Consider the following 144,179-nt stretch of genomic DNA (forward strand, 5'->3'; position numbering starts at 1 on the left):
CTTAGAGTATACTCCTCCCGGGGAAGGATTAGATATGCATATCATTTTAAAATCTTTGAATACACGGGGGGGGGTTATAGGAAAACCAGAATGGTTTTTCCACCATCACGTCGAAACGGCTGGATAGATCTCAACCAAATTTCATATTTAGAGTATACTCATCCCGGGGAAGGTTTCGATATGCATATCATTTTAAAATCATTGAATACACGGGGGTTTATAGGAAAATCAGAACGGTTTTTCCACCATCACGTCGAAACGACTGGATAGATCTCAACCAAACTCCATATTTAGAGTATACTCATCCCGGGGAAGGTTTCGATATGCATATTATTTTAAAATCTTTGAATACACGGGGGGTTTATAGGAAAACCAGAATGGTTTTTCCACCATCACGTCGAAGCGGCTGGGTAGATCTCAACCAAACTTCATATTTAGAGTATACTCCTCCCGGGGAAGGTTTCGATACGCATATCATTTTAAAATCATTGAATACACGGGGGGTTTATAGGAAAACCAGAATGGTTTTTCCACCATCACGTCGAAACGGCTGGATAGATCTCAACAAAATTTCATATTTAGAGTATACTCATCCCGGGGAAGGTTTCGATGTGCATATCATTTTAAAATCTTTGATTACACGGGGGTTGATAAGAAAACCAGAATGGTTTTTCCACCATCACGTCGAAACAGCTGGATAGATCTCAACCAAACTTCATATTTAGAGTATACTCCTCCCGGGGAAGGTTTCGATATGCATATCATTTTAAAATCTTTGAATACACGGGGGTTTATAGGAAAACCAGAATAGTTTATCCACCATCACGTCGAAACGGCTGGATAGATCTCAACCAAACTTCATATGTAGAGTATACTCCTCCCGGGGAAGGTTTTGATATGCATATCATTTTAAAATCTTTGAATACACGGGGGGTTTATAGGAAAACCAGAATGGTTTTTCCACCATCACGTCGAAACGGCTGGATGGATCTCAACAAAATTTTATTTAGAGTATACTCATCCCGGGGAAGGTTTCGATATGCATATCATTTTAAAATCTTTGATTACACGGAGGTTTATAAGAAAACCAGTATGGTTTTTCTACCATCACGTCGAAACAGCTGGATAGATCTCAACCAAACTTAATATTTAGAGCATACTCCTCCCGGGGAAGATTTCGATATGCATATCATTTTAAAATCCTTGAATACACGGGGGTTTATAGGAAAACCAGAATGGTTTTTCCACCATCACGTCGAAACGGCTGGATGGATCTCAACCAAATTTCATATTTAGAGTATACTCATCCCGGGGAAGGTTTCGATATGCATATTATTTAAAAAAATTTGAATACACGGGGTGTTTATAGGAAAACCAGAATGGTTTTTCCACCATCACGTCGAAACGGCTGGATATATCTCAACCAATCTTCATATTTAGAGTATACTCCTCCCGGGGAAGGTTTCGATATGCATATCATTTTAAAATCTTTGAATACACGGGGGGTTTATAGGGAAACCAGAATGGTTTTTCCACCATCACGTCGAAACGGCTGGATAGATCTCAACCAAATTTCATATTTAGAGTATACTCATCCCGGGGAAGGTTTCGATATGCATATCATTTTAAAACCTTTGAGTACACGGGGGGTTTATAAGAAAACCAGAATGGTTTTTCCACCATCACGTCGAAACGGCTGGATAGATCTCAACCAAATTTCATATTTAGAGTATACTCATCCCGGGGAAGGTTTCGATATGCATATCATTTTATAATCTTTGAATACACGGGGGTTTATAGGAAAACCAGAATAGTTTATCCACCATCACGTCGAAACGGCTGGATAGATCTCAACCAAATTTCATATTTAGAGCATACTCCTCCCGGGGAAGGTTTCGATATGCATATTATTTTAAAATGTTTGAATACACGGGGCGTTTATAGGAAAACCAGAATGGTTTTTCCACCATCACGTCGAAACGGCTATATATATCTCAACCAAACTTCATATTTAGAGTATACTCATCCCGGGGAAGGTTTCGATATGCATATCATTCTAAAATCCTTGAATACACGGGGGGTTTATAGGAAAACCAGAATGGTTTTTCCACCATCACGTCAAAACGGCTGGATGGATCTCAACCAAATTTCATATTTAGAATATACTCATCCCGTGGAAGGTTTCGATATGCATATCATTTTAAAATCTTTAATACACGGGGGGGTTTATAGGAGAACCAGAATGGTTTTTCCACTATCACGTCGAAACGGCTGGATAGATCTCAACCAAACTTCACATTTAGAGCATACTCCTCCCGGGGAAGGTTTCGATATGCATATCATTTTAAAATCTTTGAATAGACGGGGTGTTTATTGGAAAACCAGAATGGTTTTCCTCCATTTTCTCTTATACTATTGATTTTCTGTAAACTTCGTTTACCGTACGTGAAACGTCTCTTCATTATAAACAACTTTCGTTATGTTTATAATTTACCTTACTCTTTACATGACGGAGAAATTTACAATTTTCTGCTGGTACCATGCTCTGCATTGAGTGACCAACAGACCGACAACGAACCTACAGGTTACCATGGCAACGTCTCTGACTGCATGCCAGCAGGGAAGTAACGTATTGCCATTTTCCTCATTATGCTTTTAAATTCTTGGTTGTTCCTTGGGTAGAATGCAAGAAAGGCGTCAATCGGCCTATCTGCGGGATATTGGCGGAATATCGTTGGATGTTATAACCGCCTTCGAATAGATTAAATAGTAACACCATTAGTCATCTTCTTATTATTTGTTTACCTAGGAATCAATGGACCTAAATTGCTCCTCTGTTACCGTTTTATTATATCCATAACTCACACTAGCATAATTTATGGAGGGGCATTTGTTTTTCCAATACATTAACTTGGCATTTACATATTTGTCGTTTTCCGGCTGTCCTCAGTTATAATCCATTTTCTATTACTTTCAACTACCTTAACTGTATTATTTTCTTCCTTAATTACGCCGTATGTACGCGAGTGCTACAAACTACTGGATGTATTTCCACCAATACTCATATTTAGAATACACCTGTCCTTGATAGACTTTAGGGCAAATATTGTTTCTAAATCCCTGAACTGACTGGGGGTTTATACGAAACCGAAACAGTGATTTTGCACTTCCACAAAATATACACAACCAACGTTAATTTAAATCTACCTGCCTTGGTAGAAATTAATTTCTAAACCTTTTTTCTCATGTGCATCATTTCGATACGAGGATTAATAAGGGAGATATCATTAACGGACCGTTTTTTTTACAAGTCCCATCGGACTTAACTCACGAGCGGGTGCGTGTAAAGCGTATTCCTTACAACTTGAAAACTACTGAAGACATTCGAACCAAAATTCATATTTAGCATCCACCTGTCCAAAGGTAGGTTTTAAACGTAAATAACATTTCATATTCCGGAATGGACTGGCGGTTTATAGGGAACCGAAATGGTGATTTTACTCTTGCACAATATATAGAGAACAAGACCAACCTGACTGGAAATCAACCAAACGTGATGGAATTCCACCTCTAAACCTTTTTTTCATGTGCATTTTTTCGTCAGGAGGATTAATAAGGGAGATATCATGAATGGTCAGTTTTGCAGGTTAAGTCCAGCGGCCATAACCAAAAAGGTGTTTTACATGGAGCAGATTCCTTATCTATATAAATCAAATCGTAACGACTGTGTGCCTCTACACTGACTATTTTGGCGAAATTTTCGTACAGCTTTCCGTTTAAGGGGTAATAATGACCATCTGCATAATTTTTGGTTTAGTTTCTGAAAGTCCTAATTTTTACCCGCCTCGCCGAAAATCCAGATTGCGGCATAATCTGCCAGAAGAAAAAGAAGATAATTGAAATTTGACAAAATTATACGTTTTAGCCTGTAACGAACGGAAAACATCCAAGATCATTAAATTCTTCACTTTTTATCCCCGAAGAATATCGAAATATGCAGGCAATTTTAATAATGGTGCAGACCTTCTGAAATTCCTATCGCATAACAGATTGCACAATCTCCGTTCAATTTGGAATGATCTACAACCTTGGTCTTATTACTCTTTGCCGTATCTGTATCAATTTTACGTTTGACTTTTCTCTATTAATGGATGTTAAGTCAATTTGGAATTTTCACATGCATAATTTACACCTTCGATTACTTATATGAAATACAGAATCATCAAACTCTTCACGAAAATTGGCCCACCCAGTAGCCATATATGAGCCAAATGCTATGTATATAGCTGTCACATAATTATCCGAAAAGTAATGTAATGTGAGATAATCTTACAAGAACGTTACCCTGTTCCACGTTTCTAACTCAATCTGACCCAAGAATAGATTACATATCATAGGACCAGCCATTTAGGCCACTAAATCCGGCGTGTCTTATGGTATAATCCTTTGTCGATATGACGTACGTTTAGTAGCAGTTAATCTGTAAATGAAGGTCTTCAGTATTGTAAACACGCATATAGTTTCGTATGTCGATCTATATATATTCACTGATGTCGATTTGTAGCGATCGAGAAAGGGTGGGTCTGCTATTGTAATCAGTACTCCCCACACCGACTTTGACTGGCAGTATGAAAGGGTTCCTTCTCCAACTCCTGTGTAACTGTCATTAGTAAGGAAGGTCTACAATTGTAATGAATAGTTCACTTCTCGATTTGACTTGCAGAAGGCAAGTGAGCATGCAGTTTTGTTTAAAACTCCCCTACCCGATTGTGTTTGGCTGTAGGCAAGGGTGCCCGCCATTATAAAGAAATGTCCTCATCTAAAATGTGACTGGCATTAGGCATAGTGGCCTGCTATTTTGATGGAAACTCACCAACTTGGTGTGACTGGCAGTAAGCTGGCTGAAAGTAGGAAAATGGGCCTGACATTATAATGATAACTGCACAACTTAATTTCGAGTGGTAGTAGGGTAATTGCATGCCATTATAATAAAAACTCTAATCTGTCTGGAAGTAGGAAAGGGGGGCTGCCATTTTAACGAAAACTCCCCAAATCGATTCTGTCCGCATAGTAGGCAATGGGGCCTGCAATTATAACGTAAACGTCCCAACTGGATTGTGAATGGCAGTACGCAGTGAGCCTGCCGTTATATCACAAATCCATAACAAACACTTTACATTGGAAACAACGTACGGGGACCTCCCCATGCTCTTTCTCGGATAACGCTAAGAGACATGCAATTTTAAAACAATCTTATTTACTGCATGCACACTATTTACTTCGATATTCGAATACAATGTAGAATACCGTAGCGAAGCACGGGTACATTCGCTAGTCTATATAAATAAAATTGTTTCTGTTTGTCTGTTTGTCTGTCTGTTTGTCTGTTCCACCATCACGTCGAAACGGCTGGATAGATCTCAACCAAACTTCATATTTAGAGTATACTGACCCCGGGGAAGGTTTCGATATGCATATCATTTTAAAATCTTTGAAAAGACGGGGGTTTTATAGGAAAAACGGTTTTCCTCCATTTTCTCTTATACTATTATAGGCAAAATATCGAATTTGTCGTATAAGGACGAGACAAAGCTCAATTTAATCCTCTTGACGCAAAGAACAAAACTCGGTAAGCCCTACGGGCCCGAAAACCATGTTTTAAGGCCCTAAAACCAACCGTTACGGAGATATTGGCACCACACTACCCCTGCTCTAGGAATCGGATAAAGAAATGAACTGCCGTAACCATGGCAACGTCAGCTCCAGGATTCTAGAGCAGTGAGATTATGCATGTACGTTTGGGCATAGCTGTCAACCAAAATAGGTACAAATAAGACTTAATATCTGGGAAAAAAATATACTGTTGTGTAAGGCACTCATAGGACTCCTTTGGGCGGGGATGGAAAGGGGGTGAAGAACGAGTGTAAAAATCTATATAAATAAAATTGTTTCTGTTTGTCTGTCTGTTTGTCTGTTCCACCATCACGTCGAAACGGCTGGATAGATCTCAACCAAACTTCATATTTAGGGTATACTCATCCCGGAGAAGGTTTTGATATGCATATCATTTTAAAATCCTTGAATAGACAGGGGGTTTATAGGAAAACCAGAATGGTTTTTCCACCATCACGTCGAAACGGCTGGATAGATCTCAACCAAACTTCATATTTAGAGGATACTCATCGCGGGGAAGTTTTCCATATGCATATCATTTTAAAATATTTGAATATATGGGGGGTTTATAGGAAAATCAGAATGGTTTTTCCACCATCACGTCGAAACGGCTGGATGGATCTCAACCAAACATTGTATTTAGAGTATACTAATCCCGGGGAAGGTTTAGATATGCATATCATTTTAAAATCCTTGAATAGACGGGGGGTTTATAGGAAAACCAGAGTGGTTTTCCCACCATCACGTCGAAACGGCTGGATAGATCTCAGCCAAACTTCATATTTAGAGTATACTCATCCCAGGAAAGTTTCCGATATGCATATAATTTTAAAATCTTTGAATAGACGGGGTGTTTATAGGAAAACCACAGTGGTTTTCCTCTATTTTCTCTTATACTATTGATTTTCTGTAAACTTCGTTTACCGTACGTGAAACGTCTCTTCATTATAAACAACTTTCGTTATGTTCATAATTTACCTTACTCTTCACATGACGGAGAAATTTACAATTTTCTGCTGGTATCATGCTCTGCATTTAGTGACCGACAGACCGACAACGAACCTACAGGTTACCATGGCAACGTCTCTGACTGCATGCCAGTAGGGAAGTAACGTATTGCCATTTTCCTCATCATGCTTTTAAATTCGTGGTTGTTCCTTGGGTAGATGGCAAGAGAGGCATCAATCGGCTCATCTGCGGGATATTGGCGGAATATCGTTGGAGGTTATAACCGCCCTCGAATAGATTAAGTAATAACACCATTAGTCATCTTCATATTTGTTTACCTAAGAATCACTGAACCTAAATTTCTCCTCTGTTAGCGCTTTATTATATCCATAACTCACGGCATTTATTTATTTGTCGTTATCCGGCTGTCCTCAGTTATAATCCATTTTCTATTAGTTTCAACATTCTTAACTGTATTATTTTCTTCCTTAATTACGCCGTATGTACGTGAATGCTAGAAACTACTGGATGCATTTCCACCAAGATTCGTATTTAGAATACACCTGTCCTTGATAGGTTTCAGGGCAAATATTGTTTCTAAATCCCTGAACTAACTGGGGGTTTATACGAAACCGAAACAGTGATTTTGCACTTCCAAAAAATATACACAACAAAAGTTTATGGAAGTCTACCTACCTTGGTAGAAATTAATGTCTAAACCTTTTTTTCTCATGTGCATCATTTCGATACGAGGATCAATAAGGGAGATATCATTAAAGGACCGTTTTTCTGTACAAGTCCCATCGGACTTAACTCACGAGCGGGTGCGTGTAAAGCGTATTCCTTACAACTTGAAAACTACTGAAGACATTCGAAACAAAATTTATATTTAGCATCCACCTGTCCAAAGGTAGGTTTTAAACGTAAATAACATTTCATGTTCCGGAATGGACTGGCGGTTTATAAGGAACCGAAATGGTGATTTTACTCTTCCACAATATATACAGAACAAGACCAACCTGACTGGAAATCGACCAAACCTGATGGAATTCCACCTCTAAACCTTTTTTTTCATGTGCATTTTTTCGTCAGGAGGATTAATAAGGGAGATATCATGAATGGTCACTTTTGCAGGTTAAGTCCAGCGGACATAGCCCAAAAGGTGTTTTACATGGAGCAGATTCCTTATCTATATAAATCAAATCGTAACGACTGTGTACCTCTACACTGACTATTTTGGCGAAATTTTCGTACAGCTTTCCGTTTAAGGGGTAATAATAACAATCTCCATAATTTTTGATTTCCTGAAAGTCCTAATTTTTACCCGCCTCGCCCAAAATCCACATTGTGGCATAATCTGCCAGAAGAATAAGAAGATAATTGAAATTTGACAAAATTATACGTTTTAGCCCGTAACGAATGAAAAATCCTATATCATTAAATTTTTCATTTTTTATCCCCGAAGAATATCGAAATATGCAGGCAATTTTAATGATGGTGCAGACCTTCGGAAATTCCTATCACGTAACGGATTGCACAATCTCCGTTCAATTTGGAATGATCTACAACCTTGGTCTTATGACTTTATGCCGTATCTGTATCCCTTTTACGTTTGATTTTTCTCTATTAATCGATGTTAAGTCAATTTGGAATTTTCATATGCATTATTCATACTTTCAATTACTTATATGAAATACAGAATCATCAAACTCTTCACGAAAATTGGCCCACTCAGTAGCCATATGTGAGCCAAATGCTACGTATGTAGCTGTCACATTATTATCCGAAAAGTAATGTAATGTGAGATGATCTTACAAAACCTTTACCCTGTTCCACGTTTCTAAATCTGACCCAAGAATAGATGACATATCATTGGACCAGCCATTTAGGCCACTAAATCCGGCGTGTCTTATGGTATAATCCTTTGTTGATATGACGTACGTTTAGTAGCAGTTAATCTGTAAATGAAGGTCTTCAATATTGTAAACACGCATATACTTTCGTATGTCGATCTATATATATTCACTGATGTCGATTTAGCGATCGAGAAAGGGTCGGTCTGCTATTGTAATCAGTACTCCCCACACCGACTTTGACTGGCAGTAGGAAAGGGTTCCTTCTCCAACTCCTGTGTAACTGTCATTAGTAAGGAAGGCCTACAATTGTAATGAATAGTTCCCTTCTCGATTTGACTTGCAGAAGGTAAGTGAGCATGCAGTTTTGTTTAAAACTCCCCTACCCGATTGTGTTTGGCAGTAGGCAAGGGTGCCCGCCATTATAAAGAAATGTACTCATCTAAAATGTGACTGGCATTAGGCATAGTGGCCTGCTATTTTGATGGAAACTCACCAACTTGGTGTGACTGGCAGTACGCTGGCTGGCAGTAGGAAAAGGGGCCTGTCATTATAATGATAACTGCACAACTCAATTTCGAGTGGTAGTAGGGTAATTGCCTGCCATTATAATAAAAACTGTAATCTGTCTGGAGGTAGGAAAGGGGGGCTGCCATTTTAACGAAAACTCCCCAAATCGATTCTGTCCGCATAGTAGGCAATGGGGCCTGCAATTATAATGTAAACTTCCCAACCTGATTGTGAATGCCAGTAGGCAAGTGAGCCTGCCGTTATATCACAAATCCGTAACAAACACTTTACATTGGAAACGTACGGGGACCTCCCCATGCTCTTTCTCGGATAACGCTAAGAGACATGCAATTTTAAAACTATCTTATTTACTGCATGTACACTATTTAATTCGATATTCGAATACAATGTAGAATACCGTAGCGAAGCACGGGTACATTCGCTAGTTTGGAATAAAATGATTGTAGAATGTAATGGAAGTGAAGAAGAAGAAGCTTTCTCTTACGAAGCGACTATTTTCAGGGTAGAATTTTGAGTTATTTAGCGAATTGTGGTGCTTTAATTTGGAATAGGCCCTATATCTACTACTACAACTGAGCCTCTGCCTTAGATGCGCGCAAGGCTCATTGAAAACAGCGCGACAGGGTAGGGATCGAGTAGCTGGAATACTATGACAAACCAGTGTGTTACCAAACAACAGTATCAGAAAATGTATGAACCAGAGGAATGAAAAGCTTAAGAAGAAAGTTCTCTAACTCCCCAGCCATTTCCCGCCAGTATTCAGTCAGGCTATTATACTCGGAGTTGAGTGGCAGCATAAGAGACAAAGAACATCACAACAAACATAGGTCAATGTAACGTTATTGCTGATCAATATTATGCGCTTTCGATTTGTAGGCCTTCATATTTAGTTTCCTTTCGACTCTGGAATAGCACTCTTATCATAGTCGGTACAGTAAAACTGAATAAAACATAAATGATCGGGAATTGTATTCTCTATAATTTTGTTATGTAATACTATTCGACGGGACCAATACCGCGGTATTAAAAAAATAAAATTTTAGACGTCTTCCCCTAAACTACAATTTCATCTAGGGTGAATAAAATTGTTGATAGCTTAGATTGTAGTTTCTTGCTCCCGGACTCTATATACCAATTTTGGATTAAATTCTTTTAACCCATTTTCTCGTGGCTCGGCGTTGATATGGACTTTGCAACAAAATAAAAATTCGTGAATATTTGTGTTATTATTCCCGGTACGGTAAAAATGTATAAGAAATAAATTATTGGAAAATTAATTATATATAACTATATTTATGAAGTATTAATCGATAGGACCACTAATAATATAAATGTTAGAGAATTAAGTCATAGGCCTTCCCCCAAACTACCATTTCATTCAGCGTGAATAAAATGATTTATAGCCTGCATTTCAGTGGCTGAACCAGCGACTTTAGATACCGATTTTCATTAAATTCTCTTCAGTCGTTTTCTGGTGATGCGTGTACAGACAGACAGACAGACAGACAGACAGACAGACAGACAGACAGACAGACAGACAGACAGACAGACAGACAGACAGACAGACAGACAGACAGACAGACAGACAGACAGACAGACATTACGGAAAATTAAAAAGTGTATTTCCTTGTTACTCTGGACATGACAGATACAGAAATACCATCCTTTTTAAATTTTGAGTAATGTACAGACAAAACTCTTATTTTATGTATATATATATATATATATATATATTAAATTGGCTGACAGGAATTATTATATCGACAGAAGTCATCACGCCACTTTCTCAATAAGGTACATATATAGGTATATCTTAATATAGACTGTCATGCCTTTCAGTATTCAGTCTTCTGGCGTCTGTGAAATTAGAGCCCTACTACAAGCCTCCGCAATCTTCTCTTTGTTGCTAGCTTTGTGGCCCTGCTGAAGTCCTTATCCCTTATCCAGAAACCACTACAGACTGAGTCTAACCATCGTCCTCTTCCCCTCCCACTACTCATCTTACGACCTACGAACGAGTCCATTATTTTTCTAGATAACCCATCATCCACCATTCACTTCACATGACACACCACTGAATACATTTGTTTACCCTTAGCCTTTATCTCTTCATTGCAAGTAACCCTCTGCCACTGTCCCCAGCTTCTTTTAAACCCGAAATCATGGATATTATTGAATTCGGTCTGTTTCCTTAGAAAGCTGTCCCAAACTGTCTTGTGATGTTTCATTAAAAGAAAATTTCGGGCAACAATCTCAAGTACTTACTGGTATCTCTCAAATATGTGTGTTTACTTACACTGTTCCTTCAATATTTTACCCCAAGATTTCTTCCACCTGTTCCAGATGATTTATACGACGATCATCATTTTGCCAGAAGTTATGCGAATGTGTGTGTAAAATAAATTCATATAAGAAATGTCTCAAATACGAGGTCTCCTTATTGTAATTTCATTAACTCGCAAACTTACTGAGCATTGTCATTTGTCCGGTAAGCACATTTTTATTTGCATCTTTAACATCAGTATGTGAATAACCCTGGGTACATTGATTATTTACTCTCACCTTGTTCCTCATTCTAATAAACGTCTCACTATAATCCGTTTGCAGCAGGGCTGTATTCCTCAAGTTTAGGTTATATACTATTAGTTCCTGGCAAATTAGAGTTAAGTATATATTGTGGAAAGTTTAACAGAATATTTCTACAATTATAACAGATTATAACTGATTTCCTGGTTTAATTAATGCTCAATCCTCAGCTGGATCTTTACTTCATGAATTCAGCAAAGTGTCTCTGGTTGTAATTGTTGCGCACCTGGTATCTATATACAGAATCGAAATCTTTTCAGTCGGTCTGTTTAGAGCCACAGAGGGTAAAGATAGGCCTGTCCACCATTAAAATCTATTGATCACGGCGGAAATCTCGATCTTCTTCAATGTATCACTTATCACAACCAAACTTGAAACACAAGCGTATATTAATGAAATAGAGCACCACCCAAAATTTGGAGTTGATTCGTTAATTTATTCCAAAGTTCTTAACTAATAATATTTATTTGTTATTGTCGCGTGGCAAATGCTCCTTCTGGCACAATTTCTATTTGTTTTGGGCTACGATTTGTCAAACTTAAAAAAAATGTCATATACTTAGCAAAATATCTGGGTTTTTCAGGCAGGTACAAACTATAGGAGATGTAATTGTTGAAGTCCTTCATTATTCATTATTCATACAATAGTTTTTTGCTACTTTAGGAGCAAAAATATCAAGGTAATATTCGACTGATAATAGAAAGCAGAAGTAATGTCATTGCCTTTACATATTGAAACATTACTTGAACATTTCAAGTGAATCTCGAAGAAGTATATCTCAACGAGCCTTTGGACATGATAAAGAGCAGAAAATATTTCAAGGTAGGAAAATGCAGTTGAAAGTTTTCAGAAACACACCTGCTCTAAGTAAAACTGCACTTTACTGCAAGTTACTCCCACAGACTTCCTTCTCTACTTATGCACACGCAGGTCTACTACAAGGTAAATATTTTCCAGCGGATTATTGAATGGTTGTCCAAAATTTTTGAAAACAATGTCCATCAGTGTAGAGGAAAGGGCGTCCCCTTGCTCTACCTATGCCGTGCCGCTAGTCTTTCCATCCGGCATTTAGAGCTTAAAATGGTCTTAAAGAAAACGAATAACTGGATTTGGAAGGCGAAGAATTGGGTTTTTTGTTTAAAAAAATAAATTTGATCTTTTGTTCAAAAGACCCAACATTTCAGTCTTGACTCCCTTTAAATCGAAGAACGTAGAGAGAAGATAACGAAAAGACGAGGGTTGTTAAAGAGCACATTCTATTTTACGCGTATATTATAAATTATTATGATTAGAAAATGTATCGAACAAAACGTGTGCCCATATATTTTATATAAAAATGTACACAGAACACTGACAGATATAACACAGACGAATAATATTATTATTAAATATCCGTTTTGGATTTTGTCAAGGGTCGCAGTGTTTATAAAGTGATTTTCATTTTGATTAGTTTGTTAATCTGAGATCCAGCAGTTGAAATACGAAGTTCGGTCTTTATCTTCCTGTTAGATTTCATAGATTTCAGTATTGATGCCTTGGGCCCTTCCGTCCACACCGCAGTGTTTAAAATGTTGTCATATAAACGCTATTTCTCTTCCCGCGCACAATGATGAAATGCGGGCAATTGTTGAAGATAATGTACACGTCTTGTGTTTTACTGAACGTTGGTTCGCATCTACCATCTCATCCTCTATGGATGGACTTGATCGCTATGAACTGGTCCGCTGAGACAGATCCGATGATAGTAAACGGGGCGGAGTAACTTTTTATTATAGCAACGACATAAAATGTTAAATATTATGTACTTCGTTGCTTGGCACTCAGCCGGTACCTGAGTTCATGTTCGTTGAGATTACAATTAGCATGACTGAAAGCTCTCCTCGCACTCGTCTACTAACCTCCTAGTAAAATGACCATGACTGCATTCAAGGTTTGTTTGTAACACCTCATGCCTACATTTTAAACATGTAGTATTCGTAGCTGACTTTAATATTAACCTACCGAAAGAATCAGCTTAAAAATGAGTAGACATGATGTCTGTAAGTAATCTGTTTATACGTCCATTATAATCTTCAAGTAATCACACCTCTCTCTCTCTCCTTCTCTCTCTCTCTCTCTCTCTCTCTCTCTCTCTCTCTCTCTCTCTCACACACACACACACACACACACACTAATCGATCAAATCCGCAGAAAATTCTAAATAATGGCCAAATTTATATTGCATTGATCTCAACTCAGGACCTCATTCACAAGCCGAAGTTCATAAATATAAAAACCTTTAATAAGGTCATCTGAAGTATGATGCACGTACCAACCCCAGAATTCAGGAGTTACTAAAAAATATATATTTTGAAACTCTAATCATTAAAAGGGGAAATATACATGAGAATTAGTATATTTGAATTATTTATTGGTTTTTAAATTAATTGTTAATTTATTTATTTATTTCTGACCTACATTTGTGGCGAAGTTATGGCTCAGGTCCCTGTCTTATACTTAACTGCTTTCAATAACGTACTTTAAAAATGTAAGCATAGAAGAAAGAGTTAGGGATAGTAATTATACAACAAATACTACTGCAACAGAAACGCTAAGACAAGGCTACAGATCAGTAAGGTAATAAGAGCGTAAATACTAATAATAAGAATAAAAGTAAATGTATAATAATTATAATAATTATCTTATCTTACTATATATAAAAATGGATGTATGTAAATGACACATCTCCTCCTAAACCACTAAAGCAATTTCAGTCAAATTTTGAACACTTATTATTTGCTATATGGAGACGAGCACTGTGGGGTTAAGCGACCTCTACCCCACTTACGGGTGGGGGTTGGTGGTCAGGAAGAAAATAATCGAAAATAGTGTCGAATCCATAGTTTTTGGGGTCGCTGAGGTGAATAGTGACACTCCCGATTTTTTAAAAGTCAAATTTCTGCTCACATTTGGGCGGGGGGCGAGGGGGACTAATATATATAAAATTAAACGAAAATAGTGTCGAATACATAGTTTTCAGGGTCGTCGAGGTGAATTGTACACTCCGAATTTTTAGTATCAGGAGACAAACCACGTGGGGGTAAGACAGTCCAGGAAACCTTAGGGGCGGGGGGCAAGGGGGGTCAGATATACAAATTAACGAAATATGACACATCTCCTCCTAAACCACTGGAGCAATTTCGTTCAAATTTTGAACACTTATTATTTGCTATCTGGAGACGAGCACTGTGGGGTAAGCCACCTCTACCCCTCTTACGGAGGGGGAGTTAGGGAGTCAGGTAAAAAAATAATCGAGAATAGTGTCGAATCCATATTTTTTGCGGTCGCTGAGGTGAATAGTGAAACACCCGATTTTAAAAAGTCACATTTCTGCTCCCATTTGGGTGGGGCGAGGGGGGACTGATATATACAAAATTAAACGAAAAAAGTGTCGAATACATAGTTTTCGGGGTCGTCGAGGTGAATTGTACACTCCGGATTTTTAGTATCAGGAGAAAAACCACGTGGGTGTAAGACAGTCCAGGAAAGCTTAGGGGCGGGGGGCGAGGGGGTCAGATATACAAATTAACAAAAAATGACACATTTCCTTCTAAACCACTGGAGCAATTTCAATCAAATTTTGAACACTTATTATTTGCTATCTGGAGACGAGAGCACTGTGGGGGTAAGCCACCTCTATTCCCTTACGGGGGGGGGGGGTTAGTGGGTCAGGTAAAAAAATAATCGAAAGTAGTGTCGAATCCATAGTTTTGGGGGTCGCTGAGGTAAATAGTGACACTTCCGATTTTTAAAAGTCAGGTTTCTGCTCCCATTTCGGTGGGGGGGCGAGGGGAGACAGATATATATAAAATTAAACGAAAATAGTGTCGAATACATAGTTTTCGGGGTCGTCAAGGTGAATTGAACACTCCGGATTTTTAGTATCAGGAGACAAACCACGTGGTGGTAAGACAGTCCAGGAAAACTTAGGGGCGGGGGGCGAGGGGGTCAGATATACAAATGAACTAAAATAGTGTCGAATACATACTTTTCGGGGTCGCTGAGATGAACGGTGATACTCGGGATTTTTTAAAGTCCAAGTTCAGCCACCTTTGGAGTGGGGCCGAGGGGGGAGTGATATATAAAATTAAACGAAAATAGTGGCGAATGCACAGTTTTCGGGGTCGCCGAGGTAAATTGTACAATCCAGATTTTTAGTATCAGGAGACGAAACACGTGGGGGTAAGACTGCCCAGGAAACCTTAGGGGCGGGGGGATGAGATATTAAAATAATCGAAATTAATATCGAATCCATAGGTACTTTTCAGGCTCGCTGAAACGAATAGTGACACTCCGGAATTTTTAAATGTCCATGTTTTTCTTTTGGAGTTTTGAATCCAAGAACTCAGCTAACTCTTGAAGGAGGGCAAGATTCCTCACCATGTCATTCTGGTTAAAACATCCAGGGTCTGCTGCAGACTATCCTGGTAGGTAGTCACTGTCACTGTTCTCAATTTCCATCACTTTTACAACAGACTTGGGTGGAAACTGTTCAAGATTTTCTGGTCGCACAGGGACTGGTACATCAGGCCCATGGGGGACAGCTAAAGAGGCTGAGAGAATAACTGGATGCACAATTTGCTTCCCATTTTTAGAATTGTGTCCCTTCACATCACACGAATAGAAGTAGTAGTCATTACTATGGTTTGACTGATCTCTCCAAACCATAGGTATTCCAAACGATAGCGATGGTCGTTTTCCGTTGACCCAATTACATTGTGGTCTTCAAGATTGTTTGCAAAATAGGCAAGATATGATTGTTTACAAAATCTGTAATATTACGCCTTTGCTTTGGCAATGTGTATTTACCACACATATGGCAAAAGTGGTCTGGATCATTAATACATGATAAGTATACTTTTGCACTGAAACACACACTCACAACATTGATTTTACTCCACAAGAAAGCTTGAAACGTATATTTTCCAGACGACACACCAATGTGTGATAAACTAAGACTGGATGTGTTAGTTTTCACAAAGGTAAGATAAGAATGTGTCTGTCACAAAGAAGTGGCTATCTATCTTCACATACAGACCTGAGATGGCAAGGGTGCACGTTATCTCGATCTAACTTCCTGAGGCGCTCGCACCCCGTATCAGATAAGAAAAACTCTTGCCCTCGGTGTTTATCAAAAACACGTTAAAAGCATTCTAAACACATTTGGTGTTCAAATCCTGTCAACATGAAATTACATACGGTAAATTATTACAGTTTACGTAATTACTATTTGGGCATAAGAAAATTACGCTATAACGAAAATAAAATAAAAATGTAAAAAATTAACCGGTACGTGATAGGAAGTTTCTGGCTTTGAATTTGAATTCAGCATGCCAAAAATTCCCCCAAAAGAATCAAACTTTGGAGGCAGCAATTTCATCGCATACTACCATAATTGTAATTAAAGGTCAGTGTATTTTACACTTATATGCTTGTGATAGACATTTTCCTTGGGTACTTATGATTTGCAATTTATTTGTGTGAGCTTGGACCCGGGAGGCCACTGCGTCAGTTCTTCATTTGATGATTCATTAGTGTGTTATTTATGAACATTTTCTTCGTCCAATTCAGTAAGGATTCAAGTATAGTATGATATAGTTTATTTTGTGCCATGACACTTATTTTGGGAAACAACATTGAATTTGTGGTTTAATTTAACCCTGCAGTACCCACGTCAAGATAGGGAACGTGAGTTACCACGTGGGGTGTTGACGTACCCCCATACGTTTCTGGCATTTAAGAATTCTAAAATGGAACATAGACTTGTGCAGTTATATTATATAATTAATATTACTTACATTCTACTAGAAAATTTAAAAGAATGCAATTATCATCCCACAATACCAGTGCTACATAACATAGTTCAGATTAATGCACATTCGATATCACTTTCCATCACATGGATGGCTTTCAAGCAATCATCACATATAGTTTTCGTGTGCTTCAGGCATATTTTTCTGTAACATTAGCAGCAAAATTTCTTAGTTTTTGCATCTTTCATTCTGGGGAAAACCATGCATCTTGGTTTAGAAACAATTTCTTTTTTTAAGTGGTCCCAGCTGTTTCAAACTTTTCTTCTCTTCATATCTTAACAGCTTTCCGATGCAGCGTCCGTGGCGCATAAGAGGAGGATTTCTATTAGCCGGTTTTCCCTCCACTTTGTTTGCTTGTCTCTACCTCCTCCGCAGTTAATCATTTAATAAACTAATACCTAGTCCTTGCAAGAATTTATCTTGCGTTACTTTTTTCCAGGGTTGTTTATTGTCTACAAAACCTGAGTGTTGATGAATGCGATATCAAGAACGGGAAAGAAAATGACCATCGGCCACCGTCTAGTATTTCTTGTAGTTGAGTATCTCCCAATGATCTCGTCAACATCTACGCCGCGTTTGGTTATGTTGTACAAATTGTTGTTGATAGATTTCTTTCAAGGTCCTGCCCTTTGGCCAGGCAAATGAGGAGGAGGAGGAGGAGGAGGATGAGCCCTTTTAACCCTTTGCCATACTGATGGGGAGGAGGAGGAGGAGCCCTTTGGCAATTTTAGCCATTAGCCCCTTTATCATTTTGCCATTTGGCCTTTTTGCCCTTTTATCATTTTGCCATTTTGCACATTTTACCCTTTCAACATTTAAGCACTTTTGCCTTTATCGGTTGCTCATCTCCAAGACCAAATTCCGCCTTTCAGCGTTACGCCTTAGGAATAGAGGATATGAATTAAGTCTTACACCATCTCCCTTAGAACCGTGTGTAGCCACCATCTACACGGGTTCGATTTCTAGTCAAGTCGGTGATTTCTTGTAGCTCTATCGTTAGGTGTTTTTGAATTTAACTCTCAATCATTTATGATACTCAGCTGTCCATAGAAAAGAGTACTGTGTTCGATCCCCCGTCGTGAATAGAGCGAACAATTCCTTCTTCGGTTCTGAACACACTCGTTTAATCTCTAAGGCATGTCAACAGTATTGTAAGCTACTATAAGTCTCTTAGTTTTGAGCTCAAAAATGCTTCCCAATATCACACCCTTATGAATAAGGCATATGTATTAAGCCTTACACCATTTCTCTAGTCACATGTGCAGCCTCCATCACGTTCTAAGTTCAGCTCCTAGACCTAAGGTCGCCTTCCAGCGTTACTATCCTACGAATAAAGCACATGTATTAAGCCACATCATCTCCTTGAGATCGATTCCGGGTGGGTCGTCGTTTTAACTGCGTATGATTAAGATTTCTAGCTTGGTAAAGGAGTGTTTTCGTCTTAATAAACTTCTCTTCATCTACACAAACAAAAGCTTGGGCTCGATTTTCGGCTAGGTCGTGATTTTAACTGCGTGTGATTACGTTTTCTGGCTTGGGAACTCAGTGTTTTCGTCGTGTTGATCCAAATACATTGATACAAAAGTCAAGAAGGAGGAGAAGGAGAAGAAGAAATAATGAGTTCTGTATTCTACATTCCGTGTTTGAAACCATTTTGATGCCTTCTCTTAATAATTATATACTGCTTTGACTGCATCAGCCCACCGGTTAGCCATGATCGTCAAGGCGTTAAGGTCTAAACGGTATTGCACCGAGTTTAGCCGGTTCGAGTCCCGTTGGTCGAAAATTTTTCAACGAAATATTTTCATCTTCAGAATGTCGGCCGGCAGGGTGGGGGAGATGGTGGTATACAATTTCCAATCAATAGATTGCGTGCCAAAAGCCTGGATTAAATTCCAAACCTCTCCGCAGTGCTCATATGGAATTAGGGTTTATGACGCTTTTAATGGTGATTTGGCGGTCGGACGGGGGCGTTAAGCCTTGAGCAGAACACTTGGGGCTATTCGAGAAGAGTAGGCTATGTGCCGACACCGGGTTTCACACTCTGACTTCCTACTGTCATATATCACGTCATTCAGTTCATCTCATTAACTCCCCTGATGTCCGGCTCCATGGCTAAATGGTTAGCGTGCTGGCCTTTGGTCACTGGGGTCCCGGGGTCGATTCCAGGCAGGGTCGGCAATTTACCATTATAGGTTAATTTACCTGGCAGGGGGATGTGTGTATGTGTTGCCTTCATCATCATTTCATCCTCATCACGACGCGCAGGTCGCCTACGGTTGTCAAATTAAAAGACCTGCACCTGGAGAGCCGAACCCGTCCTGGGATCTCCCGGCACTAAAAGCCAAACCCCATTTCATTTCACCTCTCCTGATGAGGTTAACGTCGGGAAGTGCATCCGGTCATAAAGAACCGCAACGACAGTTTCATCTCAACTCATACACGAGCCCGTAGAACAACGGGACAAGGGTTGGACAAACACAAAGCTTTGACTGCACCGTCCGCTATATTTCCACCATCTTTACTCACTGTTGTTCGCCAGCTCTCGGTATTTCTTGATCAGCATTCCTGTATGCTAAAAATGAACTGCAAAAACAGGTAACAAGAGTTCGCATAGAGAAAATTAATTTTATAGTAGACAAATAGAGGTCCTATAACCGCTAACCTACGATCAGAAGTTTAGAGTCCACTAGAAAACCCTTATAGTCGCTATTTGCAACTTTTCCCACAGTTCCGAAAGTTAGAGAGATAAAAACTCATACTCATATATCAGCTTAGCACACATCATACCTAGACTCAGGTAAAGACCCCGAGTTCGCTGGTCCATGCTATCTCAAGTAGGTGTTCATTTTAGTAGCCTCTTTCGACAGTATTCCATAAGAAGATGACAGCCTATTCTCTAGGATCTCAGAGGACGTAGCGCGTGGCTAGAGGTGGATTGCGCGTGGCGGCCATCTTGCACACTTGCCCTGCGTCAGCTCCCCAGATTTAGTCCCATAAGAGCCCGTGTGTAGCCGCCATATTGCACATTAGCTCCCGCGCCATCTCCGGTCTTCTTCCCCTACTACCGAAGGAAAATACAGATTGGGGCAAAGGTAAGATAGAGGAAGTCGGCTGATATCATTCTGCACTTATCATAATTTAGTCCTTGCCAATACTTGGTTCAAACACGACAAACGACTGCTGTATACGTGGACGAGACATGGAGGTACTGGAAGGTATCAAATAGACTTCATTATAGTTAGGCAGAGATTCATAAACCAGGTGTTGGGCTGCAAAACTTTCCCATGAGCAGACGTAGATTCTGACCACAACCTGTTGGTCATGAACAAATGCCATCTGATGCTGAAGAAATTGAAGAAAGGAAGGAATGCAAGGAGATGGGATCTAGACAAGTTGAAAGAAAATAGTGCGAGGGATTGCTTCAAGGAACATGTTTCACTTGGATTAACTGAAAAGGATGAAGGGAACACAATAGAGGAAGAGTGGATAATCATGAGAAATAAAATCAGTAGGGCTGCTGAAGGAATTTTAGGGAGGAAGAAAAGTTCAACTAAGAATCAGTTGATAACCCAGGAAATGCTAGACCTGATTGATGAACGACGAAAATATAAGAATGCTAGAAAAGAAGAGGGTAGAAAAGAACACAGTTGATTAAAGAATGAAGTGGATATAAAGTGTAAGGTAGCTAAGGAAGAATGGCTGAAGGAGAAGTGCAAGAATGTCTTAGGTTGTATGGTTCTAGGAAAGGTAGATGATGCGAACAGAGAAATCAACGAGAACATTGGAGCAAGAAAATCTAGGTGTATAAATATTGAGAGCTCAGATGGAAAGCCATTTCTGGTGAAAGAAGAAAAGAAAACAGAAAGATGGGAGGAACATATCCAGGAATTGTATCAAGGTAAAGATGTGATTTGGATCTCGAACTAGAAGGGGCTGTTGATGCTGATGAAATGGCATACCCAATTGTGGGGTCAGAGTTTTACAGAGCTGTGAGAGACCTAAGTAGGAACAAGGCACCTGTAATACCTGTAATTGATGACATCCCTTCTGAATTACTGACTGCCATAGGAGCAACCAGCAAGTCAATGTTATCCCATTTAGTGTGTAAGATGTATGAGACAGGAGAAGTGGCATCCGATTTTCGGCAGAATGTTGTTATACCTATTCCCAAGAAAGTCGGTTTATACGGAGACCAGAAGAGTTCATTTTTCATTTTCTCTTATACCATTGATTATATATCCACCAAACTTCATATTTAAAATCTACTCATCTAGGCCAAGTTTCCATATGCATATCGTTTAACAATCACTGAACAGACCAGATGAGGTTTCTTTCACTCTTACACTATTGGTTATATCTCGTCCAAACTTCATATATAGATTCTCCCCATCCAGGAGCAGTTTTATATGCATATCATTTAAAAATTAATGAATGAACTGGGAGTTTATAAGGAGACCACAATAAGTATTTTCAATTTTCTCTTACACTATTTATTATATTAAATCTTTAGACTATGGTAAAACATCCCAAATTAAAAAAAATATGTACATACACTGACTGACAAAGCAAATGCAACACCAAGAAGGAGTGGTCAGAACTTTATGCCAATTGCAGGGTAGACTGACGTCACTGAGGTATGCTCATGATGTGAAATGCGCCGCTGTGCTGCGCACGTAGCGAACGATAAATGGGATACGGCGTTGGCGAATGGCCCAATTCGTACCGTGATTTCTCAGCCGACAGTCATTGTAGAACGTGTTGTCGTGTGCCACAGGACACGTGTATAGCTAAGAATGCCAGGCCGCCGTCAACGGAGGCATTTCCAGCAGACAGACGACTTTACGAGGGGTATGGTGATCGGGCTGAGAAGGGCAGGTTGGTCGCTTCGTCAAATCGCATCCGATACCCATAGGGATGTGTCCACGGTGCAGCGCCTGTGGCGAAGATGGTTGGCGCATGGACATGTGGCACGTGCGAGGGGTCCAGGCGCAGACCGAGTGACGTCAGCACGCGAGGATCGGCGCATCCGCCGCCAAGCGGTGGCAGCCCCGCACGCCACGTCAACCGCCATTCTTCAGCATGTGCAAGACACCCTGGCTGTTCCAATATCGACCAGAACAATTTCCCGTCGATTGGTTGAAGGAGGCCTGCACTCCCGGCGTCCGCTCAGAAGACTACCATTGACTCCACAGCATAGACGTGCACGCCTGGCATGGTGCCGGGCTAGAGCGACTTGGATGAGGGAATGGCGGAACGTCGTGTTCTCCGATGAGTCACGCTTCTGTTCTGTCAGTGATAGTCACCGCAGACGAGTGTGGCGTCGGCGTAGAGAAAGGTCAAATCCGGCAGTAACTGTGGAGCGCCCTACCGCTAGACAACGCGGCATCATGGTTTGGGGCGCTATTGCGTATGATTCCACGTCACCTCTAGTGCGTATTCAAGGCACGTTAAGTGCCCACCGCTACGTGCAGCATGTGCTGCGGCCGGTGGCACTCCCGTACCTTCAGGGGCTGCCTAATGCTCTGTTTCAGCAGGATAATGCCCGCCTACACACTGCTCGCATCTCCCAACAGGCTCTACGAGGTGTACAGATGCTTCCGTGGCCAGCATACTCTCCGGATCTCTCACCAATCGAACACGTGTGGGATCTCATTGGACGCCGTTTGCAAACTCTGCCCCAGCCTCGTACGGACGACCAACTGTGGCAAATGGTTGACAGAGAATGGAGAACCATCCCTCAGGACACCATCCGCACTCTTATTGACTCTGTACCTCGACGTGTTTCTGCGTGCATCGCCGCTCGCGGTGGTCCTACATCCTACTGAGTCGATGCCGTGCGCATTGTGTAACCTGCATATCGGTTTGAAATAAACATCAATTATTCATCCGTGCCGTCTCTGTTTTTTCCCCAACTTTCATCCCTTTCGAACCACTCCTCCTTGGTGTTGCATTGTCACTGTCAGTCAGTGTAATTTCGCCTACTCTTCAGATGATGGAGAAAATTACCATTTATTACGGGCTTCATGCTCTCCAGCCAGTGACGGACACCCTCGCTGACGTTCATATTTAAATCTATAACAGGAGAAAATCACAGGATGCATAATATTTCTCTCGGCTTTAAAATTACCCCCACCTTATGTAACTGAACACCGAGGAAATATGAGGTAGAACTTTTCCCTTTGGTATCTGTCTGTCTGTCTGTCTGTCTGTCTGTCTGTCTGTCTGTCTGTCTGTCTGTCTGTCTGTCTGTCTGTCTGTCTGTCTGTCTGTCTGTCTGTCTGTCTGTCTGTCTGTCTGTCTGTCTGGTTATCTCTCTGTTTGTATATTCCTAAATGTGTGAAACTGCTGGACTGATTTCAACAAAACTACTTACTGGAATTCTACTTACTCAGGGTTGTATTATCAGGTGCATAGAATGTCATGGTAATCATATGGAGTTGGTATTTATAGGAAGAATATTCTCAAATATTTTCGTTATCATTAGGTCTATCAAAAGGCTGTATATAACAAACGTTTAAGAATATGTTATTTCCTTTCCTTTATGCTATGTACGTATAGTTATTTATAGTACGGCGAATAATAATGCACATTATTACGAAAAATTGGATTTCTGGTCCAAGTCCCGTGAGACATATCGTGCATGTCCCTTCAAGGTGGGCAACGAGAAAAACTAAAGAGCCGTTTTACCCTTTCTGGTACTGAAGATATTAAGGGAGGTATCATCAACGACAGAGCGCCACTCCAGTCGTTAGGCATACTGTGCAATATGCAAGCTAAGAGCCATGGAGAATGTCGTACAACTTCGGACCAGGAACGGTACCATACAATAAATTCGGAAAACGTCACCATTCTCTCTCAAATTTTTTCGTCTTCATCAAATTTCACGTTACTGCCACGTGTTCCGTACGAAAATATCATTTTAAAATTTCGCATTAAATGTTTGAATACAGCCATGTTACTTCGCATAAATTGCTGAAGGTAACTGTATATTCTCGTGCGAAGAACGGGTACAAATGCTAGTATTAAATAAGAAGTGGGATTTCAGTCAGGAAGTTTACGCTGTGGGCAGATAATAAACACTGCAAAGGACATATGGGATGGCTTCGAAAGTAAACACGTCGTTATAGGGTGGCATTTTAGATCAAACAGTCGTACATAATGACGAAAGGTACAGAAAACTTACAAAAAATGTAGGAACCTCAAAGGATTTTACACTAACAGATATCAGTAGATGATCAATGTAGAACCGAAAAATCTTGGTATTTTTAAGCTTAGAAGAGTACACGGGAAGGTCTGCTAAAATAAAACTTTTTCTACCAATTCTGCAAGATAATATGATCCATTTAGGAGGTCGACTTCAGTTCACTGAAACATCATTTAATGGGAGACACCCACTATTTCTTGGCGGCAATCATCAATTATGTCGCTTATTGATCCAAGAAATTCATATTAAACTGCATCACGAGGGACTGCGAATAGTATCTCGGACACAATTCTGGCTCTTTTGATCTCGACAGGCCATCAAGAAAGTTCGTGTCTCCCATGCGAGCTCGCGAATAACCCTCACGGACAAGCTCCTCAAGCTCCTTTAGCAGTTGACCGCATTCAGTACGCAACTCCATTTGAAGTCACCGGTTTGGATTTTGTTGGCCCGCCGTACACAGTGCAAGGCAACTCCGTACAAAAGGTGTACGTCTTATTACTCACTTGTGCCCCCACTCGAGCTGTTATCTGGAACTTACTTCTTACATGACTGTAGACAAATACTTACTCGCCTTTCAGCGCTTCCCGACGCTATTAGGTTTGCGAGGGCTAAGGAGTCCTTCATTTTCACGCCCTCCGTGTCCCTTGTCTTCCGTTGGCCGATATCTTCATTTTTCGAAGTGTCGTGTCGCTTCCATTTTTCTCTCTGATTAGTGTTATGTAGAGGATGTTTGCCCAGTTGTACTTCCTCTTAAAACAATAATCACCACCACCACCACCTTTCAGCGCTTCACCAGTCTTAGAGGAATTCCACGCACAGTCTATTCACACAAAGCTACTACCTTCCATGCAGCCAATAAGGAACTTCGAGAAGTAATTAGTCCTTCAACAAAACAAAACTTCCCAATACTTTGCAACCAATGGAATTACCTGTAAATTCATTGCTCCACGTGCTGCTTGGTGGGGGGGATGGTGGGAGCGTATTACTGGGACAGTTAAGCGGTGTATTAGAGAGGTATTAGGACGCAGACAAGTTGATCATGAAACAATTAACACAATTCTGGCATTGTGGAGGCCGCAATAAATTCACGCCCATTACTCAAGGTTGAATACCCTACCACCTTAACTCCTACCCAATTCCTAAACCTCGGAAGACGGTTGACTTATATCCCTACTAGATCTGAACCTCTTCTGCACAATGACTTGAAACAACAATTAAGACTTCAGCAACAGCCAACGGACGATCTTATAAAAAGGTGGACCAAAGAATATCTCTTGGAAATGAGAAACTACCATGTTGTCCGGCAGACTCATGGAAGAGCAGTTCCTCTACGAGTAGGAGCTGTAGTTCTTCTACAAAACGATTCACACCGCCGTCATATGTGGGAGAAAGCACTCATCCAATTATTACGACAAGGACGAGACGGCCATATAAGGACTCTGATACTCCGCACTACTGACGGACATCAAACTACAAGTCCAGTACAGCTGGTCATCCCACTGGAAGTCGACCAGGGTGGGGATGATGTGGGGGTTTGAAACTTATCGATTTTTGCATTCCCTCTGACTGTGACTTGTGCTCTCTGGAATCTAGAACCATTATTGGGATACGTTGTTTTATCATCTAAATATAGATTCACTTAAATAAAAATGGCAGTACATAGTTGACTGGAAGTGATCACCTTTTCGTTTAGTCTGTTCACTTCATACCCAATACCCATGTAATTACTTAAGGGTCCAAACCATCCGGGGTGTATAAATGTCTATTAAAGAGAGGGTGTGAATCCTAGGGTTTATTGAACCGCGTTTGATGTTACTAAACCATTTACTTAAAAGCGAAAAGTATTATATACATTAACATATGTCGTTTTTATATTAATTGCATGAGATGCATAATTCTACTTTCCGTATATTAACACTTTTAATGCTTAAGATACTGGGTTGGCGCAAGGCACAAATTACATGAAAACAATTTGAGAGATAATATTATATATGAAACAAACTAATTTTTCCTTATAGAGCTTCCGGTAAACTATATTAAGTGTCCGGCCATTTGGAGCTGAGACACGTAGTGCATTTGCCTTCCGACTCTTAACAACCACATACAGTTTACAACGGGAGAAGCACCATTTCCGAAGATCGAGTCGTACAACTCTAAGCGATTGCCCTTGTGAAACTCAAACAAACAGAGACCTGCGGGCGCATACATTGAAAAGGTATATCCCAAGGAAGATGTGTATCGGGAGAATTAATACTACTTCGCCTGCGGTGTGTACAACTATGGTGGTCGTTTCAACAGTATTCGGCATCAGTTTCCAGACAGAGAATCGTGCCCCACAGCAGAGGGAAGGAGGATTGATATACTTGAGAAAGACAATCGGTGTCACAATCGTTCGCTCGGAAATGATAAGGTTACCCCTGTTGACTTGACTCCAAGTTGTTCAAAAGCTCTGTCATGTAGTTGACAGCCACACCTCTATTACATGTCGTGTCGATGGGCTTGAAATCTTGTAGTACACCGGGTAGTTCTTGTAAAGTGTGCATGCTGAAGACGCTGTCAGCTTCATTTCTTGGAGCAAAAAATTGCTCTTTAACTCAGCCATGAGTAATCGGTGAATTCCGGAGCCACGTACGTTAAATTTTCAAATATCTGAGTCCCGTAGATTTGACTGGACATTGAACATACGCACAGATAAAAAATTCTATATATCACGGAATGAACGAAAATATCTTCCCGTGCCACGGACTTAAAATATCATCTTGACTGATATTTGTATTACTATCCCTTGTTTTCTTGAAATTGGCTTTACGGCACAGCGACACAGATGGGTCCCATGACGACAATGGGATAGGAAAGGGCTAGCAGTTCGAAGGAAGCGGTCGTTGCCTTAATTAAGGTACAGCTCCAGAATTTGCCTGGTGTGAAAATGGTAAGCCACCGAAAACTATCGACAGTGGGCTTCAAACCCACTACCCGTACGGCCAACTCGTTCTATGTCTCCTCTGAATAAAATAATAAAATATAAGATTGAGTTGAAAGAAAATACGGTGCACGTTTTATCACTGCTATAGTGAAAACTCCATATTTAGCGAATGAAATGATGAATATCGGGTAAACAGGAAATAAATAATTAATTAAAATGATTAAGAGTGATATAAATTCTTAATGAAAACTGTTCTCTACTTGCATAAATATTCATCGAACAGTTTTAAAAAATTCACATCTCTGCGTGGTGTACTGTAGATTTGTCTGGCCATCGCACACATACTGTACATACAGACAAAACCTTCCGGATATTACGGACTGAATGCGGCTCTTCGTGTATGGGACCGAAAAATGCTTCCTACACCATGGACATAAAATGGCTCCTTGTCTAGTATTACCTATCGTATGTACGTTGCCTAGCGAAAGTGAATCTACTTAGATATTTAATCTTGATGACAGCACGAGTGATTGTGATATCCCAACACACGTTTTCTGACGATTTTTCAATCATAACTCAAAAATGAAAGCGGCTTTGAAGTACATTCGAATACACTTTCATCTACTTACGTTCAAAATTTAGATATCTGCATGCTCTAGATTTGGCTGGGCATAGCGCACACAGACAGACAGACAGACAGACAGACAGACAGACAGACAGACAGACAGACAGACAGACAGACAGACAGACAGACAGACAGACAGACAGACAGACAGACAGACAGACAGACAGACAGACAATTGCTTTTAACTATGCTTCGTTATTATAATTTCGTTCATTCGCAAACATACTCAGGGGCCGGTGACATAGATATTAGGCCCCTTTAAACAACAAACACCATCATCATCATCATCATCATAATCAGCATATTCATCATGTCCGGCTCCACGGCTTAATGGTTAGCGTGCTGGCCTTTGGCCACAGGGGACCCGTGTTCGGTTCCTAGCAGGTTCGGGAATTTTAACCATAATTGGTTAATTTCGCTGCCACGGGGTCTGGGTGTATGTGTTGTCTTCATCATCATTTCATCCTCATCATGACACGCAGGTCGGCTACGGGAGTCAAATCCAAAGACCTGCATCTGGCGAGCCGAACATGTCTATGGACACTCCTGGCACTAAAAGCCATATGCCATTTCATTTCATCATCATCATCATCATCATCAAACTTACTCAACATTTACATTCCTCCCGTGAGGAGCGTTTTATTTGCGTCGTTAGCTACGATCTATTCCATTAAGTACTTGTCACCGGTACCAATTCCTAGTGTTATGAAGGGAAGAGAAATTTCTGAATACACACTGGCTCGTGAAACGTATTCACTTCATCATCATCAGGACCTTTACTTCGTGAATTCAGTAAAGCAGCTCTAGTCGTAAATCCTGCGGTCCTGATCACGCCGGTGAATGTTTAATGGGGCTTATGGTTGCAATCTGTAGCTAGCTTCAGGTAGTTCACGTCGGCAAATTTAGATGGCGCCAGAGGTCATTCAAAACGTGTAGATAGTTGTAGACAGGTTCTGTACATGACACGCAAGTAGGCACGAAATGAGCGATGTTAATAGTTAAAGGCAGTTTGCCTGGAAGTAAAGTATTTCAAGTCTAATCTCAACCACTGGGCCCTCCTGACAAAGAATTAGTCATATCACGTCAAGTATTATGGAGAAAATATTGTTGGATTGCATTGAATCGAACTTTATCCAATCGATTAACGTTGTTCGAATTTATATCGATTTTCTGCGATAGTTGCCATGATGTTACAGTAATTGTGTTCTTTGAATTCCAAGCGCCCATGTGCTTGTGCTGTAAAACTTAGTTCCTTGTGCTTGTTTATTAAAAATATATCTTCCCTAGTCATCCTGAAATGCTGTATTTCCTGTTCGAGTACTCTCCAGGGGCTGAAAGCTGAATGGTTCTATCATGTAGTTCTATATATTTCCTTTCTCAGGGCATTTAATTCTGTTATTTTTATTTTCATGTGGTACTTGGATACTGATGTGATACTCCCTCCTGTTGCATGTGGTGTGTCTTGCTGTCTTGCTTTTGAAGGGATTTCTTATTTGTTATAATATCAGCTTTGTGTTAATGTGTCAATCATTCATTTGAAGTTAAAGCTGCATTGGGGTGTGAGGCTATGTTCTCAGTAACATAGTATGCAATAAGAACTCGGGGTATCAGATCATTATTTACAACATGGTCATTACTTCAAAAATTAAAAATATGAATTACAATTACAATGGAAGTAGCAGAACTGCATTTTAATCGGCGGAAGGATGGTGGAGGGGCTGGAGAAAGCAGGGGAGGGGGAGTTGTTAGCATAGCCGGATGTTCGTCATTGCGCCCGATGTTACTTCTCTGCGCTATCTGTTGATAATAACAGTAAGATGTTGCACAAAATACGCACTGTGGCGCTATTTCAAATTTCCGACTGAAACTACCAGCGCCTAGTGGCTTGGTACCGAAATTCATCATTGAGTAACATCTCTATTCTATTCTATCCTCTTTGGTCCTGATATCTGTATTCATCATCGAAATATTTTCAGTTTAGCTGCAGCCGCACAGGGTAAAGCTAGTCCTGACCTTGCCATTCACTGATATAACAGGCTAAAAACCAAGAAAGCAATGCCCCGTATCAGAGCCGTGAATAAGGGATCCAGGCATGTACATTTAAAATGTAATTCAATATGTTCTCTATTTGGCAACGGCGCATGTGTGAGGAGGACGCTAGATGACAGATGCGATCATTTTCCGCGCAAGGAGCGAGTGAGATGAAGATAATTGTGCGACGGGAAGAGAAGAGGGCAGGTCTCAAGAGCATTCCACGTGATCATGCTGTGGGGGAGAACCAGCACCCCAGAAAATAAATCCTATGAACAGCCAGCCTAGCAGGACGAAAAATGAAGTAAAATTAAATTTAGACTTCGATTTATGTTGTAATTAGGACAACAAATGGCACTATATGCCTCTCCAGAATTTAGAAGCAAAATTGAATGAAAGTTATGTGTGCTATATATTCCCGACTAATGTAAATTACGAAGTTGTGATACTATAACATAAAGGATGCGTCCGCATGCGGCACACTGAACACATCTGCTACGAAAGTTCAACCCGAATACCTCAAATGGAGGGATGATGTTTTGGACGACTGCAATAAATTTACGATCGAATTAGTTTCCTCATACGACAAAAATCATGAGATTAACTTAGCTACAGGTCGAACGCACTGCCCCACTGATATTTGTGATATCAATAGAATAGAATGGTATCCTCCCGGGGAAGTTTCCGGGATTAGCCATTTGTGCATGTTTTAATAAATATTGCAGACGAACTTGCACCCCGGTCAGTCTGGGAAGTGGTTCCCATCACAAAAGTCATCTCTTTGTGCGGTTATAAACTGAAACAATAAGCAGAGATACTGTGCTTAGATATATAAAGAATTATTCAGAAACAGTTCAGAACGTGTTGGATTGATATGAACCGAATTTATAATAATTCCCCTGACATTTAGAGATGGGTCTGTGGTTATTGTCATTTTCAGTGATAGTCTGAACACCAGTGGTAGAAACAGTGCCGACCGTATGAAGGAAAGGAGTTTAATGTGGACTAGCTAATTATTGAAAGGTACATATTGAGCCCTTTGGTCCATACTGAAGGATACCTACCTTCTTACCTATCAGCAAAAGTTCATGAGATCTGTCTCTTTGGTCGTATAGGCTTCTTCGTCACTTGCTAAGGTAAAGGTAGGGTTCAGTAATTCTAATCTATCTACTCAAATGAAGGGTTTGTTTAAAAAATGTTCCTATTTATTCAAGTAATATCTGAAGAATTAATCATGTCCACCGGACACCACAATCATTTTGCACGGAAGGTCAGAACACTGGTGTGGGCCTTTGACATAACCGCCTGATGGGCATCCTTACTAGAAACCATTGTATCAATTATTAATTAAAGAAAGAATGTCTGTAAATCCTTATATTCGGCTTCCATGTGGGACTACAGGTACCGTCATTGTGATTCTTTATGGTCCAGTCCTCGTAACACGAACTCTGGACTCTGGGTATAATTAAGGCCGTCCAATCGGTGTGTGCCACACAGTGGTTATACGGCATGGACCCTTAATTGAATCGATGTGACCTGCGACTATGTCATGGACCGACATCTAAACTTCTAAGTTACTTTAAAGTCATTGTGGATGATGACTGGAAGGAAAATGATTCTACGGTGACATATGGCCCTACTCTAAGTCACTGTGGTTGATGACCCCATGACCATCCAGGTTTCTAAGCTGAAAGCTAAAGACAATTAAGTTACATCGGTTGATGACCAAAGTATCCACTTTACTAACCCCAGCATATTTACTGCTCAATCAATTAAAGTTAAATAATGCAACAACAACAATGCTCACAATACTCTGTGGCAGTAAAATCCATTACCTTCGGATATGTCCCCTTAATCGTTACGTTAACATTTACATATTCCCCAGAAAACAAACTAAGATTTCCAGAATGCATCTCAAAGTTATTCGCTTGATTTAAAGTTATTTCAAAATACGTTTCCAATGAATTTAGTAATTAAATAAATTTAAATGATTTAATGAAATCTTAATGAACAACTAATTCTATCTCCGCGGACGAATGGTTTCTTTCACATGTCCCTACACAAGTCTTGACGTAATTCAATTTTATCATGTCGGATGTCTGTCGTTGATGACTGGAAAAAATTTACATCACTTATTTCCAGTATTTATCTTGTTTCGTGCTATCACACTTTAATTTAATTTAATACTAACAATTATGTCTACTTGGATAACACTTAATTAAATGCAAAACCATAAGTAACTCGCCGTACTATGTAAACCGCTTACGATGTCATATCTTGTCGTAAAATTTCCGTGAAGCTTTGTGCGCCCCTCACAAACAAGCAATCATCTTTACCATCGGATATATTTTGGACAACCCTGTAATTGGCTAACCTTATTCACTATATTCTAAGTTCGTGGTCTCAAATGTACATTACCATCTCAATTAAACAAATTTACAGTATCTAATAGTATACACGTTGTTCCCGGATGAATATTTCAACTAGATCCAACATTTAACGCTATCCCCTGTCAAGAAATGCAATCTAGCATCAATGCGTAACACTCTCTGCACTTTCCGTTATTCGAGCGGCGAACCTCTATCAGCTGACGGTATATAGCCCCAAACCTCGCTTTGCAATGATATGAGACAATTGTTCTTTCTACCTGACCGACCTCTCAGAATGAAACATAATTTAACAAATGCGATATCTCTAATCAACAAAATGCACATAGATTATACTTCAAAATGCCCACACTAATAGTACACGTCGCAAATTAATACCGGCATGGATTCTCTACTTCTGCCTTCCATCCCAAACATTACACAAAATATTCCTCGGGCTTATACATATCACGGAACATTTATAGGCTGTCAATCACCTGATTCACAAATCCCAATACTCAATACGACAACTCTGAACCCTCGTCTCCATTGGACGGCTCTCACTGACAAACAAGACTGGAATAAAAACACTTGAAATCCACGACGCCTAATACGTACAAATACCTTAATAATGAACACTTCGCATAATGATCTCGTATTTTTCCAAAACTGGATTTCACAAAATGACTGTAAAAATTCTACTATTTTTTATTGTCAGTCAGACACAGTTTAAATGGACATAGAATAACGTTTCACTCCGTGACAAAATTCACCACTCTATACACTCAACCCGACAGCGCGCTCTTCCACTCGATTGAAAATGGGTAACCATGGATTTCTTACATTATTTACGTCAAAATTTAAACAGAAAAATTTAACGTGAGATAAAATTATCTCAATTAACATCACAAAAGTATAGGCAATAAATTCACGGAAATTGACGATCTACTCTGGGCGTGATATCACTTCGAAGCCCTCATTAATAACTTTTACATGTCACACAGGGCTCGTAATATTTTAAATTTATCCAAGCAGGAAATAACAAATGATCTATCGTCATATTTGACATTCGCCAATAAACATTGGGGTGACCAACTGCGTCATAAAAACCCAGTTTCAAATGCACATGAATTTGACATCACAAAACAAGATATAATATGTGGTGAGATGGTAAGGCACCTACCTTAAATCGACGTCTGCTTCCATCATTAGGCTCACTTGTGACCTTCCGTCACTTTATCTAGCCATTTTACATTTCTGGCTGTACATTATAACATTATTTTATTTTCGTGGAAATGAAACACGTAAAAAAAGAAATACCCTTCACATGTCTCTCCGTGGATCGCACTCGACTGATGGTAGTTACTACCCGCACACGAATTAATTTTAACAACACAAAATATTTTACAATTTCATACTTCTTCTGCAATACCTTGACCTCCTTTTTATAAGACAATCTTTGCTCAAACAAATCTATTTTAGATTCAAGACCCCAGCCACATCGGCCAAATCTCTTCGTCGGACTTAGCCTACTTTTTCGCTAGATTTACAGGACCGTCTAAACCTCTCGCTCAAGATTCTATAACACAATGCAGGGGATTCATCATGGCGTCCCTCCTATATTCATAGCTATTTACCCCCTCTCTCCAGGCATTGTCCCTTGCCGCCAAGAAATTTGCGTAATCATTCTAACTTAAATGAATCGTATTTAAAAGAGTTTTGGATGTAACCATGTATTTGTTAACTCACTAGCAGTAGTGATCCTGAACATTTAAAATTTATATTTATTACTTTAGCCGGTTAAATGACCTCATTTGATAGGCACTACTTTTCTGCCTACTTCGCGTGGGGGACGCCATACACACGCGCTCTTCTGAAATAACCCACCAAAATGGCTTAGCAGTCTCAAACTTTCTTCGGTATCCTTCCACGTACAACACGTGCGGAAGACGTTACGTATCCCAGAGCGTGGGACGGAAAGTAGCTGCCCCCTTGCCACATGTCACTCCCGTGATATCCAGAAATGTAGTAACTTTTCATACTTAAAATTCTTAGGGCACACAGGTCATCGGTTCAATATATAGTTTTCTTAAGCAGTACACCATGCTGAAACCCAAATAACCGCGCTTAAATTCAGTGCGGGAAGATAGTTTGACATCACTGTGAGGCGTGATTTGAATTTACGTGAACGTGTGTCTAATATTCCGTGTCGATGCAACAGCTTTTTACCGTACGCAACAAAGCTTGGATTATGTATAAGGGGACGGGATCTCAGCTCTCGACCCCCTGGTGTTCCAAGGACAATCACCGTCGTTTCTAAGTTTTCTCAGCATGGCCTTCCCGAGGCTCGACCTGAAAGCACAATGCTGTAATCCGATAAGTACATAATCCTATTTTAAGTAATTACGACCGAGCTCGATAGCTGCAGTCGCTTAAGTGCGGCCAGTATCCAGTATTCGGGAGATAGTGGGTTCGAACCCCACTGTCGACAGCCCTGAAGATGGTTTTCCGTAGTTTCCCACTTTCACACCAGTCAGATGCTGGAGCTGTAACCTAATTAAGGGGACACGGAACGGAAAAAAATGAAAAATAACTTTTTATTTTATTATTTCGAATTTTGTATCTGTGACCATTCCCCTTTCCAATGGTGTATAAATTTTGATAATCCTCCTTCTGGAAGTATTTTTAATTAATTCTTTTATAATATGATGCATAGGCTCCAGGCTCCCGCAAGGCAGGTAATTTGACATTTAGACTGATGAAAGCAGTATTTTTGATATATATGCCAATAGAGTGGTATATTTAAGTAGGTGAGAAAAGTATGTTGCTGTGGAATTTCACCGTTGGCAGCATTGTCATGGATTTGGTTGTTGACTGTCATTTGTTTGCTTTGTTTATAGTTGATGTGATTACATGACATGTGTTTCTGTTTACTTTGGAGTTCTTACTGTATTTTGATGATCCAGTATGCCTCGTGTTAATACTAGTGTTCAAAAAGCATGTTCATTCAAAGAAGAAGGCCAGAGTTGGAGAGAACTTTGTTGATGACCGTTTAATAACCAGTCCTTCTACTAGTAATGTTCTGTGATATGTCATCAACTGATGACAAGCTCCAGCATGAACTGTGTCCACGGGGAGAAGACAGCTGATGTAAGTTCAACAGAGGAATAGATACAGGAGAAACTTACAGTCATCCTCACAGTCTACCATATGATATTATGGAGGAAATACAATCTATTTTCAGGGATCTGTCATACGTTAACCTTTTGAAAAAATGCTTCCATGGTCGCACACAATATACTAATGAATGTGTAAATAGCATTATATGGAGCCGTTTGCAAAAAGCTGTGTTTGTGTCAATAAGGATACTTCATTTTGGTGTATATGATGATGTGGCATCATTTAACCAGGGAAATAATCACAAAATGTGAAGTGCTGCAAAGAATGGGGTTGGGCATTGGCGCTCATACCCGTGACGTCATGCTGCAACTCGACTTGGAAAGACTGAGATATGGGAAAATGGCTGTTAAAAACTTGCACCAGAAGCCAGCCAAGTCAGAAGAGCTAGTAAGAGAAGCCTAGAAGATGAAATGGAAGAGGGTAAAGATAATCCAAGCTATGGTGCAGGCAGGCACTATAGCTGTGACTTTAAAGTCCATTTCCTGAAAGTAATTGTTTTTTTAATACATAAGGAACATTTTCTCAGGTTGTGTGAGATACAGAGGATTCAAACTTTCAGGGTTACTTTCTAATGTAGTTGTGCACATGCTGAAAGAATTATTATTGTTGTAGGTCAGATATTAAGTATTTTATTAGAGTAAAAAGTGGCAAAAAATTGCCAAAATTTGTAAGTTACAAATAATAATTCAAAAATCAGAAAGTATTTCATATTACTCAAAACCAGTTATTTCAGTACAAAGCCAAGATACGTAGTCACATGCTGTGCAATTTTCAAATTGATAGCTGTAATAGGTTTTTAGAAAAATGTACCTTTATGAAGCATGATTTAACATTGCAAGCATAGGACGTTCCCTGTCCCCTTAAGGCCACGGCCACTTCCTACATATTCCTAGTCCTTTCCTCTCCCATCGTCGTCATACGATCTATCTGCGTCGGTGCGACCTAAAGCAAATTGCAAGTAATTATTGGTGCCTAGCTTGTAAACAATTCATTAATACATTAGGTTTCTGTATTTATCCTATTTAAGTATTAGTATAGAAAGATTTTGAGTGAGTTAATTTAGTTAAATTTATGAGAAATAATGGAGGGATCTTTTGATTTACTCAATTGTAATTATTGGTTTACAGTCATCGTGTCGTTCAATTTTCGGGAACGTATCAGATCTAAAGTTCCAGAATAGAAATTTGTGCGTTCATCCGTTTAAAAATAAAGATGTTGGAAGATAATTGCACAGTAATTGCATATAAATAGAGTCTGCATGACTTTGAAGCCTGTTGGCTTGATTAGGAATGCACGCGATTTTTTAATGTAAATTAGTAGAAGTATTTTAGCATATGTTTCCTGGCTGGAGATTTGCTGTATTGAGTACCATGAACGACGCTGGGATTGGAATTCAAAACCCGACATTTAGATAGGGCTTTCCGTATGGAAGAACTTTCTTATTAATTTCCTATTCTCCCCTGAATATTAAAGAAGTAAATGTTTAATTTGAGTTTATGAGAGAGGTTTTCCTTTGGGCGAGCTCATTTTATGAAAACAGGTCTATATTTCTCGAGAGTGGGCCGGCAGGAATTGGATAGAGGAAAAGTTCCTTCTAATGATATGATTATAACAAGTTGTTTTTTGTTTATCTTGCCAAAGGTATTGGCAGCGACATTTGTGCAAGATGGTATTTAAGAGAGTATGTTCTCAATGGAATGAGACGTTTAAAGTTTTGTATGAGGTGTGATGTTTTAAAAGGACTTGTGAGGCGACGAGTGTGGGCCAGTGACACTAGGGACAAACTATGTTAGTTATGTGTCAAACCATGGCTGCAACTGCTAAATGAATGGCCTTCTTTAGGGGAGTAAGGAACTGGGTGGAGAAGAAACACATTATGACCAAATCTGTATTTATATTTCCACAACGGAGGTTAAAATTCTTCAAGATTTGTTTTAAATAGCAAGAAATAATCCGGGCGTAAGGTCAAGTACTTAATTAAAGAACGTAGAGGATAGGAACGCCTTTTCTTAAATAAACTATTTATAGTTTTCTTTTCAGTGACCCGCCATAGCGACAGGATATCAATGGGTTGATTCCCAGGAAAACAACGTGAATTCATCCGGTTTTATCCTTGACCTGGTAAGATATGTACACGCAGCCAGGGGTTGATTTTCTATATTTCATTTTTTTGTTGGTATGCGTGGTTTTGCTTGTTTGTCATGGTTAAGTTTCGGCCTGGCTCACGTAACAATTCTCGGGTCGTATTTTTTCCGGCCCAATTATTGATTCATTCTATTTAAGTTTATAAATTAATTTTGTTCTTTGGTGAAAACCACTCAAATACATTCGATTATTATTGGTGTTTAGGTTTAACTTTGTTGCCGGTGCTGAAGGGAAAGTAATGTAGTGTTCGGTGAAACATTTTTTTTTATTTTCAATTTTTTACTACATTATTAATGGGGAAGTACTTGTCTGAAATTAATTCAAAATCATCTCGCCATCACGTAAGCGTTTTTATTTCGGAGTGTTACTTATTTCGAAATATGATCTTATTGACCTAAACAAACATATGGGTGAGTTTATGTTATAGTTCCTTCTATGTCTTTTATCTGTCAGCAAGGCCAATAAATAGTAGTTTATCGTCGCCATAAGACCTATCTGTTTTTGGACTCGAATAAATAACCCCGAAAATGCCGGCGATCAACATCAAGGGTGCGATTAAGCCTGCGTTCGAATCCTGCACAGACATTGAGCTTTGTCACATCTTTTGCAAAGGATATACTTGTTTTTAGCTCATGCGGTGGCATTGTAAACCAGGCCAGAATGGTTTCAGTAAGGACATGGTAAAGGAAAGACGTGGCTTCTTTTAGAGTACAACAACCATGTTCTATGTTATTCGTTTATTCAGGATTCATTGACAGTACATTTTTGTGAGAAAAATCTTACCCTGGAATGAAGTTTTCTCCTCGTTGGCAATAATTACCTAATGGCGAAAAAATACATTTATAAAAAAGGGGGCAGTCCTCGTCCGATTCACAACGACCTGTAACATAAAAAAATTGCCATATTCAAGAACTTGATAATACATTAACAAGAGGAAAAAACCTGTGAGGAAAGCAAGTTTTCCAATATAATACATTACAAAGCATATTTCAGAGAAAATATCGCGCCAGGTATACTTCGTGAGTTGGAGCGGTTGTAGTAAGGATGTAAAGGAGAGGGCATAGGAGTCTCTGGTAAAACAACGACTAGAGTATGGTTCCAGTGTATGGGACCCTCACCAGGATTACCTGATTCAAGAGCTGGAAAAAATCCAACGAAAGAAACTCGATTTGTCAGGGTGATTTCCGAAAAAGGAGTAGCGTTACAAAAGTGTTGTAAATTTGGGCTGGGAAGAATTGGAACAAAGAAGACGAGCTGCTCGACTAAGTGGTATGTTCCGAGCTGTCAGCGGAGAGATGGCGTGGAATGACATTAGTAGACGAATAAGTTTGAGTGGCATATTTAAAAGTATGAAAGATCATAATATGAAGATGATGTTGGAATTCAAGAGGACAAATTGGGGCAAATGATCATTTATAGGAAGGGGAGTTAGGGATTGGAATAACTTACCAAGGGAGATGTTCAACAAATTCTTTGAAATCATTTAAGAAATGGCTAGGTAAACAAAAGATGGGAATCTGCCACCTGGGCGACTGCCCTAAATGCAGATCAGTATTGATTGATTGGAAAATTAGAAATTATAGCGATTATAAAATATATCGAATTCTACAGTTTGCACGATAAGCTTGATGAGATGGCAACAAGTGAGCCTTGGTGGTTAGTGGGCCTTGCTGATCAGGCGGGTTTTGCATGCCTCACATAGCCGAGGCCGTCCATATATTTCCAAATGTGCGGTTCCCTTAACACTTCACTGGTTTAAAAATGTCCCGTTGCTCGCTTAGTAGGGTCTCGTTGTAGTGCTTAAAAATCATTGGCACTAAAATGGAGGGGAGGACAATTGTCATTCTCTGGTCATGACGAGAAGGACAACTAGGATTTTCTCCTCGGTACTTAGCAATGTCTTGACAAAAACGGGTGCATCACTAAGAAGAGCACTGACACAAGAATTTATCGAAACTAAAGATGCTGAAAGATCTTCAGAATCATAATAATTAGTAGGATCCTCTGAAATACATCCTACTTAAGCCATCCGTGACCACATTCTCCGAACCACGAACGTACGTGTCGTACATCAAACTGGAATGCAGATTTTCGAATGACCAGTCCGTCGAGTTTCATCAAGGACCCAACTTAAACCTTGATTATCGGTCCGTAGTTTAAATCTGATATGATTTAAATAAAGGAGGAATTTTCTAAAGCGAAAATTATTGCAAGACCCTCTAACTCGTACACGGAATACTTATCCTCTTGAGTGACAAGGTACGAGACGCATAGCCAAGGGGTCGTCTTCCGAGTTCAGAACCTCGGAGAAGAAGGGCTGTCACGACAGTTGAAGAAGTGTCTGTCTGAATGATAAGCTTTTTTTGGAAATTTGGCATAGAGGGCTTTTTGATTTACTCAAAAGTAGCTTGTTGGTTAGGACCCCATTCAATTTTAATCTTTCCTAAGAAGTAGATTCAACGGGTCAGCACGGTTAGGGAAGTCAAGACTGATCTTCCTAAAAACATTGATCATATCGATGAACCTGGCCACACCTTTGATATCTTTATTTGGTTTGAAGTCACGAATCACTTGCGGAAGAGGCGACTTATATTTTTTGGTAATTTACACAGAATGGATGACGACAAGTTAAGCAAAAAGATCTTCAAGTAACTTTGGAACGAGAAGTCAACAACAACATGGATTCACGAAGTCAAGAAGGATTTGGACATAAACAACATACGTTAAGAAAAAACAAAAGAGAGAGATAGAGTTTTAGAAAGAATATGTTAATAAATGGAAGCATTCCAACGTCGGGAGGAAAAGTAAACCGGATAAAAATGTTCGCAGGAGAGGGAAAGGAAGCCTAGTTAGGAGATGAAGGAATATTGGAGAAAGAAGGAGGGACAACAAAGCATGAAGGATTGAAATCGTCACGTCGTCCCTAGAAGACCTTAACGATGAAGGACGAAATAATAATAATAATAATAATAATAATAATAATAATAATAATAATAATAATAATAATAATAATAATAATAATAATAATAATAATAATAATAATTTATTTACTATTTATTTTATTTATTGATAACTTATCTAAAATACATTTTCAAATATGCAGTAGGATATTATATATTATCTTTGCAATTATTTACACATGCAAAGCACTTGATGTGCTTATCTGCCGGTGTATTTTTTTCACATTTGTATACATTGTTGCAATCCTTCATGTTTACAACATTAACAAGGTATGTATATTTACATTAGCATTGTAATTTTGTCCTGTGATGTGACTTTTTCTTAATCCCTGCAAGTATCACTCAAAATAGATAAGTCTTTGGTACATTTTTCATTCATGAACAAATATTTAAACTGTAATTTTATTATCTACGATCCATAGTTTCACATGTTTTTAGTTGATATTTGGTTTTCAAGCGTGTCAATTCTGAGGGAAACTTGTGCAAACATTTAGGAACTACATCTTGCTGTGTTCTGGATCCATATTTGTTGTAGTATCTGATGATCTGAAAATAACCTCGATGCCTCAGTCTTTTTCCATGTGTATGTTCATTTACAATTCTATGTTATTATTAATATTATTATTATTATTATTATTATTATTATTATTATTATTATTATTATTATTATTATTATTATTATTATTATTATTATTATTATTATTATTATTATTATTATTATTATTATTAAAGCGTCTTTATTGTGGCGAAGTTAGGGCTCCCGGCCCTTTCTTACACTTAACCACTTCATGTATATACAATGTATATTTTACATCAAATTTAAACATATGAAATCTTTACGACCTAAAGTATAACTAAAGCAACTAAAGTATCACTAACTAAACTAAGGTGAGTAAAGTATAACTAAATTATATACAGGAACACATTGCAATAAACAATCATATTCACTCTCATTCATGCATCCCATTCACACTCAAGAAAGACTGGAAGTGCTTAAAAGATGACGCTGGCAAAGGATTTTAAATTTTGTCTTAGATTTAGCTTCCCTGATGTCATTGGGGAGTTCATTCCACCAGCTCGTGGCGGTGATAGTGAACGATCTGTTGTAGGTTGCGGTTCGATGCACAGGAGTTTCTAGCGTACAGCCTGACCGGGTATTGAACAGGTGCAGGGAACTAAGATAGCGAAATCTGGTGGATAGGTAAGGAAAGCACTTGATACACCAAAGTAGTTGCGTGGAGTCTACGTCTGTCATTCAGTCGTAACCAAGATAATTGTGTATAGAATGGGGATACATGGGCGTATGGTTGTATGTCGAATGCATACCTGATGCATGCATTTTGGGCACGTTTCAGTCTCATGCTTTGCTCGTTATTGATATCAATAAAAACTGTATCACAGTATTCGAGAAATGGAAACAAGAGTGATTGAATGAGCTTTATTTTCAAGGACCAGGAAATATATTTTTAAACCGCTTCAGAGGATGCAGGCTTTGATATATCTTTTGGCACACTTTCATCACATGTTGCGACCAGTTCAATGTTTCGCTTATAGCCACACCAAGATTCATAACTGTTTCACAAAATGGAATAATGGTATTGTTTAGTGCTACAGGAGGAATTTCGTATTGTTTTAAGACGTGTAAGTTTTTTGAAGTACCAATGATTATTGCTTGCGTTTTGAGAGGATTAATTTTGAGATTGTTACTCAATGCAAAATTACTTATGAGACTTAAATCAGCATTAACTTTTTCTACAGCATTCTGAATTTTATCAGTTCTTGAGTGGTAGTAGATCTGCAGATCATCAGCATAAAGATGATACTTGCAATGTGTAATCGATTTGGCAACATCGTGTAAGTAAATTGCATACAGCAATGGTCCAAGTACAGGCCCTTGGGGGACACCGAGGGGTTTGTTAAGCCACTCAGATCTGCTATTATTTACTTTGACACACTGACGGCGATTTTTGAGGTACGAACTGAAAAAGTTTATTGCCGTCTTGCTGAAATTTAATGAATCCAATTTTGAAAGTAGCAGTTGAGGAACAACAGTATCAAAAGCACTAGAAAAATCAAGTAGAACCAGTACAGTCACTTGTCGAGTGTCCATTGCCTGTCGGATATCATCAGTTACTTTCAGTAGGGCAGTCGTTGTGCTGTGTCCTTTCTTGAAACCAGATTGGTAAGGGTCAAGCAGTGAGAAGTTAGTCAAGTAAGTGAGGACTTGTTCGTGTACCAAGCGTTCTAGTACTTTGGAAAGGGGTGGGAGAATGGATATAGGGCGATAATCTGATAGTAAACTAGGAGAATTCTTCTTAGGAATAGGAATGACGATACTTTGCTTCCACACAGTTGTGAATACTCTTTGTACGAGGCAATGATTAAATATATGCGTCAGAATAGGTAATATGGCACCAATAATATTTTTTATGAAAGATAATGGTATGTCGTCATTACCCGGAGCATCAGACTTGAGGGAGTAAATTACACGCTTCACATCGTTCGCCCCAACCTTTTTGAAAGTGAATTTTACTTGATTTACTCGGGAATTAGCATTTATGGCGTTAATATCACATCAGTTAGGTCATCAACTGGTTGATGACGATTATTATTATTATTACCATTATCATTATTAGGATAGTTAGCATCATAGTCATTATTGTCAGTAATATCATTATTAGTGTATGCTGCTTTCGTAAAATGAGAATTTAGATCATCAAGTAGTATACTGGGTGTCTGCATGGTCAGGCTGCGACCTATACCCATCTGATGCAAATGTTTCCATATTAGTGCTGAGTTTCGTCTGTTTGTTATCTCTTGAATATATTTATACTTGCTGTTACGAATTAATTTCTTAACTTGATTTTGAAGAATACGGTAATTTTCGAAATCACTAGTGCTTTCAGTTCGCCTAAATCGCCTATACCAAGCATCACGATTTGCCATGACCGACTTAATTTCATTTGTTAGCCAAGGAGACGAAGGGTGAGAAACTCGAATTTGCTTCTTCGGAGCGTGTTTGTCATAGTCTGCCAACCTTATCATCAATGTCATTAGTCAGTAGAATGTCATTCCACGGCAATTGATATGCTTCATTTCGTATTATCTCAGTATTAAAATGCTTGAAGTCTCTTCGCATTATGTACCTGGTTTTGTACTTTGGTGCCTTGAGAGAGTAACATAAGTATATGAGATCGTGGGTCGAAATACCTGGTACAGCAAGCTGTCCATGTTTTACCACTTTCTGCGGATTGTTTGTTATAATAAGGTCAATCAGTGTGTGAGACGTGTGGTTTATTCTGTGAACATGGTTAGTCGCGTCTAGTGTCAGTATATTGTAATCCATGCAATGGAATAAGTTTTCTAAGTATGTTGATTCGTTACTTGTAACTAGGAGATTAGTATTGAAGTCACCAAGAATGATTATGTTTTCGTACAGCGGAGTTATAATGCCACTTCTAGGTCAGATATATGTTGTATGTTCGGCGCCTTGTATAACACTTCGATCAGTAGTTTTTGATTATTAACCAAGAGTTCAACAAACATGAATTCAGGTCGAAATGGAGTCTTAGGATCAGAGGTCATAATTATTTTACTTTTTAAGTCGCTACGGCAATATATAGCGCAACCGCCCCCTACACGATTTAAACGATCTAGGCTATGTAACGTCATGTTATTCAGCTTTACGAGATCAGATTTGAGTGACTGCTGTAACCATGTCTCTGTTACACAAATACAATGCAAGTTACTGTTACTAAATAGAGCCTGTATTTCGTCAAAGTGACAAAGAAGCGATTGTGCATGGATATGACAACACTGAAAATATTGTTGGTGGGGAGCTAACCTTTCCTTAAGAATGTCTCCTGCCACAGCTGGTGAAGGGGAAGGTAAGGGTGACGGCGGACGACAATGAAGAGGGATAGGGTCAATGACATCACGGACATGATGTTCGGTATAAATAATTGACTCATTTACGTTAGCCATTGTCAACAGAAAAATTCAAACTACTCACCCTAGTTGTTTCATAAGCATCTCCAGAAATATTTACACAATCACTCTCACACACACTATCACATTCACATACACAAACATTATACGCTATCATATCACTCATTATTTTTCCTAGTCAATCTCGTCGCTCACATAAGGCTTATTAATTGTTCCATGCTGCTAACAAACATTTTCTGTCCATTGTCTTTCAAAACAACAATGCGGCCGTCCTGTGTCCACACCCATCGGAGTCCGAAGTGATCACGTGCCCTGTTTAGAATAGTTTTTCTGATACCTGTCAGAGATTCTGTCAGTAGAAGGCCAGTTCCTTTTAACAGCCGCTTGGCCCTCCAAACTCTGTCCCGGTCATAGTAACGCACGAACTTTATAATTATAGGGCGCTTACCCGTAGCAACAACCTGAGCTGTGGTTCGTTTTAGCACTCCTAAACGATGGCAACGGTCTATATCAGACATAGTTATATCTACATTTAACTTGCCCTTCAACAACAACATGGATTCACGAATTCAAGAAGGATTTGGACATAAACAACATACTTTAAGAAAAAACAAAAAAGAGAGATAGAGTTTTAGAAAAAATATGACTGCTGTAACCATGTCTCTGTTACACAAATACAATGCAAGTTACTGTTACTAAATAGAGCCTGTATTTCGTCAAAGTGACAAAAAAGCGATTATTGCGGCTTCCAATAATTTTCTTTAATTATGTTGTACATATAAAGTTGTTTAACTATCAATAACCTTTCCTTCTGGTACATCCCTGTTAATATATCCTCACTTTAGCTAAATATTAATCTGTTTTCATACCAAAAGAATGCTTTGACAATACGATTTTGTAACATTTGTACCATTTCTATGTCTGTAACAGAAGATGATCCCCATACACTTACACCATATGATATAAGTGACTCAACAAGTGAATGATAAACCATTTTTAAGCTATCATGAGGTATTATATACTTAACCATTTGCATTTTGAACAAGCTTACCCTTAGTATTTCACACAAATTATTAATATGTTGCTTCCATAAAAAATGTCTATCTATTATTATACCTAAATACTTCATGTTATCAACTTCCTCTATTACATAGTCACAATTGCATGATTTTTGTTCACCATCATGATTGCACTGAACTGAATGGACTGATATTTTAATGTTTCCTCTTTGCATTTTTGGGGTAGTAATGTACAAGACTTTTGTTTTTGAAGTGTTAATTATTAGACCCTTATCATGGCACCATTCTTGAAAGTAGTTGTACTCCATTTGTAAATGCTTCTCTGCCACGTTTGGGTTTTTATGTACTGATACAATTAGTTTATCATCTGCATACATGAAATATTTACAGTTTTTAAAACATGAGCTTATATCATTGACAAAAATAATATACAAAATGGGTCCTAGGATACTTCCTTGTGGAACACCTCTTTTAATAGAAGTTATTTCTCTATATATATTATAAATTTTCACCCTATACGTTCGGTCAGCCAGATAACCTTCAAAAACTTTTACTGGTGTCCCTCTTACCCAAATTTTGCTTAAGGCTGCAATAATTTTTTCATGGGAATTTGATTCAAATGCCTTTGATAAATCAACAAATATAGCTAAAATGGCAATACCTTGATTTAGCTTCCCATTGATCAAATTGGAGAATTCCCCAAGAAGATTACTTGTACCCTTGTGTTTTTGACAAGCAAATTGATGTTCATCAATAATTTTAAATTTTTCTAAATATGAGATTAGGTGATCAGCAATGTATCTTTCAACTACTTTACCTATAGTTTGAAGAATAGATATCTGTCTATAGTTTTCATACTGTAAATGTGAACCTTGCTTGTAAATAGGTCTCACTATGGCAGTCTTCAGATCCTTTGAGAAAATACCTGTCTCTATTATTTTATTGATTAGCTTATGTATTACTGGTGTTATTATGTCTATGTTATCTTTCAGATGTTTAACTGTTAATTTATCCATGCCTGGTGATTTATTTTTGTCCATTCCTTCAATTATGTTGTACTTGCTAGTGGTAGGTAAAATGATGAAAGTTTCTCTGTATTAGGTAATGGTCTTCGTTGTACCTTACATTCATGTACTACCTTGTCTAGCTGTTCTGAAAATGTTTTTGAAAAGTTATCAACAATATTTTCTAGTGAATCTTGCCTTCCTAAATTATGTCTTACCGTTTCTTCTATTGTCCATTTCTTTTTAGTCTTTAGCACATCATTTAATACTTCCCAAGTTTTCTTCATGTCCCTTCTACAACTTTCAAACTGCAATCTGTAACACTTTCTTTTTGCTTTATGAGTATCAGCTATTATATCACTCCTCATTCTTTTATATAACCTCCTTAAATTTTAATTATTTTCTGGATTTAAATTTGATGCATTTTTTCCATCTTTTGAAAAAAAGTAATAATAGTCTACTTGGATGAATAGTTGATAAAAATTTCAATGTAAACATGGAAGTACAGTTCCAAAGTTACTAACCGAACCGAACCGAACTTCACGACACTACAGCCCTCGAAGGGACTGGGCCTACCAAGCGACCGCTGCTCAGCCCGAAGGCCTGCAGATTACGAGGTGTCGTGTGGTCAGCACGACGAATTATCTCGTCCGTTATGCTTGGCTTTCTAGACCGGGGCCGCTATCTCACCGTCAACTAGCTCCTCAATTTTAATCACGTAGGCTGACCGGACCTCGAACCAGCCCTCAGGTCCAGGTAAAAATCCCTGACCTGGCCGGAAATTGAACCCGGGGCCTCCGCGTAAGAGGTGGGCACGGATATGGGCAATAGCACCTTTATACAACTGGTATGAGACGTGGGTAAGGCACAATGCAAATGAAGAAAATTATTAACTGTACACATTCACAGAAAATGGTTCATGTTTGTGGGCTACTGTAGTCACGTCCAAGTTCGTGAACCATGGGCAACGGCTGAGTGGCCTAGTTAGTGATCCTGAGAGTCGGGATACAAGTAGCAATGGAATGGGAGTGGGCATCTCGGATATATTCTGAGTCATGGCCCTCCTTGTGCTCACGCGACTAGGACTATACAGTTCACCGGTGGTCCATAACACGTTAGAGGAGAGATTCTCACTTGGACTATGTGCAAGTAGGGTAGCATCCTGCTTCATGATTTACCGAGCTGAGAACATTTTATGCAAGCCTAGGACCTATGGGAGTAATGTAGTCCCACTCCCATTTGACAGGCGAGGGACTCCTTGGAAACAACTTGGCAAACGAAATGAAATTCGATGGGGAGCTATCAATATTAATGGGGCTTATGGCAGAAAGAAGGTAGAACTGGCTGAGTCAGCAAAGTGGATGCATCTAGATGTGCTAGGAGTAAGTGATATTCATGTAAGGGGAGATAACGAGGAAGAGATAGGAGATTATAAAGTGTACTTGACGGGTGTTAGAAAGGGAAGGGCAGAGTCTGGGGTAGGGCTGTTTTTCAGGAGTACCATTGCACGCAACATAGTTTCTGTTAGGCACGTAAATGAGCGAATGATGTGGGTAGATTTGTCAGTTGGAGGAATTAGGACAAGAATTGTGTCCGTGTTTTCACCATGTGAGGGTGCAGATGAGGATGAAGTTGACAAGTTTTATGAAGCATTGAGTGACATCGTGGTCAGGGTCAACAGCAAGGATAGAATAGTGCTAATGGGCGATTTCAATGCGAGAGTTGGGAATAGAACTGAAGGATGAAAGGGTGATTGGTAAATGTGGGGAAGATATGGAAGCTAATGGGAATGGGAAGCGTTTGCTGGATTTCCTTAATAGTATGGGTTTAGCAGTTACGAATACATTCTTCAAGCATAAGGCTATTCACCACTATACATGGGAGGCTAGGGGTACCAGATCCATTATAGACTATATCTAAACAGACTTTGAGTTCAGGAAATCTGTTAGGAATGTACGAGTTTTCGCGGATTTTTCGACGATACAGGCCACTATCTGATCTGTAGTGAACTAAGTATCTCTAGGCCTGGCGTAGAGAAAGTGAAATTTGTCTGCAAACGAATAAGGGTAGAAAATCTCCAGGACGAGGAAATTAGACAGAAGTACATGGATATGATTAGTGATAAGTTCCAAACAGTAGACAGTAAGCAGGTTCAGGATATAAAAAGTGAATGGGGGCATACAGGGATGCTGTAGTAGAAACAGCAAACGAATGCCTAGGAACAACTGTGTGTAAAGATGGGAAAGGCGAACATCTTGGTGGATTGATGAAGTAAGAGCAGCCTGTAAACGTAAAAAGAAGGCTTATCAGAAATGGCTCCAAACAAGGGCCGAGGCAGACAGCGATTTGTACGTAGATGAAAGAAACAGAGCAAAACATATAGTAGTTGAATCCAAAAAGAAGAAATGGGAAGATTTTGGTAGGTCTAGGTCAAGCAGCAGGGAAACCTTTCTGGACAGTAATAAAGAATCTTAGGAAGGGAGGGAAAAAGGAAATGAACAGTGTTTTGAGTAATTCAGGTGAACTCATTATAGATCCCAGGGAATCACTGGAGAGGTGGAGGGAATACTTTGAACATCTCCTCAATGTAAAAGGAAATCATCCTGGTGGTGTTGCAAACAGCCAAGCTCATGGGGAGGAGGAAAATGATGTTGGTGAAATTATGCTTGAGGAAGTGGAAAGAATGGTAAATAAACTCAATTATCATAAAGCAGCAGGAATAGATGAAATTAGACCTGAAATGGTGATCTATAGTGGGAAGGCAGGGATGAAATGGTTTCATAGAATAATAAAATTAGCTTGGAGTGTTGGTAAGGTACCTCAGCTTGGACAAAAGCAGTAATTGCACCTAACTCTAAGCAAGGGAACAGGAAGGATTGCAACTATCGAGGTATCTCATTGATTAGTATACCAGGCAAAGCATTCACTGGCATCTTGGAAGGGAGGGTGCGATCAGTCGTTGAGAGGAAGTTGCATGAAAACCAGTGTGGTTTCAGACCACAGAGAGGCTGTCAGGATCAGATTTTCAGTATGCGCCAGGTAATTGAAAAATGCTACGAGAGAAATAGGCAGTTATGTTTATGTTCCGTAGATCTAGAGAAAGCATACGACAGGGTACCGAGGGAAATGATGTTCACTATACAGGGGGACTATGGAATTAAAGGTAGATTATTAAAATCAATCAATGGTATTTATGTTGACAATTGGGCTTCAGTGAGAATTGATGGTAGAATGAGATCTTGGTTCAGGGTACTTACAGGGGTTAGACAAGGCTGTAATCTTTCACCTTTCGTAGTTTACATGGATCATCTGCTGAAAGATATAAAATGGCAGGGAGGGATTCAATTCGGTGGAAATGTAGTAAGCAGTTTGGCCTATGCTGACGACATGGTCCTAATGGCAGACTGTGCCGAAAGCCTGCAGTCTAATATCTTGGAACTTGAAAATAGGTACAATGAGTATGGTATGAAAATCAGCCTCTGGAAGACTAAATTGATGTCAGTAGGTAAGGAATTCAACAGAACTGAATGTCAGATTGGTGATGCAAAGCTAGAACAGGTCGATAATTTCAAGTATTTAGGTTGTGTGTTCTCGCAGGATGTAATATAGTAAGTGAGACTGAATCAAGGTGTAGTAAAGCAAATGCAGTGAGCTCGCAGTTGCGAACAGCGGTATTCTGTAAGAAGGAAGTCAGCTCCCAGACGAAACTATCTTTACATCGGTCTGTTTTCAGACTAACTTTGCTTTACGGGAGCGAAAGCTGGGTGGACTTAGGATATCTTATTCATAAGTTAGAAGAAACAGACATGAAAGTAGCAAGAATGATTAGGTACATACAGGTGGGAACAATGGCAGGAGGGTACTCGCAATGAGGAGATAAAGGCTAATTTAGGAATGAACTCGATTTATGAAGCTGTACGCATGAACCGGGGTCATGTGAGGCGAATGGTGGTGGATAGGTTACCTAGGAGAATAATGGACTCTGCTATGGAGGGTAAGAGAAGTAGAGGTAGACCAAGACGACGATGGTTAGACTCGGTTCTAACGATTTAAAGATAAGAGGTATAGAACTAAATGAGGCCACAACACTAGTTGCAAATCGAGGATTGTGGCGACGTTTAGTAAATTCTCAGAGGCTTGCAGACTGAACGTTGAGAGGCATAACAGTCTATGATGATAATGTATGTATGCATGTATGTATGTATGTATGTATGTATGTATGTACGTATGTATGTATATATGTATGTATATATGTATTCACAGAAAACGGAAGACGAAAATTCACATTCATACTTATTGTTCAGTGGATCGTGGACCGAAAGAACGTTTTACACGATAAGGGTAGGAGTTGCAGTCGGGAGGAGGTGGATGTTAACCAGACAGTGGCAAGCCATGAAGATCAATTTCTCTAATTTTATTACCACTTTCACTCAGGACAGTGATCCACCGTGGCTCAGGTGGCAGAACGCCGGCCTCTCACCGCTGGATACCACGGTTCAAATCCCGATCACTCCATGTGAGACTTGTGCTGGACAAAGCGGAGGTGGGACAGGTTTTTCTCCGGGTTCTCCGGTTTCCCCTGTCATCTCTCACTCCAGCAACACTCTTCACTATCATTTCATTTCATCTGTGAGTAATTAATAATTGCTCCAGAGGAGTGCGACAGGCCTCGACAGCCGGCACAATTATTATCCTCGCCGCAAGTTGGGGGCTTCATTCATCCCATCCCTGACACGGTCATTGACTGGAAAACAGGTTGTAGGTTTTCATTTTCACTGAGGACAAAGCCGCTCCATTCTCAGTACTTATCACTGTTATGAGTGAGTGGTTGCAATTCTGGCACAAAGCAAAAAAGTATCAAGTATTCTATTCAGTGTCTCCTATACTCTATGTCAAACCACCCATCCACGTCGTGGGAGACGGGAAACGGCAGGAAGTGCATATGGGGGTGAAGTACAGCAGGGATCGCTAAAGTTGCTGTGAAGGCCTACAGAAGCCCTGTAAAACGAAGCATAAGGAAGCTCTGATGAAGACTCGGTGGCAGTGAATGTGGAAAGAGTGGATCTCGGTGCTGACTGAAGTGCCACTTCTGCTCTCCCGGACAAATAGGACACTTTCCACTAGGACAGGGTATAAATGCCGGAAACAAAGGTTAACCCGTGTATCACAAACAAAGAAACCGGAGCAATAAATGTCCAGGAGGATTCTGCAGGTAGGACACTTGCTTTGAATAATTACAATCCAAGTAGTTTTGGAAGAGGGGAGACTTCGAATGTGTTTTGTTTGAAAAGTACTGTAGCTCAGCAAAAAACGAGATAACCGCGGCCCTACGACTCTCTGCTGGAGTTTGAGTAAGTCATACCATTCAATACGCTTGTGTCATAGGACGCACAATAGGGAACCTGCCATCTGTGGCGTACTCTGAGGGTGGTACCATTTTGTCTTTGGTGTTACGCTGGAAATCGATCATCAGAGTTATCTTCGCCAACGTCTCGGATTTGGCTGCTACACGCGTGTTAGTGTTAAACTGTGGCGGGTTTCCGAGGGACTACTTCCAGGACCATATTAGAACCTGTGGCAGATTTCAAGTTCAAAATTGACACAGAGGCGAATTGTACTTTAATGATAATTATGGTTAATTAAATCCTCAAGTTGCATAACGAACATTAAGAGATGATATCTGCACGCGCGAAATATGTCTGGCTCATTCATCTCAACATGGAAGAGATAACGTAGTACGACTGTTGCTACCGAGATTTCAGACATAAATTCTGTAAGACCAGGGATGCGAATATCGTCTCTGCTACGGCCTGAATTTTCCTATAATTTTGATACCTGCTTCAAGTGAACTCACATAAAATTCAGGAAATCTATCAGCATCATGAATTGTGGTGGGATGTCCGGACGTTATCATACTAGTGACGCCGTCTTAATAATAATATGTAGCAAGATCAGTAACGTAAAGTGATCATGGGTGAAATGTAATTTTCCCATCTTATGAGTTCATATTGTGTGAAGTAGTGAGGGTGTGTTCGAGGTTTGAGAAACGAATTCTTTAAGAGGGAGCTTGCGATCATGTTTTATGATCGCTGTGGTTTTCTGAAACGTGTGGTATTTTGTTATATGACTTTTCCCTGTCCGATTGTTGAAGTTTGTCCAAGACATGTAGTGATTAGGTAGTTAGCCGCGCAGTGTTGCCGTGTTGATGTGGAGTCTTGTTGGAATGCCTGAAGGATTCATGTGAAATGGGAGATTGTATTTATATATATTGTGTGCTCCGTGGTTTTCAAATTTACGCTAGGCGGTAATTTTTCGTACTGTTTGAAGCGCTAAGAGTTGTTAATTATATCGTAAGGCAAGTCCCGTTCTAGTCAGTGAAGATTTATACACTAGAAAGTGCTTCTTTCAGTTTACTCTCAGGCATGCGTTTCATGAGCAGAGAATGGCTTTGCGGTAGACAAGGTGTCAGATCCTTATGAAGTTGTGAGATAATTCTACGGAGATTATTCACCATTTCAGGTATGGAGCTTGAGTTCTTCGAATGTTTACTAGTAATGACATGATATTCTGGAATTTTGCATTCAGATTCTTGGTAAATACCGTGCAATGTGTTAGGGTATTGTAGTTATTTTCGTGTGCTGGAATTTGATCACGCAAGGTGACAGGATGTTTTGAAATAGTTTATGACTGAAGAGGAGCATATCTGATGTCGGACGGTAGTGATGGAGGGTAGATGTTTGGTTAGATCGCCTCTCGCATGTTGGTTCTTGAAGTAGCTGGGTCATGATAGGTTCCAGTTAGAGGAGCAGCTGTGGCGTTCACCTTGATATTTCCAGAATTATTTCTAACAGCCAACGGCTACTGGTGGAGTTGACGAAGAGACTTTCAGGTTGTTGTTTCTGCTTCTTTTGAATATAACTTATCAGAATTATTTTTTAAACAAGCCCTTCTGACAACATTGCGACTTGACATGCCGTGCGAATCTGAATAATTCTGAATGTATAACTTGCTGTCCTACTCGGTGTTTAATTATATCAGGAATTTTGCTTCTCTTCCCTCCTATCCATGTATTTCCAAATTAAGGTAATTCTGCATTTAATTTCACGTAGTTGGATCTTATTTGTTACCCGTAGGCTTGTCAGAAAGTTAGGAAGAATGATACTGCAAGAGTTTACTCATGCCACCGACTTGGTCAGGTAAATATTGTAATGTTGAAGGACTCATTGTAAGTGTTCAGTACTTGATACCATTACACAAAGTGACATAAAGGAATTAGTCTGTGGTCATACAACATAATGGCTACTTGAATGTGCACAGCCTTAATAAGGAGTACTGCCATACGCACGGATAACAGTTTCGCAAGTTCTTTCCATGACTGTGACAAGAAGGCGCCGTACATTCAATTCAATAGGACGTGCCCTCTCTTCGAAAATGTATCTCCATAGGCTTGGAGTGCTGAGGGTGTTGTATTTCTCGCTTGGAATTATTTGCTCAAGGTGGATCCAGATTTGTTTGGTATTATTGAGGTCCGCAACTATAGATGGCCGCAGCATTCGCTGCAAGGCTCGTTCAGGAACGTCACAACACAACGTTGCTGGCATCCTCTGAATTCTATATTTTCTTCAAGCTTCTTGACGGAAGGATTCACATGTTTCAATAAGGTCTCTTCAATGCACCGTCAAACAATTCAGAATTCTTTGTGAATAATCAAGAGATCTGATTTCTATTCTTGACCTACGCATGCCCACACCATACCCTGCATAAGTAACGCTAGATTTTGCAGCGGTCGAATGAAATCATTAAGGATAAGTTGGTTGTTCGATTTCCATTTAAATACTTCAGTTTAAAGGTGTCTTGCCAGTGTGCGATGCGATATTGTAGTTAAAATGTAACATTTTATAATTTTAAATACATTGAGGGATAAAGAAAACATGATAACCAGATTCAACCGGTGTATTATGTAAGAACAATTCCGGTGCATTCTATAGCCTAGCAGAATATATATGCGAAACGGGTTTTATTCGAGGAAAACGGGATACTGATATCCTACTTCTAGTGTAGATAATACCTAGACAAGTGCATTCTTATATCATAATGCCACCTATCTAGTGGGCGTCCCTAAGCGAGTAGTCGATATCTGGCGTCTCGAAGACAGTTGGTGACTGATCGCTAACTGCTATTGGAAGCCCGGTGGAGAAACACCTATAGTGATCGTGTTTTATCTTGGTCGTTTTGGAGAGATGGTTGATGCTCCAAACGATCGTTCCCTAGGGTTGTTTCCCTTTCATTTCTTGGGTGACTGACAAAATTTTCAGTCTCCTGGAAAAGTTTAAACGGATAGCAAATCGTATTCTGAAGAATACATCTGCGGGGACTTCCCTGAATGTGCGTAATTGCACAGACGATACAAATGTAAACATCTGCTTTTGCCGTTATCCACCCCGATCCGTACGATCACGTATGACCCATAAACACAAGGTGCACTCCAAAACAGAAAAGCAACTTTCACACACATCTTGAATTGAGGTACATTTGCTATTCAACCGACAATTCCCAAATATCTGGATGACAGTTGTGGCCTCTTTATTTAAATGAAATACAAAGACAAGTTATAAACGTAATAGTCCCTTCCTCATCCAACCTGGTGGTTAAGAATATCTATATACGTGTCCAATTTTATTTTTCAAAAATTTGTGACGATTGTAGGACGGTAAATTTTTAAGTGAAGCTTGCAATCCGTAGATTGTTTACATAGAGGAGCTGATATAAATGAAGCATTTAAGGATAAGTCACAAACTTTCTTACTATCCAGTACGCCGAATTAAAAACTTAAGGCCAGAAATAATAGACATACACACTTCATTACGACCACGGATTTATTCCTCCCCACAGTTGTGTTACGTACATGGTCAAAATTATGATTAACTGTACTTTTTCCCTTTTCGCTTCTTATTGTCTATCCTCATGAGTCGGAGGTTACGTTACATGTAAATACTCACCACGCCGTTCTGCTCGTAGTTTTCTGGTGCCCATTGCCGGCAATGAAGTAGTAGCTAAGCAGAGGATGAGCAGAAGGAGCAGCGTCGTTGTTCGCAGCATCTCTCACAGACAAAGCCTCGCCAAATAATTGTTTAAGGTGACTGGTTGAATGTATCAATGCGTAATGAAATCTGAAAAGAAATTCCTGTATTTAAACAGAAAATATTTAGAACTAGCTATGAATAATAATTTTATTAAATGCTACCACCTAAAGCGTACAGTGTATGGCAATTCGTTTGTATTCGGCATTTTAATTCCGACGTTACGTGTTACTGTAAATTATAAATTATAAATGATATATTATGGGCAGTCTAATAAAGATTTATTTTTTCAGTTAAGCACTAAATGTGTCATCAGTGATCTCCCTGGACAGCAGAAAGGATATATTTTCTTTATACTCAAATTGACTACATCGGCTGACTGGGCATCTATAGTTCTCGGATCACGATCCGACGCTGTAGCACTGCCAGAGAAATGGAAGTGGCATTTAAATTAAAGTAGGAGGAAGGAAAGTTCAATCCATTATCATGACCGGTGAGTGGGAGGAGAGTATTGTAATGACCGGTGGGGGGTTTGGGAGCATGGCAGTTCCAACGGTTTCAAGCCAAGGTGCGTGTTCCTCTCCTCCCAGAGTGGTTTATATTCGTATGTGCAAGACTAAACATGCAAGTTTGTTGTGCGATCTGCAGTAGTTCGGGTAAGCAAAAGAATACGAGAAAAAAATTTGAGAGGATATCGGTGATGAAATTTTTCATTTGAGTGCAAGAAACAATGCATTTTCGAAGTTTGCTGAAAGTATGTAAGGGCAGAAATAACTCGATTCTTTAAGAAACATTGTAACAGGAAATGCAACACATTAAATATTAAATCAGAGGGAATCTGAACATAAAAATCATATCCAGAGAATCGGAAATAGTTTGTCAAGATTTTGTGTGTATGTTACTTTGGTTCATACTGTACCGGGAACATCGTTACGACAGAAGTCCGAAGTATGTTTGTTGAACTTCGCGCGAGGTGGAAGGTAGGCAGCCCGCCGAACGCAGTGACGTACCCAGCGAGTGACGTGACCGCCGTAAGCCAGCTCTCCGCTACCATATATGGTAATGATCCAGCTCGTCCTCAAAAGTACATTTTTGAGCTAATTTATCGCTATTTTGACACTGCCAACTTAAAAGCCTTTACAATGGACATCATCTGTTCAGATTTCAAGAAAATCCACCGAGTATTATAGAAGTTATAAGGGTAGACTGTACCCGAGTTCTAGACACTTCCATGCGAACGCGTATAAAAGGAAGACCACCCGACCTACGAAGGCAGTGTCTGTCACTCCGCCGTCTCTGTGACACGGGTGACAAGAGAAGTGTTGTGCGTGTCGAACTGCTAGTCGACAGTCTGCGAAATCCAAGGTCGGTATTTTCTCTAAGTGTTATATCAAGACTTTGTCATATTCTTGAAGTGCCTGAATGGGACTTTACTTTTGAGAGCATCGTGTTGGAACTTAGTCATATTGCCACATTGGGACTTTGTTTTTCTCGTGTGTCGTGATTGGACTTTGATGTTTTCTTAAAGTGCCATATAAGAACTTTGTTTTTTTTTCTGAAGCGTCTCATTGGAACTTAGTTATTTTCGCCAAGTGTCGCGATAAGATTTTATTATTTTCTTAAGGTGACATACTGGAACATTGTCATCGAAACTTTATTTTCTTCGAGTGTCGTGTTGGGACTTTAACATTTCGACACGTTGGAACTTTATTTTCTTCGAGTGTCGTGTTGGGACTTTAACATTTCGACACGTTGGAACTTTATTTTCTTCGAGTGTCGTGTTGGGACTTTAACATTTCGGCACATTGGAACTTTGTTATTTCTACACATTGGAACTTTGTTTTTTTTGAAGTGCCACATAAGGACTTACTTATTCGACGACGATTGAATTTTCACGTGTGTTGTGTATCACATTGAACTTACGCGAACTTATATTTTTGAATCAATTTCTGGAACATTGAACTTAGGGGACATTAAACATTACGTTTAATTGTGAAATATGCAATGCTTTCCAAGTGCTGCACAGGGACTTATGTTTTGATTCTTAAAGACTGTGACAATTCGGAATACGCATATCGCATTTCCAGAAAGCCTAGAACTTTCCAGTATTTTGAGTGATCCATCATTTATGAAGTCAGACTTTTTCTTTCGAATATTATTTTCTTTAATAGCTATTCACTTCGCTTATTAATGCAACATGACAGTTTCCGAGTGCTACTTATTCAGTTCATTGCCAATATGTTTTAAACCTTCAGAACTGTGCATTTAGGACTGCAGTAACAGTAATCCTCTAGAACATTCTGATTTACAGTGAGCTTGCCTTATGAACTTGCATTTCTACCAGTACTTGTTCTTCGAGTGATTATTCTAGAACGTTTTTGCAGTAATCATAATAAAAAAGGTCATATCTGTTCAGACAGTGCCCTGAATGTGTGGAGTGCCGTACAGGAAATTCAGGTGTGAATTACGTCTCAAATCGAACCCAGGAGCACGTACCAATCTTCGGGACATTCCAGAACGTCGAGACTTCCAGAACGTCGAGACACTTCCAGAACCTCCAGACGTTCCAGAAATCCTCATCCGAGCAGGTGTGGTCCCTGCCCAGCCGATGTCCAGCACCATCCCAGGACTTGGAGGTACCAACCAGCCACGACATTTCCACGCTGCTGTATGAAGGTGATATGAACTTGCTTTTGATGATCAATAAACTCAATTTATAAAAATAATCTCTCAATTTGATAACTATACCTCTCTCTGTACCAGCTCCAATGATAAAGCCACAACAGTGATTAAGCCTCATGCTCGTTCATTTAACATCAAGCGCCTTAAAGATATGAACACATTTTTACGGGTACAATACCAACATTCATTTCAGCAAGGTCGAAAATAATTTCTTGAAAATTAGGCGCTAGTATGCTCTCCGGGAGTCGATTGTGGGAAAATAATCATAAAGCTTTGAACAACATAAGATGAGCAGAACAAAATAAGAACATATGAGTTTGACTGGACATAACATTGTATATGGCAGATTCAAAGCAAATTTTATTGTGCGGATTTACTGTGTCATTGTGTCGGAAAAGAAACTTCTTTTAATAATGGGAGTACTAGAAAGTTTTAACCATAATTTGTTTGAAAGCCAGTTTGAAAATTCGATGCGTCTGTATTTTACACTCTCCTGTAGGTCTGATTAAATGATAGTATGTGTTAAAGTGAAGGCAAACACTTCCATATTCCTTATCCTTCTTCCCCGACCAGAATAAATACTGTGTCTGTTCCTATCGTCATGTGTTTTGGTATCCAGAGACGATCCTTGGTCATCATGAAGCCTTGACAAAACTAATAATGAAGCTTGACAACCCATATATATGTTTTTATTTTTCTGGATCATGAAGATGGTAATGAAACATGTCTTCATATGCAGTACGTTTGACAGGCTGCAGCAGACTAACCTACGAAAAGGTTCGTGTGTTCAACGCCACGTTTTGCTTCTGCAGATGCCTCTCTTCACATGCGCATGCACGTGGTGTTATCACACGTTTCCATAGCAATTAACTGTACTTCATAATACTCGCCTTGCATCATGAAAAGAAATCTTGGTTTTTATATCTCTAAGATTCTTTAAATGACCAACTTACATTTTTCGGGCCATCGGAACTCTGAAGGAGGGTGTGAATTTTAGAGTTAGAAAACGGGAGGATACATGAAATGTGAGAGTAGCGTCATTAGAACTGGTAATCATGGGGGAATTTTGTACTCAGATTATAGACAAATCGTAAATATCCGTATTCCTCAGCCAGAAAATTTACATATTGGGTCATTGATGAGTGAACTGCCTTTTACATATCACTCTATGCAGTAAGGAAATATTGTTATTTATATAATTAAAAGCAATAAGGGAATATTGTTTTATATATAATTATATAGGAATATTGAATCATACTTGTGGATTTAAAATATAAGTTATAGTGAATAGTAATTACATTATTTAAAATAAACGCATTTATAATTGCAGTGGCAAAACTTGAAATGGATGAACTAGCAAAATATGTACGGTACACGGGAAGTAATTTGGAATTATTCAGAATGACACGACTTAGATCAACCTCCTAATGAAAGGTGATATTACTTCCTTGCTCACTTCTAATTTATTCTCGCCGTCTAGCAGAGCACTTCTCATCGGAATGGCTTACGAGTCTTCCACAAATATCTAGATATATAAAAGTCACGTATGATTGATGTTAGCGCATGGTGTACAATTACTGGGATACTGTATGAGCCCTTCTTTTTTCAAGAAAATATAACCGAGAATCAAGACCCAATTACTGTCTGAAGAAGACTAAGACATTTTTTGTCATTTTTGACGTCTTATCAGCCGGAGTTAAGATGAATATTCCAGACAGCATCGAAGCCAAATCCACGACCTTCAAAAAGCAGAACCAGTGCCGATATCATCCAGGATGTGGTGAGTAACCCTTTACCAGACATCAACTTAGACGATCAGTATGTTCGTGGCTAATGATAAGGTAATTCGATTTATTAAAGTATATTTGTTAAAAATGAGTAGTCGTTCAACTTTCACAACGTTAAGTAACTTAATCATACGCCTGAGAATAATCGGCATATTTTGTGATATTAAGCTTCATCTAATGTTCTGTTGTTCTACCTATTTTTATCAAGTTATGGTTCATATTCTGTATTATACTTCTCAATAATTTTCTAAAGAGGACATGGGAGGTCACAAAGGTAGTAATATCTTAAAAAAATACTGGATTTCTGATACGTATATATGTTTAGTCCTCAGCCCGAAGGCTGGTTGGATCCTCAACAGCTCCGCCATCAGCTGTCATAAATGGTCTAGGCATCACTGAAGAGGTGTACTAGGGAAATGAGGAGTGAGGTAGTTTCCCGTTGCTTTCCTCACTGAGCCAGAAGTTGCTATTACATATCAGTCTGCCAAGCCCACTGAAATGCATGCACCAACTGACCCTATGACCAACATTCTCACACCATTCATATCAGGGACTGGCTGCATAAGGAATGGCATTACAAGCATCACTCATACCTCAGTCACTTTCATCTTGTCAAAGCCAAGGATAAAGCTGAGACAGATCAATGAAAGTAACAATATTGCACTAGCCAATACCAGAAGACATAGTGCACTGTAAACACTACGTTCTGCCAGCAAAGGCATTTCTGATACGAGAAATATAATATTAATAATAAGAATAAGAATATAAATAATAATAAGTATAATCCGTCACAATCGCATTTATATTTTAGTGGATAAATTATGATATGCGTGAATGCTTTATTTCTTGAAATAAACTGTTATTTATTCATGGGTTTACTTAAAACTAAATCTTCGGGCATTAATAATGTAAATTCGCCAGGGAAAATTATCTTTCTTATTTGTGCTTTTCCGCTTCTCATATTTCTAACAGCGCGCGCAACACAAGTGCACGAAGTGTAACTGACTGGATCATAAGGAACCGACAACTCACAATGATGATGTGAATGTTATAAGTTCAGCAGTTGTTTCACCCACTGCTATGAAGGCTGTATCAGGAGTTGTCTCAAATGTTTTGCTTGCAGCGCTTGAGTTTAAGTAAAGGATAGTTGAAGAGAAATTGTATTAATTACTGCTTTGTTGGACCCTGCGAGTCAGTTATCCTTTGTGTTCTCTAGCCTTGTTAAGAGACTTGGTGTCCGTACGAGTTTATGTAGTCTATCTATCGTTGGTACAGGCCATGTTAATATACAATCTTGTCTTGTTTTCTCAAGTGTCAGGGATACATATGCAACGCTAAACACAATTACAAGTCCACTTCCTACTCAGCAAATTGGTAGTTCTACTTGTATTATTCCTCGCGATAACAAGAAAAGTTATTCTAAGCTTGGTCAGCCTACTACAATTGATATTTTGCTAGAAGCCAATGTTTAATACGAAATTATATCTTCTAGAGCGTTGCATAAGACCTGATTTTGTTGGAGACCCCTTCACGGAATAGTTCACATATAATGCCAATCCTCATCGAAACAAACCTTGTGACACTTGACTCTCTTGACACAAAACCGCAAAGATTTAGCCAACTCGAAGAACTTCATCCACTGGATCTTACTCACTATGCAAGAGTTTGCCAAGTACATTTTTTGAATTATGTTCAAAGAGATGATTGAGGTTGGGTCGTTGTCAAACTTCCAATACGTCCTGAATGACTCCTTCAGCTGAGTAAATATAATGTTTTTCAATTGTTCGAACACATTGAAAACAATTTTTCTAGATTTCCGGACTTGGAGAAAAGCTATGCATGTTTCATGATTCAATACAGTGAACATGGAAGTTTCAACCCGTGATATTTCTAACATTTTAAGCTTTCATTTGCCCCAAAAATGCATGCTAAAAGAAAGTACGCCTGCAAACGAGTTATATTCGACGGAAGCTGTGAATATTCAATGCTAATTTCCTTACGTCGCATCGGCACAGATAGGTCTTATGGCGACGATGGGACAGGAAATTCCTAGCAATGGGAAAGGTGCGGCCTACGCCCTTAATTAAGGTACAGCCCCATCATTTGCCTCGTATGAAAATGGGAAACCACTGAGGACCATCTTCAGAGCTGCTGACAGTGGTACTCGAACCCACTATCTCCCGGATGCGAACTCGGAGCTGCGCACCCCTAACCACACGGCCAACTCGCGCGGTCTGTGAATCTTCAAATGGAATATATTTGAAATCTATGTTGATGTTTGGCTTGACTGTACAGTCTAATTTATTATCACTTGAGAGAATGCCTGCAGAGAATTCTGGATTTCCTACAAAGGGAAAACGTATAATTTGGTAATTTAGTCACTTTGTTATTTTAAAATTGTGTATACTGTAATAATATAATTTTGAAAATGCAAAGTATAGAAAATAAACAAACCACCGTTGGCAGCTATGATATTCGCTGGGCATGGTCCGTCACAGCTATTACTTGCCCTTTGTTTTCGCTACAAGAAATTGATGGCAAACTAGTGCAAAATAATTTTTTACTATGATTTCACTATCCATACTAAAACATACAAACCTCCGACTTGATTGCGTAAGCAATAATACACTTGGGTGGAACACGAAAACAAAAATCAACACGAAGTGTTGGGAGCTAAAACAACCCCTTGAACAGATTTAGCAAACATGAGACAAGTGTACCGAGCGATTATGAGCGCATGCGCGATTCCAGGGAGTGAAGCTGCCGAATCGTTGGAAACAGAAGCAACGCCTTGGCGCTTAGGCAGACTGGCAGGTGGTTCCGGACGGTGGTGTAGGTAACTAGATTGTATGGAGCGGAATCACGAACGACAACGGAAGTAAAGCACACTATAATATAACATTATATTTAAACAAATAAAATAAAATATAATATATTATTATTATTGTTATTATTATTATTATTTTGTATTTTACTTGGATAATGACTCGCAACTTACACAAAGGAAATACAGCCCTATTTGACGTATAAGTGATAGTAATACGACAAACAGTCATAGGACCAAAGTTGTAGATCTCTCCGAAATTAAATGCGATTGTGCCTTCTGTTTTGTGATACGACGTACCGTTTAGCCACCAATTATGCCGAAAAGAAGGTCTGCACTGTCGTTAAAATTGCATCCATATTCCGATATTTTCCGGGTTCAAATGTTGTACATTTGCATAACTTTTAACACTTCCTCAAAGAAAAGAGTGTCCAGGCTTCGGGATTAGCATTTGCATACGTTGCATACAGTTAAGAAATTTGAAATTAATAGAAAGTAGGTTAATAACTGAGGACAGCCAAATCGTACAATAGGACAATAATATGTAAACACCAAGTGAATGTACTGGAAAATCAAATGCCGCTCACTTAATTATGCTGGTATGAGTTAAGAATATAAGAAAGCGGTAACAGAGGAGAAATTTAGGTACAGGGATTCTTAGGTAAACAGATAAGAAGACAACTAATGGTGTGATTATTTAAGCTATTCGAGGACGGTTATAACCTCCAACGATATCCCACCAATATCCTGCAGAATGGTCGATTGACGCCTCTCTTGATTTTTACCCAAGGAACAACCACGAATTTACAGGAATTATGACGAAAATGGCAATACGATACTTCCCTGCAGGCAAGCAGTCAGAGACGTTCCCATGGTAACCTGTAGGTTCGTTGTCGGTCTGTCAGTCACTCAATGCAGAGCATGATACCAGCAGAAAATAGTAATTTTCTCTGTCATTTGAAGAGTAAGGTCAATTGCGAACAAAACAAAGTATGTTTGTAATGAAGAGACGTTTCACATACAGTCCATGGCGTTTAGCGAAAGACAATGGTATTAAGGAAAATTGAGGAAAACCGTTCCGATTATCCTATAAACACGCAGTCTATACAAAGATTTTATAAGGATATGGATATCAAGACCTTCCCTGAGATGTGTATACACTAAATATGACGTTTGGTCGAGATCAATCCAGCCGTTTAGCGATGATAGTGGAACAAACAGACAAACAGACAAACAGGCACCGAAAATTAAAAACACCGATTCGGTATTGAGTTGACCTAAAACGGATAAATATCTGAAAAATTAGCAAAACAAACGAAATTACAGACAGCGGAGCCCCTACAATTTTATTTATATCGATAAGCATGGACACGTCCTGAAGTGCATACCTTTATTTCGACAGTTACTGGAGTAAGAGTCATTGAATGGGGTGAAATTTTGTACAGTTTTCACATACTACTTTATATTTATGATACTCATGTGACAGCTAAAATTATAAAATTTGGCTGTCGTATGGCAACTGGTCATGTCAATAAGCGAGGCGAATGTATCATTCCTTGTTTCCTATAAGTGTGCCAAACGATAACATAAACGTGTAAGAAGTACAAAATTATCTTAAAATCGAGAAATAAAGCTCTATTTAACGTATAAACATACGACATAAAGTCATAGGACCAAAGTTGTAGACCTCTCCAAAATGAAACGCGATTGTGCTTTCTGTTTTGTGATACGATTTACCGCTTAGCCACCAATTATCCCGAAACGAAGATCTGCACCGTCGATATATTCCGGGGCCAAAAGTTATACATTTGCATAGCTTTGAATATTTTCTCAAAGGAAAGAGTGTCCAGGCTCCGGGATTAGCATTCGCATATGTACGGAGTAAGAAAATAATACAGTTAAGATTTTTGAAATTAATAGAAAATAGGTTAATAACTGAGGACAGCCGGATAGGACAATAATATATAAATACCAAGTGAATGTATTGGAAAATCAAATCCCGCTCAATGATTTATGCTGATATGAGTTAAGGATATAAGAAAGCGGTAACAGAGGAGAAATTGATGTGCAGGGATTCGAGGACGGTTATAACCTCCAACGATATTCCCAAAATATCCCGCAGAATGGCCGATTGAAGTCTCTCTTGCTTTCTACCCAAGGAACAGCCACGAATTGACAGGAATGATGACGAAAATGGCAATACACTATTTCCCTGCTGGCAAGCAGAGACGTTGCCATGGTAACCTGTACGTTCTTTGTCGGTCTGTCGTCACTCAATGGAGAGCATGATACCCTAGTAATTTTCTCCGTCAATTGAAAAGTAAGCTCAGTTATGAACATTATAAAAGTTGTTTATAATGAGGAGACGTTCCATATGCATTCCACGGCGTTGAGGGAAAGACGATAGTATAAGATAAAATGGAGGGAAACCGTTCGTGATATCCTATAAACACCCAGTCTGTTTAAAGATTTTAAAATCATATGCATATCAAAACCTCCCCCTAGATGTGTATACACCAAATATGACGTTTGGTCAGGACTTATCCAGCCGTTTAGCAGTGATGGTGGAACAAACAGACAAACAGACAAACGGACAAACATGCAATAAAAATTCAAACTACCGATTCGGTATTGAGTTGACCTAAATCGGATAAATATCTGGAAAAATGGCGAAACAATCGAAATTACAGACTGCGGACCCCCTACAATTTTATTTATATAGATTCTCTTTACCGCACATAGATACCTCTTTCACGTTGCGTGCCGAGCCGATTTTAGCACACTATCCCACTGGTGCCAGGCATGTTTTTGAATAGTATTCCGCTGGTGCCAAAGCAATTGTACGCGTTGTAGGCTGTTTATATAATCTTGGGATGTATTTATGTGATGTACTAAGTAAATATTATCTCACCATACCAAGGTCATGTGTGACGCCATATGGTGTCACATCAATTTTTACGAAAGATGAAATATAGCGTGACGCCATATGGTGTCACAGATTTTTTGACATGGAATATCTATTCCACCTTTCATTTTATTGTACGTTATTACCATTTTCGGTTTAACCACATCTTCGTGTTTCCTGTTCTTTTTGCCCATAGCAATTACATCATTAGAACATTTCGTTGACATAATCAGCACGTCCCGCTGATCTCTCCACTTCATCACTGTCAATCCATTTCCATTCTCCATTGCAACGAGTTCTCATTTCTTAAGCTTTGCATTTAGAACATCCTTTGGTAAACCTTTTCGATTTTTCCTAAGTGTGCAAATAAAATGTGTCTTACGATCCAGTAGCATCTCAGCTAACTCAATTGATGAGTAATAATTGTCGGTGCAGAGAAAGCGGCCACTGTCCAGATAGAGATACGGGTCCATGAGTTGCATTACAACTTAAGTAACCTTGCTCAGTGTATTCTGAGCTTTCAAGGTACCTTTACCAGCGTATACTTTAGTTTTGTAGGTGTATCCCGTGTCGTCACACAGCTTAAATTGTTTAACACCGTACCTGTGTGCCTTACCAGGCATGAATTGCCGGAATAATAAACGACCCCTCCACGGAATCATTGATTCATCAACTACGAGGTTTTCACCTGGGGTTTTGACACTTTAGAAGTTCATATGCATTATATCTAACAGTAGCTCGATCATTTGCAACTTTCCAGCTGAAGCATCGTTGGGACCAAAGTGCCAGAATAGAAGTAGTAACTGAAAACGATTTATTGGCATCGCCTTACCAGCTACAATATTTCCATATACAGAAAACTGGCTCCAGTAATTTGATAATGAAGGCGTTTTTACAAGACCCATCCACAATCTCAAACCTATAAAAACTTTCATTTTCTCCTTTGTAGTATCTACCCACTCCTTCAAACGACTAGACCGCTTAATATGCATAGACGCTAGTGTTTGATTTGCATTGATATTACTTTGTAGTACCATCAAATCAAGAACTTCATCTGTGAGGAACAGTCGGTAAAACTCGTATGGTGTGGCTATAGAAGTATCAATTTGAAGATTTAGATGCTCCTGGCTTGTAAATGGAATATCATTCTGTGCCCCTACACAAGGACCCCAGACATCATTGTTCACATGATTGTCCGCACCATTTGCACCATCACCGTCCCCACCTATAATATCATTATCTGTATCGCCATCGTCTTCCGCATCACTCCATACATCCGTCATGCTGTCACTGTCAGTGCACTCATCATCACTAGCGTTATATTCACTGTCATCAACACTTACATCTTCCTCTTCATAAGAATCCAACCCTAATTCATAAATATCCACTGCACTAATTATCTTCTTTTGCAAGTCGCTTACCATTTCTACTAAGATTATTACCAATATCTTCCATTTTTTTAAATATTTCTGCACAACTATACTAACTGAGTGATAATACGTACGTAAACGAGGAATAAACAATGCCTGACGCACTTTCACCTGTGACAATGACCACTGGCCAGTCAGTGACTTCAGGAAGAATACTGTGGCGCCACATGGTGCCACACAGTAAAAATACATAACGGGAATATACCCTGAAGCTCGCTCTTCACGTAATACCAATTTTACGCTCATAGATATCACAGCTGATTATCCACGGTGCATCGCCTGAAACTCTACTGTGCCGCCATATGTCGTCACGCCAACTCTGATTTCAAGAACGGTGTTCCGCCATATGGCGTCACGCCATCTCAAATTTGAAGACCATCATGACGCCATATGGCGACACGTGGCACCCAACGTGTTAAATCCACTCCGTACTCCCATTATCTGATTATCCACCTCACAATTTTCTGCTCATCCCCTTTTTCAAATAGTGCTCGGCTTTTGGTAATCAACAGTTTATTTGTAACCTTTACTGTATCCTTACAGTTACCTACTGAATGTAGACCATTGATTACAGTCCTGCATAATACATAAAATAACTTATCTCTACATTTTAACCATCCCTTACTCTCGTATAGCCCATCACCACCATAGTAAACCTCCTCTGCTTAACCTATCTACGTTCCTAATATTTAGCTCTGTCACTTCCATTACTTTATTATAAAAACAAACTCATCCTCTTTGCCTACACTCTTCTATCAATTTCTGCCTTTGCATATCGCTAATCCTTCTCAAATTCACCCCCTGTTCTTTAATTTCTCTCCTTTTCCAAACCTCTTCCCACATGTACCCAAATCCTACATCCTCTAGGTATATTTTAGTTTTTTCTAACCAGCATCCCTTATACATGATCTTGTTTTGTTGCTTGTACGCGGCCTGGAGCACCCTCCCGTTTCTTCTCTTTTCAAGTTCATCCAATATATAACTACTCTTATCACACACTCCACCTCTATATCTTCTACCCCCTCATTCGCCGTGCACTGAGGGAGTCCTATCACAGCCTTGCCAAACTTACTAACGATTTGTCTTACTATATCCTCTTTTCCTCCATCCCCCATACCTCCGCCCCATACATTATCCTACCAAATACACCGATTTTAAGACTAAGAGTTTTGTAGGTAATTACCGGAAATTTGGCCACTAATTTTTTAACTGAGGCTAAGTTTGCCACTCCCTTACTCCTCGCTCTTTTTGTTTGATCCTCCCATGTCCCATTTCTGTTAAAAATCACTCCTAGGTAATCCAACTTGTTTACTTGTTTCAACCTCTCTCCCTGCACCATCCAAGTCATTTCTATTTTTTCTTCCTTTATGTTTCTGCATTACTGACACTTTAGACATTTTCCAGTTTATTTTCAAGTCCCATATTTTTTGCATATTCCGACACTGTATTTTAGCTTCTCTACATCCCACCTGTGGTTAATGTCAGCAAAATCATATCGTCTGCTAAAATCAATCCCGGTATCTTCAGCACCTGACCTCTTTATATATCGCCTCCACTGCACGTGTCATCTTCTCCGAAACACCCAACCTACCCAATTTTTCTATTAAAGCACCTCTATTTGCCTTATCGAACGCTTTTGAAAGTAAATTTCCGCTACATACACTTTGCCACTTATACTCAAGCATTTCTCTAAAATCGTCCTCACTACCATTATATTGTCTAGCGTTCATTTCCTTTTTCTAAATCCCCCTTGGTAATCTGACAAAACCGCGTTCATTTCCGCCCATTCACTTAATCTATTCAGTGCTAAACTGGAAACTAAACTGAATCAATTTAATTTAGCTAAATTCAATTTAATTCAGTCTCAGAACTATAACACGAGATACCACGTATCCTCCTCCGCTAACTGCTAGTACTTTAGCATTATAGCTACCTGTATGGATATAATTTCTTACCTTGTTGTACGAATACGGGTGACTTCTGAATGGCAGCGAGGGACATGGGCCTTCTCAAGCCAATTTACGTACACGTGCTACTTTTATTCTAATGTTTAGTAATTTAATTTTATTGCTAGTGGAAGTAAAATTAACGATGGTAATAACATTCAGTAAAATTAAACAATACGCCTCTCCAATAATGATCCTTCCTTAATTTTCTTTAATAGTTATTTTATTTTATTGCTATTAGAAATAAATTTTACGATGGTAAAAGCATTCCGTAAAGTGAAACAATTCACCACTCCGACAATAATCCTTCTTTAATTTTCATTAACAGTAATTTTATTTGTTGCTATTAGAAGTAATTTTAACGATGGTGTAAACATTCCGTAAAATAAAACAATTCGCTCCTCCAGTAACGATCCTTCCTTAATTTTCGTTATATATGACCCGAATATAATTCATGTCCGTATTTGTGGTATATGAGAGCCTCCGTAACTCAGGCGGTAGCGCGTCGGTCTCTCACCACTGGGTTCCCTGTTTCATATCCCGGTCTTGAGATGTGAGATTTGTGCTGGACAATGCGGAGGCGGGGCAGGTTTTCCTTCGGGTACTCCAGTTTTCCCTGTCATCTTTCATTCCACGAACACTCTCCAACATCATTTCATCCGTCATTCATTAATCATTGCCCGAGATAAGTGTGACGTGGGGATTTAATTCATACCATACCTGACCCGGTCGAATGACTGCAAACTGGCTGTGGATTTTCATTTTCGTCTGTTGTATAGTGATTACTATGATTAGCTGCCACCTTCGGAGGTGCGGTTCCTAATCCCGGCTCCGCCACGAAATTTGACAAGTGGTACGAGGACTGGGCGAAAACTATGCCCTTTAACAAACCTGTTTCCGAGAAATGCCGAGAGTCAGAAAAATCTCTGGTTTTGTACTGGTGGGGGAAAACGATCTGGCTAAGAGGTGGTATTCACCACCCGTCAGAGAGGATACCTCGTATTCACTGAGATGTGGGGTCTAATTTAAAGGTCGGAGAGCTATTTACAGAGAAGGGTGAAAAACTTGCCTTCTTAGCAAGTGACCCCTTTCAGGGTTTTAATTTTGAGTTTTATTTAGTGAGAGAATTATATTAAATTTGTGAAATCCCGAAACACTGTCTATTTCCTGTAAAATAGGTCATAAGTGTGTCAAGAGCCGCTGTGTTTATAACGTGTTTTTGGCTTCTTATGACCCGTTTTAAGAGTAGATTGCTGGGGTCAGTTGAATTGCTTAAGAGGAATCTAGCTTTGGTCATCTGGACTATTTTGTTAATCTGAGGTCCAGAAGTCAAAACACGACTTTCGGTTCTTACCTTCCTGTTAGACTTCAGTAATGGTGCCTTGGGCCCTTCCGTCCACGCCGCAGTGTTTAAAATGTTGTCATATAAACGCTATTTCTCTTTCCTCGCACAATGATGAAATACGGGCAATTGTTGAAGATAACGTACACGTCTACCATCTCATCCTCTATGTTTGCACTTGATCGCTATGAACTTGTCCGCTGGAACTGATCCGATGGTAGTAAACAGTGCGGAGTAATTTTTTATTATAGCAACGACATAAAATGTAAAATAGTATGTACTTCGTTGCTTGGCACTCAGCCGGTACCTGAGTTCATGTTCGTTGAGATTACAATTAGCATGACTAAAAGCTCCCCTCGCACTCGTCTACCAACCTCCTAGTAAAATGACCATGACTGCATTCAAAGCTTGTTTGTAACACCTCATGCCTACATTTTAAACATGTAGTACTCGTAGGTGACTTTAATATTAACCTACCGAAAGAATCAGCTCAAGCTTAAAAATTAGTAGACATGATGTGTGTAAGTAATCCGGTTATCCGTCCTTTATAATCTTCAAGTAAAATATTTTGAAAGTCTAATCATTAAATGGGGAAATATACATGAGAATTAGGATATTTGAATTATTTATTGATTTTTAAATTAATTATTAATTAATTAGTTTATTTATTTCTGACCTACATTTGTGGCGAAGTTATGGCTCAAGTGCCTGTGTTATACTTAACTGCTTTCAATAACGTACTTTAAAAATGTAAGCATCGAAGGAAAAGTAAGGTATAGTAATTATACAACAAATACTACTGCAACAGAAACGCTAAGACAAGGCTACAGATCAGTAAGATAATAGGAGTGGTAATACTACTAATAAAGAAAGTAAATGTATTATTATTATTATTATTATTATTATTATTATTATTATTATTATTATTATTATTATTATTATTATTATTATTATTATTATTATACTCACGATGAATCACACAACTCACTTACATGTGCCCAGGAAATACTTTCTGCAGGCAGATTTGAATGTATGTGAGTAAATAAAGTGCCGAATGTCTTTTAGGTGTGTATTCCGGACTCTCGATGCAGTAACTACTAGTAGAAAGAAATGATTTTAGGAATTCCTTTCATTTAGTGGAACTTCGAGTAGTGAACCAGGATGGATTCTAATTTGATGGAGTGAGAAAAGGAGGTGAAATTATGAAATTAGGTAAGTAGGAGTGCTCGTCGAAGTCAGTCGGTGATCAAGTGTCATTAGGCCCGGGCGAGTTGGCCGTGCGGTCAGGAGCGTGCAGCTGTGAGCTCGCATCTGGGAGATAGTGGGTTCGAACCCACTGTCGGCAGCCCTGAAGATGGTTTTCTGCGGTTTCACATTTTCACACCATGCAAGTGCTTGTGCTGTACCTTGATTAAGGCCACGGCCGCTTCCTTCCCATTCCTAGGTCATTATTCTCCCCCATAATCACCATAAGACCTATCTGTGTCGGTGCGACGTAAAGCAAATAGCAAAAAAAAAAGAACAAAGTGTCATTAGGTGTAAATTCCTTCGTTCAATTATGTGTAGCTATCCTAGTGTTTTGAAATATGGTGTAACATGAGCGTCACGTCGCAGTTGGAAGGCATATCGCATGCATGAATTTTGTGCTCGCTGAAGTCGGGAAGCTTGTTCAGCATTTAGATTGACTAATACCTTATCACGGTGGTATAAAATTTGGAATAGGTGTGTAGGGATTTATTTTGATTTTATGATTTGAGGAAAAGCATTCTTATGACATTTCAGGGGATAATGAGTAGCTTGAACCTTTCTTCATACATTAGTTACGTGTTCATTGCAGGACGAACTTTTGTGAGAGACATTTATTTATTGCTGACATATGAGGAGTCGCGCTGCGACGCCCAAGTGCGCGAATTTCGCTTCACTCTGTATAGAAAGATGGAGACACGCCAACATTTAAAAATAAAAGTCAAAATAACTGAGAGAAGCGGGAGTTCAACGTAAAAATAATCGAAAACGATCTATTTGACTGTAGAATCCATAGTTATCGGGGTGCTGAGATGAATAGTGGGACTCCAGTTACCATTTAAATCAAAGATCAGTCCTCAAAAGCGCGGCTGTTGGGAAGAAAAATAATGCCCAGAATGGCCCAGGTTATGAGTGCGCGTGCACATGTGTGTCTTTCAGCATAGCTTCCAACCTTAATTCGAACACTTTCAACTTTCTATCTAGGAAAAAAAATACTATGGATTTAGGACATCCCTAGCATCCCTAGGTGTGGGGATTAAAAAGGGAAAACATATAAGAATAATCAAAATCCCCCAATATATGTCGTCTAAGTCGAATTGCAATCTCATCGGCATGGTGAGTCATGAGACAGAAAATGCCCACAATGATTAATATTATGGATATGTATGTTTCATCATGGCTATCAGCCACACTTAGTGCACATATGACTCACCTGTAAATAAAACAAAATGCTATGAAGATAAGAATTTCCTACCCCCGCTATGGGTGACGGTGGGAGAGGATGACACGTAAAAATAATGAAAAATAAGCGATGTTTATGTCGAATCCGATGTTTATGTGTCACTGACACGAATTGTGGCGCTCTAGATACCGTTTAAGGCCAAGTTCAGCTTCCATCGGGACGGGGGCTGGGATGGGGTGTAAAGTAAATTGTTTAAAATGAACAACATTTGTTGCATCCGCAGTTTATTGAGTCGCAAGGCTGACTGGTGACAGTGTTAATGACAGTTGGTACCGCGTACAGCATATCTGTATTGCGACGGGTAAATGTATACGTACCTGAATGGACCAAATGTTTCTCAGTCATTGTTTGGCTTTCGCGAGGACGTTTCACTCGAAAACGAAATAATCTAAAACCTGAAATCAAACACATAAATAATTCTTAAAGTATACAATACATCTTAAATAACAATCATAGTTTCAATGAGGAATTTTACAAAATGTCACTTCACACATACAAACTTTAAAGGTTAACATTCAACAAATATCAGGGCAAAGCCGGCTACTACAGATAATTATAACTATATGTAAATATGAGGTAAAAATTTGATAGGGAATCTGCCACCTGGACAACCAACCTATATTCAGATAATGGATGATTGATTGATTGATTGATTGATTGATTGATTGATTGATTGATTGATTGATTGATTGATTGATTGATTGATTGATTGATTGATTGATTGATTGATTGATTGATTGATTGATTGATTGATTGATTGATTGATTGATTGATATTTTCGGGGCCAATTTTATTTTTCCCACCCGGTATTTCTAATTAAAAATAACTATGGTCAATTAGCCCTATCACTCTATAATGTGTCTTAAGAAATAAACGTTAAGTGAAGTTAGTGTGTGTCATAAATTTAATAAAATGGAAATGTTCGGGGGAACAACGCAGCATTGCCGGCAGCCGAAGAGAATATGACCTTGGCACGTGTATGTGTAGACAACGATATTTAGTTTTCTACAGACAACAGTCTTCATCTGAAACCTAACAGTTTCATTGTAAGGGGGTTTTCCCCACCGGTCGTAAAGTTGAACCAGGTTCTTCCAAATTGGGAGCTGTTGTCATAGTTCTCCACAAAACTTAACATTTCCCCGATATGTAAATGAATATCCACCGTATATTTCCAGTCATTCGACCGGGTCAGAGATTGAATGAATGAAGCCCCAATTGTCGGTTGAGGAGAGAAACAATTGTGCCGGCTGCCGAAGCCCGTCGCAGTCTCCTCAGGCAATGGTTGATTACTGAGAGATGAAATTAAATGATATTGGAGTATGTTTCTCGAATGAAAGAGGACTGGGGAAACCGGAGTACCCAGAGAAAACTTGTTCTGCCTCCGCTTTGTCCAACGCAAGTCTCACATGGATTGAACCACAGAACCCAGTGGTGAGAACCCGCCTCAGTCACGGAGACTCTCTCTTCGTTATGTAACTTACTATGAATATATTTATTGAACATGACCTAATACACTGAAAGTTAATTTCGAGTATGATGTGGTCGCGAAATTTCATTGAATTCGCCCTCTACGTAAAATTAGTGCTCTTTCTATAGTTGTGTGGCGGTACTGGGTAACATGTAGCTTAGATCCTTTCCAACAGAACAAATATGAAGCAAATCACTATAGCTCAGTTGGTAACAGCGCCTGACGTGAAACCGGATGGTTGTGTGATCGGATCCCACTAGTGTCCAGTTTGCTGTTCTTGTTGTAAATGCTGTAAAGTAAGTAATAACTGTTGCGTGAAGTCACATTGTTCGTAGTTTATTTTTTAAGCCGAGTGTGTTAACGTGATTTTCATTTGTTCTACTTTATCTTGTTTGTTATGGAGATGCACTGTATGTCTCGGATGTAAAGTAAATGCAATATTGTAAATAATTTGAGTAATATTTTTCATATTAAATTCAGCATTTTCTAAAGGGACTTAAAAGGGTAAACATGCAGTTATATTTTATCATGCATGCGTATGACTGTGTGTGATAGAGCCGTTGGAAATTTTATTCTACGCCAAGTCAGGGCGGTCGAGATTGCTGTAAATTTGTTGTACGAGAGTGCATATTTATTTCGCAGAAATTTGAGGTCCACAAATTAGTGGAGTCATCGGCCAAATTCCCGTGTGTGAATACCTTTTTTGCTTTGTGTTTTCGTACTGATAGTGTTGTTATTATTTCGAGTTTGTTTATGAATCAGAGGGATCACAATTTCACAGTAAATGTTTCAGAGGTTAATTGGATGCTCAGAGGTAATTATTATTATTATTATTATTATTATTATTATTATTATTATTATTATTATTATTATTATTATTATATGGAAGGGTTCAGTAATGTTCTTGATTGTATATGTCAGTTTGAGTTAACGACAGTGAAGCTTCAGTCATCAAGATTAAATTAATGTAGATTACTTGACATGATTACATACATTTAATAAACGAGGGTACGATCTCCATCTGATATTCAAATATAATTTTGGGAGAATTGGACGTTATAAGGCAGCATCCGTTAGTTACCGAAGGAAATCAGACGTGGGATTATTTGGTTCTGTGACCAAGGTGAAGATTTTTTCTTCAATAAGCACTAGTCTACGAATTTAAACATTATCCCCAGTGCTGCCATCTTGACGGGTCTAAACCTTAGTGCTACCAACTTAACCTAACTAGCTCGAGGTAAACAAAGCCACGTGCAGCTGTCATCCGCCATCTTTAATCACAGTGCTGCTCTCTTAAGGTACTTACCTTTGAAATGTGGTGGCGAATAATTTGAAAATGCTTTTTGACAGCAGCCATCTTTGAGCACCATGCTGTCCTCTTTAGCTACTTACCATTGAAATGTGGTGGCGGTAAATTCCACGTGCTCTTGTTTGGAAACAAAGCCACGTGCAGCTGTCATCCGCCATCTTTAATCCATAGAGCACCGTGCTGCCCTCTTTAGCTACTTACCTTTGAAATGTGGTACGTCACAGCTGTCATCCGCCATCTTTAATCCAGAGAGAACAGTGCTGCAATCTATGTGGTGGCGGCAAATTCCACGTGCTCTTCTTTGGAAACAAATCGACATGCTTTTTTGACAGCTGTCAATCGCCATCTTTAATCACCGTGCTGCCCTCTTTAGCTACTTACCTTTGAAATGTGGTGGCGGTAAATTCCACATGCTTTACAAACCTATATGCTTTTCTGACAGCTGTCATCCGCCATCTTTAATCCAGAGAGAACAGTGCTGCCCTCTATGTGGTGGCGGCAAATTCCACGTGCTCTTGTTTGGAAACAAAGCGATGTGCAGCTGTCATCTACCATCTTTAATCAACAGAGCACCGTGCTGCTATCATGCGGGCAATTTCGTCAGCTGTCATCCGCCATCTTTAATCTACAGAACACCGTGCTGCCCTCTTTATGGCTACTACCTTAAGCACGTAGTAGCGGGTAATTTGAAAAGTTCTGTTAGCTATCATCCGCCATCTTTAATCAAGAGAGCACCGTGCTGCCATCTTTAGCTAGATACCTTTGAAATGTGGCGGCGGATAATTTGAAAAATGCTTTTTGACAGCAGCTATCTTTGAGCACCGTGCTACCCTCTATGTGGTGGCGGTAAATTCTACATGCTTTACAAACCCACGCGCTTTTTTTGACAGCCATCATCCGCCATCTTTAAGCAACAGAGTACAGTGCTACCCTCTTTGTTGTGGCGGCAAATTCCACGTGCTCTTGTTTGGAAACAAAGCCACATGCTCTTTTGACAGCTGTCACCCACCATCTTTAACCAACAGAGCACTATGCTGCTATCATGCGGGCAATTTCGTTAGCTGTCATCCGACATCTTTAATGAACAGAGCACCGTGCTGCCCTCATGCGGGGTAATTTCGTTAGCTGTCATCCACCATCTTTAATGAACAGAGCACCGTGCTATCCTCATGCGGGGGCAATTTCGTTAGCTGTCATCCGCCATCTTTTAATGAACAGAGCACCGTGCTGCTCTCTGTAGTAGCGGGTAATTTGAAAAGTTCTGTTAGCTGTCATCCGCCATCTTTGAGCACCGTGCTGCCATCTATGTGGTGGCGGCAAATTCCACGTGCTTTACAAACTCACGCGCAGCTGTCATCCACCATCTTACATCGCAAACCTCAGTGCTACACTCTTTAGTTGAAAAATGGTGGCGGATAATTTAAAAAAGAAAAATTCTACAGCAGCCATCTCTCGACGCTAATTGCACAAGATGGTGGCTATACATGACTCCTTAAAGGTGCTTATGCGAGATGATCGCTATAGATAGACTCCCTTGGGATGCTTGCGCAAGATGGCGGTTATACATGGCTCCTTATGAGACACCCTAGGGATGCTTGCGCGAGATGGTGGTTGCTCTTATGAGGTGGCTTAAGGATCCTTGCTCAAGATGGCTAGAGCCGCCCTAAGGTTGCTTGCGCAAGATGGCGCATGCAAGATGGCGGCTATACATAGCTCCTTATGAGACAGCCAGTACTCGATACAACATGTGATCAGAACATTGATTGATGTGTTCAGAACACAAAATAAGTAGAATCGAACACTGTACTCGATACAACATGTGATTAAAACATTGTTTGGTGTGTTCAGAACACTACATAAGTAGAATAGAACGCTGTACAACATGTTAGGGGATACCTTTGTTTAGATTGAAACATAACAAGACTAGAATTGAACACTGCACTCGATGTCGTTACATGTGATCAGAACAATGATTGATGTGTTCAGATCAATAAACAAGTAGAACCGAACACTGTACAACATGTTTGGGGATACCTTTGTTCTAAGAAGATCAGATTGAAACATAACAAGACTAGAATTGAACACTGCACTCGATGTCGTTACATGTGATCAGAACAATGATTGATGTGTTCAGATCACTAAACAAGTAGAATCGAACGCTGTACAACATGTTAGGGGATACCTTTGTTCTAAGAAGATCAGATTGAAACATAACAAGACTAGAATTGAACACTGCACTCGATGTCGTTACATGTGATCAGAACAATGATTGATGTGTTCGGATCACTAAACAAGTAGAACCGAACACTGTACAACATGTTAGGGGATACCTTTGCTCTAAGAAGATCAGATTGAAACATAACAAGACTAGAATTGAACACTGCACTCGATGTCGTTACATGTGATCAGAACATTGATTGATGTGTTCAGATCACTAAACAAGTAGAACCGAACACTGTACAACATGTTAGGGGATACCTTTGTTCTAAGAAAATTAGATTGAAACTAACAAGACTAGAATCGAACACTGCACTCGATGTCGTTAACCTTAACATGTGATCCGATACAACATGTTAGGGGACACCTTTGTCCTAAGAACCGAACACTGTACAACATGTTAGGGGATACCTTTGTTTAGATTGAAACTAACAAGACTAGAATCGAACACTGCACTCGATGTCGTTAACCTTAACATGTGATCCGATACAACATGTTAGGGGATACCTTTGTTCTAAGAAAATTAGATTGAAACATAGCAAGCCTAGAATCGAACATTGTTTGATGTGTTCAGTACAACTTCAATGATTAACACACACACTGTGCACATATCGCATAGCTATCTCGCCTAGTATGAAAATCAAAAACACACTGTGCACATATCGCATAGCTAACACTTCAAATGATTTGCTTAGTACGAAAATAAAAAAAAATCTATACCGCTTAGCTAACTCGTTCATCGCACTGCTCAGACGCTTAGTAATTGTGAATACACTCATACGAAAATCAAGAAAGCACATTGCGTAGCCAACTCGCTCGGCTCACTCGCTTAGTAATTACAACACTGATACACACACGGATAAGAATGTTCCGAGTACTACATACTTACAATTTTTTTAAGGGGGGGTGAAAGATCATAAATTATATGTACACATGTTCTCTCCTCCAAGTTGTAAGATAAAATAGACGCAGTACTGCGAGTTTCCGCTCTAGCTGGCGAACGGAAGTAGCATGATATCTCAGCAAAAAAAAAAAAATACGCGTGAGCTTGCAAGTCAGACACAATGATGGATACCGCGATTCAAATCCTGGCAACTTATGCCGTCGGGAAGGGCATCTGGCGAACATCTAGCTGTAAATTCCCGATTCTTATGTTAGAAGTTGTAAAACATTCTTAATCCCAGTTCTTTGACGTCAGGAAGGGCAACCGGTCGAAAACTATAGTGTATGATGTAAGAGGCTAGATACTGACAGCTTTGCGTCAGGAAGGACAACTCAACAAATTCTTGCGATTTAAAATCTTAGTTTTGCGTCAGGAAGGGCATCCGTCTGTAAAACAATACTTCGTGATACAGCGATTTAAAATCTAAGAAGAGCATCTAGCTGTAAATCCCCGATTCTCGACAGATTCTTAATCCGAGTTCTTTGACGTCAGGAAGGGCAACCGGTCGAAAACAATAGTGTATGATGTAAGAGGCTAGATACTGCGAGTTTTGCGTCAGGAACGGCAGCTAGTCTTAAAACAAATTCTTGCGATTTAAAATCTTAGTCAGGAAGGGCATCCGGCAGTAAAACAATAGTTCATGATACAGCGATTTAAAATCTAAGAAGAGCATCTAGCTGTAAAACCCCCGATTCTCGACAGATTCTTAATCCGAGTTCTTTGACGTCAGGAAGGGCAACCGGTTGAAAACAATTATCGAACACGCATCCCGAAGGCAGGAGTGTGCAGCGATATGCATGTTTAGACTTGCAGATTACGAAAGAAACATAACAAGACTTGAGTCTTAAAACAAATCCTTGCGATTTAAAATCTTAGTCAGGAAGGGCATCCGGCAGTAAAACAATAGTTCATGATACAGCGATGTAAAATCTAAGAAGAGCATCTAGCTGTAAATCCCCCGATTCTCGACAGATTCTTAATCCGAGTTCTTTGACGTCAGGAAGGGCAACCGGTCGAAAACAATAGTGTATGATGTAAGAGCTTAGATACTACCATTTTTGCGTCAGGAAGGACAACTAGTCTTAAAACAAAACAGATTCTTAATCCGAGTTGTCATTAAGGGCAACCGGTTGAAAACTATAGTGTAAGAGGTTAGATACTGCTAGTTTTGCGTCAGGAAGGACAACTCAACAAATTCTTGCGATTTAAAATCTGTAAAACACATTTTTATTCCCAAGAGAATCGAACCCGAGACAACTGGGTGAGAGGCATGCACACTAAACTAAACTGTAGGCTATGGGTTTGTTCTACAGTCTTTGAAGTTGTATCGACGCAGTCATTCTGAGCGAGATGTTGAATGCATGTGTTAGCTGAAATTGTACACGTATCTTCCGGCTCGACTAACCTTGAACGAAGACACGGTGTGCTGATAAGCGACTTGTAACTCACGAACGTCTCCTTAGCTGAGTAGCATTCAGCCATGTAAGCTCTTAACATATTATGATTGTACGGAGAGGTTAAAACACAGTACCAATTAAGGTTGTAAAATATTCTGAAATAGTCCTCCTCTGTGGTGTAGTAGTTAGTGTGATTAGCTGCTACCCCCGGAGGTCCGAGTTCGATTCCCGGCTCTGCCACGGAATGTGTAGCATTTAGCCTATGTAAGTTCCTAACGTAAAATATCATGATTGAACGGAGAGGTTAAAACACACACAGTGCCTACTCCTATCGAAAGAACCTGCACGGTACCGGCATGTAGGCTTCTCCAGATGAAGGAGCCTGCACAAGGTTTAACGCCTCCTATCAACAGCCCTTACTTAATGCTGGCTTTTGCACACCCCGCCTCTTAGATCATACACCATAGTTTTACGACCGGTTGCCCTTCCTGACTAGGATTTTAAATCGATAACTAGATATCCCGACATAGCCTACTCCTACCGAAGAAGCCTGCACATAGCTTAACGCCTCCATCCGACAAATGAATCACCCTCAACGTCTTGTACTCAAAAATCATTTTCGAAGGAGTCTGCACAAGGTTTAACGTCCCCATCAACAGCCCTTACTTAATACTGGCTTTTTTGCACACCCCGCCTCTTAGATCATACACCATAGTTTTACGACGGGTTGCCCTTCCTGACTAGGATTTTAAATCGCAATATACGCGATAAATTTGTTATAGCGGGTTTTATAACTAGATATCCCGGTACCGGTACATAGCCTACTCCTACCGAAGAGGCCTGCACAAGGCTTAATGCCTCCATCCGACAGATGAATCACCCTCAACGTCTTGTACTCAAAAATCATTTTCGAAGGAGTCTGCACAAGGTTTAACGCCCCCTATCAACAGCCCTTACGTATTGCTGGCTTTTTTTTGCACAACCCGCCTCTTAGATCATACACCATAGTTATACGACCGGTTGCCCTTCCTGACGTCAAAGAACTCGGATTAAGAATCTGTCGAGAATCGGGGATTTACAGCTAGATGCTCTTCTTAGATTTAAAATCGCTGTATCACGAACTATTGTTTTACAGCCGGATGCCCTTCCTGACGTCAAAGAACTCGGATTAAGAATCTGTTTTACAACTTCTAATACGAGAATCGGGGATTTACAGCTAGATGCTCTTCTTAGATTTTAAATCGCTGTATCATGAAGTATTGTTTTACAGACGGATGCCCTTCCTGACGCAAAACTAAGATTTTAAATCGCAAGAATTTGTTGAGTTGCCCTTCCTGACGCAAAGCTGTCAGTATCTAGCCTCTTACATCATACACTATAGTTTTCGACCGGTTGCCCTTCCTGACGTCAAAGAACTGGGATTAAGAATGTTTTACAACTTCTAACATAAGAATCGGGAATTTACAGCTAGATGTTCGCCAGATGCCCCTCCCGACGGCATAAGTTGCCAGGATTTAAATCGCGGTATCCATCATTGTGTCTGACTTGCAAGCTCACGCGTATTTTTTTTTTTTTTTTGCTGAGATATCATGCTACTTCCGTTCGCCAGCTAGAGCGGAAACTCGCAGTACTGCGTCTATTTCATCTTACAACTTGGAGGAGAGAACATGTGTACATATAATTTATGATCTTTCACCCCCCCCCCTTAAAAACATGTAAGTATGTAGTACTTGGAACATTATTATCCGTGTGTGTATCAGTGTTGTAATTACTAAGCGAGTGAGCCGAGCGAGTTGGCTACGCAGTGTGCTTTCTTGATTTTCGTATGAGTGTATTCACAATTACTAAGCGTCTGAGCAGTGCGATGAACGAGTTAGCTAAGCGGTATAGATTTTTTTTATTTTCGTACTAAGCAAATCATTTGAAGTGTTAGCTATGCGATATGTGCACAGTGTGTTTTTGATTTTCATACTAGGCGAGATAGCTATGCGATATGTGCACAGTGTGTGTGTTAATCATTGAAGTTGTACTGAACACATCAAACAATGTTCGATTCTAGGCTTGCTATGTTTCAATCTAATTTTCTTAGAACAAAGGTATCCCCTAACATGTTGTATCGGATCACATGTTAAGGTTAACGACATCGAGTGCAGTGTTCGATTCTAGTCTTGTTAGTTTCAATCTAAACAAAGGTATCCCCTAACATGTTGTACAGTGTTCGGTTCTTAGGACAAAGGTATCCCCTAACATGTTGTATCGGATCACATGTTAAGGTTAACGACATCGAGTGAAGTGTTCGATTCTAGTCTTGTTACTTTCAATATAATTTTCTTAGAACAAAGGTATCCCCTAACATGTTGTACAGTGTTCGGTTCTACTTGTTTAGTGATCTGAACACATCAATCAATGTTCTGATCACATGTAACGACATCGAGTGCAGTGTTCAATTCTAGTCTTGTTATGTTTCAATCTGATCTTCTTAGAGCAAAGGTATCCCCTAACATGTTGTACAGTGTTCGGTTCTACTTGTTTAGTGATCTGAACACATCAATCATTGTTCTGATCACATGTAACGACATCGAGTGCTGTGTTCAATTCTAGTCTTGTTATGTTTCAATCTGATCTTCTTAGAACAAAGGAATCCCCTAACATGTTGTACAGTGTTCGGTTCTACTTGTTTAGTGATGTGAACAAATCAATCATTGTTCTGATCACATGTAACGACATCGAGTGCAGTGTTCAATTCTAGTCTTGTTATGTTTCAATCTGATCTTCTTAGAACAAAGGTATCCCCTAACATGTTGTACAGCGTTCGATTCTACTTGTTTAGTGATCTGAACACATCAATCATTGTTCTGATCACATGTAACGACATCGAGTGCAGTGTTCAATTCTAGTCTTGTTATGTTTCAATCTGATCTTCTTAGAACAAAGGTATCCCCAAACATGTTGTACAGTGTTCGGTTCTACTTGTTTATTGATCTGAACACATCAATCATTGTTCTGATCACATGTAACGACATCGAGTGCAGTGTTCAATTCTAGTCTTGTTATGTTTCAATCTAAACAAAGGTATCCCCTAACATGTTGTACAGCGTTCTATTCTACTTATGTAGTGTTCTGAACACACCAAACAATGTTTTAATCACATGTTGTATCGAGTACAGTGTTCGATTCTACTTATTTTGTGTTCTGAACACATCAATCAATGTTCTGATCACATGTTGTATCGAGTACTGGCTGTCTCATAAGGAGCTATGTATAGCCGCCATCTTGCATGCGCCATCTTGCGCAAGCATCCTTAGGGAGGCTCTAGCCATCTTGTGCAAGGATCCTTAAGCCACCTCATAAGAGCAACCACCATCTCGCGCAAGCATCCCTAGGGTGTCTCATAAGGAGCCATGTATAACCGCCATCTTGCGCAAGCATCCCAAGGGGGTCTATCTATAGCGATCATCTCGCATAAGCACCTTTAAGGAGTCATGTATAGCCACCATCTTATGCAATTAGCGTCGAGAGATGGCTGCTGTAGAATTTTTCTTTTTTAAATTATCCGCCACCATTTTTCAACTAAATAGTGTAGTACTGAGGTTTGCCATGTAAGATGGTGGATGACAGCTGCGCGTGAGTTTGTAAAGCACGTGGAATTTGCCGCCACCACATAGATGGCAGCACGGTGCTCAAAGATGGCGGATGACAGCTAACAGAACTTTTCAAATTACCCGCTACTACAGAGAGCAGCACGGTGCTCTGTTCATTAAAAGATGGCGGATGACAGCTAACGAAATTGCCCCCGCATGAGGATAGCACGGTGCTCTGTTCATTAAAGATGGTGGATGACAGCTAACGAAATTACCCCGCATGAGGGCAGCACGGTGCTCTGTTCATTAAAGATGTCGGATGACAGCTAACGAAATTGCCCGCATGATAGCAGCATAGTGCTCTGTTGGTTAAAGATGGTGGGTGACAGCTGTCAAAAGAGCATGTGGCTTTGTTTCCAAACAAGAGCACGTGGAATTTGCCGCCACAACAAAGAGGGTAGCACTGTACTCTGTTGCTTAAAGATGGCGGATGATGGCTGTCAAAAAAAGCGCGTGGGTTTGTAAAGCATGTAGAATTTACCGCCACCACATAGAGGGTAGCACGGTGCTCAAAGATAGCTGCTGTCAAAAAGCATTTTTCAAATTATCCGCCGCCACATTTCAAAGGTATCTAGCTAAAGATGGCAGCACGGTGCTCTCTTGATTAAAGATGGCGGATGATAGCTAACAGAACTTTTCAAATTACCCGCTACTACGTGCTTAAGGTAGTAGCCATAAAGAGGGCAGCACGGTGTTCTGTAGATTAAAGATGGCGGATGACAGCTGACGAAATTGCCCGCATGATAGCAGCACGGTGCTCTGTTGATTAAAGATGGTAGATGACAGCTGCACATCGCTTTGTTTCCAAACAAGAGCACGTGGAATTTGCCGCCACCAAATAGAGGGCAGCACTGTTCTCTCTGGATTAAAGATGGCGGATGACAGCTGTCAGAAAAGCATATAGGTTTGTAAAGCATGTGGAATTTACCGCCACCACATTTCAAAGGTAAGTAGCTAAAGAGGGCAGCACGGTGATTAAAGATGGCGGTTGACAGCTGTCAAAAAAGCATGTCGATTTGTTTCCAAAGAAGAGCACGTGGAATTTGCCGCCACCACATAGATTGCAGCACTGTTCTCTCTGGATTAAAGATGGCGGATGACAGCTGTGACGTACCACATTTCAAAGGTAAGTAGCTAAAGAGGGCAGCACGGTGCTCTATGGATTAAAGATGGCGGATGACAGCTGCACGTGGCTTTGTTTCCAAACAAGAGCACGTGGAATTTACCGCCACCACATTTCAATGGTAAGTAGCTAAAGAAGACAGCATGGTGCTCAAAGATGGCTGCTGTCAAAAAGCATTTTCAAATTATCCGCCACCACATTTCAAAGGTAAGTAGCTAAAGAGAGCAGCACTGTGATTAAAGATGGCGGATGACAGCTGCACGTGGCTTTGTTTACCTCGAGCTAGTTAGGTGAAGTTGGTAGCACTAAGGTTTAGACCCGTCAAGATGGCAGCACTGCGGATGACAGGTGACGCAAGAGGGCAGCACAGTGCTCTGTGGTTTAAAGATGGCGGATGACAGCTGTCAAAAAAGCACGTGGCTTTGTTTACCACGCGCTAGTGAGGTTAAGTTGGTACCACTAAGGTTTAGGCCCGTCAAGATGGCAGTACTGAGGTTAGCGATGCGTTGTTGTCTGTCAAAAAGCACGTGGCTGTCAAAAAGCACGTGTCTTTGTTTACCTCATGCTAGTTAGGTTAAGTTGGCACTAGTGAGGTTTAGGTCCGTCAAGATGGCAGTACTGAGGTTAGCGATGCGTTGTTGTCGATGACATCTGTCAAAAAGCACGTGGCTTTGTTTACAAATCTGTCAAAAAGCACGTGGCTGTCAAAAAGCACGTGGATTTGTTTATCTCGCGCTAGTTAGGTTAAGTTGGCACTACTGAGGTTTAGGCCCGTCAAGATGGCAGTACTGAGGTTAGCGATGCGTTGTTGTCTGTCAAAAAGCACGTGGCTGTCAAAAAAACACGTGGCTTTGTTTACCTCACGCTAGTTAGGTTAAGTTGGCACTAGTGAGGTTTAGGCCCGTCAAGATGGCAGCAGTGAGGTTAGCGATGCGTTGTTGTCGATGACAGCTGTCAAAAAGCACGTGGCTTTGTTTACAAATTCAAATCTCCCGCCATAATTCAAATTTTCCGCCAGAATTCAAATTTCCCGCGCCGCGGGAGGAGGAGGAGGCCGCAGAACCACGCTATTATACTACTTCCAGTAATCGGGAGATAGTGGGTTCGAGCCTCACTCTCGGCAGCCCTGAAGACGGTTTTCCGTGGTTTCCCATTTTCACACCAGGCAAATGCCGGGGCTGTAACTTAATTAGGGCCACTGCCGCTTCCTTCCACTTCCTACGCTTTTCCTATCCCATCGTCGCCATAAGACATATCTGTGTCGGTGCGACGTAAAGCAAATAGCAACAACAAAAACAACAACGAACCAGAAACTCTGCCGTACTGCAAATCCACAACTCGTCCTCATTCTGTCTCGATTTTGTTGAGCTTTATCGAACTTCACGTTAGTGCCATGTGCTTTCAGCTCAACATGCGGTATTAAAGATATGAATAGGGCCATGCAACATCATATAAATTCCTGGATGTAATCCATTTCAATTTTCCTTTCGGAGAACGGGTTAAAATGCTAGTCTAAAAATAAATTGGCTCACAAAGAGCAGAATGAGTAATGATTATGATGTGAATGATTAGCGAACGTATAGCACAGTTGATAATTAAATCCAAATAAGCCCCACAAAATTAGTTTAAGGCTGTTTCCATTCAAAGTAGGAAAAAACGCTATATGAAGTACCGTAACATCATATTATAAGTAGTATTCAAAGCATCGTGAAACTCGGCTTCACCATCTGTAGCAACATTTATCTCTCACATTGTAATTACGGCATTCATATCGTAATTGACTATTACCTGCAGAATGACTATTGATATTAGCAAGTTTGTGTTGTTATTTGAATTATCAGTCCATAGATTAGTTTGATGCTGCATTCCATGCCACCCTATCCTGTGCTACCTTCTTCATTTCTACGAAAATACTACGTTCTAGATCTGCTCTAATCTGCTTGTCATATTAATACATTGACCTACCCCTACCGTTCTTACCGCCTATACCTCCTTCAAGAACGAATTGAACAAGTCCTGGGTGCCTTTTTATGTCTACTATCATTGTATCTCTCCTTCTCGTGAAATTTTACCAAATCGATATCCTCTCAATAATTAGATTCAGTGTCCCTGAATTTGTGATTCGACCTACCCATCTCGCCTTCAGCATTCTTCTATAACAACACATTTCAAAAGCTTCTTTCTTTCTGATCTAGTTATTGTCCATGCAGCACTTCCATACGTGCCACTCTACAGATGAAAGTCTTGGGAAACACCATTCAAATACCGATATCAATGTTCCAAGTCAGCAAATTTCTTTTCATAATCCTTAAATATCGCCTGCTAGAAAGCCAGGTAAACACTCGCGTCGGTTCTTTCTGACCCACAGTTGCGAATGAAAATATATGAGAGTATTCGTGGCGTAAAATGAGGGAAGGTATTAGTTATTATACGCATTATGAAGTTCCGAACCTCGGATGAATGACCATAGTTTCGTTTCGAAGGGCCCTGGGTTCGATTCATGGGCGAGCCGAGAATGTTAACTTCGTATGGTTTCTTCCTCTCGAATGGGGACTGTATGTTTGTGTCCGTCTTAATACATGCACTACCGCCTGTTGCAGAAAAGTTATATGTATATATACATATATATTCGAGTACCTCTCGTTGACACCCGTGGGCGACCTGCTCACTTTTGAGAGTGGGGAAATACATGTGATGAAATCTAATGTTGAAGGCGGCGTTAACACGCTGTCCTGAGCTACAGGAAATAACAAATTAATGTCAAAATCCCCGATCCAACATGCAATCGAACCCAGAAACCATTGGACTGAAAGCCGGCATGCTGATGAGTTAAACCATGGAGCCGCACCATATCGTCAAACTTACACATCACATACGAAATTTTTTAGCAGCTCGCTAATTTTCTACTCCTTCCTACGAATAAACTCGCTTCGGATCAAATCACATAAAATAGCAGATGTGCAAGGATTATTGTCAACTGTGGCCAATATTTGCAATATGACAAGTAACACAACAGCGGATGAAATTGCATACAGCTCGCGATATTGTACATTGGCATATATTAGAGAAAATTGATACAATAAAAATCATTCGGGTTTCTGTGACCACACCTTAAGGGTTTCAGAAAGGCCTTCCTTGCTTGTGATAGCCTGCAGTTTATATCCTCCTTACTTCTGCCATCGTTAGTAATTTTACCACCCGAAGCTTACGACGTCTTATTTGGTCATCTTACCACGTTTAATTGCAATCAGTCAGTTCCAACACAGATATATTTCTGGCCTACATTGTTAGCTCGTCTGTAGTTATAGGTGTTACTGCAGTGATGTTTAGGGTTCCTAAATTACGGCACATCAGATTGAAGACCCGAGGTGTCGTGTGCTAGCGGCAAACAAATTCCAAAGTGAAAGCACTGCTTTTGCGTGTCACCTGGGACTGGATGTGATACACGCGTGTGTGAACAGCAAGTCATTATCGGCTTACACCCGGTAATGTGAGAGCGCTCCATTAATTATTCAGTAGAAGAGGCACGTCAACAAGCGCCTGTACAACACCATACTCGTCACCTTTCACGGAACTGTCAGTACGTAATTAGCTTAGAGATAGATGCTAAAGGATACGCATAAAAATTGACCACGATTCATGGCCTAACCAGTATGCATATTATAGAGAGTATGGATATCCATGGCAGGAATATTATGACTAAAACTTGGCCCTTCATGTCGTTGACTTTGTGACCAGACGCTTGACATTGTGCTAGGTACGTCGCCAGCAATTTTATAAAGGAAACACAAATACTCAACGTAATTACAAACACAAATATCCTTATTTATTGGAATTGGTTATATGTTTTAGATTTCCAGAAATTGCACGTTGACGGATACAAAGAGTACCGAAAAATGAATGAGATCGTTAAGATATTCCGGAGAGTGGGCATCTGCCTTCCCTTGGCCACCACCCACAGCTTCAGTGCAAACTAGAATGCTAGCGAAAAGCCATGGAGGACAGAGGACTTAAATTAGTCAAGATAAATCAGAGTACCGGTGGTTGGGAGGAAATTGTACTGATAACTTGAATGTACTAAAGCTCCAAATAGTGGTTAAGTTTGAAATGCCTTGGATCCACGGTATCCAGTGATGGTAATTTGGATCTGCCGATCTCTCGCAGAATACAGGCCGGCTGGCTCAATTGGAAGAAGTTGTCTGGAGGCCTCTGGAGTGATTTATGGACTGGAGACATGACCAGTTCAAGCCACAGTGTCAAGAACTGGCTATCGCAGAAGAAAAAAATGTTGCATTTGTTGTTTGGTGTCTCACGACTAGACCGAATTAAGAACAATAAATAATCCATACGGCGCGAGTAGGCCGTTCGGCTGTAAGCTTGCATCCGGGAGAAAGTGGGTTCGAATACCACTGTCGGCAGCCCTGAATATGGTTTTCCGTGGTTTCCCATTTTCACACCAGGCAAAAGCTGGAGCTGTACCTTAATTAAGGCCACGGCCGCTTCCTTCTAACTCCTAGGCTATCCCTATCCCATCGTCGCCATAAGACCTATCTGTGTCGTTGCGACGTAAGGCACCGAGCGCGCTTCGCATAGTGTGTAGCGTGTAGCGTGAAATGCTATGCATAGCGCAAGGCGTGCTTGCTGTTCACACCGAAAACTCTACGCCGTGCTCTCAGCATAGTTTGGTGCGAGGCGTTTTAGGATGGTCACAAACTAATGCCGTTATCCAAGTACACTAGAAACAGTTTACTGATGGATAACAGTTACATAAAATTGAAAATTAAGAAAAAGAATCGAAGTGGGTTCATGAATTTAATGAAGAATGAATTACTTTCAGAGAATTCCATCGTTTGCACAGAGATGCAAGACTTTATCGCGATAAATTTTATGATTACTTAAGAATGACAAAAAATACCTTTGACCTTCCAAATCCTGCAACTGAAATGTGGCGTCAAGTAGCAGAGAAGTATTGGGAGAAATTCAATTTTCCGAATTATCTTGGAGCACCGTGGAGCAAACGCGTGGAAATTAAATTTCCGGCTAAATCACGCTCTTTATATAATAATTATAAATAGTATTTTACAATACTGTTACAATTAACATACACAATTAATCATCGTAACAAAAGTGGAGTAAATGTGTGACAAATATAATTAATAAACAGAAATATTTACTTCCAAGCCCACTACTAGCCTGCGGGGCCGATGACCTTCGATATTAGGCCCCTTAAAACAACAAACATAATCATCATCATCATCATCATCATCATCATCATCATCATCATCATCATCATCACTACTAGCCTGCAGAGTGATATTCTTCATGTTACCTACCACCCTCCATTGGCAAAATTATAAACCGATATGACAGAGTCTGCGAGATTCTATGCACTTTGTCACAAAGTGCCCGGCTACATGGCTAAATGGTTACCATACTGACCTTTAGTCACAGAGTCCCGGGTTCGATTCCCGGCAGAGTCGGGAAATGTAATCATAATTAGTAAATTGCATTGGCGCGGGGGCCGGGTGTATGTGTATATTTATAATCATTTCATCCTCATCATGATGCAGGTCATCCACGGGAGTCAATTCAAAGACCTGCACCTGGCAAGCCGAACTTCTCCTCGGACACTTCCGACACTAAAATTCCATACCCAATTGCATCCTGTCACAATGTTAAGTCCAGTAAAGTGTGACAGTAGAAGTAATATTACTGTATATGTTTACTGTAGGAATGCGATATTACTGTTGTAGATACTTAAGTCCACTTATTTTACAAAACAGTTACATTTTTATAGTTTTTGTGTCTTGGGTTCCATATTTCTTCTCTTTGAAACACTGCATGAATAATTTCTTCTTCCATAGATTCAGAACCAGCTAGGTAACGCTAAGCAATTAACCAAACACTGCGCGTTGTCTGGCGCTTCGCTTAGCTGTAAGATAGGTGTTCAGCGCAGCAGAGCGCGGACGGTGTGAACACCTGGATTACGAACAAAGCACTGGTTATGCTTAGCGTGACGCTTAGCGTTGAGCAACACGCGACACACTATGCGGAGCGCGCTCGGTGTGCACGAGGCCTTAGAGGTTGCTCATAATGAGAAATAATTTGAAAAATTAACACGATATATCGCGCCGTTGTCATGTTATCAGCTGCTGAAGTTAGCCAATCAGATCACTTCGCGGTTAATTTCAAACAAGCTTTGCGAGGCGATGTTGCCAAATCTGCACGTGCCTTGAGAGCACAAAATAGAAGAAAAAACTTCGCCAGGGGAAGTACAGTACTTGCACACAGACTTTCAAGCTGCATCAAACCAGTCTTTGGACTGATGACTCAAACAACACAGGATCACACCCTATAATGTTTTCTTTCAATTTACCTTACGTCGCTCTGACGACGGTGGGATAGGAGTGTGAAAGAAGCCGCCATAGCCTTAATTAATCACGCTATCGCCCCTGCATTTGCCCGGTGTAAGAATGGTAAACCACGGAAAACGATATTAATGGCTGCTGACAGTGAGTTTCGCACCCACTATCTCCCGAATAAAAGTGCTATATCAAGTACGCTACAGTGTCACCGGCAGAAACACACGGCATGTGATCTCTCGACTGCCCTTAAGGGGACTTGTACATGAAATCTTTCAAAACTATGATTTTTATTGTTGCTGAAATTGCTAGCTTATTATGTAGGGAATCTAGTCCGAAGAGGATTGGGTTGAGTTCAGTGCACTAAATTTATATCTCATGCGCGTCAGGTCCCTCGCCCCCTTTTTCATGCATTGCTTTTTATAAAATATTTGCTGAACTCTTTACGTCTGTGTTGTTAGACAGGTATCACGTTTAGGCCCCAGGGGCTCTGAACTTTAGAGCGTAGGTTGGCAACCACGGGGCTCTCAGCTGAGTCCTGGCATTGCTTCCACTTACATGTGCCTGGCTCCTCATTTTAATTATCCTGTACGACCTCCTTGGTCAAATCTTGTTCTTTTCCGATCCCGACGCTATGAGACTTTCGAGGGTTAGGGTGTCTTTCATTTTCACGCCTTTCGTGGCCCTTGTCTTTCTTTAGCCGATACCTTCATTTTTCGAAGTGTCGGATCCCTTCCATTTTTGCTCTCTGATTAGTGTTATATAGAGGATGTAGCCTAGTTGTACTTCCTCTTAAAACAATAATCACCACCACCATCTATCACGTTTAGGAGTACTTAAGAAGGCCGTGAAACGTCATTTCTGGTTGGTCAAGCGTCGCGATCATTGCCGAAAATTTGTATTTGATTCGTGAGATACAATGCGAGTTATCGTGTTCTGAAATTCAATAGTCATTTCTCAGACTTCCTTTCTTTACGATAAAGGTACAGTTTTCTCTGGAACTACTAAAGATATCAATCTGAAACTTGATACACTGGTAGAATAAACACTTTCACACATTTTACTGCAAGGAAATTACAACATATATCATTTTGTGAATTTCAGAGTTTCCAAAAGAAATTTGGAAAGCTTTCAAATATAGAAGGAAATTTCTTAAAAAAATCGAAATAGGCATGAAATTGAAAAAGCCTGCAGGTAATAAATCATCAAGTTCTTAGAAATCACTAAAAATTACAAAGTTCAAGACCTCTGCGTTGCTGAGAATAAAGCACGTCAATATGACCAAAATTCAAAGTTTTAAGAAATTCAATTTTAAAATCTAAATTAACTGATTAATGTTTATAGCTAAGAACAGTGTATTTAAATCAGTGTACAGAAGTTTCATGATTCTTATTCAAATACTGTCCAAGTTACACAATTTAGGAAATGAATGAATTTTCGTGCATGCAGATTTAGCTACACCGCCTCTCAAATCCTACTTATAATATTGCGCGAAGTGAGCTAATTGGCTGACTTCGGCAGCTGATGAGTTGGCAACGGCGTGAGATATCGAATGATTTTTCAAATTGTTTATCAGTACCACCAACACTTATAGACCCGGTTTACGTTATTTCCGACCACCCAGTATATATACATTATCACCGTATTTTACACGGATTATTGAGATACGGGTGAACCGAGTTCAACTGATTATTCTTTGAAAGAAGAGCTCCAGTGAGCACTCACTTTAAGATCCTTTCAAGCCGTGTTCAAGGTTGTCAGCACTCTTACACACATCGGCCATAATATACTAGCTAATTTTCCACACCATTTACAATATTATTGTCATTTTTTTCTGTACGTGATTATACATCACCGAAGGTAATGGAGGATTTTCCAAATGAGTTGTTGATGTGGAAAATAAGCTTGGGTATTAGTCTCCTTTAGGTACCGGTAAAACGACGGAACGAGACGAGCTCATCAAGAGGACTTTGACAACATTTTAACAATGTCGAGTGAAGGTAAGTTTCTGATCCATGTTTATACGGAGGAACTTGCGGGTGGATTACGGAAAGCTGAACCCTGAATTAGTCCAGGGAGGGAAGTAGATAATTTTCGGCGTATCATGATGCAGACTCTACTTGTAATTTGTCTATGTATTTCTAATCACGCTGAAACGATAACCTAGATATGCGTCGACTTTGCCTACTAAAATGCGCACAGCTCTGAGCTTACATTCGGGTAGATAGTGACCTCGAAACCCACGGCAGGAAGCAATTAAGTTGGTTTGCTGTGGTTTCCCCCTGTACACACCAGGGAAATGCTGGAGATGTATATTAATTAAGACCACCGCTGTCGGCCTTCGGTCAATCCTGTTGAACAAAAAAAATTGGATCAGAGTTCGCGCTTCAATTAATTCTTATTACAGAAGGAATTCCTTTAATGCGATTTATTTTTCCCATTAGTGTCAACAAAATGCATCCCCTGTGGGTGGGGGCGGTAGAATAACACCCACGGTATCCACTGGCTGTCGTAAGAGGCGACTAAAAAGGGGCCTCAGGGGCTCTGAACTTTGGAGCGTGGGTTGGCGACCACGAGGCCCTCAGCTGAGTATTGGCATTGCTTCCACTTACTTGTGCCAGGCTCCTCACGTTCATCTATCCTATCCGACCTCTCTTGGTCAACTCTTGTTATTTTCCGACCCCGACGCTATTAGGTTTGCGAGGGCTAGGGAGTCTTTAATTTTCACGCCCTTCGTGGCCCTTGTCTTTCTTTGATCGATATCTTCATTTTTCGAAGTGTCGGATCCCTTCCATTTTTTCTCTCTGATCAGTGTTATATAGAGGATGGTTGCCTACTTGTACTTCCTCTTAAAACAATAATCACCGGGCGAGTTGGCCGTGCGCGTAGAGGCGCGCGGCTGTGAGCTTGCATCCGGGAGATAGTAGGTTCGAATCCCACTATCGGCAGCCCTGAAGATGGTTTTCCGTGGTTTCCCATTTTCACACCAGGCAAATGCTGGGGCTGTACCTTAATTAAGGCCACGGCCGCTTCCTTCCATCTCCTAGGCCTTTCCTATCCCATCGTCGCCATAAGACCTATCTGTGTCGGTGCGACGTAAAGCCCCTAGCAAAAAAAAAAACAATAATCACCACCACCACCACTCAACAAAATGCGTAAGACATTAGATATTATCTGGGTTGATATATTTATGCAACCAGTAACAGACAGTAACCACTGCGAAACAAAACTTGTCTGCATTCAGGATGCATTCCATTACCAAATCCATTTTTAAGTTATCGGCTTTTGCTGCCAAGATGTAGTGTTTACAGTGCACTATGTCTTCTGGTATGGGCTAGAATAAAATTGTTACTTTCATTGATCTGTCTCAGTGTTATACTTGGCTTTGACAATATGAAAGTGGCTGTGGTATGAGTGACGCTAGTAACGCCATTCCTTATGCAGCCAGTCCTTACTATGAATGGTGTGAAGATGTCGCTCATAGGGTCGGTTGGTGCACGCATTTTAGTAGGCTTGGCAGACTGATGTGCAATAGCAACTTCTGGCTCAGTGATGAAAGCAACGGGAAACTACCTCACTACTCATTTCCCTAGTACGCCTCTTCAGTGACACCTAGGCCATCTGTGACAGCTAATGGTGGACCTGTTTAGGATCCAACCAGCCTTCGGGCTGAATACCCAACATACATATACTTCAATTACAAGCCTATGGTTGGTAAGTAGTATAAGTGGATGGTTCGGCGGCCTCCACCTCCATACGCTCCGCAGAGGCCTCCTCCGCATTGAGTCTCCTGGCAATGACTGCATGATTGACCTCACATCCGCCATCTGGGAGTAGCTTAACCTTACTTTTTACGCGTAAGAGAGCAAGCCTAACCTCATGGAGGGACCTAACCTCAGTTTTACGACGAGATGCCCTTCCTGAGGCCCAAGAGAGCGAGCTTTACCTCACATCCGCCATCTTGGAGGGCTTCACCTAACTTTTTACTCGCAAGACAGCAAGCCTAACCTCATGGAGGGGCCTAACCTCAGTTTTGCGACCGGATGCCCTTCCCGACGCCATCTTGAGTAGTAGGTCAATGGGTATTCTTGAGACGTTTTGGGTAGTAGGGCAATGGAGATTAGCATAAGAGTGCACACCTAAACACATGGAGGAGCCTAACCACATTTGTACGGCCGGGTGCCCTTATCGACACCAATTGCACAAGATGGCGGCTATACACGGCTTCTTATGAGACTCCCTAGGGAGCTTGCGCAAGATGGCGGCCGCGAGATGGCAGCTATACATAGGCTCTTATGAAATGGCCTAGGGATGCTTGCACAAGACGGTAGCTATACATGGGCTCTTATAACACGGCCTAGCGACGCTTGCGCAAGATGGTGGCTATACACAGGCTCTTATAAAGAAAGCTAGCTTAGAGGCTACTGCACAAGATGGTGGCTGCTCTTTTGAAGATCCTTATGCATGCGGTGGAGGACAATTTGAAATTCCACGTGCTCTTGTCTGTAAACAAAGCCACGTGCTTTTTGACAGCTGTCAGCGGCCATCTGTAATCAACAGAGAACCGTGCTGCCATTTTTAGCTACTACCTTTGAAATGATGTGGCGGGCAATTTGAAAAATTCCACGTGCTTTCTTGACAGCTGTCAACGGCCATCTTTAAACCAAGCCACGTGCTGTTGTTTGTAAACAAAGCCACGTGCTTTATTGACAGTAAACAACGACGCATCGCTAATATCAGTGCTGCCATCTTGACGGCACTAAACCTCATAGTTGCCACCTTTGACATTTGGTAGCGGGCAATTTGAAATTCCACGGTTTTTTTGACAAGCCACGTGCATTTTAACAGCGGTCAGAGGCCATCTTTAATCAACAGAGCATCGTGCTGTCATCTTTACGGTACTAAACCTCAACTTTATGCTTGTGCTGGAGTTCAATTTCCACGTGCTTTTTTGACAGCTCCCATCTTTAATCAACAGATCATCGTGCTGCCATCTTTAGCTACCACCTTTGAAATGTGGTGGCGGGCAACTTGAAAAATTTCCACGTGCTTTTTTGACAGCTGTCAGCGGCCATTTTTAAACAATGGCGGCTATACATAGGCTGTTATGGCCTCCTCCTCCTCTCCCTCCTCTGTCAAGGCATATCTCTATCGAACAAGTTTAAACATGCATCGCGAAATCTAGAATGAGTATGTGTTTTTATCCTGCAGCGATGACGTCATCATAGTTGTACATGTTTAGACTTGATCGTTGACTGAAACCTTTAGTCTTCGAGTTACAGTAATAGAGAGTAGAACGCAAACATTACGAGAACATTAATAGTTGATGTACAAAACTTTAAAGTAAACGGCAAGAAATTTGTGTTTAAAGAGGTGGCTGTGTTAGATTGCAGTGTGTTATAGGCACCAAAACTTGTTAGTTTAGTATTTAGTCCACCTTTCGCTTCCTGTTTGCAAACAGATGAAGATCAAAAGCAGACTTAATGGATCCAGAAAAATTAGGTTTGCAGTGAGAAGAAAAAGGAATACCTTATCTTTTTCTATCATTAATGATGAACACACATTTGTCAGGACCAGATCTTGATTTTTAAAGTGTTGTGAAAAGAAGGAATGATTGCGTGAGTATCTACCATCATCGTATGAAATTATCGACATGCATGAATTAGGGTGTCCATCATTTAAAACTTTTCCGAAGGAGCATAGCGGAGAAACAAGTAAACAGTCTTTACAACATGTGTGCATGCTCTTTGATTGGTTGTGTTGCAGTGCATGCCAGGAGGTGAGCAACATATGTCAACTGCAGTGTCGAAATAACGTTAGTGTGAAAGAAACATTTCTAGAGTAAAAACATCATGTCATTTCTATGAGATACTAAGTGTAACGCAGTTGAAAAGGCAATCGTAAAGTTTTATGCATGCAAAAAGAAACTAAACACTTCTACTGAAGAAGAGTTAAATGCATTACCAAAGGCATTTTTGGCTAACGTAGCTGCGAATGTTGTAAAGAATATTTGGGGTAAGGTGTCTCGTAAATGGACTCAAGGTCCTGTTTTGTCAGAGCTTCAAACGTGTAGTTTACATCATGAACACGTGGGGTTTGGTGGGATACCTTCTGTGAGACAGTGTTGTACATGTCGACTGATTAAACTGTATCATGGACCTAAAACTAACAAGTTGTCTTCGCTTATAAACACTTATCACGGCTGCGAAAAGAGCAAACAAGAAAAAGGTGAAGAAACATGCTGGGAGAAAGGTGAGGAAGCATGCTGGGCATAGGCTCATCAACAAAGCGATTGGTCTTCTCCCCTTCGAGCTTCATCTTCCTAGTTACGAGTACTGCGGCCCTAGAACACGACTTGACGTTCGCTTGGCACGTGGTGTTCCTGGTATTAATATGTTATATGCTGCCTGCAAAGAACATGACCTTGCTTATCGACAAAACAATCCTAATCTAAGACGTATAGCTGATGAAAATCTGCTTCGTAAAGCTCTGCGTGTGTCGTCACCTAGTGCTTCAGTTGTTGAGAAGATAGCAGCACTTGTTGTTGTCGGTGCAATAAAAGGGAAACTTTTACTAGGTTGTGGCAAAGACAGTAAAATAGAGAAAGGATAAAGCAGCTTTATTTGGAGAAAATGTATTGATATATATTCTAAAACTAGTAATTACCCGCGGCTTCGCTTGCGTGGATTTCGTAATTTGATCAAAGTAATCGTTCCTCGGCATTGTACAAAGACATTACCTGAAAATTCTTAAAGTATAAAAACACACCCAAAAATTGAGATTCATTTACCACAGAAATTCATTGTAAACCATGTTTGTGGTATTACCTTTTGTGGCTAAGACGACCATGCGACATAGAAATGTACATATGGGAAACAGTATTCACTCAAGAGATGCAAAGTAACTATTCCCTCATCAGTAACATCTTCAATTTTTGAGATGTACATAAGTATCCCCATAAAAAGAATTTGATCCGTTGATCAGTCCTTCCCCCTCCCTCACCACCATCTACTTGCATTTTCCGAAAACAAAAATACATGTCTTTTTTTAAAGGAGATTCCAAATACCAATTTTTTCGTCTGTAACATCTTCAGTTTCTAAGATATAAGAATCCTCATAAAAAATTCATTTTTTCACTACTTTTCAGCCCCCGTTAAGTGCCACCTCCGGAAACAAACAGGTACAGGTACCTGTATTTTAAAGGACTTTTCAAATACCAAGTTTCTGGTCTCTAACATGTTAAGTTTTTGACATATAATGTAGATATACCGGTACTCATTTTGAAAATGCACCCGCTTTTCCAATTCTTTTCAGCCCCTTAACTGGATTTTCCAAGAACAAAAAAATACGTTTTCATTATTTTTAAAGTAGATTCCAAAATACCAGTTTTCATGCCTGTACGTCTGTAACACCTTCAGTTTTTTAGATAAATGTATATTCATAAGAGTAATCCAACTTTTTCTTCTTATTCACTTCTTTCCACCTTTCTCCCGCCTTAAGTGGCCTTTCATGAACAAAAAATACGTGTTTCATTTTTTGAAAGAAAATTCAATATACCAACTTTCATGTCTGTAACAACTTCAGATTTACGATAAGGTATCCTCATAAACATTTTTGAGCTCATTATTTACTTATTTTCAACCCCACACCCCTTACGTCGATTCTCCGAAAACGACAAATGCGTGTTTATTCGTTTGTAAAGGAGATTCCAGATACTAATTTTCACGTCTGTAACATCTTCGGTTTTGGAGATATAAATTTCTTCTTAAAAGAAATTCAACTACTTTTTCACACACACCCCCTACCTACCCGTTAAGTTGATGTCCCCCTTCCCAAAAGTGCGTGTTTCTTTATTTTTAAAGGAGATTCCAGATACCAATTTTCACGCCTTTAAAATCTTTAGTTTTTGAGATATAACTATCTTCACACAAAGAATTCAACTAATTTTTCAAATTCATACACCCCCTTAAGTGGATTTTCCGAAGACAAAAGAACACGTGTTTCTTTACTTTGAAAGAAGATTCCAAATACAAATTTTCATGCCTCTAACGTCTTCAGTTTCTGAGATATAAGTATCCTCGAGAAAAAGAATTCAACTCTTTTTTTTTCACCCCAGCCCGTTAAGTTGATTCCCCCCTCCTAAATGTGCGTGTTTCTTTACTTTTTAAGGTGAAACCAAATACAAATTTTCACGTGCGTAACCTTATGTTTTTAATATCTAAGTTTCTCCATACAAAGAATTAATATTTTCACTTCCTGTCACCCTCCCCACTTAAGTGAATTTTCCGAAAAACAAAAAGACTTGTTGCTTCATTTATAACGGAGCTTCCAAATGCCAATTATCGCGATCGTAACATCTTCAGTTTTGAAATATATGTATCCTCATAAAAAGGAATTAAAACTAATTTTTCACCGCACCCGCCCCTAAGTAGACTTCCCCCAATAATGCGTCTTTCTTTGTTTTAAAAGCAGGTTCCAAATACTAATATTCACGTCTGTAGCATCTTTAGTTTTTGAGATATAAGTATCCTCATACGAAGTATTCAACTAATTTTCAATTAATTCACCACTCTTAAGTGGATTTTCCAAAGACAAAAGATTATGTGTTTCCTTGACTGGAGATAAAATTCCGAAACTCAAATTTTCATGTCTGTAACATCTTCAGTTTTTGAGATATAAGTATTCTCATGAAAATACTTCAACTTCTTTTTCACTACACCACCACCCGTTATGTTGGTTCTCCCACCCCTCCCCCACACCCAAAAATTGGTGTCTCTTTATTTTTAAAGGAGATTCCATATACAGTTTTCACATTTGTAACATGTTTAGATTTTTTGGTATATATGTAGGCCTATATCCTCTTAAAAATTATTCAAACAATTTCTCAATTCTTTCACCACAATCAATCAATCAATCAATCAATCAATCAATCAATCAATCAATCAATCAATCAATCAATCAATCAATCAATCAATCAATCAATCAATCAATCAATCAATCAATCAATCAATCAATCAATCAATCAATCAATCAATCTATCAATCAATCAATCAATCAATCAATCAATCAATCAATCAATCAATCAATCAATCAATCAATCAATCAATCAATACTGATCTGCATTTAGGACAGTCGCCCAGGTGGCAGATTCCCCATTTGTTGTTTTCCTAGCCTTTTCCTAAATGATTTCAAAGAAATTTGAATTTTATTGAACATCTCCCTTGGTAAGTTATTCCAGTCCCTAACTCCCATTCCTATAAATGAATATTTGCCCCAGTTTGTCCTCTTGAATTTCAAATTTATCTTCATACCACCCCCCGCCCATTAAGAGTTCTTTTCCGAAAACCAAATAATGTGCGTTACCTTATTTTAAAAGGAGGTTCCAAATACCAATTATCACGTCTGCAACATGTTATGTTTTTGAGATATAATGTACATATGCAAATTTTAAAAATTCACCCTCTTTTTCAGTTCTCCTTAAGTGGATTTTCCGAATAAAATATTTATGTTTCTTTACGGTTACAGGAAATTCCAAATACCAGTTTTCAAATCTGTAATATGTTACGTGTCTGAGATAATTTTCAGATATAGCCTTTTTTATAATTCACCCCGTTTGTCACTCCTGTTCACCCCAATTCATCGGATTATCCCAAAACACGAAAATATGTGTTTCTTTATTTTCAAAGGAGATTCCAAATTTCAATTTTCATGTCTGTAACGTCTTCAGTTTTTGAGATATAAGTCTCCTTATAAAAGATGTTCAACCATTTTTCCACTTTTTTCACCCCCTTAAGGGGATTTTCCAAAAAATACATGTTCCTTTATTTTTAAAGGAGATTCCAAATACCAATTTTTTCGGCTGTAAACATTTAAGTTTTTGAGATATAGTTCCTCATTTTAAAAATTCACCCTCAGTTTCATCCCATTATCGACAGTATATCAAAAAATCCTCCCTTAGCGAGCTCCTACATATTAATATGAATATATCCCCAAAATTTCAGTCTTTATGTCCAATAGTTTTGGCTCGGCGATCATGGGTCAGTCAGTCAGTCAGTCAGTCAGTCAGGACAAGTTATTATATATATATCTATATATCTATATAGATAGATAGATAAATATGAATTGTCAAAACATATTACAGGTGTTTTTTAATATTAATCATACAGCATGTCCTAGTAATAATGTTAACTTAGAAGAAAGGAGAGTTAGAGGATCGAGAATTTAAAAAAACACACACAAGATTTCAAGTACATCCTCTTTATTAATCCATGAATTAAACCTGTTATTAAAACCAAGCCATTTAACATACAGTTTATTACCACGACGTCGAATAACACGTTCAACTAAATAGTGATCAGGATATTTTGTTTTCTGCAGTTCCTCGATGTAGAATCCTCCTTCAATAGGCTGTCATCTGATATCGCGAATTAAATGCGTAACTGGATTAGTAAGCTTAACACTCCTGATTTGAAAACTTTCAGTGCTCCAGTTTTAGGTGTGTATCATTTGGCATAGATAGACTTGTGTTTGCTGATGCGAACAAAATCACCTTCTCTAAAGCGAAAGCGGCACGGATCAGCTGATTTAATTACAAGATGAATAGCATCTAGGTGAGGAGTATTCCTTGTAATAAGACGTGGCTTTGTTCCGATAGTGCGATAAGGTGTATCGTTGTAAGTATATACAAGTCTAGGTAGCAGATCAATCCAACGATATGAACCTTGTGCTGTAAATCCTCACCATATCATTATTTTGAGTGAACGATTAAAGCGTTATACAACACTTTCCTTGAGGTTGCTGAACGTAGAGTAGTGTTGAATGCCAAGTAACTTGAGGTAAGAAGAAAAATCCTTGTTGTAAAACTCTTCACCTTGATCGGTTTTAAGAAGCGTTGGGTAGCGTTTCGATTATACAACAATATTTTTAAATGCTTCTTTGACTTGAGCTGCTGTCTTAGAACGCACAGGTTGTGAAAAAGCAAACTTCGAGTACACATCGATAACAGTAAGTAGATACTTATACCCCTTATTGATAGAGGCATATGGAATCATTTATACTAAGTCTGCTTGCCAGAGATCATTTCCTTTTGTAATAACGCGTCTCTGAGAGCAGGTGCGACGTGCTTTTTTATGTAACTCATGTGCGATGTTTACCTTTAGAGGTGAGATCTCCTCTTGACGAGCCATTACAAAATAATACCGACATGTTGTAATTATCTCTCTATTTCTAGAATTTCTTATTCGTGACCTGTGTGACCAGCATCTTGCGATGCTCTTAGAAGTTGTAATCGTTCAACGAGTAAGTTTGGGTAATTCCAGTTTCTTACGTCTACATACGGCAACAAAGGCTTGTAGATAATATCAAGACCACGTGAATTCGGAAACAGCTTAGGAATAAACTCACGATACTTGTAACTTTTATTTACATTTAGAGCTTCTGTTCTCTTGCAATTACATCGTGTTGCATCAGTAGCAAAAAGTATTGCTTTATATTTTTTTAAGATCATCTTGTAAAATTATATCCTTGTCAGGTATTCATGAGAAAAGAAGTTCTAAGAGTCCTTTCGTCGGTTTATAGGTAACACCTTGCATAATAAGTTTGTTGCTATTAACATTAACATTTGAATCAGTCTTCGTAGCGAATGCCCTATGTGGTGTCAGTATGTCCTGTAAAAAGTTTTTGTATATAAGATGCAAAGAGAGATCCACAGGTATCTTGAAAAAAAGTTCTGAACTGATTACGATACTCTGGGATGGTCATAACCTCGCACAACGATGGTAGATCTTGTGTCGATGTAGTAGGTGTTTCAGCAATACATTTGTAGTTAAAAACTCAACACGCTTGGATGGTGAAGTATCATTAAGATCTTCTTCCTTATTCTCTTCTTGATCTATATCTTGCTTCTCCTCCTCCTCATCTTGCTTCTCTAGTGTATGCTTCCCTTCTTCTTCATGCTTCTCTTTATCATATGATGTTTGCATAGAAGCAAGTCTTTAAGTAGACTGCGGCAATGAGTACAATTCAATTTCTTTGAGTGGTGTACTTCGTTGCGTTTTAAAAATTAAATCCGTGTCTGCTTGAATACATTTAAGCTCTTTACATTTTCGTCGAATATTGTTTCGAGCTTCAATGATATGTTTTGTTATCTCCTTGCTAGATGTTAATATGATGATGGTTTTTGATCAAGTAGTCACTATAATACTCTGTGAATGCATATACAGTGATCGAAACCCATGCGATATCGTCCATGGTGAACATCACTTTCTTTATCAATAACTAAAAAGCTATAACGATGTGATGACCAACATGTAGCACACATACGTTTTAAAGTCATCGAATGTCACATCGGTGTTAACATGATTGTCATACACATGTCGCATGTTGCGCTCATCTTGCCGAAAAACCACAATAACATTTGCGTTGTCGCGTGTCAACTGCTTAGGCACACGAGAATAGGTCTGGCCTAAATATGTGCAATCAACATATTTATGTCGTCACTTACTAAGGAATGCACCAATAACGTTTTGCTGTCCTGTTGCTACATCGTCAAAGATCATAAGAGAATTAGGAAGCACATCGTCTGGTGATGGTACTTGCTCATGCGAATTAAATTTAAAACATCTTATTCCATCTTTAACCAGATCGTGCATTACAGTTTTTAGAATAGTAAATAGCGGTTGATAGAGCGACCTTGCAAAAACGTAAATATTCTCGAAGCGTATACCATTTAAAGAAGTAATAAGTGTAAGAAAAAGATTTGTTTTCCCGCATCCTGATGGGCCTGATATAATACATCGAACAGTAAAATGAAATAACCTTCCATGACGTTTTTTGTAGTTGTACTAGAACTAGGTAAGAGATGTGGCACATTGTCACTAACAGGTAGTGTGTCCTGCTGCTTTATAATCTTCATGATAACTGAATCATAAAGTAGGCAATAGTAATATATATATTAAACGAAACAAGAGGTAACGGTTAGTTTATCATTTGCTCTTGACGAGTAAAGTCGTGTTCTGAATGCTGAAACAACGATATCCAAACGACTTGAAGAAGAAAGCAAAAACTGTCGGCTGGAAAGATGTTATAAAGATTGCACAAAAAGCTATTCGAGGGAATACAATCCTCGTGTAGCTATTACTAAGCCATTACGCGCAGCAAGAGCGAGAATTTCTCCAAAGTGCAGAGCAATGTTTAATAATCGTGCACGAATTATTCCTGTACCAAAACGAGGAGGATTTCTTCCTGCGCTGTTTGCTGGTCTAGCAGCTTTAGGGTCATTGCTGGGCGACATCAGAATGCAAACACAATTGCCAAACAATGAGGCGTACGAGAACGCATTCCAAGTTTTCACAGATAAACGCAGATATATCTGGAACGACTTTTATTCAACAGATGCCATAATGACGGATGATTGCAAACAAGCTAATTACGAGCTTCGACACGTAATAACGCGGTATGCAACACAGGGTTTTCATAAAAAATTCTGCCAATATGAGATTTAATCACCTGAATGAGAACTGTGTCTGTAAATTGTTCAATGAACATTGAAAGATATCGCGCAAATACATAGTTTAAAAAATAGGGAAACATGTCTTCAAACGTATGACATGCTCCACAAAACAATACCTCACATCCAGGTATATTACCAACTAAACCTATATTCGTTACCATTGAAGTATACAGAAGAACATCGATGGTTTCGCGTTCATTTTCAGAACACAAACGGAAATGTCTAAATAGAGGCGAAAAATTATCGCAGTTGGAGAGCTTCGGTATGGTGTATGTCCTCGACGAGCATTTATCACAGGTTGGCACCTACGTGGCATGTTCCGTACAAGTCGACGGAAGTCACGCTGCGGTATCAGGTCCCATTCTACAATGAGAGGCTGTTCGATGTCTTGGAGGTTCTGTCGTTCAACAGGACGCCCACGAACACTTCTGCCAAGCCTATCCCACACATGGTATGGGATTAAGATCGGGACTCACTGATGGCCATTCCATCTCTTGAGTGTCCATTTCTCTCAAGACAGCTCTGGTAATCCTCGCTATATGAGCCCTGGCATTGTCGAGTATGAGTATGAATTCAGGGCCAACACCGTATGTAGCAACCAACATATTCTGTAGCAGTATCTGCTCGATGAACTCCGCAGCAGTAAGATTACCACGGACGACGGCAAGATCCGTATGGCCATCAATACTGATGCCACCCCTCACCATCACAGAACCTTGTCCGAATCGGTCGCCTTCCTGGACAACATTTGGCATGTACTGCTCACCAGGGCGTCTCCATAGACATTGACGTCCATCACGCTGTGTCAGGGGTAATTGGACTCTTCTGTGAACAACAACCTGCGCGATGTTGCTGCGTTAAACGGGGCACTCGAACAGTACGTGCGGGTCGTAAGGACACTTTTCTTAACCTGTTCCTTACTACCTGGTAAAACACCGTGACTCTTGTGACCCCCCTGAGGTCTTGATGCAGTTCCCTGGCAGTTGCTGAACGACGCCGCAACACACAGATTGTCAGATATCGGTCATCCTGTAGGGTTGTTATGTGTCCACGACCATGTCCAACCCTTGTTCTGAACTGGCGTGCCTCACTGTAGCGATTACACAAGCGTCGAATAACTGACAGAGAAACATTGAGATCCACAGCAACACGACGAAAAGCCCATCCTTCCTGGATCAAAGTGACGGCCTTTGCGACTTGAACCTCGTTAAGATGTCTCTTGGGATGTGCTGATTTACGTACAACGTACTCAAAAGATCGCAGTAGTCTGTGTACCTCACAACGACACTCGGGCGCAACGCTATTCACTTTGTTTTGAGGGATCACCTGACGTTTTAATGCATGGCTACGCCTACAGATGGAGTATACGTTCTATTTGATATACCTTCAGTAGTTAAGATCTCAACGTATGCTGTACGATCATTGGAACCCCATCTACCAAATTAGCGTTCACATACCAGACGTCAGAAAACACGTTCCCCTAATTTTTTGAACTGTGTGCCTGCAGTAAAAGACAAATTCCATAACAAATATGGGGGTAGTATAATGTAATACATTTTTGTAATTTGCAAATTGTGCTCATTTTCGTTTACAGTAGGTACATTAATCGTAATCAGAGGGATAATTGAAGAGTTTTAACACTTTTAGGAACGAAGTTAGGACATTACAAAGGAAAGGGTAAGAAGCGTGTGATGATCTAGGGCTCCCTCGGAGGGGTCCAAAAAGAACAAGAGTTAACCAGTGTTGGTCTGACAGGAAAGATGAAAGTGAGGAGCTGAGCAATCCCATACTCAGCTACCGGAATCGTGGTCGCCAACCCATGACATAAATTCTGAAGCCCCTGGTCTCCCTTCTCATTACCTCCTGCGACGGGCACGGTATGCCTTGGATGTGTTCCACCACTCCCAGGCACAGGGGAACCATGGAGCAAGGTTGTTAAAGAATTGCGAAGATATCACCATCCGACCAAACCTTATGCGACGATGTTTTCAATAGTGTTCCACAGCTCTGAAGAGCACGGAAGCACTTGCTGGGGTCTCACGTTTTCTTGTTACATAACCGTAGAAACACTTTCCTCAATGTATAATCCCCCATACCCCCATCTCACACACAAACACGTGCTTTCATCGCACAACTAAATGCTACTACTAGAGTTGTAAATAATTTTTAAAAATTGAATTAAATTCGTTGTGAGTTACAAATAAACACATGACATAGTATTTCGTTGTTCATTATGCCACGAACAGATACTGACAATCCCCCCAAAATCCCGCATTCGTATACACGACATAGAACAAAGCAAACCAAACACCATGGCGCAAGAGCTCCGAAGGGCCATGGCCTACCAAGCGACCGCTGCTCAACCCAAAGGCTTGCAGATTACGAGGTTCCCTGTGGTCGGCACCACGAATCTGCTTGGCCGTCATTCCTGGCTTTCTAGACCGTGGCCGCCATCCCACAGTCAGATAGCTCCTCGACTGTTATCACGTAGGCTGAGTGGACACGAACCAGCCCTAAGATCCAAGTAAAAGTTTCCTGATATGGCTGAAAATCGAACCCGTGACCCTTTCAACCAAAGGCCTCAACGCTGACCATTCAGTCAAGGACTTTCACTTTTAACACTGATGAATATAAATAAACCAGTCATGTTATGATCCACTACATTTTTATTGAAAGACAGGTTTTTCTTTACTCTTCTCGTGGTAGTTCTATGTGATTTTATAACAAAACTGTAGTAGATAACCAAACTGGATCATTGCTTAACCTAATTTAATCAAACATTAATCAGAAATCAATTTCCTTTCAACTTCGAGCTATAAATTATCTCACGTTATGTGCTCTGAGTTTGAAGGGAATCGGGCTAACAAGATGTCAATATGTGTTTCCTTGCTGTTGTTTTATGTTCTACAAGCGGCACTCTCAACTCCATTTATCATCATTTTGTTCCGGTCAGTGGCAGATACAAAGTTGTAACGTTTCCCTCACTTGGTACGCTTACATACCGCAGGTTTGTAACGCTCAAGTGAACTGGAAATTGCCGTAGAAAGCTTGGATAGTGTTTGACAAAACATTAACAACTGAGGTGGATTGCATACGAACAGGGGAAGAATACCACACGAAGAACACCTGTTCTTTCTAAGAATTGATCGGCCAACGGAAGCTCATAGTCAATCACAGACGACGCAGCGAATTGGCCGTGCGGTTAGGGGTGCGCAGCTCTGAGCTTGCATTCAGTAATAGTGGGTTCAAACCCCACTGTCGGAAGGCCTGGCAATGCTTTCCGTGGTTTCCAATTTTCACACCAGGTAAATACTGGGGCTGTACGTTAATTAAGGTCACGGCCACTTCCTTCCTACTACTATCCCTTTCCTATCCTACCGTCACCATAAGACCTACCAGTGTCCTTGTGACATAAAGCAAACTGTAAAAAGTCAAACATGGAGGAATTTGTGAAATATGGCACAACTAATCAAATGTACAACAGTGCTCTTATGCTGAATGTTAGAAATTGACAATCGTTTATCTATCGTATCATGTTTTATTAAACTTTAGGGAATTCGAAACCATATCCTTCTGAAATCAAGTTACTTAATGTTAACAAAGGATAGTTGCCCGGTTGTAACTGATAATAAAAGAGCAGTTGGTCAAGTGTCCAATTTTTTATCAACATTATCTACTATTCTTTTATACATGCTCTTCTACGATTGGATATTGTATTAACAGTATATAATGTTTCTACTCACTAAAGGTTGAATTCGAAATTGCATCCAATTTTTTCGTTTTTAAACCTTTGGTAACAGCTCTTCTATTGTTAGTTACAACTGACTAACCATCCTTTGTTAACTCTAACCAACTGGATTCCATAATAATAATAATATAATTTCGTATTCCTCAAGTTTAATAAAACATGATACGAAAGATAATTTCAAATGTGGATTGTGCCAAGCAATAGAATTGGTACCTGGAAAGAAGATTATGCATGTGAATGGGATATTGTGTCATTTTTATCACTTTACCCAAATGATTACGTAAGTTCACAAAACTTGATTCTTTCTCGATAGAGTTTAGCTCTTCTTACAACAACTTCATCACTCCTTTCAGAGTCACTAGACCAATCGGTAATATAATCTAAAATAAATAAATAAATTACCTGTTTGGAGACCATTGTAGCAGTATTCGTTGTAAAGTAACAGTCTTATTCACTCGATCAGTGTTTTGAAACAGAATCAAAGATCAGCTTATGAAATCGATTGATATTCCTAGAAAGTACTATTTTATTGTTTGAGTGAAATGTCTATAGACTGGTTTGATGTAGTATTCCATGCCACCCTATCCTATGATGATCTTTTCATTTCTACGTTACTACCGCATCCAACATACGCTCTAATCTGCTTGTCGTATTAATAGTTTGGTATACCCCTAACGTTCCTACAATATACACTTTCCTCAAACACGAACTGAATAGTGCCTGACTGTCTTAGGTTATGCCCTATCATTCTTTCTGTTTTCCCCGTAAAACTTAGGCAAATAGATACGCTATCATCAATTCGATTCGGTATCTCTTCATTCATAATTCGATCTACCCATCTCACCTTAAGCGTTCTTCTGTAAAACTATATTTCAAAAGCTTCTATTGTACTTCTTTCCGGGATAGTTATCGTCTATGTTTCATTTCCATACTATGTCACGATCCAGATTAAAGTCTTCAAAAATCACTGTCTAACTCCTATATCAACGTCCTTAAGTGAGAGAATTCCTTTGCTTAATAAAGGCCTTCCTTGCTAGTGCTGGTCTGCATTTTATGCCCCCCTTACTTCTGCTACCGTTAATTATCTGACAACACAATTAAGAATATTCATCTACTTTCTTTAGGACTTCTACTTCCTAATCTAATATTTCCTGTATCACCTGACTTTCTTCGAATGCACTCCATTACTTTTGTTTTGGACTTTCTAATTTTCATCGTGTACACATTCCCCAAGACCCCGTCGATACCATTCAGCAGTTTCTCCAGATATTATTAATTGCTATTTTACTCTTGTGATAATGAGAAACCGGATTGTAAAACCAACTGATGACTCGATTTTATAGTCCATGAGGAGTGATAAACAGTCTCTTGATCACTTCTATTCTCGAGTCATAAACATAGATATGCGCAGTTTCTTTAACATTACAAGAATACCCTGCGGCTACGCCTTCTGCACTGAAGTCCAGTACCTTTGATAAACCTGTATGTCAAATTTCTTTCATTCCCTTGGACTCTACATCAGTTCACTCGTCCACGTCAGCACCATGACGCTGTTCGTCCAACAGGTTAAATAATGCACTCTATTACGAGGAACCAAAACGTATCTTCACATAATAAGAATGGGCACATATTATTGTCAATTCCTCCCATTTAATGTTTTATTATAGTCCATTTTAATATAGTAAGTGAGATTGAATCAAGGCGTAGTAAAGCTAATGCAGAAACATCGCAGTTGTCAACAGCAGTATTCTGTAATAAGGAAGTCCGTTCGCAGATGAAACTATCTTTACATCGGTGTGTTTTCAAACCAACTTTCCTTTACGGGAGCGACAGCTGGGTGGACTCAGTATATCTTATTCATAGGTTAGAAGTAACAGACATGAAAGTAGCGAGAATGATTGCTGGTACAAAAAGATGGAAACAGTGGCAGGAGGGTATTCGGAATGAGGAGATAAAGGCTGAGTTAGGAATGAACTCAATGATGAAGCTGTACGCATAAACCGGCTTCAGTGGTGGGGTCATGTGAGGCGAAGGGAGGCGAATAGGTTACCTAGGAGAATAATGGACTCTGTGGTGGTGGTGGTGATTATTGTTTTAAGAGGAAGTACAACTAGGCAATCATCCTCTATATAACACTAATCAGAGAGAAAATACGGAAGGGGTCCGACACTTGGAAAAATGAAGGCACCGGCCGAAGGAAGACAAGCGCCACGAAGGGCGTGAAAATTAAAGACTCCCTAGCCCTCGCTAACCTAATAGCGTCGGGGTTGGAAAAGAACAAGAGTTGACCAAGAGAGGTCGGACAGGATCGATGAAAGTGAGGAGCCCGGCACAAGTAAGTGGAAGCAATGCCAGGACTCAGCTAAGGGCCCCGTGGTCGCCAACCCACACTCCAAAGATCAGAGCCTGTGGGGCCCCTTTTAGTCGCCTATTACGACAAGCAGGGGATACCGTGGGTGTTATTCTACCGCCCCCACCCACAGGGGGATAATGGACTCTGTTATGGAGTGTAAGAGAAGTAGCGGTAGACCAAGACGACGATGGTTAGACTCAGTTCCTAACGATTTAAAAATAAGAGATAGGACTAAATGAGGGCACAGCACTAGTTGAAAATAAAGGAGTGCGGCGACGTTTAGTAAATTCACAGAAGCTTGCAGACTGAACGCTGATTAGCATAGCAGTGTTTAATGATAATGTATTTATTTATTTATTTATTTATTTATTTATTTAGTTATTTATTTATTTATTTATTTATTTATTTATTTATTTAGTTGATGGTACAAGTTAACCAGCGGACAAATTGAGTAAATTTATGAAAAATAAGGAATTATTTATAAGACAGGTTAAATATAAAAAGTTAATATAAAACACAAAGTGGAAATCGTTAGATATGCGCAATACAGAAAAAAATAAAGAAAAACACAAAAACACAGAAAAGATGGAAAATATAAGTGAATACTTAAATTAACAGATGAAAAATGAAATGTAAGATGTCCGGTTGCTGCAGCTACTGAATAGCCGTTGTTGAAGCTGTCGGAATGACGTCGATAGTTTCACAGAAGGCGGACATCTTAAGGTGATGTGACGCATTGTCTGGAATTCTTCACCACAGTCACAGTTTGGAGAATGTCGAAGACCCTATGAATGCATCGCAGGCCCACCTCCTCCATTTCCAGTGCGCATGCTGTTTATTGGGACTCATACACTCCACGGAAGGTTAAAATCCAGGCGGGGGCTGCGTAGGGAAAAGATCGATCTCCATTTATCGGGAGCCTTAGCTGTCCATTCTTTATTCCGAGTTCGCAGTCCACAGTAGTTTCCTTTCATCAGTCTTTGAGCCAGCAGCTGGGAAGTGTGTATGGATTTCGGATGATTTGTACACTTGTTGTTGTTGTTGTTGTTGTTGGGTGATTATGTTTCTAACTTTACTTTATCGTCACTTGTAATGTAAAGCTAGTAGTAAGCCCAAACTCTAATATTGTAAGCCGTAGTGTTAGGAAATGGAAATAATGAAGTTGTGTGTGAATTTGTACATATTGACGCTGGATTCTTAAAGTAAATCTAGTAGTATTTCTTGTCATGTTTTCTTTCCGTGGAAATGCTGTTTCTACTCTTGTTGTTGTTTATGTTGTTGTTGATGTTTGTTGTTGTTGTTTACCGTATCCTGTATTTATTTTTGCCTAGCTCAGTGACAGAAGCGCGTGGTGATTCCGAATAGGGTCAATTAGCATACACAGAGATATCTAACTATAAAATACACTAAAATATATGGACAGGTAATACTCGTACATACATAAAACTAGTGAATGACACCTCAAGAAATCGGGTAAAGTGGATTTATTTAACTAAAAATAGAATTACAAATAATTATAAACAACGACGAAAATTAAATCAAACAACCGACCACTGGTTGTGTCAATCAGAGGAAAATCACAAGAATTTTTACACAAATTACAATTATGAAACAAATCGTTTACAAAGGATGCGGCCAACGAACCCGAAGTTTAAGGGAGTTTCTTATGGACTGGAATATGTCTAAATTTACATATTGTGGTTGCACGCTTTGTTAAGTCCCTAGTTCTTTGCCCGAGGGCTCGATTTCCCTAATCATTCATGATATGCAATAGTAATACCCGACCCACTAGTAATGACCTAAATTACGTACATATTCCCAACACTCGGACACAAACATATAGAATACTTTTTCAGGACTGCATCTGAATCACCCTTCCAAAATTGTCACAGACTCTACTATATGGGCCCGAACCCATGATCAGAGATGAGGATAGGACCTCTCTTCCCAAAAAATATCCATCGTGCTATGTCTTCCCAGTATCGAACTGGCTACATTACAACAAAAAAATAACACACTGGACACAAAAATACAAAAAGTCACAATATGAAATAAACAAAACCTGGAAAATAAAACACACTAAATATATACACTATAGATCATAGAGCTGTCGGGTCAAGAACACACCATATCCTGGCACCAGATGTCGCATATCTCATGTGGATGCTGCAGAGTAGTAGCATTTAACACGACAGGGAAATCAGCTGATTGGCAACAGAAAGAACAACTAACTATGTCTTTGTGGCTCGCCAATTCACGAACATAACGGGACTATGTGTAAACCTCACTACCCTACTCTGACCAGCGTACAGCTGAGCTGAGGTTTGCTGGCTACCTGGTGCAAGAACAAATGGCTCATCCGGCCTTGACAACATTCTCGGTGTTACACAATAAGCACACAAATCTGGCCAGTAAAATACTGCTCACAGCCTTACATAATTTCACATTTAACATACCGGTTCATTATACCCGTCATCATCACAGCTCCAAATGTAACATTTCGAATTTCATCGCCTATCACTTAGCATCTCAGCCCCAGTCAATATCCACAGGCAATTCTCTAGCCTCATATATAAATAAACCGCTGTTCGACGACCGGCACATATCTATGAATTTGCCTGCCACCACACTTATAAACCCTACTCTACTTTCTATGCTTAAAAGTTCCTCCTTGCGTATTCTCACAGCTGAAATTCGTGCATCATGCAACAATACATCCTGTCCATTGGCTCCAGTCTAATCCGGTCTCGCGTATCGACTTTGGTAGCATACAGTGCACTAGATTGTTCATGAAGTATCTACCCATACACCAACTCAACATGACCTGGAATAAAACACAAAGAAAAGTAACGCACACCTACATCTAACCTATTTCCCCCAATTTTCACATACAAATATTTACTGCACACAGCTCAAGGACGTAGCATGCAAGCAGCCCTGAACGTATTTAAATTTACTGGAATGAGCAATATAAATGGCACACTGTCTTACATTCAAAAGTTAATTTACTTATTTAAAATACCTTTCCTAGTGAATCTAGGTATCACTCCACATCCTTAAAGAACAAAAGGACTTAACTTGGCGCCAACCTCTCCATCAGTGGCAAATCACATGTCACTGTGTCCTGCGACAAACAGCACAGGGATGAAAGTCCTCTTGTTGACTCCTGGGTAGTTCACAGCTGCTCTCTCATTGATGTTGGGCTGCATCCGGAACTGTATAATTAAATTAGCACGATCTTCTTCTCCGCTTAGTGTGCAAGCTTAGTATTGGCTAACAATTTACTACAGCCGCTTAGTTATATGAGGCGATCCGTTCCAAAACTTGTCTTATCCATTTTTCTTCAAAAATGAGTTAGAGGTAGCATTGCCTTCTTGGTGATGTTTGTGATAGTTCTATCACAAAATTAAGCACCAAAACTCGCCTTTTCCCATAGAAATCTGTCACCAAACTTAGGCTATTGTTCCATGACTCGCCTTATCCACGGCGCTTGTCGTTCCAAAACTCGCCATATACAATCAACCAATAGGAATGGATAATTTCAGCACGTGACTCACGCTACAATTTACCCGCGTTTTATGCCAGTCTTTCCCCTCTTTGAGTTGCTCTTGAACTGTGTTAGTCTTTCATGCAGTTTTGTGCTGTGAATAGAGTGTATTAAGATGACCGATAATATTGCTCTTGTTGTGGAAGGTATATAAAACTTGCTAATACAGAACAGTTTCACATTCAGGTCTGCCAAAAGACACTCTTGAATGTATTGCATGTCAGCAAATATCGGGTTCAGAGGATTGCCAGAAATCACTTCACGACAGGGAAACTTCCAACAGAAAAGAGGGGAGGAGCTAGGATCAAACCAGAGTACACTGAAAAGAGGCACTCCGTGAAACGTTTCATTGAAAGTTTGCAGTGTTGTGAAAGTCACTGTTGCCGCGGAAAGTCACCGGTCAGACAGTATCTACCCGCAAATTTAAGCATCGCTAAGCTTTACAAAATGTATAACAAGAAATCACCTAAAGAACTCAGGGTGAAGTGGTGGTTCTTCCGTGACATTTTTACGCGTTGCTACAACATAGGATTCGGAAAACCAGTTACTGACGCTTGCTCAAAGTGCATAGAGCTCAAGGAGAAAATTAAACTTGAAAATTCGAACGTATCACTGAAGAATGATTTAATCTTGGAACTTGGTACACAAACTAAGGGCTGCAGTTTTTTTTCAAAAATCTCCAAGAAGAAAGGGACAGCATGGCAATTTTTCATTTGACTGCCAAAAGAATCTTGTGAATCCAAAAGATCCAGATCAAATTGCATATTACAGTCGCCAATTGTACACCTATAATTTTACCATTGTGAGGGGTACCTCACATGCCAAGTTGACAAAGGAGAATGTTTTTACATACACATGGATGGAGCATGAATTCAACAAGGGGTCTAATGAAACGTCATCTGCAGTTTACGATCGATTATCACAAACTGATTTGTCAAACTTCACTACTATACGAATTCATGCGGATGGCTGCGGAGGACAGAACCGCAATTTTACAATGATTGCAATGTGGTCATATTTCTTGACACACACAGCTCCGCCTAATATAGAAAGTGTTGAATTGGTCTTTCCTATGACAGGCCACTAATTTCTGCCCTCTGACAGGGTATTTGCTCAAGTCGAGAGAGAGAGATACGGAAATGCCCTATAATCTGTAATCCAGCAGAATATGAAGACATCCTTAGCAAACATGCTGAAGTCTTCAAGTTTGGCAGAGACTGCTCGGTGAACAATTGGAAAATGGTTTCTGAAAATATGATGAAAATGCCTGCATCTTGGCACTTTGAATTTTCTTCAGTGAAACGATTTGTTATTAGCAAAGACTCACTGGGAAATGTCACCCTTATGGGGAGAACCTCATTACAACTCAGACATCGGTTTAGGAAAATTCGTAATGAAAAAGGGAAAACGCCTGCCAGATATGCTAATGCCATCTGAATTATTGCCAGGAGTAAACTTGAATCCCGCCAAAGTAAAGGACGTAAAAAGTTTGCTTGAAAAGCATTTTGGAATGGATTGGGATAGGAATGAGTTGCTTTCTATTTATAAGAATCTGTTCACCTCAATTTCTGTAGACGAAAACAATCTTGTTGAAGAAACAGAAGTTTTTTGTGATGGATCTCATGAGGAGGGAACAGATCTGAGAGTTTGATTAACAACAAAGTGTTGTTTCATTGTTCAAGTTACTTCTATTGTGAGTGCATTGTAGGCTATAAAGGAAGAATTCTCTCCAAATACTATGGATAGAATGTAAATATGATAAATCACACTGCTGTGTTTAATTTATTGGTGAATATCATTATACTGATAGCAAAAAGGTGAATGAGTGTACTGGTGAGTTTTTTACAACATTATATTCTCAAGTAAATTGTTTTTTCAGCTCCTGTTACTCTATAATTATCATCTCAACTACGTGTGATGTCAAATATGTAGAATTCAGCTTAGTGGCAGATTAATTGGACAGAATTCCGGTGATTCCAGCCCTGGAAATGAGAAATGACAAATGTTTGGTGCATCCCCTCGTTCAAATCTCGCCCCCTCCAAAGTTCGCTGCTCGCGTGAGGCCGTGACTACGTGGTCATCCTGTTCGAAATCACGGCTTACGGCTTAGGTTCAAATAGAGGAATTCGTCCCTACCGGAGCGCTACGGGGTTCTGACAGCCTATGGCACGGCCACCCAGGTTTCCTTCCTTCATTCCCCGCGACTATATTTTGAGCTTGAATAATATTATGTCACAGTGTTTCAATAAATAAATTGAAGCATATATGATATGTTTCAGTAGGGTTATTATGGTTTAACTTCACTTTATTATCACTTGCAATGTTAAGCTAGTAGTAAGCTAAAGTCATAGTATTGTAAGCCGTAGTGTTAAGGACTGGAAATACTTAAGTTGTGTATGCATTTTTACATGGTGATGGTGGATTTATAATGTTAAAATAGTAGTGTTTCTTGTATTAATTTTCCATGGCATTGCGTGTTGTACCCTTGTTGTTTTTATAGTTGTTGGTGGTAATTATGTTAAATTTACTTTATTATCACACTAATGTAAGCAAACATTGCCACCGGTATATTTCCCACTTGCAATGCATTTGTTAATATTATTCATAACAATAATAATAAAGCGAATCTATGAATGACTTGGTGAACTGGAAGTGTTTTATTAGCCTGTATTTTATTTCTTTCTCTGACGAGTTTGTTAATGGCGACGTAGACCTGGAAGAAGGATGTTTTTTAATGAAATATAATAAACCACTTATGTAGATATGAACTGTGTGGATACCTACAACAAAACAATATATCTATAGATTTAATCAGAAAACTGAATCTGCAAAAAAATTTACAATACCATTCAGCTTTTATTTTTCGGATGACTGGATTGTCTTAGGCTCACTCTATATTTTCTTCAACCTCTCCAACCTTCTCCTGAAATTTTCTGTCACAGGGTAAATGAGTATGAAGTTTGTGGGACTGGGATCTCTAACGGAGGAATATAACGATTTTCAACCTTAACCGCCCACTTGTACCACGCTGGACTTGCGAGAACTCTGAGTTGTATACGCGTAATGCTCCTTTAATACGCTAAACACGCAACTTGCTCGCAAACCTTTAGGTACAAAGAACATTCTGGGTTATTTATGGCCATATTTGAAAACATACACGGATTTTCCTTTAATTTATTGCACTAAACCTTTGGATTTCCTCAGATAAAGCCATTGTCAGAAATCAGAAATGTAAATTTCCTGGAAAACTGATACAGTTAATAAGGACGTGCATATCGACTAGAGTTGACAGAAGTGAGTCCTTCAGTTAGAATATTACCAGTAGGAATAATACACCACCCTTCACAAGACGGAAAGTTACAAAAAATAACAATTCTGAAGTGAGGAATTCATTATGTTCCGAGTCTCAAATAAGAAAGGAAAAAAGAATTTAAAATAAATGTATATTATTCACACTTCTTTCCTAATCTGTTTAGCCTACAGGGTCGGATTTTCCTCGGACTCAGCGGGGGATTCCACCTCTACAGCCCCATGGGCAGTGTGTTGGAGCGTGAGACTTCGGGTCGGGTAATATAACTGGAAAGGAGGATAAGTATATCGCCAAGGCGGCCTCAACTGTTATGCTGATCAGGGCCTTTTTGGGGGATGGGAATAATGTAGGAGATAGACGAGGAAGAGGGAAAGGAAGCGACAGTTGCCTTGAGTTTGGTACCATCCCGGCATATGCCTGGAAGAGAAGTGGAAAACCACATAAAATCATTTCTAGGATGGCTGAGTTTGGAATCGAAATCCCCTCTACTCAGTTGACCTCCCGAGGATGAGTGAAATCAGTTCCAGCCCTCGTACCACATTTCAAATTTCGTTTCAGAGGCGGGAAACGAGCCCGGGCCTCCGGGGGTGGCAGCTAATCGCACTAACCACTATACTGCAGGGGCGGACATAAGTTATTATACATTTCTAAATATTCTAATTAAGATTTGATAGAATATGATGATGTTCCTTCAAGAACGACACATGTCACTCTATTTTAACACATTTGTTTCTCTTTTATGTTACCGTAATATACCTTACTGGGTCGTTGATAAATAGAACAGGTGGGTCACTGAGTGAGGAAGCACATCTTATCATATTATTCCTGTCCTTTTCTTACCTGGATAGTCAGCGGCAAGCCCGTGGACGTTCGTTGAATTGATCGAAAAAATACTAAAATAAATCTTAAAGATATAATAGGAGAGAAATCGCGATTGTGTGAGTGAATGAGGATAAGATTACCCCAGAGTACGTTTTAATGATTGAAATGTAAGAATCGGATAAAGTAACATTAATAATTTATGCAAAATATACAAGTTCCCTTCACTATCCAAGAAGTGACATCATAATCAATTATCAATACGGAGACCGTGGGAACAATACATAAACACTCATTTATATTTTAATAATTTCGAACAGATAGAATAGAGAATTTGTCGTAGCTAAACATCCATGTTCACGACCATAGGAACAGAAATAATTCGCACATAAAGAAATTAAATTTAACATTACTCCCTTAATTTCGGGATACAAATACACATGAATACAAGTACAGGTATATCAATTTTCCTGAAGAAACACTGAAGTTAAGATGAGCCCGCGCTCATTTTCAAACGACGAGTAAGAACTCGCGACCTCTGGCAAGCTTACGTGCTACCCTTCTCAAAAAACACAATAAAATTACAAACGCTGAAAAAAAACCAAGACAACGAATATAACACGACACTAATCAAAAATGCCACTGCACTTGAAATAAAAATTACAAGGAAATGCGTTATTCTTGCTGGCTTGGTGTGGCAAGTCTTTCTCGCTTCTTATCTGGGTAAAAGCAATTGACCTTCTCTGGTAAGAGTGGGGGCAAGGACGTCTGCCCTCGTATACAAAAACAAAACATAACATCAGCTGACGTTTACAACGGTCGAGCTCTCATACATTTGGAATGTCACGTGACTGTAGGGCCACTTCCCTCACCCTCTACTGTGTTCTCAGCTGGGAAACATTCATCCCTTCACACACGGGGCACATTGCAGACTCTATCGGCCTCTCATCGGTATAACAATTCATTACTCTTATATGGGAGTCACTTTCCTCAAATTCATAATTAGGCTAATATGCCGGACCTCATAACAGGTCAGCTCAAACAGGACATAATCCGTGCATTTCATCTCTTTATATACCGGCCCCGGCCCCCAGTTCACGCCACGTGCATAGTTATGAGAAAACTTGTGGATGACCCTCAGCCTTTTCTGCGCCTGTGAAATTCATCGCAAACATATAGCATGCAAGTCCTATTCTTAATTTGCCCGGTCTTCTAATAAGGGTCTCTCACTCGACGTTACCAGACATCTAGGTCCATTATATATTTTAAAGATCGTAGCTCCGCAAAACTACTATACAACGTAACCCCAAAGAAACAACATAACATTATCTGACACTAAATCAAACCTAAATCCAGCCTAACTCCCACATATCCAAGTAAACAAAATTCCCATGTACCAAGCTACTACATTTAATATACATGCACAAGACTTGTGTTAAAATACATGATTGCCATAGGGTTACTAAATGATTATTCACAAGTAAAATCATATATGTGAAGCTAACTCTCCTTATCTCATGATAATAAAATCTGTTCAAACTTATCTTGTCTTGATGACCTCACGACCCTTCCATGCCGGGCATAGTTATTGGACTTAGCCCAACATTATTATATCGATGTGCTTGGTCGTTGGTCTTTGGTTCGGCTCCTGGGTTTGGTTCAATGCACTGCCGTCTAATTGACGCGACGCCGTCTACTTGATGCGATTGTTGGATAGTCTCATGCAAATGGCAGTTTTGACGTAGTTTCCACACCACACTGACTACAATTAGACATTCAGTTAAACGTCTGCTGGCGCATTCCAATCACTCCTATATCTCTATTAATTCGTTAGGGCTGAAATTGCTTCTTCACTTAGTCGAAGAATGATTTGACCAAATCTTAGTGCTCAACCGCACACGAACTATGAGCGGAAGTCTATTAACTCGTTTGGGCTGAAAGTATTGTCTATTACAATCGACAGTTACTTGACAAATTTTTAGAGCTCAGCTGCACACGAAATATGAGCTAAAGACTATAAATGGTTCCCTTCCCAGTTCGGATACAAACAAATAAGCAAATGATTATGTTGTCTGTGCAGCTTGAAAAACCACGACGCAGCCTCCTACATAGTTGACTTCAACAAGGGAAAAGACCGAATATACGAATGATTATATCCTTGTGTATAATGCAAATTCACGCTGCAGCCTCCTGAGTGGCTGGCATCCACCACGGCCAAGACTGAAAGAACGAGTAATCCCCTATCCCCTATCGCGCTCTATTTATAAGCCCAGACACAGACACCAACCCGGGGTAATCGCTGAGATACACACTTCACTTCTTTGTGCAGCGAAGAGTTTGGTTCTCAACCTTCTGCCGCGCGAGTAGAACAACGTAAGGCAATGACTATTAATCCTGCAAATCAACTCATAGCACTCAGAAAATTATGACCTTTTTTGTAGTTTCAGATATTCTGGATAAGCCGAGATATTATCCTCTTTTCATAACTTGCCGGTCCTGCTTTCTGCCACCCTTTTTCTTATCATGGTGGCGCTTGTAAATCCCCTAACAGTCTTCGAGTCGTCCTCTCCTCTACACGCGATCTCCTTGCTCTGTCTCTCTACGTATCACGCCCGTGCTGCCTCCCTTGCGCACTCAGATGCATTTGGCACCTTTATGCATTCGAATCTCTGATACCATATTTCTGATGCGTTAAATAATTATTTTCTCTTACCATTAACGGTATGGTTAAATACATTTTCTTTTTCAGGTAGTTCATAAACGTATTTACTCAAAGTTAGTTTCTGCCTAACAGCCATAATTTAACTGAGTCGAAAATGAAAAGAAATTGCTTCAAATATCACAAATTTACCAATCTTTCTGTAAAAAAATTTCAGTAAACTTGGTTGGCTAGATTTAATACCGTATCACTGACGGTATAGACGGCACATTCATCACTATGGGTACCTATTCTCCATTTATTTTTACAGAATGATATAACGTATCCTATAATAACCTGGAAGAAGTAATCTTTCCAGTGATGAAATAATTTACGAAACTAGATCATACTCCATATATAAAGAAATTCACACACTTTCTCTCTTTGAAATATTACTGCAGTTCAGAGAGCGCATGCTCGCCGACTTGAAAAACATCATCTTCTGTAAAGGAAGATGGACACAATGAACAATTGAACATTTGTTCGAAGGAGTCTTCTCTACATTCGAACTTCTTTCTAACGGCATTCATACGGGTCCGGCTGTTCCACTGGACCGATTTAATTCATTATTTATTTATTCTCTCAAGACTTAACTGCCGGTAAATCATCATATATTCATAGGTGTGGAATTTCAATCAATTTCAATCCAAAAATCAAGTCACTAAATGACCACTCCAATAACTGAAGGGGAAGGCTTAACCTAGGCCGCAATACATTTTATTCGTAGCGGGTTGCTAAGCTACCAACACTTTGATTAATATCCAGATGTATGTGATTTTCTCATTGGTAATGTGTTTGCAGACAACCATGTTTGATTAAAACCTGTAAAGCCAGCGGGTATACGCTTCCGCTGATCATGGAAGAATACTATTTTCTGCTAAGCACTCTTTGATTCTCTGACCTTCCGCAGCTTCTGAACACACTCAATAGATGGCAGAACGGTCCTAATGACTTACATGCTACTAAGAGAAAACATTCCACGTTCGCACAGAAGGGAACATTTCAAGTCGACCAGCCTTCTGTATGACCATTAATAAAGCGCAGGGACAAACTCTTGGAAAGATGGGTGACTAATTACCCGAAACAGTATGCCGTTACGGCCAATTGTATGTTGGTCTATCTCAGGCAAGATCATTTTCTTATGTTTTCTTTTCTGGTAGTTTCTAAATTTACTCGTAAATTAACTTCAAGAGATTGAAGACCCTAACAGTTATAAATTAACTGAGCCGAAACTAAATAGGAATGGCCTGAAATAGACATCACAAATTACCATTCAACAACCAAGGATACCTTTTTCTGCCTCTATATGCCATCAGAAGTGGTGAGGAGTATACGTTTTCTCTAATGTAACCTAGTATTTTCGGTGATCTTCAACGTTCAGTCTGAAAGCCTCTGTGAATTCACAACACGCCACCATCATCCTCTTTTTGTAAGTAGTCCTGTGTCTCGTTTACTTCTATATCTATTATATTAAATTGTTAGAAACGGAATCTAAACATCGTCATTTTGATCTCCCTCTACTTCTCTTACCGTCCACAACATAGTCCATTAATCTTCTGGGTAACCTACCCTCTTCCATTCGCCTCACATGACCCCACAACCAAAGCCAGTTTATGTGTACAACTTCATCCACCGAGTTCATTCCTAATTATCCTCATTCTCCTCATTTTGAGTACCCTCCTGCCGTTGCTCCCACCTGCTTGTCCCAGCATTAATTCTCGCCACTTTCATGTCTGTTATTTCTAGCTTATAAATAAAATATCCTGAGTCCAACAAGCTTTCACTCCCGTAAAGTAAAGTTTGTCTGAAACCAGACCGATGTTTCGTCCGGGAGCTGACCACCTTCTTGCAGAATACTGTTGATCGCAACTGCGAGCTCACTACATTAGCTTTACTGCACCTTGTTTCGAACTCACTTACTGTACTACCATCCTGAGAGGACGCAAATCCTAGATATTTGAAATTATCTACCTGTTTCAGCTTTGTACCACCATTCCGACATTTAATTCTCTTGGATTTCTTGCCTACTGTATTAAATAGATTTTCAAAACATTTTTATATACTGAGTATACAAACGTTAGCAGAAAATTTAAACGAAAAATCAACGCATAAATTGTGAAAACCTCACGCTCAATGTATATTCATGAATCAGTCGAGAAGGATGTAAGTACAGAGTTTCGAAACATGACGTCTATTTTTGTCAGCTCAAATGTGCCAAAAGTTACAATATTCCCTCGAGTGAATAAGGTATCGCATTTTACGAAACTGAACGTTACGAAACCAAAATTTCTGATACGATGACATCCATTTGGTTTTGCTCACAGAGAACATATCACTGAACAGGATAAGAATACAATGGGGAATTCTAGACGTGGGAAAAAACACTGTCGTTATAATTCTGAATATCGATTAGACATTCCATTCCATTCTTCTCAGGTGAGTTGCCGATCTTACTTTGATACATCGATTGTTCAAATACCGGACCATACCGATGAATGTAGGGGCAGAGTTTGATGGGTTTGATTCCAGCTCAGTTCGGGACAACTTGAAGGTGGTCAGATAATCCAGCCTCACAACACGTTTACATATATGAAAGAAATTCTGAGGAGAAAAATGTTGACATTTTGGTGTCTCCGGAAATTGTGAAAGTTGTTAGTTGTTGGTTAAACCTTGGTTATTCACAGAGAAACTAGAGTTAGACCGCACCTTCATCATCATCATCATATCCTAAAGGTAAGTCCATGTCGCTGGAACCACCAAGTGGAAAACCACTTGATCGTTTGAAGTCAGCATATTTCTTGAAATTCAGTCTGTCTATCACAATCAATCAATCAATCAATCAATCAATCAATCAATCAATCAATCAATCAATCAATCAATCAATCAATCAATCAATCAATCAATCAATCAATCAATCAATCAATCAATCAATCAATCAATCAATCAATCAATCAATCAATCAATCAATCAATCAATCAATCAATCAATCAATCAATCAATCAATCAATCAATCAATCAATCAATCAATCAATCAATCAATCAATCAATCAATCAATCAATCAATCATTGCATTTATTCTGTAGACTTCGCTTGAATGACTTCGCTTGAATGTTTCACAAGACATTGGATGTTTATCGTACATTTCCCGCCGGGTTAAGTGGCTCAGACCTTTGAGGCGCTGCCCTTCTGACCCCAACTTGGCAGGTTCAATTCTGGCTCAGTCCGGTTGTATTTTAAGGTGGTCAAATACGCCATCCTCGTGTCGGTAGATTTACTTGCATGTACATGAACTCCTGAGGGACTAAATTCCTGCACTTCGGTGTCACCGAAATCCGTAAATGTAGTTAGTGTGATGTAAAGCAGGTAACATTATGGAACATTTCCCTAGATAAATTATTCCAGTCCCTAACTCCTTGTCCTTGGAAATAATTTTTGTCTAAATTTCACCTCTTGGATTCCAACTTCTTCATGATATTACGATATTTCCTACTTTTAAAAGATCCGCTCGAGATAAATCGAATACAAAAATCATTCCATGCCATACCTCCATTCACATTTCTGAACTTACCTCTTACAATTAGTCGAGCATCTCGTCCCTTCATCCCCAACTCTTCCCATCCGAAATTAAGTTGCAGTTTTCGTAACACTACTCCTTGGTCAGAAATCAGCCATCAAATACGTGCTGCTTTTCTTTCGATCTTTTCAAGTTCACGTATCATGTAGTCCTATTGTGTGTCCGCCACACCAGAATCAGGAGGTCTTAACAGAGATTATACGCCCTCTCCTCCACATCCTTACTACAACCCCTAAATTCCCTCATAACCATGTGAAGAGACCTGCAACCATTCTTAAAATCCTCTTGGATATAAGTAACCAGATGAAGATCATGCTACATATTAACATATATTTAATTACAGTGATACCTATGAGGCATATTCACCCTGGTTCATGCGTTCATGAACGTACGATTCGTTGGCAACTTTCGCCATTTTCGGTACCTTTCCTATTTGTCTGAATTTATGTTTTATGTTGTTCTTACCTCAATTGTTACGGTCTGGTTACTTTTCGTTAATTGATTATAAGTTCCCGTCGACGTGCAATCATGTCATAGGTCATACGAACACTGCATGCATATTTTCTTTCTTTTCTTTCTTTTCTTCGCTGTCTTACGTCATTCTTTTTTGGTTGTTAATTGGCTGCATCAACTTGACATGACTGCGTCACCGGCAACTACCTTTCTGACCGGTACCGAGAATATAGTCTTCCGCGCATTTCTATTTTTTTCATTGGTCATTTCTGTTAATTGCCTTTAGTCTCTGTTATATTAATTAATTGGAAATTTTTTAAATATTTTTTCTGGGCTCCCTTTTCCTCACTATTTTGTATTCTTTGTTAAGATTTTCATGTACAGGTTTGTAATTTTTTCCGTTAGTTTTACAGCACTATATTGCGTCTTATCTGGAACTTTCTACAGTTTTATTTGAGGATCAAGTCTACAGGAATGTTCCACCTTCACACTCCGGGTCTGGCCGGAATCGCCGCTAGTACTCTACGGCAGCTCCTATGCTGCACTTTCATTTTGTCAACATACTTGTCTGCACGCATTTGGAATAGCGGCTTCTCGTCAACATGTACTTCACTGCATTCTGCTCGAGGTCAATCACCTCGCCCTTCGCTCATATGTTGAGCGCTACAGTATGACTCGTCAATCAGCACTCGATGTTGTCTTGATCGGCCTTTGTATTTTTCACTGCAGACATGAAATGAACGCCTGCCTAACCTTTGGTTTTTCTTCGTAGCTAGATATGCGCTAGTCTACTGAGATTTTATTGACTATTTCAACCAGTCGTGTCTAATACGTGGCATTGACACATTTTATTTATATGTCGGCTGGTTTGTCTATGAAGGTTATTAATTGCAGTTTAAAACTGGATAATGAAGCTGCTGGACAAAGGTCCTTTGTAATTTTCTTTGAACTTTTTACTCCCCGGCGGAGAATTGAGTGCTGTAAAATCCAATTTAAGAATTCCTGATCCAAATTGTAACTTTTCTTTTGTTACTGAAATTTCGTGCATTCAAATTTGTTATTTTTGATAACTTTAATATTTCGCTAATTATTTGTGTTATTTAGCTTCAATTATCGGTCTGGTTTAGACCAGCCTTCAGATTAATGTGATCACTCAGATAGTATGAATTTCTCAGGTGTCGTAAGACAGACTTATACTAGCATTTTATACGCACAGCCGGTGGCTACATTTTGCTCAAGGCCTTGCTCTTAATATAATATTCAATCATTAATTATTGTTAAAGTCCCTCTAGTCTTTATTGTTATCTTTACATTATTAATATAACAAATGTTGAAACTGCTGATCCCCTTTTCTTATTTCCCGAGAAACTTGGAACCCCCCTCCGGCCATTCCTTGTTTTCTCCACACCTCATCAAAACAATAATTAAAACTGAGAGGAATTTTCCTCTTGGTAAAACTTACAACTTGACTTTCATACCGTTTACCATCATACCATTGTCTGCTGTTCACCTCTCTACATTATTGAAGTCGCTCACAATCCTGTAACTTACTAATCTACATCGTATAACATCATCCGCAAATAACCTTATACTCATATTTACATAGGTAGGAAAACATAATGGTCCAATAATACTGCCCTGTGAGACCCTGTCGTAACCGTTACAGTGTCAAGCGACGCTTCAAATATTCTAATTATCAGAGTTGTATTTTCTAGAAATGTAGCCACCCAATCAACCACTATTTTGTGTAGTCCAATAGCCCTCATTTTCGTCAGTAATATCCCGTAACCCACCCTATCAAAAGTCATGGATAGGTCAATTATGATACAGCACATTTGACTTCCTAAATATAAAATATCTGCTGTAACTTTATGGAATCCCACAAGTCTAGGATCACTGCAATAACCTTTCCTAAACATGAACTGCCTTCTCTAAAACCAGTAAGTAATTTCACAAACGTATCTTATATAATCACAAAGAATCTACCCCAAGAGCTCACAAACAAGGCATGTCAAGCTAACAGGCCAGTAATAATCCGTTTATGTTTATCACCCTTTTTCTTGTACACTGGGGTTACTATTGTAACTCTCCATTCATTTTTATCGCCACTTCATGAAAGCAGTATTTTGTATACGGCACTTTATAAAAACACATTGCCTCGAATATATCCCCAGAAATTGTATCTATCCAAGTGGCTTTTCTGGCTTTCAGCTTTTTGTAAATATCTTCATTCTTATAGGTGAATTTCAGTGATTTTTCAGTATTACTCGCCTCCTCTATCTGGGCATTATCCCTTACATTCAACTAGCTTTATATACTGATGACTGAATACTTTTGCCTTCTGTGACTCCTCACGTAACAGACACTCTCCTTGTTCATTAGATATCCACAAAATATCCTTCCTGGAACCTTCTTTTGCCTTGAATTACCAATATATATATATATCTTCGGTTTCTCCCTATAATTCATTTGCCTGCCAATTATATTTCCCATCATGTTATCCTTATCTGAAATTTTGTTAAAATTGATTTCCTAGTAGGCTCCTTCAATCTATCTTTATTCCTACAACAACTCCTAACTCTATTTCTTTCTAATCTGCTTCTCGTTATTTATCTCTCCACTCCCCTGTTATAATGCAATGAGTACTTACCATTACCTGCTAACGTTAAAGGCACATACCTGCTTTTATACTCCTCTACAATTGCTTTAAGCCCATCGCACATGCTGTTTATAATTTATGTACCATTTCCCACTGACCATGATTTTTTTAATTTCCCCATTATTTTCTTATCAAACGCTTTATAGACCAACTTTTTACCACGTTATTTCCATCACATTTATTTTTGACTACGATAAAGGCAGATTAATGATCACTTCATTTTGTCTATACAGGTCATCTGGTTTTATGAGCACCACGTACGGAATACTTTTCCATCACTTTCAAACACGTCGTCAGCATATGCAACAGTTAAGCAGTCCGCGGAAAGAGGTACTTTGCAGATGTCGTTTCACAAGATTTTCCAACATCCTTTGCTACAGATAGATCCCCGGGGGGCAAACTTTGTTGACGCACAGTATTTAGTTCAAATTGCTATTTCGAATAACTTTTCTGCTGCTGAATTTCGCTTGAGTGATCTAAAGATTATTTGGGTAATTTTTTTCCTTGAGTTTATACATAATATTTGGCCACCAGGCATTATCAAACACAGCTGTTACGTCCAAAGTGATTTGTACGAAACCAAGTTTCTTCAGGTGTTCCCCGCCAACGGAGCGATGTGTTCAGAACTTGAGCTATTCCTCACGCTGTCAACCCATGGGTTACTTCCAACAAACTCATGCAGTCATTCTCCGTCGTTAAGACTGATTTTGCCGAACGAGGTTTGTCTTTAAGGAACGCATTCCAGATCGAAAACTAGGCAACTATTTGTGGCATGTCCGTTTGGTTACCGCGTCTTCACAGTAAACAGCACAGATCTTCCCCCGAGTTTGTGAAGCATTTTTGCTCTTGCGATAATAGGAGAGCATACGATGTCTGAAATGATCACTTAAACTTTCCATGTAAATAAACACAAGCGCATAGGAATTAGTAAGTTCACCGACAGTCGGTTACGTGTGGAACACCAAGTCATTCTTCGTTGCCTGCGTGAATGAGTGTTGCGGCAACTGCTCTATCGCTGCACTAGAGCGGGGTGTGGCCTCTACAGGCTGAACAGGCTGAATATTCTTGCTGAATGGATAACAATGCGAACGGCGGAATCTAGATACTGTTTCTTCTGTCTTCCTCTTCTCTTGTTCCCCAAAATTTTTCCTTCTAACATCGTCGTAAGGAAATTTTTATGGCGTAGGGTGTAGTGAAGGATTTTTTTCCACTCTTCTATTGTGTTGATGAAGTCCCATGTTTCATCTTCTTCCTTAAGGTCACTTTCGCTCGAATTTTCCTCTACCTAACTTATTTTCAGCATCCTCCTCCGCATCTGCATTTCAATTATTTCCAGGCGTTTTAAATTCCTGTTTTGCAAAGAACCGCCTTTCACAGCCATATAACGAAACACAGCACCGAAAAATTGAGAAATTCTTTCTTCATTTTAATGTTTATGTTCCTGCTTGTCAGAAGGTGTTTCTTGTTACCGAACGCTTTTTTGTCAAAGGCAATATACCACCTGATTTCTGGGGTGAACCTATTGTCCTGAGTGATAGTGCTTCACTGGTAGCTACACCGACTGAAATAAAACGGTAGGCTGATCAATGAAGACATCATAAACTTCACTGTAAGAATCACTGTAACAACAGTAATGTTTACGTAGTAGTAAAGTATTGTTTTCTGCAGATTTACATGTTGAATCTATATATATACATATATAAAATAAGAGTTTTGTCTGTACATTGCTCAGAATTTGAAAAGAATGGTATTTCTGTATCGGTCATGTCCATAGTAGCAAGGAAATGCACTTTTTACTTTTGCGTAATTTCTGTCTGTCTGTCTGTCTGTCTGTCTGTCTGTCTGTCTGTCTGTCTGTCTGTCTGTCTGTCTGTCTATCTGTCTGTCTGTCTGTCTGTCTGTCTGTCTGTCTGTCTGTCTGTCTGTCTTTCTGTACACGCATCACGAGAAAAACGGCTGAAGAGAATTTTATGAAAATCAGTATGTGAAGTCGGGGGATGAGCCGCTACAATCTAGGCTCTAAATCATTTTACTCGCGCTGAGTGAAATGGTAGTTTAGGGGAAGGCCTAAAATGTGATTCTCAAACATTTATATTATTAGTGGTCCTATCGATACATACTACATAACGAATGTTATATAGTATTAGATTTCCGATAATTTATGTCACACATTGTTATCGTACCGGCTTTGATAACACAGATATTCATTAATCTGTATTTTTAGCCAAGTTCATATCAACCCCGAGCCACGAGAAAATTGGTGAACAGAATTGAATGAAAGTCGGTATATAGAGTCGGGAAATAAGAAACTATGGTGTAAGTTATAAACAATTTTATTCACCCTGGATGAAATTTTAGTTTAGGGGAAGGCACCTAACATTTAATTTTTAAATAACAATGTCTTGGACCTATCGAAAAGTACTACATAACAAAAGTTACAGAGAATACAATTTCCGACCATTTATATATTCAGTTTTACCGTACCGACTATGATAAGAGTGGTATTTCAGAGTTAAAAGAAAAGTAAATGTGAAGGCCTACAATATTGAAAGCGCATAACATTGATCAACAATAACATTACATTGACCATTGTTTGTTGTGATGTTCTTTGTCTCTTATGCTGCCGCTCAACTCAGATAGATGGGATTACTGGTGCGTACTGAGTATAACAGCCTGACTGAATATTGGCGGGAAATAGCTGGGGAGTTGTAAAACTTTCTTCTTTAGCATGACATTCCTCTGGTTCATACAATTTCTGATACTGCCGGTACGTAACAGACTGGTTCATCATAGTATTCCATCTATTCAATCCCTACTCTGACGCGCTGTATTGAATGAGCAGTGTGCACACATAAGGCAGAGGCTCACTTAGTAGTAGTAGTAGTAGTAGTAGTAGTAGTAGTATGACCTGGTCTAGAATGACAATTTAGGCCTATTCCAAATTATAGCACCACAATTGACTAAATAACTCAAAATTCAACCCTGGAAAGAGGCATTTCTTAAGAAAAGCTTCTTCCACTTAACTTTTATTAAATTCTACATTCATTTTATTCCAAATTAGCAGTGAAGACGGGGTTTTTCCTCTGTCTTCTTCATTTAATTTGGGAAAACTACTAAGACAGTCTTTCTGAAGATGTGAAAAGGTAGATGAAGAGTATCTGCCATTATAATGAAAACTCCCCAACCTGTTTGTGACTGATGTAGGCAAGGGGGCCTACCATTACAAAGAAAATTCCCTAACCCAGTCTTCATATGAGGAAAAATGTCACCGATCTCGATAGCTGCAGTCGCTTACGTGCGGCCAGTATCCAGTAATCGGGAGATAGTGCGTTCGAGCCCCACTGTCGGCAGCCCTGAAGATGGTTTTCCGTGGTTTCCCATTTTCACACCAGGCAAATGCCGGGGCTGTACCTTCATTAAGGCCACGGCCGCTTCCTTCCACCTCCTAGGCCTTTCCTATCCCATCGTCGCCATAAGACATATGAGTGTCGGTGCGACGTAAAGCAAAAAAAAAAAAAAAGGAAGGACACGTTTGGTGACTTCCCCGTCGCGTTTCTAGGGTAACGTTAAATGCTATGCAATTTAATACAATCTTGCTCACAACGTTTACACTACCTAATCTAGAATTCTGTATACAATTTAGAATTCCATAGCGAAGCACGGGTACATCAGCTAGTCTGGTATATACTTGCAGTCCGTGGGAAGAGGCACTTTGAAGACGTCGTCGTATAAGGTGTTCCAAAATCCTCGGCGTATTTATTTCAATTTTCTCTTCCGATTTGAAGCTTAACTTTTCTGCCGCTGAAGTGTTTTATTTATTGCAATAAGAATTGGTAGGATGATGAAGGGAAGATATCGAAATATTACTGCACACCTTCCGTTGTTACATAAGATTCCTACGAAATGTCAAAATGAGTAATTAAGAACGCGATCAAGCATTTTCCTCGTTTAGGCTATTTGAATATTATATTAACAACACATAATTATGTACATACAGAGTGTAACGATCACTCACCTATTTTCGGCTGCCGTCATCTGGAACTCCACCTATTTTCATATACTCGCCGCTACTTTACTCATCTAACCGGCCTTGGACTTTCACTGCTGCCTTGCCGTGCGTCCGTCCTGCTGAACTGCTCACTACACACTGAGTCTCCTCTGATTTACGTCACCCGCTGCGTCAGTGTCCGATATTTCTCGACGTTTTGTGTACTTTTTTCCTGAACTTTCCGCAGCGGTATAAGGGCTTCCCCCACATACTCGGTCTTCAGTCCAGCACTGACACCGAGTGTGGTTGGATGGTCGTCTGAGGACTTCCCAGTATTTGCTGGGAAGCTCCACTTCTTTTATTTGCTGTATTGGGTGTGCAACAGAGTATTTATTTTATAATTACCACGATTATTCTTCTCCTATGGATTTTGGAGTTATCTACATTTCTGTGGCCGGTTTTCTTTTAAGCCTGATATGAGTGATGTTTCTCCTTAACAAATGAACATCGAGTAATATGCAATTTCAAGAGTTAGTGAGTGATTGAACTTGCGGCCTGGACGGTACAACTTATCACATAAAACTGTTCCTGCATTCGGCAACGTTTATACTCAGGCGACTCCCATTATTGTGATCCCCGTCCTTGGTCTTTCTCGTGCCTTTCTTCTCCCTTTGTTTACCTTTTTGGAAATCTGTGTCAATATTCTCCGAGGCTTATAGGTTACCATGTTCATTTGATTAGTCACACATTATAACTTGTAAATGGTCCAGGGATTCTATTCTAATGTACGTCATTCACGATGAGCGTTTTATTTTATGTGCCAGATTACAAAATTTTGAGTTGTAAATTTGAAATTGATTTCCCTGTAGAAACAATATACTGTTTTGATTAACCTTTTTTCTTCTTATTATTACATCCACCAACCTCCAATTGGTCCCAGCCCTTTTCTCCTTGAACGTCTTGTCAAAGAATCTTAATCAACTATTACGTTGTTGCTTTGTTTTTCTACGAATTGATAAATTTGTTTATTTCTACATCCCCAACACGTCACAACACGTCTTCCCAAACATGTGATAATTCCACTGTTGGCAGCCCTGAAGATGGTTTTCCGTCGTTTCCCATTTTCACAACCCGTACATACCGGGGTTGTTCCTTAATTAAGGGCACGGTCGCTTCCTTCTCACTCCTTAACATTTCCTATCTCTTCCTCGCCATAAACTCTACATGTGTCGATGCGTCGTAAAGAAAATTGTTAAAAAACAACGTGTGGTAATGAATCAATGGGTCGATAGTTCACCCCCAAAAGCAACATAAAATATCCCTACAACATGTGCCCTACAGTTCATCCTTCACTCCTTTCATGAGCAACGACTACTTTAGTTACTGGCTGGAATGGGCGAATAGTACGTTCTCCTTTTTAAGTTAGGAGTCAGACACGCCGTAACAGATATTACAGAAATTCTTCAGAATGTGGAACAATTTGCCATCTAATAGGTTAAATGCCCGGAGTGTTCGAACGTTCAACAGCAAGTAATAATAAAGGAGCGTGTTCTTCGGATAGGGCTGGTGCAGTTATTTTGGGTTGACGCCCTGTAGGCTACCTGCCCGTCTACGGGAATGGAGCCCTACTCGAGATGAATTATAATGTTGCACATAGCATTCTGCAGCTGGTATTTTCTACATACGCTGCAAACCATATCATGCTGGCCACTAGTTATCTTGAAACCATTATTACATGATACGCTACATGGAGTCGCAGAGTGAGTTCCCATACACAGGGTCTTATGTCATATCATTAGAGAAAATATGCAGTGGAAAACGCGAATCAAACTAAATTACAGTTTAATTATGTGGAAGCCAAAATACAAAAGAGGTATCCATCGGTAGTACAAAAGAAAGAAAGGCAAAAATGCAATAAATTTAAACTATTTAATTGGTAAGCTAGTGCCTAAAGCATCAACAAGGGAGCAATTACATTTGTAATTAAAACACCGTAAAATAAAATGCTTGAGATCAGCTCAGTAGGCAAGACTAACCTTATGTAAACAATATGACAATTTTGTGCCTCATTAAAATACAATTTATAACTGCTAGTTTCTTTAGTCTGCACAAACGTATTCTGACTAATGCATTTATAAACCATTTGACAAACAAAACGTATAGTAACAGTATTATACGTGAAAAAGTAACAACTTAATGAAGCACAGTGACATGTTTCCTTCATCAAAGAACTTTATTGAATAAATGATCTTCTAAGGTGCCAGAATGGGGCGAGGAAATGTTATAGAGAAGCAAATGCTGCACGGAAGCCTAATAAAGGATTAAACAGGGGAAATCATAACTGAGAGGAAAGAAATGTATGAAAGATGGCACCACTATTTTGATATACTCCTCATTTTCTGAATGGTACGAAGATACTCAATAGATGTGTAAGGTGAAAATGACCCTGAAAATATAAGGACCCACCAATTCTACCAGAATTGAGAACTCCCATGCATACGTAAATTGAAGAGCAGCAAGGCAACAGGAACAGATTATATTCCAGCGGAACTCCTCAAGAAAGTTGGCAGTGAATTGGAACGGATTTTCGTGAAATTGTTACTTCAATATGAAGTGAGGGTAAAGTTCCCCCGCAATGTGGAGAAGAAATTATATGTTCTACATATATATGGAAGGCGATCGTCTGGGCGTTATAGCTATAGAAGAATTACATTGCTGAACTGGGGATACTTTTTGGCTTTCATCTCCCAGTTGTTCAGACAGAGACGGGGTCATATCAAAGTGGATTTTTCCTAGGAAAGAAAAATATAGGCCAGTTCTTTCATCTAAAGGCAAATTTTAGATAAGACAATCGAATTTAGGAGTAGCACGCATCAACTCTTTATTGATTACAAAGCAGCATAATGATGATATGGACGAACAGCTATTGTATCATGCTATGATTGAACTGGGAATTTCTGGAAAAATTGATGAATCTGGTAATAATGCCAAGGAGTGAGACACGTAGTATAATAATGGTAGGAGAAATATCTAAGGCATTATATATTAAAATAGGCCACAACAGGCAGACGCGCTGGCATGTATTTTTTAATGTTGCCTTGGAAAAGGTAATTGGAGGTGCAAACCTCGTGAAAAGGGGAACAGTTTTTTATAGATCAGTTCAGATACTTGCTTACGCTGATAATATAGACATTTTGGCAAGAAACCGCAAAGCAATAGAAGAGACATTGATTTCTCTTGAACAGGTCAGTAGAAAAATAGGAAAACATGTAAGAAGAATATGCCAGCCTCAATGACTGGTGGGCAATTGCACCTTTAATCGAGTTAAGCAGTATAAACATCTGAGATCGACATAACCTACCCGAATGATACATCCTATGAAATTAAACAGACATTAATAGCAACCAACAGAGCCTATTTTGCTCCAACAATACTTTCTTCTCAAGGCCCTTGACTCGTACTACCAAATTAACCATCTGCAAAACACTTATAAGACCTGTGCTGATATATGCTTCTGAAACTTGGCAATTAGCAGCAAAGGATAGCAGAATGCTAGATGCCTACGAAATTAAGAAGTTACCTCGAAGAACCATCGGCCCAATCTGTGAAAGAGGAACATGGAAGAGAAGGTACAATTATGAATTGTACGCCTTTTATAAAGATCCACTTTGTAGAAGAACTGTTAAATCAGGCAGATTGAATTGAGCCTGGCACGCAGCACGGATGCGTGATCTGGAAGTACTAAAAAAGGTATTAAATGGAAATCCAGGGGGTAGAGAGAGGATGAGGTCGATCGAGTCATTGAAGATCTTGAGGAAATGGGCTATTGAAATTGGAAAGCTTATGCATTGGATCGAGATAAATGGCCGAAGATTGTTGAAGAGGTCAAAGTTGACAATGAACTGTAGATACATGGAAGAAGGAGAAAAGAAGAAGAGAAAGAAGAAAAAGAAGAAGAAAGTTTTCTTCAGCCGACTGGTAGAATAAGAAATTACGTCCAGCAATTTAAATCCAATGAATATTTAATTTTCATGACCGCACTGAACTCGAAATGAACTTTCAACTTATTAGGTCATGTTCAGTACATAGTGTAGGTACGTATTGGAGAGGTGCTAAGTACAGCACAGAAATAACCAGGAGGACACCAATGAGATCCGAACCCACATCCTTACGATTTCCAGTCGGTTGCTGTCCACTAGATCCCATCCAACGGAACTTACGTGACCTAGACAAACATAGCTCAATTGGATTGAGCAACAGCTGCGAAATCTGGAGGTTGTGGGTTCGGTTACCACTAGCGTCCAATTGACTATTCCTTTTCTTTACTTAACATCTCTTGAATAAGTAAAACAAATACTGAACACGACCTAATACGTTCAAAGTTTATTCGAGTACTATGTGGTCGTAAAAATGAAATATTCACTAACTTGGCCCTCAGCGGGCGACTTGCACACACTCTACAGTGTGATGGCATGAATGCCAGACCTGCAGGTTAGATCCTTTCTAACAGAACAATTGTGACCTAGGCCACCGTAGCACGAATTCAACAACCGACGTAAAATTGGCAGGTAGTCGGTGGCCATTTTTGTTCTGTACTTACCATCTCTTCAAAATGTACTGAACACGAACTAATTTCGAATTTAAAGCCATTCTCTCCAGAGGATGTATCGATTCCACAGTTACTTAACTGTTAATTACATGAATGGAAGTATCTGTCTCCAACCTTTGTCCTATTTGTCTACAGGGTCAGGTATGATGTGGGAAGTACATTCTTGGCAAGTTCTTACGACTGGATGCCTTTCCTGAAGTCAACCTTATAAGAGTAGTTAACGAGATGAAATGAATGACGTGATAAATGATTGTAGAAAGGGAGAGGGTGAAACCCGGTGCCGGTACAGAGTCTACTCCTGTCGAATAGCACCAAGGGGTCTGCTCAAGACTTCGGGTACGAACATACCGAAGATGCATCGCAGCTCGCGGTCGCGGTCGCGTTTTACGTCACGGTCGATGGAGGGTGAACATACCGGGGAGGTTTACCTTTCAGTGTTCTGAGATGTGTTTACAGTGAGTGGACGTAATGTTTAGATCTCCGCGGTCAAGTTAAAGATAATTTGTCCTCTACTGCTGAGCTTTTACAAGTATGGAGTATATATTCATGTGACAGTGGAGATAGTGATTCATTGTGCATGTGGCTACTTTCAAATTAGTCAGCCCGCCAGTGGAATGCTCATCCTATAAATCAAAGAAGGCAGGCGCTGAAAAACTAAAACACTACCCGGACAGATACCATTCATACATGAGAATGTCCCTTGAGACGTTCCAATACATATACAGCAACGTGGAATCGAAAATTGATACTGTGAAGTGCAATAACTACCACACGAATACACACGCGGGCTCTGTGGACACCTGGATCAAGGGCACAGTAGAACTGGGGGATATATCACGTGATCTCAATCCGGACAAGCCAATCAGGAGCAAGCTACACCGATGCCTCCCGTTCTACAGCGATGAAAACACAAACTTTCTTGTCATCGCGCTAGACCTCATGGTGAATCGCGATGGTGAATGTAAGCGAGCATCTTTGACATGACTTGTTCCATTTAAAACTGTGTGTGTGTGTTACCAGGAGGTGACATCGAGGCATCGACCGCGATGTAAACCGCGACCGCGAGCTGCGATGCATCTTCGGTATGTTCGTACCCTTACGTCCCCATCCGAAGGACGAATCACCATCATGAGCGTCATATGCCGTCACTCCAGACAAGCACTGTGGAGAGGTTTGGAATTATATCCAGCCTTTGCCACATAATATAGTGATTATAAATTGTATACCATCACTTCTCCTACCCTGTCGGCCAACGTTCTGATGGTGAATTTATTTCGAATAACGGGATTCGAACCGGCTGACCACGGTGTCAGATATTATGGACTTGATGCCTTAACGGTCATGGCCGCTGGACGGGCAGTTACATGGATGAAAGTCATGTTGATAATAATTGATTATGTTATACTACTCAGTGATTACCAACTAACCTATAACAACTGCATGTTTTGCTATGGAAGCAGCAGACCTCTTTCTAGCATAATCACAAGTAATCGAGTGCCTTGGGAAGGATATTTGAAACTCTCTGCTTCACTGTTCTCAGCAATCGTATTTACCATTGAGAAACTAGTTCTTATTGGAGACGATACTAATAGATAGAGATTTCCTTGTGGCATTACTGAGCTTAGAGAAATACCATTCAACATGCTAGGAACAAGTGTGTCGTAATCTCCTAGAACAATAGGGGATCTCATTACTAAACCCCCAGTCCTATGTTATGGCACAAAAGCCTTCATAATCCTGCCCTGTACTTGTGCAGACAGCGTACAATTCATTCTAATGGTCAGTGTCTCACTGCGATTAATATTACCAGTTGGAATGAAGCCCCACTTTAGTTAGAACAGTGCTGTCAACTTGAAACCCGAAAGAGATAAATTCCTGCCTAAATACACAATGAAATCACAAAATGTTAGTCAAATACTGAATTGAGTACTCACTTCTATAATTTGCGAGTCATGATGAGGATGAAATGATGATGAAGACAACATATACACCCAGCCCCCGTGCCATTGGAATTAACCAATTAAGGTTAAAATCCCCGACCCAGCCGAGAATCGAGCCCGGGACCCTCTGAACCGAAGGCCAGTACGCTAACCGTTCAGCCAACGAGTAGGACAACAGCTATATAATCTGGCGGGTTGTTCTCCTTGTGAACTGTAGATTTTCACATTTTTCTGAAAACTAATTCACGACATCCTTAGCCATTGGCAATATTGGACTTCATTATTAAAACCAAATATGATTGCCGAAATATAACGCAATATTTTTATTTACTGCCTATTTCTCTGACTTATCTCTATGGTATATACCTTTCTAAAGCTTCTCCTGGCGTCCTCATTTGATTGTAAAAGAGAAATAGTAGATAGTGCAATTTTTGGGATTCCATTAAATGGCGTTCGTCTGTCACAACTTCAGACCAAAATTTTACAGATCTTATAATTCCACACGAAGTTTTCTATACACTGTTTTAAGATGGTTCTGAGATCGTGAACAACTAGGTCTGCATTTTCAAAAAAGGACGCTTCAATAGCCTTGCACACTCTTCTGGAGAAATTAATTACATTTTGTGCGATAACAGGTAACATAGAAACTTGTTACTCGATTAAGTTCAAATATCATCCCATGCTAGCTGGCATAAATATTGAGGAAACCTACAATGGCACACATATCCTACGAACGTCGCCGCGATAGAGAGGCTTGTGCGTCGCAATGAAGCAGATTGCTAGCATAGTTACCTTCATATTGCTGCACGGCTGAAAGCAACGGGAAGCAATCCCGAGGACATGCAGCTCTCTCTGTATGAATGAATGTTGTACTGACGATGGATTCCTTCCCAGTAAAATATTTCGGAGGTGAAATTATCCTCCAATCAGATCCCCGGGAGCAGATCACACGAGAGGGGACAAACATCTGGAAGATGAATACCGGCATTCTGCGGTCAGAGCCTGGAATGTTACAAGTTTGACTCGCAGATGCTGGTTAGAGAATATGAAGAGGAAAGTGGATATACACCTAATAAAGTTAGATGTAGTTGGTATAAGTGAAGTACGTTGGCAGGAAGAGCATAATTTTCAGATAGGTGACTAGAAAATTCTGTACACAAAATTAATCAAGTGAAATAAAGGATTTTTTTATTTATTAATTAGAAGAAAGTTGGTCAGTGTGTCGGTTAGTATGACCAACGTTGTGAAAGGATTATTGTTGTCATGATCGATACCAAGCCATTGCGCAATGCAGATCTATATGACTACTAGTTCTGCAGATGATGAAGTAATATAATAGGCCTATATAAAGGAATAGAAGGTTCAATACAATATGTAAAAAGTAGATGAGAATCTAATTGTGATTCGAGACTGGAATGCATGGGATGACCAAATGAGAGAAGCAAGAGAATTCGAGGTGGGCAAAGGAATGAAAGAGGAGGTCGGCTGGTGGGTATATGCAGCAATCACAATTTAATCTCGATAATACTTGGTTCAAACAACAGAAACGACTGCTCTATACTTTGATAAAACCTGGAGACACTAGAATGTATCATACAAACTGCATTATAATTGAACAGAGATTCAGGAATCCAAACGTTGGATTGCAATACTTTCCCAGGGTCAGACGTGGATTCTGACGAAAACATGTTGGTAATGAAATTCCGTCTGAATTTGAAGAAATTAAAGGAAGGAAGGTATGCAAGAAGATGGACGAGTTGACGCAAATGAAAGTGGATGATTTTTTAAATGAACATGTTGCAGAGGGACTAAATGAAAAGGCTGAAGGAAACACAATTATTTAATAATCAAATAATGCTCACCGCTCACGCATATTTCCATCATTATTGCTCGGGTGTTAAAAATGTCTGTGGTAGTAGGAAATTTGTAAAGAATGTAATAATAGAGAATACACTATCTCTGGCATTATTATTTATAACGCAAAATTTCATTAAAAAGTAAGGGGCAGAAAATAACACCCTTAATAAATTTTATACTGTATAGATTTTCGATACGGTCAATGCTGGCGTAGGAATTTGTCATTTACCGTTTTAGTCCCTGTAATAATGCTATGCCACTGTATGCTAATGAAATAACATGTAGCCTAGTGCAATTAATGGAAATACTTAAACTATCATACCGAGTTTTAAGATGTTTTTGTCTACGCCTTTCCGCGTGATGTTGACTCAAACATCTGAACAAGCAGACACTCACACACCGACGGCCGGACGAACAGTTAGTCAGTTACACAAATACTATGATGCCAACAAAGACAGAGAGGTGGCATACTTCAATAAGGTCTTCTTTAAGCCGGAAAGATTTTACCGCGCAACCTGCAATGAACTGCTGTGAAGACCAGCGAGGATGTCTATAAGTTCCTTTGCAGCCGAAAATTCCTCACCACGATTGACAAATTCAAGAGCCCGCAATAACAACTCGCACAAAGAGAGACTGCATGAGACTTTCATACTGGTGCAACTGGACCGACTGGCGCGTTACCGAGGAACATTCTGAAGAAGATAATAGATCGGGACTTTCATCTCTCGAAGAGAACGATGGTTGTCAATAAGGCGGCTGTAATCTCTCTCTGTGTTTCCTGGAAGGGCTGAGTGAATCAGACTGGATACCTACTGGTGTCTCCATGAATTTTCTGGAAAGATAGACTGTAACACTTGCATTTTTGACCACGCACCGAAGGTACTAGAACTTCATCACCAAGTATATATAAGCAGGTTCGACTCAGAGAGAGTGTTATATTGTTATGTTGTGTTGAATGTTGAGCGTTGTGTGTTGTGTGGTCAGTCTTGAGTCATAGTAGTTGATTGTGCGATTTCATGGTCTTCTTTGGTGTTAAACCAAGAGTAAGGCGATCGTGGGTCGTGGTATCTAACAGACATGCATTAGAACCTAACTTCGTAAAACTACTGTGCGAAAGGATTGTGGTGCGTGTGCAGGGAAGTGAAGATCAAAAGTAAAACCTGTCAGTCAAGGTAAATGAAGATCGTAGATCCCATAAAAAAGAGTGTCAGGGAAGATCCGTGGCAAGAACAAGAGACGCTTGTAAATATCCAATAATTAGCGGTATTGTCAGTCTTTGTGTGTGTGTACTGATTTTGGCAAACAAGATTAAATTAGTTCAGTAAAGCAGTCAGTGTTTCATTCGCAACAATAGTTACGTTAGACGTGAACATTTACAGACATAATGCTTCAATAACATACAATTTAACTTATGGTGTTGCACGCTAAAGAAAATGGAAATTGCAACACCCAGAAAGAGTGGTGCTACATTGCTGCTATTAAACATACTGGACGTGTGCTCGGTTATGCTTCGATGATTACACTTTCAGGTCCCTTTCACCGCAAGTTTGGACAAAAATCAATACAGGATGTGCCCACCACGAGCTGCAATACATTGATGAATTCATCGAGGCATGGAGTCAATACGACCCTAGATCGCTTCCTGAGGAATTGTGGCCAATGCTTGCTGCACTGCACGGATCAATTGTTCCAGTTGTGGGTGGCTGAGGACGGTTGGCCAGTTGTCGACCGATCATGTCCCACACATGCTCAATAGGACTGAGGTCCGAGGATCTAGCGGGCCATTCTAAGGTTGTGATGTCGTGGAGAGCTTCTCTGGAGATGCGTGCAGTGTGAACCCGGGCATTGTCCTGCTGAAACATCCCATTAGCAATGTTCGCCATCATAGGGACAACCACTGGATTGAGTACCCTATCAACGTACTGTCGAGCAGTCATAGTGCCCTCAACAAGCACTAATTGTGATTTCACATTAAAGCCAATAGCTCCCCAGACCATAATGCTTGGTGCTGGCCCTGTGTGCCTCTCGACAATAAGATCTGGGCGGCCCCTCTCCGCGGTACGTCGGCGCACACGATTCCGGCGATCACTGTGGGCAAGACAGAAGTGCGATTCATCACTAAAGACGACCCAACGCCATTCGTCGTCCCACGTCGATCTTTCTCGACACCAGGCCAGCCTTACACGTCGCTGTTGTGGGGTCAATGGAACACCTTCCGCAGGGACAGGGACTCGTAAGCCAGCTGCACGCAGGCGGTTACCAACTGTTTGTTGTGTAACGTGGGGTGCCACAGCTGCTCGAATTTGCGCTCCTGTTGCATGGGGTTCCATCCGGGCCATCCGAATGATGGGGCGATCCTCTCTCACAGTTGTCTGTCGCGCTGGGCCTGTGCTAGGTCTACGAGTGTGGGTACATTCATTTGACCACTGCTGCCATATAGGTTGTACCGTAGATGCCTGTCGGCCAACACGTGCAGCGACAGTCCTTAGCGATAATGCAGCCTCACACAGCCCAATTATCCGAGCCCTCTCAAACGGCGACAGTTGTTGATAGCGTCCTCTTCTCTGTCGTTGAGGCATGTTTAACGGGGAACACTTCATTGCACAGACTGCAAGTCAACTACGATACACCAGAGTCCGTATACTGGAGTTGATTCCTCCGCGACCAGTCACGTGGGGAAACCTGTAGCAACAATCCAATGTGTCTGAAACTTTGATCGTTTACATACCTTCATGGCATCTTTTCATATCTTTAAAATAAACACAAACGACCAATGCCTTCATTGTGTTGCAATGTCCATTTTCTTAAGTGTATATTTGAGTTCTTAATTTTCTTAATATAGAAGCATATATGATTGGCCAAGTCAGTGGTAGAAGTGTAGAAATATTGGATGCAATTAGGGTATCTCAACTGGACATTGCTTTGGTCGGATGGGAAAGAATTTTGGTGGTCGTTGGGTCGAAGAATGAATATCTGTAATAGGAGGGTGGCGTGTACATGGTTTAAGGATGAAGAGAGTGTCGCAAAGGTCTGATGTGTTCTTAAGTCATTTGCAGAAACACACCTTCTGGAATTTTTTATCCGACCTGGATACCTAAGGTAGTATGTTGATTACTACCCAAAAGAAAGCACACATTCTTTCTGTAATGCAGAACATCATTGACAGTATGCATGCACGTACGAAAAGCACGACACATTGAGTGACAAAGTGCATTAGAAATTTCTCTCAGTTTTAATTACTGTGTTGGTGGTGTGATAGTAAGTCAGGGTGACCACCAATAAGTACTGAGGCGTATAATAAAATATCTTCATTCGGGCA

Source organism: Anabrus simplex, chromosome 5 (assembly GCF_040414725.1).
Source record: "Anabrus simplex isolate iqAnaSimp1 chromosome 5, ASM4041472v1, whole genome shotgun sequence".
Classification (NCBI taxonomy): domain Eukaryota; kingdom Metazoa; phylum Arthropoda; class Insecta; order Orthoptera; family Tettigoniidae; genus Anabrus; species Anabrus simplex.